The sequence below is a fragment of the Pangasianodon hypophthalmus genome, chromosome 1 (assembly GCF_027358585.1).
Source record: "Pangasianodon hypophthalmus isolate fPanHyp1 chromosome 1, fPanHyp1.pri, whole genome shotgun sequence".
In the NCBI taxonomy this organism is placed as follows: Eukaryota; Metazoa; Chordata; class Actinopteri; order Siluriformes; family Pangasiidae; genus Pangasianodon; species Pangasianodon hypophthalmus.
In genome coordinates, this window is record NC_069710.1 from 10,063,283 (window position 1) to 10,188,994 (window position 125,712).

Consider the following 125,712-nt stretch of genomic DNA (forward strand, 5'->3'; position numbering starts at 1 on the left):
TAAACAAATCCTACATCTATAGCTGCTGCTCTGCCTTTTTGCAATAGCTATCAAAGCCATCAAGGTGTACGAGGTCGGCACAAGCCACCTCACCCTGGGCCAGCTTTCTAGCTTTCCAAAAGAGTTTCGGAGGCCTGGGCCTTCTTGGTTTGTAGCTCAGGTTTCTCTTTATTCACACGTAAATCTTTCACCTTTTACTAAAGATTTCTGTGGGGTGGAATGTTGATGAGTTCTACTTATTTATCTGGGCTGTCCTGTTGCAAAGCTGGCCTAAGAGATGGCCAAGGCTCTGTTGGGGATGGAGTCTAAGTGAGGGAATCTATGAATAAATAAGTAAACAGGTAAGAGCCTTACTTTTTTTTTGCCACATCCAAGGCTGGCAAATCAACCGCTACCACCCATTGTCTACATTGGTTCTTTCTCTAGGAACACCGCAAAGACCAGAACAATAGGGACGGCTAGAGTGAAGTACAAGACAGAACCCCAGACCCACAGCTAGTTCCAACATGGCTTAAACAGTCAGTGACTGAGTGAATGAATGAATGGGAACGAATGGCTATCTCTATAAGTGATTAGGAGCTAGTAATCTGGCTCAGGGCAAAGACCAGAACAATAAGAACAGCTAGAGTGAAGTAAGTGACAGAACTCCAGACCCACAGCCAATTCCAACATGGCTTAAACAGTCAGTGAGTCAGTGACTGAGTGAATGAAGGAATGAATGAATGGGAACGAATGGCTATCTCTATAAGTGATTGGGAACTAGTAATCTGGCTCAGGGTAAGGTACCTTGAGCACCCTGCCTCCACCCTGATATCTTTTATAGCTCCTGCCAATGAAAAAAGGCAAAGTACCCTATGGTACTTTAAAAAAAAAAAAAAACAAAAAAAAAAACAGATGTAAATTGTAATTGGTTCAGCACTGCTCAGTGGAAAAAGGAGGGGGCAAAATAGGTCTTAATGCAATCTGTAGCCCATATCTGACTCTAAACAAATCCTACATCTATAGCTGCTGCTCTGCCTTTTTGCAATAGCTATCAAAGCCATCAAGGTGTACGAGGTCGGCACAAGCCACCTCACCCTGGGCCAGCTTTCTAGCTTTCCAAAAGAGTTTCGGAGGCCTGGGCCTTCTTGGTTTGTAGCTCAGGTTTCTCTTTATTCACACGTAAATCTTTCACCTTTTACTAAAGATTTCTGTGGGGTGGAATGTTGATGAGTTCTACTTATTTATCTGGGCTGTCCTGTTGCAAAGCTGGCCGTTTCGTGGTTTGGCCTAAGAGTTGGCCAAGGCTCTGTTGGGGATGGAGTCTAAGTGAGGGAATCTATGAATAAATAAATAAGTAAACAGGTAAGAGCCTTACTTTTTTTTCGCCACATCCAAGGCTGGCAAATCAACCGCTACCGCCCATTGTCTACATTGGTTCTTTCTCTAGGAACACCGCAAAGACCAGAACAATAGGGACGGCTAGAGTGAAGTACAAGACAGAACCCCAGACCCACAGCTAGTTCCAACATGGCTTAAACAGTCAGTGACTGAGTGAATGAATGAATGGGAACGAATGGCTATCTCTATAAGTGATTAGGAGCTAGTAATCTGGCTCAGGGCAAAGACCAGAACAATAGGAACAGCTAGAGTGAAGTAAGTGACAGAACTCCGGACCCACAGCCAGTTCCAACATGGCTTAAACAGTCAGTCAGTCAGTGACTGAGTGAATGAATGAATGAATGAATGGGAACGAATGGCTATCTCTATAAGTGATTGGGAACTAGTAATCTGGCTCAGGGTAAGGTACCTTGAGCACCCTGCCTCCACCCTGATATCTTTTATAGCTCCTGCCAATGAAAAAAGGCAAAGTACCCTATGGTACTTTAAAAAAAAAAAAAAAAAAAAAAACAGATGTAAATTGTAATTGGTTCAGCACTGCTCAGTGGAAAAAGGAGGGGGCAAAATAGGTCTTAATGCAATCTGTAGCCCATATCTGACTCTAAACAAATCCTACATCTATAGCTGCTGCTCTGCCTTTTTGCAATAGCTATCAAAGCCATCAAGGTGTACGAGGTCGGCACAAGCCACCTCACCCTGGGCCAGCTTTCTAGCTTTCCAAAAGAGTTTCGGAGGCCTGGGCCTTCTTGGTTTGTAGCTCAGGTTTCTCTTTATTCACACGTAAATCTTTCACCTTTTCCTAAAGATTTCTGTGGGGTGGAATGTTGATGAGTTCTACTTATTTATCTGGGCTGTCCTGTTGCAAAGCTGGCCGTTTCGTGGTTTGGCCTAAGAGTTGGCCAAGGCTCTGTTGGGGATGGAGTCTAAGTGAGGGAATCTATGAATAAATAAATAAGTAAACAGGTAAGAGCCTTACTTTTTTTTCGCCACATCCAAGGCTGGCAAATCAACCGCTACCGCCCATTGTCTACATTGGTTCTTTCTCTAGGAACACCGCAAAGACCAGAACAATAGGGACGGCTAGAGTGAAGTACAAGACAGAACCCCAGACCCACAGCTAGTTCCAACATGGCTTAAACAGTCAGTGACTGAGTGAATGAATGAATGGGAACGAATGGCTATCTCTATAAGTGATTAGGAGCTAGTAATCTGGCTCAGGGCAAAGACCAGAACAATAGGAACAGCTAGAGTGAAGTAAGTGACAGAACTCCGGACCCACAGCCAGTTCCAACATGGCTTAAACAGTCAGTCAGTCAGTGACTGAGTGAATGAATGAATGAATGAATGGGAACGAATGGCTATCTCTATAAGTGATTGGGAACTAGTAATCTGGCTCAGGGTAAGGTACCTTGAGCACCCTGCCTCCACCCTGATATCTTTTATAGCTCCTGCCAAAGAAAAAAGGCAAAGCACCCTATGGTTCTTTCTCTAGGAACACCGCAAAGACCAGAACAATAGGAACAGCTAGAGTGAAGTAAGTGACAGAACTCCAGACCCACAGCCAGTTCCAACATGGCTTAAACAGTCAGTGAGTCAGTGACTGAGTGAAGGAATGAATGACTTTGAATGAATGGCTATCTCTATAAGTGATTGGGAACTAGTAATCTGGCTCAGGGTAAGGTACCTTGAGCACCCTGCCTCCACCCTGAGGCCTTTATAGCTCCTGCCAATGAAAAAAGGCAAAGTACACTATGGTACTTTAAAAAAAAAAAAAAAACAGATGTAAATTGTAATTGGTTCAGCACTGCTCAGTGGAAAAAGGAGGGGGCAAAATAGGTCTTAATGCAATCTGTAGCCCATATCTGACTCTAAACAAATCCTACATCTATAGCTGCTGCTCTGCCTTTTTGCAATAGCTATCAAAGCCATCAAGGTGTACGAGGTCGGCACAAGCCACCTCACCCTGGGCCAGCTTTCTAGCTTTCCAAAAGAGTTTCGGAGGCCTGGGCCTTCTTGGTTTGTAGCTCAGGTTTCTCTTTATTCACACGTAAATCTTTCACCTTTTCCTAAAGATTTCTGTGGGGTGGAATGTTGATGAGTTCTACTTATTTATCTGGGCTGTCCTGTTGCAAAGCTGGCCTAAGAGATGGCTAAGGCTCTGTTGGGGATGGAGTCTAAGTGAGGGAATCTATGAATAAATAAATAATTAAACAGGTAAGAGCCTTACTTTTTTTTCGCCACATCCAAGGCTGGCAAATCAACCGCTACCACCCATTGTCTACATTGGTTCTTTCTCTAGGAACACCGCAAAGACCAGAACAATAGGGACGGCTAGAGTGAAGTACAAGACAGAACCCCAGACCCACAGCTAGTTCCAACATGGCTTAAACAGTCAGTGACTGAGTGAATGAATGAATGGGAACAAATGGCTATCTCTATAAGTGATTGGGAGCTAGTAATCTGGCTCAGGGCAAAGACCAGAACAATAGGAACAGCTAGAGTGAAGTAAGTGACAGAACTCCAGACCCACAGCCAATTCCAACACGGCTTAAACAGTCAGTGAGTCAGTGACTGAGTGAATGAATGAATGAATGGGAACGAATGGCTATCTCTATAAGTGATTGGGAACTAGTAATCTGGCTCAGGGTAAGGTACCTTGAGCACCCTGCCTCCACCCTGATATCTTTTATAGCTCCTGCCAATGAAAAAAGGCAAAGTACCCTATGGTACTTTAAAAAAAAAAAAAAAAAAAAAAAACAGATGTAAATTGTAATTGGTTCAGCACTGCTCAGTGGAAAAAGGAGGGGGCAAAATAGGTCTTAATGCAATCTGTAGCCCATATCTGACTCTAAACAAATCCTACATCTATAGCTGCTGCTCTGCCTTTTTGCAATAGCTATCAAAGCCATCAAGGTGTACGAGGTCGGCACAAGCCACCTCACCCTGGGCCAGCTTTCTAGCTTTCCAAAAGAGTTTCGGAGGCCTGGGCCTTCTTGGTTTGTAGCTCAGGTTTCTCTTTATTCACACGTAAATCTTTCACCTTTTCCTAAAGATTTCTGTGGGGTGGAATGTTGATGAGTTCTACTTATTTATCTGGGCTGTCCTGTTGCAAAGCTGGCCGTTTCGTGGTTTGGCCTAAGAGATGGCCAAGGCTCTGTTGGGGATGGAGTCTAAGTGAGGGAATCTATGAATAAATAAATAATTAAACAGGTAAGAGCCTTACTTTTTTTCCCCCATGTCCAAGGCTGGCAAATCAACCGCTACCACCCATTGTCTACATTGGTTCTTTCTCTAGGAACACCGCAAAGACCAGAACAATAGGGACGGCTAGAGTGAAGTACAAGACAGAACCCCAGACCCACAGCTAGTTCCAACATGGCTTAAACAGTCAGTGACTGAGTGAATGAATGAATGGGAACGAATGGCTATCTCTATAAATGATTGGGAGCTAGTAATCTGGCTCAGGGCAAAGACCAGAACAATAGGAACAGCTAGAGTGAAGTAAGTGACAGAACTCCGGACCCACAGCCAGTTCCAACATGGCTTAAACAGTCAGTCAGTCAGTGACTGAGTGAATGAATGAATGAATGAATGAATAGGAACGAATGGCTATCTCTATAAGTGATTGGGAACTAGTAATCTGGCTCAGGGTAAGGTACCTTGAGCACCCTGCCTCCACCCTGATATCTTTTATAGCTCCTGCCAAAGAAAAAAGGCAAAGCACCCTATGGTTCTTTCTCTAGGAACACCGCAAAGACCAGAACAATAGGAACAGCTAGAGTGAAGTAAGTGACAGAACTCCAGACCCACAGCCAGTTCCAACATGGCTTAAACAGTCAGTGAGTCAGTGACTGAGTGAAGGAATGAATGACTTTGAATGAATGGCTATCTCTATAAGTGATTGGGAACTAGTAATCTGGCTCAGGGTAAGGTACCTTGAGCACCCTGCCTCCACCCTGAGGCCTTTATAGCTCCTGCCAATGAAAAAAGGCAAAGTACCCTATGGTACTTTAAAAAAAAAAAAAAAAAAAAAAACAGATGTAAATTGTAATTGGTTCAGCACTGCTCAGTGGAAAAAGGAGGGGGCAAAATAGGTCTTAATGCAATCTGTAGCCCATATCTGACTCTAAACAAATCCTACATCTATAGCTGCTGCTCTGCCTTTTTGCAATAGCTATCAAAGCCATCAAGGTGTACGAGGTCGGCACAAGCCACCTCACCCTGGGCCAGCTTTCTAGCTTTCCAAAAGAGTTTCGGAGGCCTGGGCCTTCTTGGTTGGTAGCTCAGGTTTCTCTTTATTCACACGTAAATCTTTCACCTTTTACTAAAGATTTCTGTGGGGTGGAATGTTGATGAGTTCTACTTATTTATCTGGGCTGTCCTGTTGCAAAGCTGGCCGTTTCGTGGTTTGGCCTAAGAGTTGGCCAAGGCTCTGTTGGGGATGGAGTCTAAGTGAGGGAATCTATGAATAAATAAATAAGTAAACAGGTAAGAGCCTTACTTTTTTTTCGCCACATCCAAGGCTGGCAAATCAACCGCTACCGCCCATTGTCTACATTGGTTCTTTCTCTAGGAACACCGCAAAGACCAGAACAATAGGGACGGCTAGAGTGAAGTACAAGACAGAACCCCAGACCCACAGCTAGTTCCAACATGGCTTAAACAGTCAGTGACTGAGTGAATGAATGAATGGGAACGAATGGCTATCTCTATAAGTGATTAGGAGCTAGTAATCTGGCTCAGGGCAAAGACCAGAACAATAGGAACAGCTAGAGTGAAGTAAGTGACAGAACTCCGGACCCACAGCCAGTTCCAACATGGCTTAAACAGTCAGTCAGTCAGTGACTGAGTGAATGAATGAATGAATGAATGGGAACGAATGGCTATCTCTATAAGTGATTGGGAACTAGTAATCTGGCTCAGGGTAAGGTACCTTGAGCACCCTGCCTCCACCCTGATATCTTTTATAGCTCCTGCCAAAGAAAAAAGGCAAAGCACCCTATGGTTCTTTCTCTAGGAACACCGCAAAGACCAGAACAATAGGAACAGCTAGAGTGAAGTAAGTGACAGAACTCCAGACCCACAGCCAGTTCCAACATGGCTTAAACAGTCAGTGAGTCAGTGACTGAGTGAAGGAATGAATGACTTTGAATGAATGGCTATCTCTATAAGTGATTGGGAACTAGTAATCTGGCTCAGGGTAAGGTACCTTGAGCACCCTGCCTCCACCCTGAGGCCTTTATAGCTCCTGCCAATGAAAAAAGGCAAAGTACACTATGGTACTTTAAAAAAAAAAAAAAACAGATGTAAATTGTAATTGGTTCAGCACTGCTCAGTGGAAAAAGGAGGGGGCAAAATAGGTCTTAATGCAATCTGTAGCCCATATCTGACTCTAAACAAATCCTACATCTATAGCTGCTGCTCTGCCTTTTTGCAATAGCTATCAAAGCCATCAAGGTGTACGAGGTCGGCACAAGCCACCTCACCCTGGGCCAGCTTTCTAGCTTTCCAAAAGAGTTTCGGAGGCCTGGGCCTTCTTGGTTTGTAGCTCAGGTTTCTCTTTATTCACACGTAAATCTTTCACCTTTTCCTAAAGATTTCTGTGGGGTGGAATGTTGATGAGTTCTACTTATTTATCTGGGCTGTCCTGTTGCAAAGCTGGCCTAAGAGATGGCCAAGGCTCTGTTGGGGATGGAGTCTAAGTGAGGGAATCTATGAATAAATAAATAATTAAACAGGTAAGAGCCTTACTTTTTTTTCGCCACATCCAAGGCTGGCAAATCAACCGCTACCACCCATTGTCTACATTGGTTCTTTCTCTAGGAACACCGCAAAGACCAGAACAATAGGGACGGCTAGAGTGAAGTACAAGACAGAACCCCAGACCCACAGCTAGTTCCAACATGGCTTAAACAGTCAGTGACTGAGTGAATGAATGAATGGGAACAAATGGCTATCTCTATAAGTGATTGGGAGCTAGTAATCTGGCTCAGGGCAAAGACCAGAACAATAGGAACAGCTAGAGTGAAGTAAGTGACAGAACTCCAGACCCACAGCCAATTCCAACACGGCTTAAACAGTCAGTGAGTCAGTGACTGAGTGAATGAATGAATGAATGGGAACGAATGGCTATCTCTATAAGTGATTGGGAACTAGTAATCTGGCTCAGGGTAAGGTACCTTGAGCACCCTGCCTCCACCCTGATATCTTTTATAGCTCCTGCCAATGAAAAAAGGCAAAGTACCCTATGGTACTTTAAAAAAAAAAAAAAAAAAAAAAACAGATGTAAATTGTAATTGGTTCAGCACTGCTCAGTGGAAAAAGGAGGGGGCAAAATAGGTCTTAATGCAATCTGTAGCCCATATCTGACTCTAAACAAATCCTACATCTATAGCTGCTGCTCTGCCTTTTTGCAATAGCTATCAAAGCCATCAAGGTGTACGAGGTCGGCACAAGCCACCTCACCCTGGGCCAGCTTTCTAGCTTTCCAAAAGAGTTTCGGAGGCCTGGGCCTTCTTGGTTGGTAGCTCAGGTTTCTCTTTATTCACACGTAAATCTTTCACCTTTTACTAAAGATTTCTGTGGGGTGGAATGTTGATGAGTTCTACTTATTTATCTGGGCTGTCCTGTTGCAAAGCTGGCCGTTTCGTGGTTTGGCCTAAGAGTTGGCCAAGGCTCTGTTGGGGATGGAGTCTAAGTGAGGGAATCTATGAATAAATAAATAAGTAAACAGGTAAGAGCCTTACTTTTTTTTCGCCACATCCAAGGCTGGCAAATCAACCGCTACCGCCCATTGTCTACATTGGTTCTTTCTCTAGGAACACCGCAAAGACCAGAACAATAGGGACGGCTAGAGTGAAGTACAAGACAGAACCCCAGACCCACAGCTAGTTCCAACATGGCTTAAACAGTCAGTGACTGAGTGAATGAATGAATGGGAACGAATGGCTATCTCTATAAGTGATTAGGAGCTAGTAATCTGGCTCAGGGCAAAGACCAGAACAATAGGAACAGCTAGAGTGAAGTAAGTGACAGAACTCCGGACCCACAGCCAGTTCCAACATGGCTTAAACAGTCAGTCAGTCAGTGACTGAGTGAATGAATGAATGAATGAATGGGAACGAATGGCTATCTCTATAAGTGATTGGGAACTAGTAATCTGGCTCAGGGTAAGGTACCTTGAGCACCCTGCCTCCACCCTGATATCTTTTATAGCTCCTGCCAAAGAAAAAAGGCAAAGCACCCTATGGTTCTTTCTCTAGGAACACCGCAAAGACCAGAACAATAGGAACAGCTAGAGTGAAGTAAGTGACAGAACTCCAGACCCACAGCCAGTTCCAACATGGCTTAAACAGTCAGTGAGTCAGTGACTGAGTGAAGGAATGAATGACTTTGAATGAATGGCTATCTCTATAAGTGATTGGGAACTAGTAATCTGGCTCAGGGTAAGGTACCTTGAGCACCCTGCCTCCACCCTGAGGCCTTTATAGCTCCTGCCAATGAAAAAAGGCAAAGTACACTATGGTACTTTAAAAAAAAAAAAAAACAGATGTAAATTGTAATTGGTTCAGCACTGCTCAGTGGAAAAAGGAGGGGGCAAAATAGGTCTTAATGCAATCTGTAGCCCATATCTGACTCTAAACAAATCCTACATCTATAGCTGCTGCTCTGCCTTTTTGCAATAGCTATCAAAGCCATCAAGGTGTACGAGGTCGGCACAAGCCACCTCACCCTGGGCCAGCTTTCTAGCTTTCCAAAAGAGTTTCGGAGGCCTGGGCCTTCTTGGTTTGTAGCTCAGGTTTCTCTTTATTCACACGTAAATCTTTCACCTTTTCCTAAAGATTTCTGTGGGGTGGAATGTTGATGAGTTCTACTTATTTATCTGGGCTGTCCTGTTGCAAAGCTGGCCTAAGAGATGGCCAAGGCTCTGTTGGGGATGGAGTCTAAGTGAGGGAATCTATGAATAAATAAATAATTAAACAGGTAAGAGCCTTACTTTTTTTTCGCCACATCCAAGGCTGGCAAATCAACCGCTACCACCCATTGTCTACATTGGTTCTTTCTCTAGGAACACCGCAAAGACCAGAACAATAGGGACGGCTAGAGTGAAGTACAAGACAGAACCCCAGACCCACAGCTAGTTCCAACATGGCTTAAACAGTCAGTGACTGAGTGAATGAATGAATGGGAACAAATGGCTATCTCTATAAGTGATTGGGAGCTAGTAATCTGGCTCAGGGCAAAGACCAGAACAATAGGAACAGCTAGAGTGAAGTAAGTGACAGAACTCCAGACCCACAGCCAATTCCAACACGGCTTAAACAGTCAGTGAGTCAGTGACTGAGTGAATGAATGAATGAATGGGAACGAATGGCTATCTCTATAAGTGATTGGGAACTAGTAATCTGGCTCAGGGTAAGGTACCTTGAGCACCCTGCCTCCACCCTGATATCTTTTATAGCTCCTGCCAATGAAAAAAGGCAAAGTACCCTATGGTACTTTAAAAAAAAAAAAAAAAAAAAAAACAGATGTAAATTGTAATTGGTTCAGCACTGCTCAGTGGAAAAAGGAGGGGGCAAAATAGGTCTTAATGCAATCTGTAGCCCATATCTGACTCTAAACAAATCCTACATCTATAGCTGCTGCTCTGCCTTTTTGCAATAGCTATCAAAGCCATCAAGGTGTACGAGGTCGGCACAAGCCACCTCACCCTGGGCCAGCTTTCTAGCTTTCCAAAAGAGTTTCGGAGGCCTGGGCCTTCTTGGTTTGTAGCTCAGGTTTCTCTTTATTCACACGTAAATCTTTCACCTTTTCCTAAAGATTTCTGTGGGGTGGAATGTTGATGAGTTCTACTTATTTATCTGGGCTGTCCTGTTGCAAAGCTGGCCGTTTCGTGGTTTGGCCTAAGAGTTGGCCAAGGCTCTGTTGGGGATGGAGTCTAAGTGAGGGAATCTATGAATAAATAAATAAGTAAACAGGTAAGAGCCTTACTTTTTTTTCGCCACATCCAAGGCTGGCAAATCAACCGCTACCGCCCATTGTCTACATTGGTTCTTTCTCTAGGAACACCGCAAAGACCAGAACAATAGGGACGGCTAGAGTGAAGTACAAGACAGAACCCCAGACCCACAGCTAGTTCCAACATGGCTTAAACAGTCAGTGACTGAGTGAATGAATGAATGGGAACGAATGGCTATCTCTATAAGTGATTAGGAGCTAGTAATCTGGCTCAGGGCAAAGACCAGAACAATAGGAACAGCTAGAGTGAAGTAAGTGACAGAACTCCGGACCCACAGCCAGTTCCAACATGGCTTAAACAGTCAGTCAGTCAGTGACTGAGTGAATGAATGAATGAATGAATGGGAACGAATGGCTATCTCTATAAGTGATTGGGAACTAGTAATCTGGCTCAGGGTAAGGTACCTTGAGCACCCTGCCTCCACCCTGATATCTTTTATAGCTCCTGCCAAAGAAAAAAGGCAAAGCACCCTATGGTTCTTTCTCTAGGAACACCGCAAAGACCAGAACAATAGGAACAGCTAGAGTGAAGTAAGTGACAGAACTCCAGACCCACAGCCAGTTCCAACATGGCTTAAACAGTCAGTGAGTCAGTGACTGAGTGAAGGAATGAATGACTTTGAATGAATGGCTATCTCTATAAGTGATTGGGAACTAGTAATCTGGCTCAGGGTAAGGTACCTTGAGCACCCTGCCTCCACCCTGAGGCCTTTATAGCTCCTGCCAATGAAAAAAGGCAAAGTACACTATGGTACTTTAAAAAAAAAAAAAAAACAGATGTAAATTGTAATTGGTTCAGCACTGCTCAGTGGAAAAAGGAGGGGGCAAAATAGGTCTTAATGCAATCTGTAGCCCATATCTGACTCTAAACAAATCCTACATCTATAGCTGCTGCTCTGCCTTTTTGCAATAGCTATCAAAGCCATCAAGGTGTACGAGGTCGGCACAAGCCACCTCACCCTGGGCCAGCTTTCTAGCTTTCCAAAAGAGTTTCGGAGGCCTGGGCCTTCTTGGTTTGTAGCTCAGGTTTCTCTTTATTCACACGTAAATCTTTCACCTTTTCCTAAAGATTTCTGTGGGGTGGAATGTTGATGAGTTCTACTTATTTATCTGGGCTGTCCTGTTGCAAAGCTGGCCTAAGAGATGGCTAAGGCTCTGTTGGGGATGGAGTCTAAGTGAGGGAATCTATGAATAAATAAATAATTAAACAGGTAAGAGCCTTACTTTTTTTTCGCCACATCCAAGGCTGGCAAATCAACCGCTACCACCCATTGTCTACATTGGTTCTTTCTCTAGGAACACCGCAAAGACCAGAACAATAGGGACGGCTAGAGTGAAGTACAAGACAGAACCCCAGACCCACAGCTAGTTCCAACATGGCTTAAACAGTCAGTGACTGAGTGAATGAATGAATGGGAACAAATGGCTATCTCTATAAGTGATTGGGAGCTAGTAATCTGGCTCAGGGCAAAGACCAGAACAATAGGAACAGCTAGAGTGAAGTAAGTGACAGAACTCCAGACCCACAGCCAATTCCAACACGGCTTAAACAGTCAGTGAGTCAGTGACTGAGTGAATGAATGAATGAATGGGAACGAATGGCTATCTCTATAAGTGATTGGGAACTAGTAATCTGGCTCAGGGTAAGGTACCTTGAGCACCCTGCCTCCACCCTGATATCTTTTATAGCTCCTGCCAATGAAAAAAGGCAAAGTACCCTATGGTACTTTAAAAAAAAAAAAAAAAAAAAAAAAACAGATGTAAATTGTAATTGGTTCAGCACTGCTCAGTGGAAAAAGGAGGGGGCAAAATAGGTCTTAATGCAATCTGTAGCCCATATCTGACTCTAAACAAATCCTACATCTATAGCTGCTGCTCTGCCTTTTTGCAATAGCTATCAAAGCCATCAAGGTGTACGAGGTCGGCACAAGCCACCTCACCCTGGGCCAGCTTTCTAGCTTTCCAAAAGAGTTTCGGAGGCCTGGGCCTTCTTGGTTTGTAGCTCAGGTTTCTCTTTATTCACACGTAAATCTTTCACCTTTTCCTAAAGATTTCTGTGGGGTGGAATGTTGATGAGTTCTACTTATTTATCTGGGCTGTCCTGTTGCAAAGCTGGCCGTTTCGTGGTTTGGCCTAAGAGATGGCCAAGGCTCTGTTGGGGATGGAGTCTAAGTGAGGGAATCTATGAATAAATAAATAATTAAACAGGTAAGAGCCTTACTTTTTTTCCCCCATGTCCAAGGCTGGCAAATCAACCGCTACCACCCATTGTCTACATTGGTTCTTTCTCTAGGAACACCGCAAAGACCAGAACAATAGGGACGGCTAGAGTGAAGTACAAGACAGAACCCCAGACCCACAGCTAGTTCCAACATGGCTTAAACAGTCAGTGACTGAGTGAATGAATGAATGGGAACGAATGGCTATCTCTATAAATGATTGGGAGCTAGTAATCTGGCTCAGGGCAAAGACCAGAACAATAGGAACAGCTAGAGTGAAGTAAGTGACAGAACTCCGGACCCACAGCCAGTTCCAACATGGCTTAAACAGTCAGTCAGTCAGTGACTGAGTGAATGAATGAATGAATGAATGAATAGGAACGAATGGCTATCTCTATAAGTGATTGGGAACTAGTAATCTGGCTCAGGGTAAGGTACCTTGAGCACCCTGCCTCCACCCTGATATCTTTTATAGCTCCTGCCAAAGAAAAAAGGCAAAGCACCCTATGGTTCTTTCTCTAGGAACACCGCAAAGACCAGAACAATAGGAACAGCTAGAGTGAAGTAAGTGACAGAACTCCAGACCCACAGCCAGTTCCAACATGGCTTAAACAGTCAGTGAGTCAGTGACTGAGTGAAGGAATGAATGACTTTGAATGAATGGCTATCTCTATAAGTGATTGGGAACTAGTAATCTGGCTCAGGGTAAGGTACCTTGAGCACCCTGCCTCCACCCTGAGGCCTTTATAGCTCCTGCCAATGAAAAAAGGCAAAGTACCCTATGGTACTTTAAAAAAAAAAAAAAAAAAAAAAACAGATGTAAATTGTAATTGGTTCAGCACTGCTCAGTGGAAAAAGGAGGGGGCAAAATAGGTCTTAATGCAATCTGTAGCCCATATCTGACTCTAAACAAATCCTACATCTATAGCTGCTGCTCTGCCTTTTTGCAATAGCTATCAAAGCCATCAAGGTGTACGAGGTCGGCACAAGCCACCTCACCCTGGGCCAGCTTTCTAGCTTTCCAAAAGAGTTTCGGAGGCCTGGGCCTTCTTGGTTTGTAGCTCAGGTTTCTCTTTATTCACACGTAAATCTTTCACCTTTTACTAAAGATTTCTGTGGGGTGGAATGTTGATGAGTTCTACTTATTTATCTGGGCTGTCCTGTTGCAAAGCTGGCCTAAGAGATGGCCAAGGCTCTGTTGGGGATGGAGTCTAAGTGAGGGAATCTATGAATAAATAAATAATTAAACAGGTAAGAGCCTTACTTTTTTTCCCCCACGTCCAAGGCTGGCAAATCAACCGCTACCACCCATTGTCTACATTGGTTCTTTCTCTAGGGACACCGCAAAGACCAGAACAATAGGGACGGCTAGAGTGAAGTACAAGACAGAACCCCAGACCCACAGCTAGTTCCAACACGGCTTAAACAGTCAGTGACTGAGTGAATGAATGAATGAATGAATGGGAACGAATGGCTATCTCTATAAGTGATTGGGAACTAGTAATCTGGCTCAGGGTAAGGTACCTTGAGCACCCTGCCTCCACCCTGATATCTTTTATAGCTCCTGCCAAAGAAAAAAGGCAAAGCACCCTATGGTTCTTTCTCTAGGAACACCGCAAAGACCAGAACAATAGGAACAGCTAGAGTGAAGTAAGTGACAGAACTCCAGACCCACAGCCAGTTCCAACATGGCTTAAACAGTCAGTGAGTCAGTGACTGAGTGAAGGAATGAATGACTTTGAATGAATGGCTATCTCTATAAGTGATTGGGAACTAGTAATCTGGCTCAGGGTAAGGTACCTTGAGCACCCTGCCTCCACCCTGAGGCCTTTATAGCTCCTGCCAATGAAAAAAGGCAAAGTACACTATGGTACTTTAAAAAAAAAAAAAAACAGATGTAAATTGTAATTGGTTCAGCACTGCTCAGTGGAAAAAGGAGGGGGCAAAATAGGTCTTAATGCAATCTGTAGCCCATATCTGACTCTAAACAAATCCTACATCTATAGCTGCTGCTCTGCCTTTTTGCAATAGCTATCAAAGCCATCAAGGTGTACGAGGTCGGCACAAGCCACCTCACCCTGGGCCAGCTTTCTAGCTTTCCAAAAGAGTTTCGGAGGCCTGGGCCTTCTTGGTTTGTAGCTCAGGTTTCTCTTTATTCACACGTAAATCTTTCACCTTTTCCTAAAGATTTCTGTGGGGTGGAATGTTGATGAGTTCTACTTATTTATCTGGGCTGTCCTGTTGCGAAGCTGGCCGTTTCATGGTTTGGCCTAAGAGATGGCCAAGGCTCTGTCGGGGATGGAGTCTAAGTGAGGGAATCTATGAATAAATAAATAATTAAACAGGTAAGAGCCTTACTTTTTTTTCCCCACATCCAAGGCTGGCAAATCAACCGCTACCACCCATTGTCTAGATTGGTTCTTTCTCTAGGAACACCGCAAAGACCAGAACAATAGGGACAGCTAGAGTGAAGTACGAGACAGAACCCCAGACCCACAGCTAGTTCCAACATGGCTTCAACAGTCAGTGACTGAGTGAATGAATGAATGGGAACAAATGGCTATCTCTATAAGTGATTGGGAACTAGTAATCTGGCTCAGGGTAAGGTACCTTGAGCACCCTGCCTCCACCCTGATATCTTTTATAGCTCCTGCCAAAGAAAAGCAAAGTACCCTATGGTACTTTAAAAAAAAAAAAAAACAGATGTAAATTGTAATTGGTTCAGCACTGCTCAGTGGAAAAAGGAGGTGGCAAAATAGGTCTTAATGCAATCTGTAGCCCATATCTGACTCAGGCTCACCCTGATATCTTTTATAGCTCCTGCCCAAGAAAATGGGCAAATGGTTTCTCTTCATTCACGTATAAATCTTTTGCCTTTTACTAACGATTTCCTTGGAGAGGAGTGCTGATATGCCCGGCGAGGGCGATATTCCGCCGTCCTGTGTGGTGCATCTTCGGCATTCCATGAGGGTGGAACTCCGATCTGATGCTGCTGTGGACGTCAAGAAGCAGTTTCGCTGGGATTGGGTGGTGCTGCCGATCTTGTGGGACTTCCGTGGCCTGTCAGCATCTAAAATTTTCTGCCTGCAGGACTTCGTGTCATCTCGCTTTCTGGATATTACCTTCGCTACATTTAAGGACTGCTCTGCTTTCTTTGACCAGTGCTCTTGCCATCCCAAAGAGGAGGTTCTTCGGGGTCTGCGATTTGTGTCACTTTTCACAATGGATGAGCTCCCCATCACGGTTTGTTGCAGATGAGGACATCAGGGTTTTCCTGGGCTGGTATTGCTCATCAGTGTCTGCAGGGGAGAGGATCCGAGAATGATTCAAGATCTGTAATGGCAAGAGGAGGTCCCTGGTGAGGCTTAGAGTGGACCCGGCAGCTCCTGGGGGCCTGCTCCACCTTCCGGGGAGCTTCTCCATCGGCTCTCACCGGGGCTTCCTCCTACCCGGGCCAGCCTGTCTACTGCCGGAGATGCAGAGCGTTATGCCATACTAAGCAGGCCTGCACCAGGTCGAGATGCCATCTCTGTGGGGCTGAGGACCACGCTGTAGCTGAGCGTGGAGCTCAGAAAGCTTGCAACCTATGCAGGAGCGTGGAGCACCTGTATCGCCGCTGCCCATTGCGGAAGGGAGGAGAGGACGGGGTTTTTGGTGGCTGAATCAAGCCACATTACAGGACCCCTCCTTCGGTAGAGTCTTTTGCCACCTCTACACAGGTTGGCTGCTTATGAGGGTGCTGTACGCTACTCATGAATGGTGGGAAGACCTGAAGAAGAAGGTTGCCATTCTGTGCTGCTGGTGGGGCCAGGAGATGGCAAGGAGGAAGAGGGAGAGGGCCAGGCAATGGTCCAGGGTTCTGTGTATGGTCTGGCAAGACAGAGATCAAGAGCAGCTTAGGGACACTAGTGAGACCCTAAGGGCCCACTATGAGGCTGAGGCCCACAGTTGCTTTGTCCAGGCCGGCAAGCAGGCGCTAGAGCAAGACGAGCGGCCAACGTGCTTCTTTTTCAACAGCATTAAAAGCCGCCAGCGGGGGTCCTATATTGAGGGCCTGAGGCAAGGTACTCAGGTGGAAACATCGACAGAGGGAACGCTGGTGGTGGCCAGGTCCTTTTACTGTGACCTCTTTAGAGCAAGAGAGTCGAGGGAGGACCTCGCGGCAGGCTTTCTGGATGCTGTTGCTGGCAGGCTGCCGGAGGAGTGCATGTCAGAGCTGGAGGGCCAGGTCTCTCTGGAGGAGGTGAAGAGAGCCATGCTCTCCCTGAGGACCGGTGTCGCCCTCGGTGGAGATGGTTTGCCAGTTGAATGGTACCGGAAATTCTGGCCACTGGTTGGCCCGGATCTGTTGACCGTCTACGGGGAGGCAATGGAGAGTGGATCTCTACCTCCATCCACCAAAGTAGGACACATCACTCTTCTTCATAAAAGGTACAAGGGCCAAGGTGTGAGTGTACGCCGGTGACGCGACGTTGTTTCTTGGCCGGGAGGAGGACTTCTGTGTGGTGGGCCGTGTTTTGGAGGCCTTTTCGGAGGCCACCAGTGCGCATGTCAACCGCAGTAAGTCCGCGGTCCTGTATGCAGGAGTATGGGCAGGAAGGACCAACGTCCCGGGGGGGTTCTCTCTGTGCCAGGATGGGCTCAAGATTTTGGGGGTTGTCTTCTGGAGGGAAGGCAGTGCCCAAAAGAACTGGGACATCGCCCTGAGGATGTTGCAAGTCAGGGCCGAGAGCTGGGACAGAAGGGACCCCGGTAAGAGAACGCTTGTACCGGCATGGATCATGTCACGCACCTGTGTCCAGTTGTATGCAGAGGTAAAGAGACAATTGAGTATGCGATGTGGTCGTGCCCTGTCGTGACTCCATTCTGGAGACGGGTGTCAGAATGGTGGTCTGTTGAAGGGGGAGCGGTCATACACCGCGACCTCATGTTGTACGGCAGGGGCTTGAAGCACATGGGTCCAGAGGTGGCGAAGCCATTGTGGCAAGCCATCTCAGTGGCAAAGCGTGTGTTGTGGGGCGCAAGGTTCGAGTGCATCCGGAGCCTGTCTCCACATGTCCAGGGCCAGGCTTAGGAAGCTGGGGTGAGGAGAGAAAGGAGGAGAAGGGTTTGAGAGGGTAGGAGTGGGAGGAGGGGAGGGTGGGGTGTTTTCAGGGACCATGGTGGTGGCAGCACCTTGGTGGCCTCACCGATGAGGTGGGGAGAAGAGGATAGTGGGCGAGAGTTTCGGGGTTCGAGGTTACAGGTTTTCTTTAGGGGGAGTGTTTTGTTCTTTCTTTCTTTTCCTGTTGGTTTTGGAAATGTAAATAGTTATGTGTGTCGATGAAGTTAACTATGTTTAAGGGATGAATATGTATGGGGATGGGGAATGTAAATAGTTCTTTGTGTTTATGAGGTATAAATGTTTGAGAGTTTATGATTGAATGTTGCCATTTTCATGAGAGTAGGGCATGTGTTGTTGATATGTAATGTTTTGTTTTACCTGTTTCAAGAAGCTTTGGGTTAGAGTTTGAATGGTCTGTGTGGAAAACTCGTTTTGTAAAAGTGCATTGGTTTAATTAAAAAAAAAAAAAGAAGCAGAATTAATGTGCTAACTTTGAGCTACACTCTGGTTTAGTTGTCTCAGACTGAGCATATAAGTTGCAAAACATGCCTTTTTGTTAGTTTGTTGTCTTCCCTGTTATTTTTCCTCTTTTTTACATATTGTTTAATTAGGATTGTGTCTCTTAATCCTATTGGAGGAATCCTAGTTTAGTTTAGTATAATTTAGTTTTTTCATTTATAAAGCACTTTTAAAAACAACAAAAGTTGAAACCAAAGTGCTGTACAAGTTGTATAAAACAAATCTATACACAAAAACATTTAACAATACAAAATACCAAGACACAAATGGACATTTTCAAGGCTCAGACTGAATTAAAAGATAGAGAATAAAAGTGAGTCTTTAAGGAGGATTTGAACATAGCAATAGAGGAGGATCTTATATGAAAAGGGAGACTATTCCAAAACCTGGGAGCAGCCACGGAGAAAGCCCGGTCACCTTTGGTTTTGGAATGTGAACGTGGTACTGAAAGGAGTAATTGACTTGATGATCAAAGAGATCTTGGGGCAGTGTACAGACTAAGGAGATCACACATGTATGGTGGAGCAAGCCCATGCAAAGCTTTAAAAAAAAATAATAAAATTTTAAACTCAATGCGGAAATTGACTGGCAGCCAGTGAAGAGAGGAAAGCACAGGAGTGTTGTGCTCACGCTTCCTAGTGCCGGTCAAAAGTCTGGCCACTGCATTTTGCACCATTTGCAGGCGATCTAGAACAGTCTTAGGCAACCCCAAATAAAGGGAATTACAGTAGTTCAACCTTGATGTTATAAATGCGTGAATAACAGTTTCCAGATCCTGCTTAGATGGCGTCTTCTTGATTTTAGCAATTGATCTCAACTGGAAGAAGCTGCTTTTGACAACAGCATTAAACAGCTTATCAAAACACAATGAAGGATCTAGAATAACACCAAGGATTTTGACATAATCACGCAAATTGGAAGACAGCGTACCTAGCTGATCAACAATACCAGCGGATGAGACTGGTGGACCAAAGATAATTATTTCAGTTTTATCACTGTTCAGCTGCAAAAAATTCGTGTCCATCCAGCATTTAATGTCACCGAGACAATCAAATAGATTTTGCACCGAATAGCTGTCATTTGTACTAACAGGAAAATAAAGTTGCGTGTCGTCAGCATAACAATGATATGATAAGTTATGCTTCTGGATAATGTGGCCCAAGGAGAGCATATATAGAGCAAATAGAAGAGGTCCCAAAATGGAACCCTGGGAAACACCATAAGATATTTGTGCATGTGGTGAGGAACAATTCCCTATATTAACTGAAAAGGTTCTCCAGTTAAGATAAGAGGCAAACCACTTCAACAGAGATCCCTGAAATCCAACGACATGATGCACAAATTTAGAACTTGTTCTGTGCGCAGGTTGATAAATGAGACCCCTAGTCTTGAGATAGCCCTGCTGCTTTATCTCCATTTAATGAGTTTACAGTATAAATGCATATCAATTTGATCCACTTATACCTGGAATATACAGGGAGAGAGTTTGCAGGAGTATATAATTTGTGTAGGGCTGTGTGTGCATGCATGGAGAAAACTCAATACCAGGACAAATTGCAATCAATTTGCAAATCATATTAGTGAAAAAAATTGGTATTGGTTCACATTGTTGACCAAGAAAATCTATCACATTGAAAAGCAAATCGTTGTGTTGCTCGGTCTTTGCTTGAATTGATCAGGGAAAAACTATCAGCAATGGATTGCTTTTTACATAATTAAATGCTGACCACATCAGAAGTGTATGTAATTCCCAGTTGCATCACATTTCACTTTCATCAGTGAGTGGGAATTGTGCCATGCTGAAATGCACACACTATCAAGTTAAAGACCTAAGCCATACATGGAGGCCTGGTTGTAATTTGAGAAGGGGAGAAAGGCCTGAAAGCATAATTTTTCATGAGGTATACAGTCCATCCATGCAAAATGGGGCCCCCAAATTAATCAACACCCATGAATAAATATTTAGGTTTTAGTCCAGCAATCAGGTCTAATATTTTCAAGGAAATATTGGTGCTAGCTTGTCCACGTTCAATACTTAACTGTAATAGGCACACTGATTTGTTCAACAGTACGTCAGTCATATTTGGCTTGTGTTTATTAGTTTAACAATGAGAGGGACAGCAGGTACAGTCACTTGGGCTTTTGATTGTAGATAGGTAATTGTCAGCATATTGGATAACAGAAAATTTGATAGTGGATCCCAAACAGGCAAAATCTTTGAAGGGTGGAATTTACTGAGGTGGATTTTTCAAGGACTTGACATAACTTGACATAACTTCTTAAAAGGGAGGGGCCTACCTTTGTATTATATTTTAGGGATTTCATTTATGATGGCTTTTGTTCGTTAGGGTATGTTGCTGTCTGTTAACAATAGAGTAGAGTGGCTTGTGTGGGCTGCATAGAGGTTTGACTTGGCTAAGGTGGTGGCATTGTGTCTCTTTTACTTTGGTAAAGTTAGTTTGATATTCAGGTATTTGAGTATTTCTGGTAAATACTGCAGAATACTGTGATGTCAGTGGGAAAGCCAACTGATTCAGAGTTGCTAGAACATTTTCTCTGAATATACGCTGAGTATCTGTGTTGGTGAAATGCTGCTAAAGTGTGACAAAAGTATCAAAAGTTTGACATTACCAACTGCCTGATCTCAGTAGGGTCTTGCTGCATAGGTGCTATGAAATGCAAGCCACTCTACCTAACAACTGCTCACATGGGAAACTGATTAAATTTTCAGTTGGAAAGAATTAGAACATATGCTTAGAACAGTAGCTCCACTTGTACAACAGCAAGCAGCTTCTGCAACACCTACTATTTGTGCATATTTAACCTCATATTTGTGATTAACATGTAATGGACTTCTATATAAATATAATTAGTCATAATTGATACTGATAGAGAAATAGTAATTAGATACAATTAATTACAATTAATTACTATTACTAGATTACTAGATACAATTATCGTGTGAAAGTAGCTGAGTAGCTGCTATTATATAATAAATTGTCTGCTAATGCCGTGTTATCATGATATTATGTATAGTAGTTACTATTTTGTGTTATTGCAGCCTTAATTTTTTTTCTGGTTGGAGCAGTTGTACAGTAGATTCATACCATAGTGTATGATGAACAATATGAACGGCCCCAACAAGTGGCTACTTTTACATGCCCTTCAATATTCCAATATTAATCGACAATATTAATTAATTTGACAATATTCTAATTAGTATTGAGTCATGTAAATGCCACAATCTGATTACCCGATTCAGATTAAGACAGTATTCTAATTCCCCAAATTCCATTTCCCACCCCTGGAATATGCCTGTTTTAATCAGAAGTGTGTTGCATATAAAAACCTCATTCAGAAAATCCACTGAAAGGAGATATATGTGCATGCTAACAGATGCTTAGCTGTTTTCTAGGTATTTAGGAATGGCATCGCAGGCATACTTACAACAACCATGTATACAAGAATATTCAGATGCCTGTACACATATAAACGTCATAATCGGAACATGACTGCAACCAGAATATAGACCTTAAACAGAATTTGATGTGCATGTAAATGAACTAATGGTTCAAGTCAAGGGGTCTCCACCAAGAGGCCCCTGAAAGCATTAATATTTCTTAGGCTTAGTTTCAGAGACTTATTTTTTAGCTGTTATCCAACTGATTGCTCTGACCAAGTGTATGTGTATAGGTATTGTATTTTTTGCATGTAATATTCTGCCACAGCATATATTTGCAGCTGAGTGCATTGTGCAAGCCCCTAAAAGCATGCACACATTAGAGCAGTGCATTGAATGCATTGAAGGTTTGCTGTTCAGTGTGGCATGTTGTCTACATAAACAAAAATACCATTTGTGCATTGTATTTTGTTATTTCATCTTCTACACACACACACACACACGTCCCACTGATAGATCAATATCTTTAAATGTTTCAGTGCAGTACTGCATATCAGGCTTGCATAGTGGTAGACTCACCCGCAAAACCACAAAACACTCAATACGCATGTTACCAACAGCCAACCACACACACACCTGCCCCTTCCCCCTTGTCTCCATGCAGTTTTTGGCAGACCCCCATCCTGCTGCCTTTCCTCTCTCTTTTCTAGACTGAGTAGAAAACAGGGGCAGCTGAAAAGGGAGGGGCAGAAGTGTGTGTGTAGGACATTGAAGGGAAACAAGGTGATTTCTTCTTTTTTTTTTTTTTTTTTGTCCATGGCTGTCTTTAAACAATTTATCATTTAATAAATTATATAAATAGATTCAATTATTCTATGTAAATGCAACATGGTAGATCATAACAACACATACATTTTCTGACCTGATTCATCGAAATGATTTATGACGAACAAAGGACACTCTGCTAAAACACACTGCTTTAACACCTGTGGTATTTTGGCAGCAGAAGCTTGATCAGGGACATTTTTCCATCTCCCCCTTCTGTTCATGTTGTCTTTCTCTTTTCATACCTCTCACAGCTTCTCTTAACATTGCTATGGTGATAGTACTCAACTCTGACTGTTCTTCCCATGAGTGGGTGGCTCCCATGAGTCAGGCCTCTCCAGGTCAAGTAAAGCATCCACCATCGGACTGCAACTAAGCAGATATTATTTGGCCAGTGGGCAATTCTGAGCACAGCAGTGACACTTATGCTGTGTTCGATGTGAAGTTGCTCTGACAGAGCAAACAAAAGATATGCTTTCTTTCCACTTCGTGCATTGAACATCCAGAAGTGGGAAATGACATTATTACAGCACCATAGTGCACCACCAACACAGCATTAGAGGATCATCTTTTCCATGCATATATGTTTGTGTGTGTATGTGTGTGTGTGTGTGTGCGCGCCTGTCTTGCCAAACCTTCACCAGTGTCAAAGCAGTTGGCTGGACTTGGACAGGGTGGAAGAAGACTGATAGACTGTAGTTGTACTCCTAAAAAGTGTACCTACATGGTAGGTATACCTAGTACAGTGTTCAAGGCTCTGATTCCCCGCCTCCAGCCAGTAAAAGCTACAGAAACTGCCCCCTCCAATTGAAATTTCAACTCGTCAATTTGGGGTAGTCTTCTCGGGTACACTGGAAAAAATGGAATATGTAGTCAATCAGATGGGTACACGGTGGTTTAGTTGTTAGCAGGTTTGCCTCACACCTTCAGGGTTGGAGGTTCAAATCCCAACTCTGCCCTGTGTGCACAGAGCCTGCAACCTCTGCCCGTGCTTCGGAGGTTTCCTCCAGGTAGCCCGGTTTCCTCCCCCAGTCCAAAGACATGCAATGTATGCTGATTGGCATTTCCAAATCTTTTGGAGTGTGTGTGCGATTGTGCCCTGTGATGGCTTGGCACCCTGTCCAGTGTATCGGTTGCCTTGTCCCCCTGTTCCCTGAGATAGGCTCCAGGCTCCCCGGCAACCCTGTGTAGGATAAGCGGTACAGAGAATGGACAGTCAGGTTTAAGAGACCATGTTACATATAGTTTAGATAAAAATATTAAGTTTCTCATCAAAACATTGATTTCATTGCTTATAGTAAACTTAATTTAAACAACTTTCTAAATACTAGCTTGAATTATGTAGAGTGAGCATGATCACATAGTATTAATATACTGTAAACCAATTAGATTATGAAATCTCCTGAGGATGTTGGCACTGATGGGAACTGTAACTATGGAATTAAATTAATGTGCTTAAACCATCTGCAGTAGAATAGCACAGCGATAATGTGGCTGTGGCAAAATTCCAGTGATCTGGGTTCATGCTTTAGTTCAGGTGAGCGTGCAGAGTTTGATTTTATTCAGGGTTTTAAATTACATGATCAAATCATGTTGAATTTATGAAAACAAATTGTGTTAATATATCTCAATTCAGTCATGTGGAACTAATTTAAATTAATTTACTAAATTTAATTAAGTAAATTCAATGAGCTTTTTTCAATGTACCAGTTCCCGGCTGTCCAGACTGTAAACAGTGTAAAGTACACCTTCTCTTCTGTAACACTGACCATACTAATAACTGATTTGAAAAAGTTATTTTCAAACTTCAACCTTACCTGGCTAGCTTGTATCTGAGCTTTATGTGCTCAACACTTTTGAGGTGTCCACTGTTTTTTTTTCCCCACTTGTCATGTCGAAAGTGCTGAGTTGGGAAATGACAAATTCATTATAAGTTACCACTTAAAGGTACCACCAGCACAGCAAGGTTTACAAAGTAAAACCAAAGCAAAAACAAAAAGGGGCAAAAGGTCAAGATACTGAGATCATGCACAGACCTAAGACTGGAGAGTATAAATACAGGTAATGAACCAATGACAAGAAAAAAAAAAAAAGGAAGTGAAAACTAAAACAAAAGCATATGGCACTGTTGCTACTGAAGATGTGTGTGTGTGTGTTGATATCAGATGTAATAAAGTGAGATTATGGGATTACTGTCACTCTTATCTGTTTTCTTCTCACTCGCTCAGCCCACTCTCACTGTCTCTTTCTTTGTATCTCTCTTTCTTTCTGTGGGTGCATCCCAAAACTCTAGTTGATGCCTCCTTGATTCCTACAATATAATACTTTTTTTTTCTTTTTTTTTAAGCAAATTAGAGCATTTATACCTTAGGCTTACTCCATGTGCCAAAACAAACAAACAAAAAAAAGATGCTGGCATAGGAAACATCTCCTCTCTCCTCCAACTGTATTTTATAAATTTGTACATCTTCTCTTGATCGATTTCCTGAAGAAAGTATGATCAAGGAATCAAGGAGGCATCAACACATCATTAGTGTTTCAGCTACGAAGGAAGAAAGAGATGCAAGGAAAGGAAACAGAGAATCATATTTCAAGGACTGAGAAGCACCCTATGTCTCTGTAGCGGGTGCTTCTCTGGTTTTGTAACTCAAGGGAGGGGTTTAAAATGAGCCGATGGGGAAAAGGCTGATGTGTCACACCTGATTTTACCACATAACTGATTTATGTGTTGTCCCCAGTGAGTGGTGTGTGCGTGTGCAGATGACACAGAGCAGAAGAAATATAGTGCAAGCTGGAAAGCACAGATTAATTTTTTATTTTATTTTATCTTTTTGTTTCAAAGTTTACGTGATGAACTAAGCACAAGCAAAAATAATAATAATAATATCCATTTGAAATTCTCCTTGGTCATCTATATTCTGTGGGCAGAGTGCTGTCGAACTTGTTACAATCTCAGGCCATGTTCAGACTTTGTATAAACATCCATCTTGGGTGATCAGTTTTCAAGTGATTATCCTAGAAAAAGATAATCCATACAAAAAAACAGGAACAGACAAGAGTCAAAACCAAGAAACACAGAGTTTGGAAGCTAGATAGCTAGGAAACTAGGGCTCAGGAACGCACATGCCTACAACGAGACTTCACAATGAGACAGAGAAACATGAGGGCTTAAACAGACAAACTAATCAGGAGCTAGACTGAAAAGAGATGGAAAGAAATAGGATGAAATTCTCATGACAACATGTAGGCAGAGACAGTGAAAACAAAGTGAATACAAACAAAGTCACAATAAGAGTACAGGATAATGCTGCATCCTATGGTGACATTTAGGGCCACTGTTTAAAAATATAACAATATTTTGAGTATAAATTTGTAATGTTTTGAGAAAAAAGTCTCAATATTTCAAGAATTCTCAAGAGTTCAAGAGTTATAGATGTTATGCTACAGATGTAACCATCAATTTCTTTGACGTTGATTTCTCCTTCAACATTCTTTCAATGCCGGTGATTTCTCCTTCAGCAAAAGACACAATCATCCGCATGTTTGTGTAGTTCTTTCTTGCACAGCTTTAATTATCTGGTGTGGATGCTCCAGAAGATTAAGTATCTCTTTATTTGTAAAGTAACGTTTTTTTTTTGTTCTTTTTTTTTTTGCCCTGATATGCACCTGTCATAATGTTAGAACTTTTTTTGCTGTAAATATTACAACTTTGTTCTTGAAATATTGCAAATTCTTTCATGTAATATCATATATTATGATTTTTTCTCAAAATATTGTGACTTTATTCACAAAATGTTACAAATTAATTCTTGAAATCTTGTTATTTTTATTTTTTTAAACAGTGGCCCTAAAACAGCATTGTAGCCACAGATATACACCTTATGACAACTGGGAACTTTGGAACTGTGAACCTCCTGCTTCCCACATGACAGCATTCACGTGAACTCAAAAGTCTGAAGTTGCCACAATGGATGTTACTTCTGTACATACAAACATTCCTCATACTGAGGGTCTTTTGGTTATGAAGCATGTTCTTGATTTACACCTTGATAATAATGGTTTGTCTACTGAATTTATTGTAAATATGGCTGAACTTGTTTAGACTAAAAATTATTTTCTCTTTGAAAACAAGTTTTATTTGCAAATTGAGGGTACAGCTATGGGTGCCACTATGGCCCCCAATTATGCTAATTTATACCTTGGTTACCATGAACACAAATATATCTGGAAAAACAATCCCTTTTTAGAGAATATCATCTTGTTTAAATGATATATTGATGATTGTTTTGTCATTTTAAGGGTCACTTAGAACCCTTGACTTTGAAACTTTTGTTCTATATATGAACTGTCTAAGACCATCTATCGAATTTCCTCATAATGTGGGTACCATGGAGGTTAATTTCTTGGATACCAGCATTTCAGTTATTGATGGATGAATTGTGTCCTCCCTCTATAGAAAAGAGATGGCAAAAAACAGCCTCCTACATGCTAAGAGTGCTCATCCTACCTCTCTGAAGCGAGGTTTACCATATAGTCAGTTCACCAGACTTTATCGTATTTGTTCTAATATAGATGACTTTGACGCTAAAGCTAAGATTCTATATAGTGATTTCAGGTCACGTGGTTGCCCTATCAACTGATTGTACACTGCACTTGATAAGAGTTCATTCTTTAATTATGCTAGAAAAGACTAATCAGATCTGTAAAGACAAAAATTTTTCATTTTTTGTTTTTAAATCTACATTTAGTCCTTTGAATCCAGAGATCAAAAAGATTATTTTCAATTAGTGGCATATTATTCAATTATTCAATTCATTATTCAATATATATTCACTGATCCCCCTCTATGTGTTTATTCTAGGAATCCCAACCTCAGGGATAGACTGGTGCATGCTGATACCTCCATCATCTCCTCTGCAACCCTCATCGATGCCCAGGGGAATTTTCCATGTAACAGTTGTATTTCCTGCTCTCTTTAGATGAAATGTAAATCTTTTACACATTCGTAACACTTCCAGAACTTACAAAATTAAGCAACTGATTACATGTAAAACTACATATATTATATATATATATAATGTGTCCATGTTCTTTGTTGTACATAGACAAAACAAAATGTGTCATGGACATATGAGTGAGATTAGGAGACAAGATCATACAGCTCCTATTTTTTGACATTTTGAATTAGCTAAACATTCTTTTTCAGATTTCAAGTTCCTGGGCATTGAGAAGGTTCTTCCTCATAGGAGCGGGGGAGACTGAAACAAGAAATTATTGCAAAGAGAGTTTTTTGGATTTTTGAGCTTAACTCTTTAACCCCTAATGGCTTGAATGAAGAGATGGATTTTTTTTTCTTATATTTTGTGGAGTGGTTTCATGTTTTTGTGACGTATCTACATTTTCTGGAACTGAGCTCTGCAACTTTAGGAGTTCCTCTTCATTAAGCTCAGCTGGTCTCAATCATCAATTATGTGTCGATAAAAGGGATGAACATTTGCTAGGTGAGCACTGAAGAAAGCTATGAGCTGAAACATTTGCTCACTTGTCTGTTTTATTCACTGATCTTTGCACCTTCTTCACTATGGAAGTTTAAAGCAATAAATATATATTTTAATAAGACCTCAGTGGTCCGGTCTTATTAAAGGTTCAGTGTGCGGACAAGCCTCTGCCTTGGACAGAGAATTTTTTTTCCAGCACACTGATAAATTAGTATGGTGTTTGTCTGCCACCTAGAGGTAATTAAATGCCACAGAAGGTGGTAAGTCAGAAATAGTGACTAACCTATTTTTAACCTTATTGATGTTTGTGGGTCAGTTTCTTTTGACCCTTCTTACCAGCTACTCACCCATCAACAAATTAGAGATTAACTTATTTTATTGTATTTTATTGTCCATAATGATCTTATTTACCTTTCAATAGGACATTTGTTTTCACTACAAAAAAAAAAACATTTTAGAGCATTCTATGGGTTTTAATTGCTATTATGAATGTAGGAGCCATATATTGTATTTGACTATCTCTTTGTAGCATGTGTGTACTTCACATAAATTTTATTTGTGAGCATGAACATTTCAAATCTTTATAAAGTGGCACTTGTTTATTACAAAAGAGCATTAGTGAATGTATAGAATGAGTGATGGATCCACATGGAAGTGATGTATTCATTCTGCACATGAATGACAGTGTAAGACAGTAAGACCAGCACAACTTACTACAAATGTTTTATATATATATATATATAAAACATTTGTAGTAAGTTGTGCTGGTCTTACTGTCTTTCTTGTAAGGACAAGCCTGGCACCTCCTTTGCATACTTCCCCTTGCTGCAACATCCAGTGGAGCAGGCCCAGATTCCTCCATTTGAATGGTCCTCACAACGGTTGCTTCTTAAGGAATATTCTCCTCCTGTGAAGCTTCCCACTGGTCCATCCTGGACTTATCTCAGTCCAAATCACAAAGGCATGCTGACACATCGATGATATTGTAGAAGACTAAAGGCCAGCAGGCTGTCATCCTCTTGCAACTATACATTCCTTTTTGACTCAATACCACTGGACACTGCACTGTACAATGCTGTATTAGACACTTTCAATTTATAAGACACTTGTTTGCTGCTACGTTGCTGCCTACATTGCTGCTACTTACTAGTCTACAGCCCGTCATTGCCACAGCTTTCCCACACAACACTGTTCTGTTGCCACTGCACTGTGTATCTATTGTCCTGTGTATTCACTGTTCTGTGTATTTTGTTTTGTATACTTATTGTCTTGCACTCGTCTCACACTGTTGTGTTATATTCGCACCTTATGCAGTCTTGTGTTCTGTACTACTATGCTGTTATGTGTTGCACCATGATCCTGTATTTCATTCTGATGTATTCCAGCTATATAGAGGAATGACAGTAAAGGCACACTTGAACACTTGATTTCCTGTTACGTTGTTGAGGTTATCCTCCCTTGTTGCAGTTGTAGTCCTGGACAATGGATGGCTTCCTCTCCTCCCAGCTGCTGACTGCTGCATCTTTATGCGGTGTACTCATCACCACTACTGTGGTCAATTTTCTTTTGAGCAGTTCTCACATTCCATATTTTTTTCAGGGGCTTCACTAGCTGGCTTAGCCATGTATATCTGCATATTCCAGGCATTACACATGACGCATCACATGCCACCTATATTTTCAGTCCATGTAGAGTAGTAGAGTAGAGTAGAGAGTACTTTATTGATCCCCAAGGGGAAATCTGGTATGTATTGCCTGAAGGAACAACGACCTCTGAACAGAGCCAGTCATTCATCAACAGTGACTTTAGGCCCAGGACTGTAAAAGCATGGCAAGAGCTCCACCCATCTGACTCACATGCGAATGTGTGTGTGTCAGACCTTACAAATCGTAATAAACTTTATCTGCACTCTGATTCCACACTGCATTCTCAATTGCCTTTATGAACTACAGGGATTAATGTGACCCTGAACAGTATATTTGTACCCAAATGGTGTAGATAAACATCAAATTAGTCATCTTCATTTTAACACATTCATATAATCAGTATTTTCAAAGGAAGTTATCAAGTTTCATGAAAAATCATGATAAAGGGTAATGGTATTTCAGAGACATTGAAAAGTTATTAACTGTAGACTATAGGCTGTAGGCTCAGTGCTCCCAGTTGTAGGCTACTGTTTTAATAAGGATGATAAGAAGAAGAAGAAATGTATGTTGTTCCTAATACATGTTTTTAAAAAAAAAAAAAAAAAAACTTATTTAAGGATTCGGAACAGCTTGGTGTAATACATCAGTTGCTGTTACTTAGCAACCAGCGATCATAAAAATGAATTTTAAAAAAAAAAAAAATATATATATATATATATATATATATATATATATTTATTTTATTTTTTTTAATTTTTTTAATTTATATATTTTTTAAATTCATTTAAAAAAAAATATATATATATATATATATATATATATATATATATATATATATATATATATATTTTTTTTTTTTTTTTTATATTAAAGTTATCAGATGTAACAGCATGTCCAGAATGCTTTTCATCCAGTCAGATTGTATGGTTGTAACTAATTGTTGGATAAAATTGGTAGAAGGCCTTTACACTCTCTAAACACGCTTGAAGTACATGAGTAACCTTTTCACAGTTTATGCTCCTAAATCCATTCATTTTCCAGCAATTATTAAGTGTTTCCACAGTGGAAGCTTGGTAGCCTATAATGTCGTTTTTCTAACAGCTGACTGATCCAAAAGCTGTGATCTAGAATTTATGTCCCAGAGGATAGCTGTAATACATTAACATGGCAAAAAAAAGAAAAAGAAAAAAAAAAACAGTGCTGTGAGACAGAGGGTTTAATATTATTTCTAGAATAACCAACACGCTATTAAAACTACCAGTTAATCCCTATAACTGAAACTGACACTATCACATATTACCCCACATTATCACAACCACATCATATTGATTTGGGTGCTTTACTATTATTATTATTATTATTATTATTATTATTATCCATCCATTATCTGTACCACTTATCCTGCACAGGGTCACGGGGAGCCTGGAGCCTATCCCAGGGGACTCGGGGCACAGGGCTGAGGGGACACCCTGGATGGGGTGCCAACTCATCGCAGGGCACAATTACACACACACTCACTCCTGGAGTACCCGGAGGAAGCCCCCAAAGCACGGGGAGAACATCCAAATTCCACACACGCAGGGCGGAGGCAGGAATTGAACCCCCAACCCTGGAAGGGTTGTTATTATTAATTATTATTATTATTATTATTATTATGGTGGTGGTGGTGTGGCTGTGTGTGGGTGTGTGTTAACTGTTGTTAAAACTCTGAATGAAATAAAGCTCTTTTTCCAAAGCTGTGTAAATGGAGTAATGGAGAAATGTTTATAATGGAAAAAACATACAACCAGACTAGGCACATTTTTTCCGTCAGTCCGTCAATCAAGGATTACGGCTCCACCCCTTTAGCACAGTTCTGACACGCTGGCAGGCTGCGAGCCAATCAAAACGCTGGCCCGTGATGTGGGCGGACCCGTGACGTCTCTGAATATGTGATAAGAAGTGGTAAGGTTGGGCTCATGCCACGCCTCTGCGTGAGAGAATATCACAGTCAGACTGAGACAAGTTCCAGGGGTACGTACACACTGCAATCTTTAGCACATTTTACAGCCGGACTACATGCGGAAATGGCGTACCACAACCAGTACAGACCTCCTCACTACAACAGCGCGCCGCCTGATCAGGCTTTTCTGTGGAATATCTTTCAGAGGTAAGTGAAAGCACAGCCAGAGATTCCGCATTGGGAAACGTAGCTGAACTGCTGCGGCAGCTGGCAGCTTGCTAAGTTGTTGTGATAGTTAGTTATGTTTACGGCGAAATAAACGACTAAATGCTTTAGCAAACTTTTAAGCTGTGTTGCGTGTGTCCTTAAATATGTATATAAATATATATACGCCCGTAATATTCTGAAATTTTGTGTACAAAAGGAGAAGTTAGAGAGAGAAAGGTTTTTACCCGTCATTTGATATAACTGTAGTCGTTTCCTGTTTAGGTGCCACATCTGGATTCACTCCGTGCACAGGACTGATAGTTTTTACAGACAGTCTGAGACACTTGTCCATTTAAACTGCGCTTTATTTGAGTTATAAACGCAATTTTATTGATGCACATTTATTTACTAGCTAGCCAGCTATTCTGTGAATTCCAGGAAGCAGGAACAGGGTGGCGCTTATACAGAACATATGATTTAACCTGAGAGGAAGAGGGCTCCTACTAGACCAGACAAGTCCTCACCTCCAAGGCTGGGGTTCGATTCCTGCCTCTACCCTGTATGTATGGAGTTTGCATTTTCTCCCTCTGCTTAAGGGATTTCCTCCCCCAGTCCAAAGACATGCGTTGTAGATTGGCATTTCCAAATTGTCTGTGGTGTGTGCAATTGTACCCCGTGATAGGCTCCACTGTGACCCTGTATAGAATAAGCAGAATGGATGGGTGTTCCTTCTGGGCAAATAAAACTCTGTTCCAGCTATTTGACTGCCTTTTTTTTTGTCTTTAGGTTTTTCCTTTCCTTAAACAGTAGTTGCTGTTGTAGTTGTTGGTGTGCACAGCTTGTTGCTAGGAAATGTGTGACTCACTGGAGAATTTCTAACCACAGTGAGTTTTTGTTAATAGCAGAGCCAAATTGTAATCCACTGATCATAGGATGCATGTTGTCTCCTCTCAGAACATAAAAAGAAAATGTATAGCATCTTGCAACATATTTACAACTATTATTCACCAAGCTGAATTGTTTCAGCTTAAGATTTTGTGTGTTTGTTGAAGTGCTGGGAAATAGAAAAGCTGAAAAAGGTTCAACGTGAAGCATGTAAAAGGTGTTTTCATCAAAGCGAAAAAGCTGTTGACTCTCTTTGTGTAGGAAAACCATTTCTAAGTCAGTGCTGAAAATACCACAAATTAACATCTGTATAAGGGTCAGTAGAATACAATTGACTGATATCTAAATACAGATGGTGATGAATTAATAATGAGCATACATTGTATTTTCTGCATTCATGTTTTAATATAACACGTCCAGATTAATCATTTGAGTGAGTAATTATACCAGTAAACTATTAGCTGTCCAATAAAATCTAAGTTGTTGTGGCAATGGCACATTTTGCCGAATGAATGTTTACAAGTAAACCATTGATTTAAAATGTTTATTTCTTCCATAGGGTGGATAAAGACAGGAGTGGATCAATCTCAGATACGGAGCTTCAGCAAGCTCTATCAAATGGTATGTAGGTTTCAATACTCATTATTCCTATTGATCTAACACAGCATTAGTCAATCACAAAATGTCCACATGAAAATCTAAGAAGGTAGCTTCCCATTGCACAAGACTGTTTCAGAATCTGGGCAGTTACATGAAAAAGTCAGCCTTACCATGGAGAAATAAAGTTATTTATCACTTCATTCTCACTTCAGAATGTGATATTCATAATGCAAAAATGTCACATCTCTTTTAAACTGGAATGTGCTTATATGTGAAGCCCTCACATTTTCCTCATTCGGTTACATTATAACCTTGCTCTAAAATATCCATAATAGTCCATAAATTCATATGATAAATCTTTTCACAAAGCTTTGTAAAATTATTAAAAATGGGGAAAAAAAGATACTTTTTACTGAGCAGTTTGTTGAAGCACCATTGAGAGCGATTACAGGCTTAAGTCTTCTTGGATAGGAAGCTACAAGCTTTCGCTGTACCATTATTTTCAGGCGTCTCCAGAGATATTCAATCAGGTTCGAGTCCGGGGTCTGGCTGGGCCCTTCAACGACATTTATACACCTGCCCTGAAACCACTCTTGCATTGTCTTGGCTGTGTTTTTGGTCACTGTCATATTGAAAGGTGAATCTTTGTCCCAGTCTGTGGTTCTGTGCACTCTCAGTACATTTATAAGTTCACCTGTCCCCCAATCTTAGATATCCTGACTATAGCCCTCTTCCCCTGTTTCCTGAGTATGGTTGGGCTCCAGCTTTAGAAAGACTCTTGGTTGTTCGGAAATTCTTCCATTTCTTCCATTGAACATCCATTGTGTTCTTTAGGCTAAGTTTTGACTGCCATACCAAACAGTCTGAAAACTTATGAAAGTAGTTACTGTAGGTAAATATTGATTGTAGTGCTTGGGATCTGCTCAGGTGTTATGAGGAGAGACCATTTGGTGCTTTATAGATAGTATTTTATAATCATTGCATCATTTATCTGGGAGCCAATGTAGTGTGGATAAACTAGGGGTAATATTGTTGGACGTTTTGGCAGTGCATTTGGCATGATCTAATCTTATGTTAATTAGACTACTAGAACAAACTTTACAAATACTGACACTGATTGATTTAGTGATTTTTCTTTTGAACTAATCACTACCGAGTACTCTATAAAGTTTAATTAAAGTTTAAGTATCTGTACATCTCTCAGAGTCCTTGACTATCTTTCTGATAGCAGCTTTAGTAAAAATCCCCCCTCCAAAAAAAAGATTGGCATCTCATTTTTGATGTGGATAAAATAAATTTAAATGTGGACTTGTGTCATTCCTTAAAAGAGAATTCCCTTCATACATGTGATACAAACGGATCATATGTATGAAAAAATCTCACCTGTGGCATGTTGATTAATCACTGATGATCATTAAATATTGTATATGAGTTGAACAAGCTATCAACTTAAACTAGACACCATGCCAAAGGTTTACCACGATGGTGTTATATGGCTACAGAAACTGCATAACTGGCTACAGAATGGCTACAGATGTCTTACCACTAAAAATGAGATGTTTTGCCAATTTTTACACATATCAGATATGTTCCTCTAAAAATTTATATAGCCTATAAAATCCATCTATGCAGTGCCTCACCAGAATGAGCCTAAAACAATACATTGCTCTTCCTGATTTCTTCTTGCCATTTTACAGCCTTAAAATCTTTGATGTACCTAAACAGAATGGTAAAACACCACTGTCGTTCAGCTTTGGGTAGAATAAACACATCAAGCCTGTAGGTGCACAGCAGGTATCACCAACTGGAACAGGAGCTGTGAGTAGGAGCAAATGTCTGGAACCAAATGTTTTACAGTTGGTAGTTGCCGCATTGCTTCACTTCTCATTTTCTCATAAGTTAAACTTTGCTCGACTTTATCACATTGCTCCCCCCTCCAGGTTTGTTTTGCCAACTTTGCTTTCTATTACTGAAGATTGCCAGCTCCCTTTAAAATGAATTATTTCTTGTTGCATTGCTGCCTGTGTGAATGCAGGGTTAAATCCACCCAATTATATAACACTGGCAAGAATAAGAAGTGATGTGTACAAGCATACATGTCCATAAAAATTCATACTCACATGACTAAGGGCTTTCATTTTAGTCTTTTGATATACAGTACTGTGTAAAAATGATAGTACAGTTTTTTAGGACAATTTTTTACTACAAATTTTGTTATAGATGTTTATTTTATGACTTCTGCATTATTGAGTCAGTACAAAAACATTTTGTATTTCCAAATATTACATTTCCAACAAAAATTAAAGAAAATGTTTGTATGTCAGTAAAGAAAGCAAAGTCGGAAAAATGTTTGTATGTCAGTAAAGACAGCAACATATTACATAACAGACCACTTTTCAGACCAAAAAAACATATTGAAGGCTACTGGCAGATTCTCCAAGATGCTCAGTAAATTCAGCCAATTTCCTTATAAAACTGCACAAACTGCCTCTGGCTTGCTCATTAGGGATAAATTCATAAATGTAAAATTTATATCATGAATTTATATATTTCTGTAAAGCTGCTTTGTGGCAATGTCCATTGGTAAAAGCACTATATAAATTGAATTGAATAAAACTGCACAAATTGTATCCGAGACGACTCAGTTTTTTTAAGAAGCAAAGGGTTATCACACCAAATATTGACTTTGTGAAGTTTATTACTGTTTATTGCTCTTTATAGAATTTTTTATGTAGAAAAGTTTAAATTCATTATTTTTAAAGGCATCTTTGCAGAATTTGTAATAGACTTTTGCACAGTACTGTATAAAATGGTCCTGTGTATAAAAAAATCCTTCCCACCTGTTTATGAACTTCCCATATTCAATCATCTCATAATGTAAATGTACATCTATTTAACCTCTTACAACCATTTTGAAGCAAACCCCCTATGATTGATTATTCATGATTATCACTCCAAAACATGAATAGAAAAAAAAAAAGAAGTACTTTGGGGCAGACTTGATGGAACGTTTGCAGATCTATCTTTTAGAGGATTACAGTTGCCTTGGTCATATTATAAACATTTTTTACAGTTTGTTTCAAGATTTCTGTCGATTTTAATATCAGTATTTAATATGCCAGATATAAGCTAACTGTTTCGTGACTTTTTTTACTCAGCTGTTTCTCATGCATGGTATGTGTTACTGTGGTGTTGTCTTTTCCTGCGTGAGCAAAGCAGTGAGAAGGGTCAGTGTGCACTGCATAAAAGCGTCTTTGTTTCTGAGGCCAGGCCAGTCTGCTGCCAGATTCCATCCCTGTTAACCAGCTTTTTAGCAGACAGACTAACACCTATGTGTACATGCTCCCAACACACACTACATTTCCTGACCTTACTGTGTCAGTAGAACCCACATGGCTCCAAATGTTGCCAGACCAAATTGATATGTTGTATAATAAATTCTCTATTCTGGTATAATAACCTGCAAATATAATTTCCTTCTCTTCCACCCACTCTTTCTACTCCCTCTGATTTAATTTTTTATTCACTATTTTTACTCCTCCCTGTCCTCTTTATATACACTCCCTAATTTCTTGTCTTTTTCTCCCTCTCATTCACATTTCTCTCATTTGGTCAGTTGTCCCTGAAAGATTTTGACTGTAACCTTTCTAGTTGCAGAAGGAATTGCTTAGAAAGTAGTTTGTCACCACTGCAGTCCATCTCACAGCAGAGTGCTTGACTCAGCAGAAAATGAGTGGATTTATTGTGTACATTTCCATGTTAGTAATTACATCCAGCACTGCCGGTGGCCAAAGCCCTGCTATGACATGCTCTGTTTCTCATTAAAGTGTCCATGAAATGAAATTTGGTGTTTTAGAGCATTTTGTATGGTTCTTGTTTGTTGTGAACATACTTAAGCCACTATATATAGAAATAATCTGAGAAATGTAAATAAAATTGTTTTCATTTTACTCATTGTAATTTCTTGGAAAATGATCCATACTGTACTCACCCAGTTGTTGTCCAATGAATTGCTCTCTTGAATGCATATGTTCTGTCCTTTACATGTAAACAAACTGGGCGTATGGTCATGAAGCTCCCCCTGCATGTGTGTGTTTTATGTGTGCAGTCTATGTGCATGTGTCCTCATGGTCCAGTTTCATTTCATCGCATCATTATACATCGGTAGTCTTTTCCCTTTCCTCTGTGGAAGATAAAAGGCCTTATTGCCTCATTAGGCATGTAGTAGTATATACTTCTGTGTCCACTAAATTGCAAACACATGAGTGCGGTGTGCATAGGCATTCAGATATGTGTATGCCATAATATTTTGCACATAACTTGAATGTGTCAATTAGGGGGAAAAAAATTAAGTTTAGAGTTTCACTTCAGAATAAATGAAGATAAGATATGAAATAGTGGACACTGAAGATCATTACTGCTGAATGTTAAAGCACTGATGGCATGTTATTATGTGTTATAGTCAGACAGTTGGGGATTTTGGGAGATTTGAGATTTTCTCCATCACATATTAAAAGAATATACACTATTGTGGACACCTGACCATCACACCCATATGGGGCCTTCTCCAAACTGTTTCAACAAAGTTGGAAGCACACAATTGTATAGGATGTTTTTTTATGCTGTAGCATTACAATTTCCCTTCACTTGAACTAAAGGACCCAAACCTGTTCCAGCATGACAGTAACCCTGTGCATAAAGCGAGGTCTATGAAGACATTTGCCAAGGTTGGATTGGAAGAACTTGAGTGGCCTGCACAGAGCTCTGACCTCAACCCCACAGAACACCTTTGGGTTGGGATGAACTGGAATGTTCACTAATGATCTTGTAGCTGAATGGGCAAATCCCACAGCCATGCTCCAAATCTAATGGAAAGCCTTCCCTGAAGAATGGAGGTATACACACACACACACACACACACACACACACAAAAACACACACCGATCAGCCGTAACATTACAACCACTGACAGGTGACGTGAATAACATTGATTATCTCGTTACAATGGCACCTGTCATGGGGTGGGATATATTAGGCAGCAAATAAACAGTCAGTTCTCAAAGTTGATGTGTTGAAAGCAGGAAAAATGGGCAAGCGTAAGGATCTGAGCGACTTTGACAAGGGCCAAATTGTGATGGCTAGACAACTGGGTCAGAGCATCTCCAGAGAAGCAGGTTTTGTTCCTGGTATGCAGTGGTTATGACCTATCTAAAGTGGTCCAAGGAAGGACAACGGTGAACTGGCGACAGGGTAATGGGTGCCCAAGGCTTACTGATGTGCGGGGGGAGCGAAGGCTAGCTCGTCTGGTCCAATACCACAGAAGAGCTACTGTAGCACAATTTGGTGAAAAAGTTAATGCTGCCTATCATAGAAAGGTGTCAGAACACAGTGCATCGCAGCTTGCTGCATAAGGGGCTGCATAGCAGCAGTCCGGTCAGAGTGCTTATGCTGAACCCTGTCCACTGCCGAAAGCGCCTACAATGGGCACGTGAGCATCAGAAATGGACCAATGGACCAATGGAAAATGGTGGCTTGGTCTGATGAATCATGTTTTCTTTTACATCATGTGGAAGTCCAGGTGCATGTGTCACTTACCTGGGGAAGAGATGGTGCCAGGATGCACTATGGGAAGAAGGCAATCTGGCGGAGGCAGTAATCAATGTTCTGCTGGGAAACCTTGGGTCCTGGCATTCATGTGGATGTTACTTTGACCCATACCACCTACCTAAACATTGTTTCAGACCAAGTACACCCCTTCATGGCAACGGTATTCCCTAATAGCAGTGGCCTCTTTCAGAAGGATAATGCGCCCACACTGCAAAAATTGTTCAGGAATGGTTTGAGGAACATGACAGTGAGTACAACGTGTTGACTTGGCCTACAAATTCCCCAGATCTCAATCCGATTGAGCATCTGTGGGATGTGCTGGACAAACAAGTCCATTCCATGGAGGCCTCGCCTCGCAACATACAGGACTTAAAGGATCTGCTGCTAACGTCTTGATGCCAGATACCACAGCAGAGGTCTTGTGGAGTCCATGCCTCAACGAGTCAGAGCTGTTTTGGTGGCACAAGGGGGACCTACACAATATTAGGCACTGTGTGTGTGTGTATATGTATGTATGTGTGTGTATGTATATATATCTGAGTTGCCACAGATACAAAAAGAATTTCTGAAAGGACAATAAACTAAACTATAAGATATACATATACTGAATTAGCAGAAAGAAAGGCAGAATGTAACAGAGACAGGCATGTAACAGGCGTGTGTGTGTGTGTGTGTGTGTGTGTGTGTGTGTGTGTGTGTGTGTGTGACCATGTCCACACATCGTTATTTATTATACTTCCACTGCATATATCCTCTTCAGATTTACATACTATTGAATTCTGAAAATATTGAATTTTTGAATTTTGAATTTGTACTTACAAATATGACCAAAAAATATGTATTCCTAAACATGGAAAGATATGTCTTTAAAAAACGAACTTCAAAGGGGAAAAAAGTATTTGGGCACCACAAATGACCCACATTAGTACTTTGTGGCAAATTAGGTTTTTGCAGCATTGTGTTTGAATTTTGGTTTGTTCCTCTTGCCAAATTGTCTTCAGTTCCCAATGATTACAGGGGTCACACTGATGGACTCAAAATTTCAAAATCCTCCATAAATTTAAGTCAGGAGTTTGGCTAGGCACATGTATGCTTCTTATTTGGCAGAGGAGTTTTGCGTGGCATGTAGGAACGGAGATGACTGTAATGCAGTTCATTGCTTATTGTTCTCTGTGTAACAATGCTTTCAGGTCATCCTGCAGCTCATTCTGAGTGACTTCTGGCTGCTCTTTTACCTTCCTTATCATTTGGCTGAGAGCTCATTGTAAAATCTTGTATGGTGCACCTGTCTGGGGACAATTAGTTGTGGTTCTATAACCTCTCTACCTGCATGTTATCAAACCAGCAGCTTTTTCCATTCAAATGTTTGTTTTTTTTTTGTTTTTTTTTTCAAATAATTTTGTCCCTGAGAACGTTAGGAAGCTCCTTCACCTTCACTGTGATTGCTACTTGTTGCATGAAATCTTCCCAACCAACGGGAGCATATTTTTACATTTCATACATACAACAACATACAACATTTTTAAACATCTTTATGGTTATGAACATATACTTTTTAGTCACATTTATGCACAAAATCAAAAGATATTATGTATGTAAATTTATTAATGCACTGGAAGTATACTAAATAACAGAAACAAAAGTATCCAAATACTTACACTTATTTCTCACTGTATTTGGAAGATTGGGCACATTGTTTTGTTCCACAACTCACTGACCAGAGATTACTTGTAAGCTACAAAGGACTCCTAATGCTAATCCTAAGCTAATGCTTCCAGCAATCCTACCACCTGCTTGATGGATCCCTTCCCTTCTACAATGCTCCATACCATCACTCAATCCCAGCATGATTGAGCTGCTCTATACTCCATGTTAAGATCTTGTGATCTCCTTGCAGACCATGCCATCTGACAATGTACACAACTTTAAGAAAGTTCTGGACTACCAACTACCCATCTCTTATTCTATTCATAACCTGATTTGGTCATGCAGGTTTCTCAGGAGGATCTGGCCCTTTCATTACATGGAGGCCACTCAGGTGCTTGTTCAGTTCCAAATTGTTGCTGGAAGCTCTTCTCCTGCATGCCATGAGAGTCCTGCAACTGACTCAAATCTCCTCAGATTATCCCAAATCACTCCATTGTTGCACTCCCTGCACTAGCTTCTTGTAGCCACCCACATCAGATTTAAAACACTGATACTTACCCATAAACTCAAAATGGACCAGCCCTGACCTATCTGAAGGCATTTATCAAATCCTACTCTGCACCTTGTTCCCTTCAAGACTCTAACAAAGCTATATTTGACCAACCATTCCTCAAGATACAAAGAAAATATGCATTAAGACTCTCTGTCCTGGCACCCAGGTTGTGGAACAAACTCTACCTGTATGCTGTGGATAAGGGCTTCTGCCAAATGCTGTAAAAAAAAAATATATATATATATATACACACCAGTTTGATATAGCATTAAAATAACTCAGCTTTTTCCCCCACATAGATTACATCTCATCCTGTTAAAAATAACAAACTAATTTTATTTATTAACCTGTTCACTAAAGACAACATGCCTTGCTTCAAACAACGGTTTGTGTCAGAAACAGAAGGATGGAGAGAGGGGCAATGTGGAGGGGAGTGGATGATATGGAGCTGAAAACATTGTTCTAGAAAATTGTTACTGATAAATTTCCTGTTTTGTTTCTCTTGAATAAGAGCATTGATTTTACGTTGTGATACATAATATGTATTGAAGGATATATTTAGAATTTCACTTAGATGATATCATGGTTGTATAGGTCTGTATGATTTTAGCCTACACCCATACATAGAAAGGCAGCTCAGACTCTGATTTGTGGTCTTAGACCTTGAGTTACCCTACTAAATATAATCCTTAATAAATATCCAGAGGTATATCAGAGTATTTATTATATTTGAGTGATTCTTGGGTAAACAACAAGTTTTTGACATAATCTGGATTCAATTTCAATTCAGTTCAATTTTGTTTGTATAACGCTTTTAACAATGGACATTGTCACAAAGCAGCTTTACAGAAATAACTACATTCAAATTAAATCAAAATAAATTGTAAATGTGTGATTTTATCCCTCATACGGCCAGGAATTGTATGGCACACTGTAGATTTAAAAACTGTGCTTTGACCCTAGCTTCCTAACAAGCTGGGATATGCAAAGAAAAGAATTTCACAATACTGTGATATAAAGGCTTCTTCCTCTTATGATGCAAACACTGATGTTATTGTGTTGCTGTAATGCCCTGTCTGTTTTATTGTGTTATTAAAATGTTTTCCTATTCTTTCACAGGAACATGGACACCATTCAATCCAGTGACTGTCAGATCAATTATAGGTGAGGAAATCTACTGAGTGTCTAGCCTCAGATTTGTGTTTTAGTGTTTTCCCTTGGTGTAAGTCCCTTAATTTGTCTCCAAAAAGTCTTTTATTTATAGGTCCTGTGAAATAGAAATTGATGTTTTAGAGCTTTTTGTACAAGTTTCTTGGCATCGTGGACATAAATTAGCCAGTATTCATACCTGTTAAAATTGTAGGTTTTTGTGATGTAAAATATGACACCAAGATAAATCATGTCACATCTTTTTCCACCTTTAATGTGATAGCAACCAAAAAAATTCAAGTGAAATAGAAATAGAAATTCAAGCAAATAGAAAAGATTTAGGAAAATAAAAACAGAAAAAGAACCTCGTTGTGTAAGTGTGCACACCCCTTAACTAACACTTTCTTGAAGCGCCTTTTGTTTGTAATACAGTACTCAGTCTTTTTGGGTAAGAGTCTCCCAACTTAGCACATTATGATTTGGCAATTTTATTACACTCTTACTTGCGAAAAAGCTCCAGATCTAACAAACTGCAAGGGGATCTCCACTTTACCCTACAGCCCAGACATGTGAAGAATATGAGAGATTGCTGTCACATACAGGGACTGATCAGTACTTGCCAGATATTCCTGCAGCTCCTTTAATGTTGCTGTACATCTCTTGGCAGCCTCCCTGATAAGTTTTCGTCTTGTCCTTTCGTCAAATTTGGAGGAACATCCTGTTTTCGGTAATGTCATTGTGGTGCCCCATTTTCTCCACTGGTTGATGATGGCCTTCACGGTGTTCCATGGTACATCTAATATTTTGGAAACTCTTTTGTACCCCTCTCCTGATTGATACCTTTGAACAATGAGATCCAGTACATGCTTTGTAAGCTCTTTGCAGACCACAGCTTCAGCAGTCAAATGAAACCAAAAAGATGCCAAGAAAATTCTACAGAATCCTTCATTAATGACAGATGTATTATAATTATTTTTAAACGTGAGTTTGAATGTGATTGGATAATACTGAGCACAGTCACATGCCCAATTATAAAGGGGTGTGCAAACTTATGCAACCAGGTTATTGAAAGGTTTTTTTCACCCTAAAACATTTCTATTTGTTTTTCACTTGGATTTCTTCGATTGCTGTATCACATTAAAGATGGAAAAATATCTGATAATTTATCTTGTTTACATTTTTTTGCATCACAAAAAACAATTTTAACAGGGGTATGTAGTCTTTTTATATCCACTGTACATGACGCACACTAACATGGGTAATGGATAATGTTTTAAAGAGGGTAATATTTAAATTTTACAGCTTGTCGGAAAATGGGAAAAGTTTTTGATGACTCATTCTGTACTCATCCAATCTGTATGCAATCAAATGCTCTCTAGAACACATATCTCCCACCCATTCCAAAAAAAGCTGTGTTTACCAGCCTACATTAGCAGATGGTTGGGTCATTCATGTAGTTTTGGTCGTGCAGCGTCCCACACATTATTTCCATTCCAAACCATCCCTTATGTGATGATTTGAGTTTATTTGTACTCATCCCCCCTCCAAAATCTAACACTGTGTGACTCCAAAAATATCACAGGCTCCACTTGTCTATATGCTATGATGCACAGTTGGTATACAGCTATTGTGTGTGTATGATATGGCAATCACGTGAACATTTGAAGATATTGAGGCATGTTTGAGTGCTTTCACACCTGTTAGTCTGATTCCTGAGTCTGGGCACCATGGTGTTTTGGAGTTTCCATAATGTATTCTAGTGAGAAGAGAATATTGGTTACCAATGGAAACAGAAGAACAAAATTATAATTCTAGAAGCTGTGCTCAGCATTTATTGTTAATTTTATATTTTTAATTGTGCTGCATAATTTTAAATGACTATACAATCTACATTAATCTGCTTATTTGTCTTGAATACAGTTTGTTGTTGGCATATTTATTGATCCTCTCCTCTACATCCTTTCTTTTTTAACTTGAGTTCAAAAATTAAATCAAAATTAAATTGAAATGCTCTCTGAACGGTGGTTGATCAAGTAGATTCTTTGTAGTTGCTTCTACCACTCTTGTTGTCTTACGTGAGCCGATATATTTTTCCAGTTATTGTAGCCACCTTCACTTAATGGAGTGATTTTTGTCAATCTATCCAAATAGCCAGCAACAAAAACTCATGACACAGTCATTTTACTCACTATGTAGTAGCCATGATCTGCTGATCTGCCCCCATTCTTCAATTTAATGTAGTAGTGACTTTTTGAGAGCCTACAGCCCTCATTATTTTTGGAAAAAATTTTGTCCTTGACCTGAACTGGCCCTCTTCACAATCTTTGTCTGTCATTTGCATCAGAAATAAGCCTGGATTATCTGCTAGTAGATCTGCATAATTCACCTGCTGGGTAGGAAGATCACTTGCAGTTTGCAGGTTCTCTTTATAAACATCACCATCATCAGCAGAGGTGTTATTGTCATCAGTACTAGTTTTAGAAATCAGATGCATGCAATCATATGTGCTGGCATTATCAATACTCTCTTTGAGAGACACTGTAACCTAAAACTAGCATGAATTTCCGTACGTTTGCTAGCGCTTTCCTCCATCACTACCTGTGGCTCACCGGAAGTTGCAAGACTGACTCTCTTATGCTTGTTGCATCAGTTTGAAATAATGACATTGCTTGCTTCTTTTTTTTTATTTTCTCTGATAGATGATAGGAAGATATAGGATGATAGGTGCTCCCCTCAGCTGCTAATCTGCATTGTGCCATATAGGTGTGTGCTTACATGGAGCGAGTGATCGCGTTTTCATTTTAAAATGGTTTCCAACAAGCTTTTAGAGTTGTGGAGATTACTGTATTGGTGAATCAGGAGTGTTGTTTTATTGATGTATTGAGAAACATCAGAAACAGCAGATAGTGGGATTACTTGGCATTCTGGTTGTTCAATTTCTAACCAGGGGTTGTTCTGTTGGTTCGGGTGGGTCCATTAATGATATATTGAGTTGGTTTGCTAGGTAATATGTCTGAAAATTGGGTGTTTCTACACCTCCCTAGAGCTTTGCTCTTCTGTAACATGGCTATTAATGGATTTATGTGTTTATATTTATGTATATATGGCTTCATTATTACTGTTATTATTGCCTTTTCTTTATTATTTTTCTTCTTTCATTCTTTAATATTGAAAAAGGCATGTGCAGTGCAAATAATTTCAAGCTTCTAAGGGTTTTAAGCACCTACCGCGAAAAAGTATCAGAGGATTTTATTTATCTTTAAGCACCTGCTGTGCAAAGTGCCTCAGCTAGGCTTTTATTTAACTTCAAGCATGTGCTGTATGACAAAGTTACTCTGCTAGCTCAGCATTTTATTTATTCCTGCCCACAGTAGCATTTATAGCTGCCTGTCAGAGGTTCAGAGGTTCATTTAAACATGTATAGCAGAACATTATACACCACTCTCTCGCTTAACTTACTAATTCCTAAAAAAGAATGACTGAGTGCTTCGGGACGAAATCTCTACAGTACAAAAAAATAGTAGAAGTACAATAATTATTTTAAAAAATATTATAAACTAGTAAGAGTAGAACATTTTAAACAATTTTAAAACTAAATGGATGAATTGACACAAAGCAAGCATAGGCATCAGAGACAGATGCTATTCTCTACCATGCAGTGGTATACGTGATAGATGGAAGCCTTCTAACACAGTGTGTGGGAGATGCATCTCCCTTAATGCAGTTTGTGGGAGATAGATGGAGATCTCAGAACATTGGACAGAGGTTTTCAAATCAGGGGCGGAGCTGAGGTGGAAAATATAAAATGATAAATAAATATCTCAGTCAGAAGCAGCAGTCAGGGACATTTGGCAAGCAATTAGTAAAAGGATTATATCCAAAAAATACGCTGTTAGGTTTCATACTGTTCGCAGGTAGCGTTTACAACCTGCCCCCGTTCTGCTCTATTATACATGTGTGGTTTTGTTTTATTTTATTTTATGTTGTAGTTAATAATAGGCAATAATTTAACAAGGTTTTTTTTTTGGCCTGGGGTGGTGGGAGGGAGTTCAAGTTCAAGAAAAGTTTGAATCTGTCTGACTTAAAAGTTGTGATCCTTTTATACTCATGAGCATACCATTAATTATTAATAATTAATAATTAATTGCTTAATTATTTCCCTCATTTCCTGGCTGTTGAGTTTCTTTACAGTTGTGAGGGGTGTAGCATATCTTGAATTGGTAGTAGCTGTTGTGGAATTCAGCCAAGCCCTTTGACATGCTCCCTCCCTGACTGTCTTAAAAGGAAATAAATCGACGTACAGAATCAATTCATGGCTCTCAAGCCATTTCATGGGCACTTTAACTAATTATTTCCATCACTAAATCTGGTTATAGGACTAAACCATCCCTTTGCAACAAATCAAGTCAGTGGTCCAGTATATTCATGTGTCAGTAATCAGTTCTGGTTTCAAAACTAGATGATAATAATCATGCCAAATGCCTTAAAATGGTTGCTGTGTGGTCTGTTCTCTTCTGATCACCATTTCTGGTAGAACACATCACATCCTCACTCATTCAGTCACCCATTCACCCATTCATTCATTCATTCATTCATTCACAGACACACACACACACACATACACACACACACACAATCACTCAACCACCAAATCACTGCCTTACCCACCCACTCACTCACTCTCACACTGACGTAATGAGATATTCACCCATCTGCTCACTCAACCATCCACTCGCACACTCACTTATTCACCCACCTGTTCTCTCTCTCTCACACACACACACACCCCTAATCATTCACCCAGTCACTTCCTTACCAACTTAAGCAAATGAACCACCTCTTCAAATTAGACACCTGGAATTAGCCCTCCAATACACAATTAAGACAAAGACAAATCTACACAACTTAGCTTATAAACCAACCTTCTACCCACAATATTTGCATCTGTACGAGGCCAGACCCAGCTATATCAGACCCCTTGGAATACGCATCAGACTGTGACATAGAAAACTTGGACACAAATCTTGACACTCTAAGCCAGACTCATTTCAGTCAGGTTCCCCCTTGGAGATCGGAAACGTTATGCATTAATCTGGAACTAACTGATAATAAGAAGGCTGAAACTAAGAAGCCTCTTTCCTTAAAACCCTATATACACAGATGGGTCAAAAATAGACAGTCAAGTATCTGCAGCAGTAATCAACCACCAACACTATGGCATTCGTATTCCAGGCCAAAGTTCCATTTTTACAACAGAAGCTTGTGCTCTGTTTCCTGCCCTGGGACGTATTGAAAATGCAAAAGAACGAAACTTCATAGTGTTTACTGATTCAAAATCTTACCTTCAAGCACTGGAATCTCTGAAGACCGATCATCCAATAATTGTTGACATTTTAATTAAAGCATATCAGTTACGAAGACTCAATTAAAGCATAGTTTTCTGCTGGATTCTGGGACATAGTGGCATTTTTGGTAATGAAAAAGTAGACATGGCTGCAAAAAAGCCCTCACAGAAATAATCAGAGAGTGCAAAATCCCACCTTCCAACCTTAAGCCCTCAGTCAACCATTATATGTTAGACAAATGGCAAGCGGAATGGGAAGAATGTCGAAGTAACAAATTATTTGAAATAAACCCTGTAGTCGGAAAAATATAAATCTACACATGATCAATTGGTGTACACAAGGTCCCGCGCAGGCCACACCAGACTAACCGATGGATATTTATTGAAGGCCGAAGAACCACCAAAATGTCAATATTGTAACACTCACTTGACTGCAAAACATATTTTTCTAGTCTGCCCTATTTTTAATGGCATGAGACAATGCCTTTTATCAGGATAAACTTTGAAAGAATTGTTTTGTAAGATGGGCCCAGGAAAACTTTTTACTTTTTACAAATTTTTACAAGTAAATTTAAAGAATCTTTTATTGATTTATGTTGCACAGAAATGTTTGAGTTTTTATAAGCTGAATTTTATTGAATGTTTGATTAATATCTGTATTTGCCATGAACTAGCCATTAAAACTGGTATGGCAATAAACCTAAATACAAACAAATTAAGTCCTTACCCACTTACACATCCTTTCCTACTCACTCACTCACCCATAATCAAACCCATCCACTTAAACATTTATTCCTCCTAATCAATTCCTTACCTTACTGACTCATACACCCACCCTCCCATTCACTCTCTCTCTCTCTCTCTCTCTCTCTCTCTCTCTCTCTCTCTCTCTCTCTCTCTCTCTCTCTCTCACACACACACACACACACACACACACACACACACACACACACACACACACACACACAATCACGCACACAATTACTTTTCTATTATTGTACTATTATATTCTCATACCCACTTATTCGACTGCATGCCCTTTCACTCACCTGCCTGTTCACTCATTTGTTCACACACCCACCCACTCTTCCTTACTTCCTTACTTACTCACCCACTTACACACTCAAGGAGAAAAGTGAAACTGAGCATACTATAAGTACTCTCTCATCCCTATCCTTCTCTTCTATGTTTTCTCAGCTATGTTTGACAGAGAGAACAAAGGTGGAGTGAACTTTAATGAGTTTGCTGGTGTATGGAAGTATATCACAGACTGGCAGAACATCTTCCGCACTTACGACCGTGACAACTCAGGGTTCATTGACAAGAATGAGTTGAAACAGGCTCTCACTGGCTTTGGTAAGCAAAATAATGCCATGCTATGGGATGTTGCTCAGTTTATTTGGAATACAATGTTGCTGCTACTGAAAGAATAAGAGGTTTAGAAATCAATTTAAAGCATGGCATTCCAGTTCAGAAGTGCTGAATTCTAAATATTTATTAAAAGCAAAACAGCCCCCATTATGCCTTTTGAACTGTGCTAGCTGGATCAGTATCATGCTCTGGAAGAATTTCTTAGGACTAAATTTAAAAATATATATTAAGGCTTATTATATATAATCAAATACAGGATGTCCAAAAAGGCAGGAACCAGTGGGAATATGTTGAGCAAATATGTCAATCCACAAAAACATGATACAGTGGCTGATAAAATGTTGTAAATAATTAAGTACAAGTAGTTTTACTCTCATTGGTTCCTGACTTTTCAGACACCCTGTATATTGTAATGAATGTAAAAGTTTAACAAATAAATAGAAAAAGAATAGTGTAAATATTTAAAGATGTGGCACAAACTGTTGATTTTTTTTTATCAGAGTTTGGAAAATAGGTTCTATTTTCATAAATTTAGCTAGAAAAAATGTCTAGTGTACATGCCCCATTTGAATGAAATACATGTGTATACAGCAAATAGGTAATTTAAAGAAAAGTACAGTGAATTCTCATTTTATTCCTAATTTCTTTTGAATGTTTGTTATGACTGTCTTATAAAATACAATTTCTTGTATTTTATTTTCTTAAAGCTTCGTAATATAGAGTTCTCAAATATTTCTTTAGGTAGTGTCGGCAGCAGAGGTTATTTAATTTAATTAGTGTGTTATTAACTCTTTAAAATTTGTTGCTTAAATACCTCTGGTAAACGTGTTTGTGATGGATTTAATACCTTCTACTGTTGTTTGAGCTTCATGTTCCTCTCCTTGTCCAGGGTATCGTCTGTCAGATCAGTTCTATAACACGCTGATAGAGAAGTTTGACCGGCAGAGGAAAGGACAGGTAGCTTTTGATGACTTCATACAGTGCTGCATTGTACTACAGGTAAAACTCACACAGCAACAAATTACACAGCAGCAGAAAAAAAAAGTTTGCTTATTTAGCTTTGTCACTTGAAGGAGCACGTAAGATAAAAATTTATTATTTTGCCTTTTCCCTCTACCCCAAATATATTCAATCAGAGGTTAACTGACGTCTTCAGGCGATATGACACAGACCAGGACGGCTGGATCCAGGTTTCCTACGAGCAGTATCTCTCAATGGTCTTCAACATCGTATAGCACAACACAACCACAAGCACCAGTGCCAAACAACAAATCTCTCTTTCTACTGGTCTTCCACCAGTGACACCATACACACCTCACTGAAGTTTTATGGGACAGGAGATTTGGGCTTCAGTTAATGGATCTTTTTTTTCTGTCTGTCTGCCTGTCTGTTTTCATCTTTCTTTACATTGTACATCTAAAAAGATAGTAATATTAAGCCCCTTTTTCATATTAAAGAACTTTGCATTGTAAACTGCGTTGTGTCACCAACCTGTGTTGTAAATGTCATAGTAACATTCAGATGCATGCCTTCTGATAAATGTCATTATTGTCAAAGCATGAACTAACTTGTTTTCTGTTGAAGCATTGTTTACAATGAAAATTTTTAAATGTGCATTTGAACATGCAGAAGAATTTTATTTGAGAGAGCAGGAACAAGTACTTTTGTATGGTCATGTGCATGAAGCTTTGCAACTGCAAAAATGCAAAATGTTTTATTAAAAAAGAAACATTCAATAAGGTATTTTATTAGTTTTTTTTTCCTGTGGGCTCAACTTCCTTTTGGAATTTATAAAAGAACATGATGTGAGATATTCCTGCTACACGTACTCATATGATTAGCTGCATTTCACCAAAGAAAAAAAAATCAATTATGTGTATTGATTGACCAATCAGCAGCAGATATGTATGTGAAATTTTGTCTCTTTGCTAAATAAATATTTGTAATCGCTAATATTTCTTTAAGCCTAATTCTTTATAATTCCTTTGGAATTTTGCCAGTTCTTGTAGCACTTACATCATTAAAAAATACATAAAGTGCATATATGGCCAGTAAGAAATGTATTCAACTTTTTTTTTTCTTTTTAATAGTTTTGTCAAGTTAAGTGGTCTGACCTGATTGATTTGAGCAGAATACAGTTATCAGTTTTCCTGAAATATTTATTTGGTTTATGTAAAATAGAAAAAAGTGAGATTTTTCTTTTGGATAGAAATTTATTTAATTTTTTTGTTATTTAATTAATTTTTTTATTTAATGCTTTGACGTGTAGCAAATCCAGAAGCACGGAAAGAAGGAAAATAATTTATTCTAAGAGTACAATGTTTAAATAGCATTTAAAAAGATGGAGGTATAACTTGTGATGTTATTACAGAGTTTTTATATTATGTTATATTATATTGGAAGTAGAGTTGCAACAGGTCATTGGGGTTACTGGCTAGCTAGCTAATATTATCTACAGTAACATGCTCCACTACTGTCTGTAATCCAAAAATATATGAAGATAGAGAGCTTTTGTTTGTTTGTTTTGCTGACTTTGATTATGTGGCCTCAATTTTGACTCTAGCCCTATACCTAATAAGCTCCCAATCAAGCTTGAAAGACTCATGTACAAGGGGGAAAAAAGCCAGCAGTTTTAGCTGAAGAAAAATCTATTGTTTTCATTTTTTTTAAACACAGTACTTTTTTTTTTTGAAAGCATGATATTCTGCTTTTTTGTGTGATTTTGAGTAATAAATGAGCCATACCCCCAAAGTTAATTAGTAACTGTGTTACACTTTTATTTATTTCCCTGTTATTACTATTATAATCAATACTGCTGCTGCTATTAATAGTGTTAATAAGAATAATATTAATTATTATGACAGGCTTACAATTCTGCTCATCTTGGCAATTTTATCATTACACTTTTCTGAGCTGAAGTATGTATTAAACATTGTGGCTTTACTCTCTCCAGACAGGCAAACTTTAATCTGGTAATGCTAATTTATTTTAGAACTGTTTGTTAATTTGACACTTAAAGATGGATACACGTTTCCTACAAGTAGTATCTCTCGCTGGTCTTCAATATCTGTTTGTATTTATTTATTTTTTTTAGAACTTGTGGTTAATCAATTTTTACCAGCCGTTAAATTTATTCTTGTAATAACAATATTAGATGTCAACCATAGCACCACTTTGCTAATTTGCCATTATTAAAAAGGTCATTCATACAGAAGTATATCAGTGTGGATGTTCCAAAAACCCAGACACTGAATCAAGACAGCAATGCACAAGTAGTTCAACATCTAATGGAAATGATGGAAAAAGAAGAAAGTTTTGTTTAAGTTAAAAGATATTAAGCTGCCATATCATTAAATTTCTATAAATATCAAAGTTATATAAATGATTTTCCTCGATTAGATTGATTCAGTGAATGTGATGGGACTGCCCAAGAGGGACCAACAGTGAAGGGAATAATAATGAAAACATAAAAATCAGTAAAATCTAAGTGTTGTGTGGCTATAAGAATATCTAAATACTGCAAATTTATTGGGCAGCAGGTGTTATCCATTATTTTAACTGGTATTTGAAACAGTCATGGTCTGCTCAGGTTACATAGTGTGTTACAGATATATTGTATTGGTATTACATTGTCCTCAAATAAATAGCCTGCTGGCTGTAGTCTGGATATCCCTGTCATGGATTAAAGATGAGTGGAAGTTGAAAACAATAAAAACAGAATGATCCTTGGGCTAACATGACTTATATACATGTCAGTGAAGAAAAAAATGACAAACATTACTAAATGTTAGGTCAGAAACTAAGAATACCATCGAGAAAATTTTATGAAAACCAGTCGCTTTTGTCAGGCAGCAGATACGGACGCAAATGGCCATCCATCACCTGATGGAAGATTTACCGTTCACATATTATTGATTAGATATTATTAAACATTCCTTTGGCATAGAAGTGAGTAAAATTCTACCTCTGCCTTTCAGGCTTTACCCTGATCATTCATCTCATGCTCCCAGCTGTCCTTTTATGGAACTTCTATGAACTTTTATGGAGTTTCACTTAATGCAAAAGAAACTGAAACTGGTGGAAATTTTTAGTTCGGTGTACTAAACTTTACTATAAGATTGATAAATGTTGCCTTTTAATGGTATTGTGTATGTGAGTGTATCTTATGTCTAAATCTAAGGACCGTTACATATTTCTAAGGGCCAATTTCTGTCTCCAAGTGTTCCTTCATCCAGAGAACACTGCTCTGCTCCACACCTTTAAATCTGCCCTGGCACACTCCAAATCAAATCACCTGTTACATACTCATAAAAAAAAGTACATACACTATATGGCCAAAAGTATGTGGACACCTGACCATCAGACCCAATTGTCTAGAATTTCTTTGTATACTGTAGCTTTAAAATTTACCTTGACTGGAATTAAGGGGCCCAAGCATGTTCCAGTATGACAATGCCCTTTTGCACAAACTATGTAGACATGGTGTGCCAAGGTTGGTGTGGAAGAACTCGAGTGATCTACACAGAGCCCTGAGCTCAACCCCAACAACACTTTTGGGATGAATTTGAGTGCTGGCTGTGTACCAGACCTTCTGGTCCGACATCAGTGTCAGACTTCACTAATGCTCTTGTGGCTGAATGAACACAAATCTCCACGGCCACACTCCAAAATCTAGTGGAAAGCCTTTCCAAAAGAATGCTGTTATAGCAGCATAAGGGAGACCAACTTTGGAATGGGATGGAATGGAACAAGCACAGTTTGGTATGATGGTCAGGTGTCTACATACTTTGGGTTATATGGTGCCATATTTAATAGTTTCATCCAAGATAGTGGATGAAAATAAGCAGGATTTTTACATTATCCAAACTACTTACATTATTGAAATTTTCCTCACACAGAGCCTTACTATATAATTCTCCCTGTGCTATAATTAATCTGTTAATCTGTCACATTCTTGTGTGCCTGTCTTTCCTCATTATGTCAGAGCATTGGCACCTGTGGTTTTCCTCCCCTGTGCACAACCTGTGCATTACTTCAAGGGAGAACAGAATGCCTTGCTAGTTAAGCACAAAACACCATTACAATGCATTCTTGTTAGATGGGGCACGGGAGGGTGGAGGGGCTGGGGAGATGGGTGTTTTGGGTTCTACTCGAGTATGTCCTTGTGGCTCAAGTCACATGGCCAACCATGGCTGAAAGGAAAATACTTGATAATTTTAGGTAAATATTATGTTTAAACATAATAGACACAATATTATTTCTGTTTCATATAAAATTGTACGGACCCTCATGAACTAACCACTAACTAACTAACTAACTTTCTGTGACTCCACCTCCCATCTCACATATTCAAGTTTGTTTTGCTAACTTTCACACAATCACCTGCCACAGTATTTAAGGACTCTCATTCCATTCACTCAATGCGAAGTATATGCTGTGTTTGCTTACCAGGTGTTGCCAAGACTTATTTTGTCATAGTCTTTCTGGTTTTGATCTTGTTTTTTGTTTGTACATTGCCTGACCTTAGCATATTCTCTGACCCTGTTTTTGCTTCACGTTTAGATTTGTTTGCAGGCTTTCATAATAAAGCTTTTGTGTACCTGCATCTGCTTCCATATCTGCTGCCTGACAGGATACTTTGCCATCCAGTGAATTGGTGTCAGGGGTTAGTGGCAGAGGGCCACATTGTCGGAGAGCAACAGCAGCAGATAGTCTTGCACAGCCAGCAAAGATCTGTGCCACTTCACCAGCTACGCTAGCTCCTCTGGCGGCAAACCTCCCTGTCTGCTTCCTCGCTCATTGCATGCCCGGAAAAATATGCTGGCGATCCTGCCAGATGCAAAGACTTCATGCTTCAATGTTCACTTCATTTCCATAGTCAAGAAGGAGTCCCCGAACTAATGAAGATGGCCCAGTTTATCAACCTGTTGACTTACAAAGAGCTAGCATGGCCCAGCTCTCAAGGTCGTATTGGTGGAGCTCAACGTTTAGATACTCACAGAGTATCCTGGGATGATTAAGCAACCCTAGACTCTCTCATTGGCCTGTCCATTCATCTTGATCTCCTGCTCAAGAATAGAGGAGAAACAGGGACTGCGAGAACCCCAGTCCCACAGATCATCGCCTCTGAATCCATGCAACTCGACCAGGACAGACTAACCTCTGTGGAATGCCAAATGCATCAAAAGGAGAAATTGTGCTATTACTGTGGCAGCCCCCAGCATCAAGTAGCACACTGCTCCTCTAGACTTCCAGTCAAGGTTCCACAGCCGAATCATGAGCGAGCATCCTCCACATCTTGCTTCAACACAGTAAGTCCCTCCAAGTTCCTCTCTCACCCAAATTTTGTACTACTGGTTCAGATAGCACACTTAAGGAATGTCTGTTCCATTTCAGCTATGACTGACTCTGCCAAAGCTGGAAACTTCATCAACAGCGCCTTCATCAAGAAACACCAGCTACCCCTTCAGCCACTGCAGCACTACCTAGTTCTCCATTGTGCTCAGGTTCACATGGATGCAAACCCACATCCCTCAGATTTCCTGTAAGGAGAGAGAAATCACACGCTGATCTGCGCATTGTCATTCCCAGTGTCTCCAAGTCCTGTTGATCTGCATAGCCTCAACAACCATAGAAAGCCCAGAAACCAAGTCCCAATTAGTAATTCCCCCCAGATGTCATGAATTCCAAGAAGTCTTCAGCAAAGACAAAGCCAGTGTGCTAACGCCGCACCACCCATACAACTGCCACTGAGCGGGAGCCACACCCCTTGTGAGCGGGAGCATTTACATCTTGTCTGCCAAAGAGAATGGATAAGTACATTGAGGAGGCCCTGAAACAGGGGTCCATTCGTCCCTTGGCATCACCAGCACCTGCAGGCCTCTTTTTTGTGGAGAAGAAAGGGGGCAGCCTACAGCCTTGTATAGATTATTGAGATATAAACCAAGTCACTGTTAAGTATCATTATCCCCTATCGCTGGTCCCTGTGGCTTTAAAACAACTGCGGGAGGCCAAAGTCTTCACAAAACTGGATCACCTTTGTTCCCATGGAACACTAATCCCACTGACTCACCAGCAGTGGACGACTGATTCAGGAGAAGTGAGCGAGTATGGGAAGAGGCCCACCAGCCCACATTTCTGTCATGTCAATGCAGGAATCTGCATCTAACTACACTCTAACTCCCATAACACCATGTGGCCTACAAACATGGCTGCCATGGACTCCAACTTCCATCACATGTTCAAGTTCACCTGTCTACTGATCACAATCACGTGGACTCAATTGCACAGCCATATCAAGCATTATCAAGCCTTATATTTTATCATAACCATTCTGGTTTTGATCTTGTTTCTCATTTCCTCATTTTTGCTCTTTGCCTAGCCCAGTTAATATTGTTTGCACATTGCCTGACCTTACCATGTTCTCTGACCTTGTTTTTGCATTACCTTTGGATTTGTTTGCAAGCTTTCATAATAAAGCTTTTGTGTACCTGCATCCGCAGCTATATTTGCCACTTGACAGTTTCCAAGTTGAAGTGTAATGTTTAGCGATTTCATGCAGAGTAATGTTAACCAGACTGATGAGTTCCATTCCTCTTTAAAACTTTCTGCCATTGGCACTGTCATGATGTGCATCTCAAATCAAAAACCCTCAATGTACATAAAATATTTACTCATATAGAAAAACCAGAAGACTGACACACAAAACAGAACAAGCAGTAACTGTAATAGGAAAACGTTAGTGTTAATACTCAATAACAGTCTAAAAAATAGGTAAGTATGTGATTTGAGACATGGCATTAGTGTGTTTATTCAGTTGGGGACACAGTGTTATATGGTGCTATGCTGCCTTCACTATTTACATTAGTATTGTTCTGTGAAAACCAAGAAGTTTAGCCATTGTTTCCCATAGCACTAGATCCTTCTTCCAAAGAAAACATTGCTGTTTGGGAAGAGTGGTAGAAATCAGTGCCACTAATGAAAAAATGCAAAAATCACTACACCAAAGAGAAGGGAGTCAAGAGTGTCCTTCTTGAGAAAAGACACACCTCAATTGAAACACTGGTAAACCTCAAACAAGAGCATCTCTCACACTTGTCTGTTCACATGTATAATATCAAACACCAGTCTGAGGGGCTTAGAAAACTCAGAGAGAGACTAACATGAAATGATGTAATTGTTCCTGTTGACAACAGTGAAAGCTATAAATACACCAGGGAAAAACAAAGCCTACCTTCAAGGGGCAACCAGCAGGTAACTGTACATACTGTATTTGTCTATCAGTCGTGGTAGAGTGGTGTTATTTGCATTATTATCTTCATAGGGTTAACTAGAATTGGTACCTACACACCTAAAGCCTGTACGTGAGAATTCTTCAGGTAATAAAAAGTGGTTTTCAATACCTGAACTGTACTTTACAGCTGACATCAACAGAACCAGGAATAATTAACACCAGAGAGGTGTTCTCTCCATGCCTCCATTTTTTACAAAAAGACAGCTAGGAAGTAGGAGCAACGAGTCTGTGATTGAAGTGGGAACGTGAGTCCTTGTAGACTATGATACAGATTTGTTCCCGGACATTGTCACACAAGTTAGTTTTACCCAGTGTAAACTTATGAGAATCAGGTTCAAGATACCTGTGTTCGTTTTTGCAATTTTAATATTATTTAGTGAAAGAATTTCCAATAACCAACATTATTTAGTGAAAGAATTTCCATTATTTCATGAAAGAATTTCCAAACTACTAAACTATTACTAACGTTACTACAGTGTGAACCCTATTGTCAGATCACCAGTTCGAATGGGGTCATTTCTACACATAATTACTGAGGTCTCTTTGCATTGTGTTAAATGGTAATATATTATGTTGAATGTTATACTTTTGTCTAGTACTTCAATGTCATTAGTTACTGTAGCACCCACATTTCCCCTTGGGGATCAATAAAGTACATCTCTCTATCTATCTATCTAAAAGTCAAAGGACCAAAATTGACCATGCTCTCTGTGGGTGCAAGGGATGGCATATTCTCTGTCAATCACAGTGACACTAGCCACTCATAGGCGTCTGTGGCGTCATGTATGGGGAAAAGGGTAAATAGTGCTTACCTCCAAGTGTGTGACGCAGCATGAGCATAGTGCAAAAAGATTAAATTTAATTGAGAAGCTGTTACAACACAAGTAGCAGACTACATTGAAGAACTGGAAAACTCATCCAATATAAGACTCACCATATCCAAACGAATCAAACATCATGACAAATGGCAAAATTGTTTGTGAAAACCACGAGTAAGGTTTGAAGACTTCTTTTGAAAACCAAAGTTTGAAGTTCTTTGAAAACCAAACAGAAATTGTAATGTCTGGTGAAATCCAAAACTCAATAGACAAAGGTATTTCAAAACCAAAATGGCAGCGAAACTCCTAATTCCAAATCCACCACAAGAGGGAGCAGACTCCCCACAAAAGATCTGTTTTATGGAACAGGCCATGCAATGGAGAGTTGTTAAACATTTAAGCACGAGTCTAATAAGGATAAAGTGGGAATCATGAAATGGACTATGTTTTCAATACTTGGAAAAAGTACACAGGGCATGTTGTCAAATCTGTCCACCCAACCATTACCCATATACAAACAATACAAATTATTCATCACCTGTTAAGCTGGAATCTAGGGAAGTAGCATTCAAAATGGAAATACTTTTGAAAACCATGGAACAGGAAACGTTTGTGAACTTGTCAATGCTGGCATCAGACTACTGAATGGTGTGAATGCTCTAATAGCTCTGGACCCTTGGAAAATAATCACCACTGAACAGTGGTGAATGAGTGTGAAAGTACAATGTGAAAAATCTCCTTGGGTGGGTCATGACCAGTCCTCTTAATCCTAGTGTGGGTAGGCTATAATGCTCTTTCAGTGCAGGGCAATTATTCAACTGATAGATATAATAGTTGAATAGTACTAGGTATTCGTCAATGCTAATAGAGCAATATAACTAATATTTTGTGGAACAACATTATCATGAAAATGTCTGTGGAAGATAAGCAGTTTATAAATATAATCTCAAACTTGACAATTCTAAAATATGGACATTATTACTTGAAGATACTTAATTGTTGCTTAAAGATAACTAATACACTATATTACCAAAAGTATTCGGTCACCTTCCTTGACTCACATATGAACTTAAGTGCCATGCCATTCCTAACCCATAGGGTTCAATATGATGTCGGTCCACCTTTTGCAGCTATTCCAGCTTCAACTCTTCTGGGAAGGCTGTCCACAAGGTTGAGGAGTGTGTTTATAGGAATTTTTGACCATTCTTCCAAAAGCGCATTGGTGAGGTCACACACTGATGTTGGTCGAGAAGGCCTGGCTCTCAGTCTCCGCTCTAATTCATCCCAAAGGTGTTCTATCGGGTTCAGGTCAGGACTCTGTGCAGGCCAGTCAAGTTCATCCACACCAGACTTTATGGACCTTGCTTTGTGCACTGGTGCACAGTCATGTTGGAAGAGGAAGGGGCCCGCTCCAAACTGTTCCCACAAGGTTGGGAGCATGGAATTGTCCAAAATGTTTTGGTATCCTGAAGCATTCAAAGTTCCTTTCACTGGAACTAAGGGGCCAAGCCCAACTCCTGAAAAACAACCCCACACCATAATTCCTCCTCCACCAAATTTCACACTCGGCACAATGCAGTCCGAAATGTACCGTTCTCCTGGCAACCTCCAAACCCAGACTCGTCCATCAGACTGCCAGATGGAAAAGCGTGATTCATCACTCCAGAGAACGCGTCTCCACTGCTCTAGAGTCCAGTGGCGGCGTGCTTTACACCACTGCATCCGACGCTTTGCATTGCACTTGGTGATGTGTGGCTTGGATGCAGCTGCTCGGCCATGGAAACCCATTCCATGAAGCTCTCTGCGTACTGTACTTGGGCTAATCTGAAGGTCACATGAAGTTTGGAGCTCTGTAGCAATTGACTGTGAAGAAAGTCGACGACCTCTTTGCACTATGCGCTTCAGCATCCGCTGACCCCTCTCCGTCAGTTTACGTGGCCTACCACTTCGTGGCTGAGTTGCTGTTGTTCCCAAACTCTTCCATTTTGTTATGATAAAGCTGACAGTTGACTGTAGAATATTTAGGAGTGAGGAAATTTCACGACTGGATTTGTTGCACAGGTGGCATCCTATGACAGTTCCACGCTGGAATTCACTGAGCTCCTGAGAGCGGCCCATTCTTTCACAAATGTTTGTAAAAACAGTCTACATGCCTAAGTGCTTGATTTTATACACCTGTGGCCAGGCCAAGTGATTAGGACACCTGATTCTGATCATTTGGATGGGTGACCGAATACTTTTGGTAATATAGTGTATGTGGCCTATGAGGAGCACAGCACCTGTTAAACATTTAAAGGTAATCAAGTTTTTTTCAGCATGTATAAGGATTTCATGAATGATGTACTTGCAAAAGAAATATGCTGAGGTTGTGCCATAGGACTAGTTGGATCAGGACAGTGGAAAGATGTGGTGTGTATCACACCATGGACTCCACCAGCCTCAGAACAAGACATGATGCAGTTTTTGATTATGTCTCATCTTTTGGTGGAATTTCTGTCAGTAAGGACTCTTGCAATGTCTTTATTTTACAAATGCACTGATAGGTGTACTGCTTTGATTTCATCAAAGTCCTACTGCCTTCATGACTGATAGAGAAGCTTCACCAGGTATGAGTACCAGGAGAAGACAAACTTTTTGCACTTTTTCTGTTTGCCCAATGGATATATCCCTAAAGACCTTTTGGAACACAGGATGGTTGTTCACACCTTTTGAGCTATATCATTCCACAAGTCCCAGACGTATGAGCCAAAGGTGGTTTGTGACAATAAATGGATCTGCAATAATCATTCAGTGTTTGTTGTAATTCCTGAGGAAGACAAGGCTAATGGTGTATAGACATTGGATATTGATAGTGATCAGCTACCCATGGAAATTGTTGTGAATAATTTCTTGAGTGCAGTTTCTTGAGGCAAGAGATGACATGCTGATATAGGTTGACATAAAGTTTATCTTTTATTTTTTTGGTCAGCTTGAAAATAAATAAAGCAACAGTTACTGCTGTGTCCATGTACACAGACATCAATATAGACTTTATCAGTAGTAAAGCAAAAGAAAAGAGTTGAGCAGGGCACACACACAAGGTCACAAGAGGCATGCACACACAAATCCAGCCCTCTGTACAAATTTGAGCCATTGATTGTAGATGTTGAGATTTTTAGAATGCAAGGTAGACAGAGGAATTTTGCCAAAGAACAGTCATATATCTCATTCTTGTATACATCCTGAAAAGGTGGGCCCTGCTGGCAGAAAGCACATTCTCCGCACTTCACCATAACTACTGGATACTCTATAGCCAGAGCTGTCATTAGAGAATGCTTTCTATGCCAACACTAGCATCAAAGGTTATGGAAAAAGAAGAAAATGTCCAATCTGCCAGCTGACAGAATAACTGAATCTCCTTTCATTCACATGTTGGAATGGACCAATCCAGCTAAAAAGAGGAAGGGTTGTAGTTAAAAGATGTACAGTCATGGGAAAAAGAAAGTACATCCTCCTTCACTTCCATGTTTTTATCAGAGCCTAAATAACAATTGCGTGGTCCTCTCCAACTTCTATAAACAAACAAATAAACTCAGGTGAAAAAAAAGACACAACAGATTTCAATATGTAGTCATTTTTTCCCCAAAAAAGTAGACCAACATTCAGAAACCTGGTGGGAACAAAATAAGTATACCCTTCCTACTTTCACAATCATTTATCATAAAGAAGTGAAGCTACATCTATAAAAGCAGAACTTTTGTCAGTTTGGTGTTCTGGAGCACTCAGGTGTGTGTCTACATCATACCAAGAAGAAAGGACATCAGCCATGACCTCAGAGAAGCAATTGTTGCTGCTCAACAATCTGGGAAGGGTTATAAGGCCATCTCCAAACAATTTGAAATTCACCATTCTACAGTGAGAAGGAATGTTTACAAATGGAGAGTCTTCAAGACAGTTGCCAGTCTTCCCAGCAGGGGGCGTCCCAGCAATTTCAACCCAAGATCAGACTGTTTAATGCTTAGAGATATAAAGAAAAACCCAAGAGCTACATCATGTGACCTACAGGCCTCTATAAACACAATAAATATTTATGTTCATGACAGCACAATCAGAAAAAGACTGAACAAGTAACAGACTGAGCAATAGCAGCATGACTTGCAAAATTGCACCTGAACACAAATCTTGTGGTGCAATATCCTTTGAACTAATGAGACCAAGGTGGAGATGTTTGGCAAAAGCAAACACAAGGTATTGCCACAAACACACCATACCAACTGTCAAGCATGGGTGAGGGGCGATGAGATGAGACAATGAGACAATGATGAACCTCCAACTCTTGAGACAATGTGGGGCCATCTGTCCAGCAGCTTATGCTGGGACAAAATTGGGTCATGCAAGCAGGATAATGATCCCAAGCACACCAGCAAATCAACATCTGAATGGCTAAAGAAACAAAAATCAAGGTGCTGGAATGGCCAAGTCAAAGTCCAGATCCCAAACCCCATTGAGGTGCCATGGCGGGATATTAAGAGTGCTGTGCATAAATGAATGCCCTCAAATATCAGTGAACTGAAGCAATGTTGTAAAGAAGAGTGGGCCAAAATTTCTCCAAAATGATATGAGAGACTGATAAAGTCCTACAGAAAATTATTACTTCAAGTTATTGTCTCTAAAGCTGGTTCTACCTGTTACTGAATTATAAGGTGTACTTATTTTTTCCCACCTGGTTTTGAAATATTGGTTTACTTTTTGGGGAAAAAAATCTGTACTTATTGAAATATGTTGTGTTTTTGTGAGGTTATTTATTTGTTTATAGAAGTTGGTGAGGACCACACAATTGTTATTTAGGCCCTGATAAATAAAAACATAGATTTGAAGAAGGGCGTACTTTCTTTTTCCCATGAATGTAGTGATATATTCACCTTTTTGACCTACCATGCAGTAAATCTGGAAATGGTGCACCCAACACAGACTCCTGCATCAGTGCCATTAGAGGTTTTAGGTTGAAGGGGACAAGCCAGAGAAATCAGGTCTGACAATGGAAATAACTTCAAATTGTGAACTGAAGCAAGCAGTAAAAGATGTAGATCAAAACAAAATACAAGATTCTCTCATACAAGATGGCATAGAATGGACTTTTTACCCCCTCATGTATCTCATCATGATGGTATTTGGGATTGCTTAGTTCGGAAAAAGGAAGTAAAGGATGTTTATGTTGTATAAATATACAAATTGTATTCATTTTTAATTAAGTTCATGTGAGGAGGCATTTTCTGGAGTCATGGTATGATAAGATGGCCAAAAAAATGGCATGGGGTTAATTAAATGTGGGAAAACAATTTTGACAACTTCCTCACCTGTCTTCACTTTATTCCACTACACTTAATTTCAGAGATTTGGAGAGATTATATGCCTGACCCTGATAGCTAAGGCCTGGCCCTGCCTGGATCCACTGGCACAGAAAAGCCTGATAGTCACCTTTACATCTAATAATAATAATAATAATAATAATGTTATATAACAGTGGGATCATACTGTGTGTAGGGGAGAGTTCCACAGTCTGGCAGCACTGCAGCTGAAAGCACCCATGGTACTCAGGCGAGATATTGGAACAGTCAGTAAGCTAGCAGAAAAAGATTATGTCCAGGATGCATTTGTCTGTGACTGTGGCACTGATGATCTAACGACTACTGTCTAACTAAACACCTTTCACAGATGGCAAAACCAGAAAAACAAAACAGGCTTTGACGGGGTCCCTGATACTTTCAGCCAATATGATTTTAGGCCTAGAGTGGTTCTCAGGGTCATGTCAGGGTGGTCAACTAATAGGTGGACGAGCCCACATGAAGAGAATTCATTCATTCATTCATTCATTCATTCACAAAGTTAAGAAATAAAAACAAGAAAATAAGGTTTTATAAGCAAAAGTGATTGAAGTAATATTTTTTTCTTATCCCTTTAAAGTTTTCTTTTATATGCATACATTCAGGTTGGTGTTATACAGAAGACAATGTTGTTTAGTTCTTTTCTTTTGCTGTTCAGGAGAATAATGAACATAATAAAAAAAATCATGTTTTACATAATGCTTGTTTGATGCTGTACTGTTTCTTTTTCTTCTGTTCTATGCAATATGCTCTTACTTAACATTGCTGTGATGCCACGTATATGAAATCCTGCTTATTCATGGAATTATTCAATCAGCCAATCATGTGGCAGAAGTGCAATGCATAAAATCATGCAGATATAGGTCAAGAGCTTCCATATTGTATTATACACTATATGGTCAAAAGTATATGGACACCTGACCAGTCACGCCCAAACTGTATGTGCTTGTTGAACATCCCGTTCGGGATTTAGTCCCCCTTTGCCATTATAATAACCTCCACTCTTCTGGGAAGGCTTTCCACTAGATTTTGGAGTGTGGCTGTGGGGATTTGTGTTCATTCTGCCTCAAGAGCATTAGTGAGATCAGACACTGATGTTGGGTGAGGAGGCCTGGGGTGCAGTCAGCGTTCCAGTTCATCCCAAAGGTGTTCAGTGGGGTTGAGGTCAGGGCTCTGTGCAGGACACTCGAGTTCTTCCACTCCAACCTTGGCAAACTATATCTTCATGGACCTCGCTTTGTGCACAGGGGTATTGTCATACTAGAATATGTTTGGGCCCTTAGTTCCAGTAAAGGGAAATCTTAATGCTACAGCATACAAAGAGATTCTAGACAATTCTGTGCTTCCAACCTTGTGGCAACAGTTTGGGGAAGAACCACATATGGGTGTGATGGTCAGATGCCCGCATACTTCTGGCCATATATTGTAGTATATCTTGCTTGGGATAGTCATGATCCTGTTGATCTCCTAAAGTTATTTTGGTTAATTTGGGGTCATATTTACCCCTGTCTTCAATTTAATTAGTATGAAGAAACTGATATGAGTATTACAGTTAAATTCAGCTGAACAGCAGAAAGAGACAAATGGAGAGTGACCTCATTTTCCACACACAGACTTTTCTGCTGGAGCTGTGACTTGCTGTCAGAAATGAGTGTCTGATCTCAGGGCACAGTGAAATCACGGAGTATGAACAATGCTGCAGGAATGTAACACCAGCCTACAATAACGCTCTTTGTCAGCATCACTTCAGCACATCTACTGGAAATTGCAGACTGTAAAATACAGGTCTGTACAATTAAAAACGTTATTCAAAGTGCTTTAGTTAGAATTGTTTCCATTATGCAAACTATAACCTTAAAATGCATTCATTAATACATTCACATTTTTCATATAATCTTCAATATTTACAGTGCTCTCCAGTATGATTGGAAACCTTAATAAAAAAAAAATGTAAAAAATTTGTGCGTCAAAATTATGGATATTCATTAAATTCATGCAAAAAAAAAAAAAAAACATTTCTTGAAAGATCTATATTATCTTTCATTTGCTCTCAGTCCCCAGGAACTTTGTATATATTTATACACACACACACACACGCCTTGAACCGTGTCCGGTTTCCCTCCTGTATAAATATGAGGCTGCACATACTGTATTTACAAATCTCTTGAATATCATTTACAATTGGAAAAGCCAAAGAACTTTGAACACAAAAGGGACAGATTGTTGTTCACTTGCACAAATCAGGTAAAAAAAAAAATACACATAAGCAACTGGTCTGTTTAGGAACTGTTATTCCTATATGACTTATAAAATAAGAATTTTCTTACCTTCACAGTTGCATTTGTCCAACAAAAAATATTTCTGCAGATTGCTTGAAGGGGCTTTGCAGGTATTCTTTCTTATCTGTTGTCAGAGTTTGTGCTGACCCCATTGGATGCATGAGTACACTGACCCCCACAAAGTAATGAGAATGGTGAAGGGAGGGTAAAAAGAGGCCAAATATCACAGTTTTAGAATCGCACTTGATTTTTGTTTTTGTTTCAGAGCAAGTGTAAAATGGTGGTGATATCCATGGTGGTGGATCATTGTTGCTTTGGGGCTGTTTTTTGTTGTTGTTGTTGTTGTTGTTGTTTTGGCTGGTACCAGGATATTTCACTCCAAAACTTAGTTGGTACTGCCAGGTGGGTCCAGCCATAGATAGAGCTTCCAAGAATACTTATATTAACAATTTACTATGCTTTACATTCTACCAGCATCCTTTCGTCCTTCATAAGAAGGGAAACCATAAAAGGTGCGTCCGAAAGCATCATGTTGTTTATTCTATGATGGTACCTCCCATCCAAATTCATGCTAATGTGAAACAGTTTTCAGTATAATAGTTAAGGAGATGCTACTATGCATACATCTGGTAAATACAGCATCCAGATACAGTAGGTTTTAATATGCAGCTTTGATATTTATACACAAAATCCAATTCCAGTAGAGTGGTCAGATGACCTATTTTTATACTGACTTTATTAATTATTGTCACGGTGTATACTGAACCAAAGCAGAGGAACCAAAAGTATAACATTGGTACAGTATGTAGTACATGGCAGGCAGCTCTCTAATGAAAAGTGGAAAAAATAAATGAAAAGATGGAAGGACTGTACACTTTTCATACATGACCAGGGCATGTTACACAAAGGGCAAGGTTATGGATGCAGCATGTAACTGAAGCCAACATAAGCTACCTGTCATTGAGCATACACATGGATACGCTGATATGGGGAAATGTAAATTCAATTCAGATTCCAAAATGTTAGGAGAACAGCACATACTCTAAAGCTCACTGCAAACATACTGATGGTATTTTACATGTGCTCTATCATTAAATTACAAGTAGCACTGAAAAAGTCTTAAAAGGTATTCATTTGAAGACATCTTATGTGTTAGGACCAAACTGTCCTTAAGTCTGAAAGATTAATCATTCATTTTATGTTATATCACTGATGTATAAATGTATTTTATTCATAATGTTATTCTTTAAATCAGCACAGTGATCAATTTTTGATATGTACCTATGAAATATGAAAAAGAGATTGAGTACATTAAAAATGTACAAACAAGCTACATAAAGGCAATGCATGTCTCATTAGAAAATGTCAGTAACTCATTTTGTTATGAAGCAAGCCTCCTGGAATGAGCACAAGCACAGCGTCAACTAGAAGTGCCCAACAACGTACATCAACAAAAACATTTTGCCCTTTCTGTGATCTGTGTCTGACAGCCTAGTAGACTTCACAGACTGGTTCAACATTGCGCACATTTGCACGGGCCATTTAAATTGGCACATGCTTTAGAATCTCTCCAAGAACGTCTCCACACCCTGACACACCAGGGAAAACAAGAGGAGGAGAAAGAAAGCTCAGCTTCTTCATTTGTAGTTTGTGTTCAAAGATCTGCTACATACAAAAGAGGACTTTTGAAGAACAATTAAATTTTTGATGCACTGATTTTACACTCAGTTGATCGTGGAGAGAAAAATAGCTCTGAAAGAACGACAGGAAAATTGGACTAGAAAAGACTTTAAAAGTTTAGTGTTTCTGCAAAGCCAAGCTGGCGGGCCAGGAGAATGATCATGAGTCCCACGAAGAGGGTAGCATTCAGGAAGTCCAGGAAAACAGTGACACTGTATCTTCTGAATCTCCCCGAGAAGAGAAAATGATACGGACTGAAATGGAGAAGGAGATTCCCATGTGTGTGTCTCTGCCCATTGAGGTGATGAGTCCTGACCAGGCCTTTCCTTTCCTAAACACCACACTTACGGATCTGGGTATTGACGAGTGAGTCCTTAAGTTAAAGCCAATATGTTATTAGTTTGCTTATGTTTCTGGATAACGTTAACGTTAATATGCTAATATCTTCTAAATGAAAGCTGTATGGCTTAATAATATTGCAACGCATAACAAAAGAATGCAATGAGTGTAATATAAAATGAAACTATGCTGAGACTGCTCATTTATCGTGCTGTCTGTGATGCTCATTAGTTATGTAATTTCTCCATGTTTTCTGTCAGTGTGAATGACTTGTGAATTATATTGTGTTGATATGTAGATCGGCAGTGAAAGAGCGCGTCGTATGGGTGGACACCAAGCGCACGCAGGTGAGGAGCAGATCAGGGAAGGTTAAAGAGAAGGAAGTGTCAGTGCTGGAGGTACGAGTGAAAGCACAACTGCCCGGTCAAACCAAATGCCAGGAGGTTCTCTACAGCACTGAATCACACACAGACCGCTCATACTGCCGCAGCGGCATCATCTTCCTGCCATGGACACACACTCAACCAGGTTAGGAAATCTTGAAGACGGCTATCTATCATTAAGATTTTAGACCAAGATTATCCCATCATTTCAGTCTTGCATTTCCTTTTGTGTGAGGTGAACTAATCCACCACACACTCAGCATCTTAATCAGCATATCTTATATTCCCCCACTGGAAGACCATGAAGTGCAATTTATCAGTATGGTTGTGCAGAATCTTACTTATAACCATTTTTTCTTTTCTTTTTTTTTTTTTTTTTTTTGCAGTTGACAATGAGCTGGTGGAAATGACCCTGGCTTTGGATACGCAATCCCATACCACAAAGGAGAAGTCAGAAGAGCAGACTGCAGTGGAATAAACATAGACAAATAGCAAATTAATATCATATCTCACTAAACTCATACTGTTATTTGACCTTTTTAGATATGAATTGACTGTAGCCTACTGCTAACTGCAACACTGGGTAAATACAGACATACTGTTACTTTGGGGATTTTATTGAATCCTTGTTCAGGTGTAAAATCCTCAAAACACTCCCAAAACGGTAGCTACAGTTAACCACTAATAACGGCATGGAAAGATGGAACAATAGTAATGATCATTTCTTCAGGATAAATGCATTTTAAAAGGAGTTTCTAACAGCAGCAAGTAACATAAGAAAAAACATCTGCTTTCTTCTTTGTATAGAAAACTGAAGCAATGGCTTTTTACTGAAGATTAAACTATGTGCTCCACTAAAAACTGGGAATATGCAAGGACATAAACTTCTTCTGAACATGCTTTGTGAAACTGCTGATCTCAGCAAGAGCTACTATACATTTAAGTGTTTTCATAAATATATTTTTTCTTTATATAACCATCTTGAGTTGCAGTAGTGATTCAATATGCTGAGTGACCATCTAGAGAAAAATGTTAAGCATTTGAGAAATGCATCTTTCATTGCAAAGTGAGTTCAAACCTCCAAATATATTCAAAGTATAGTATTTCATGAGTCTGTTAGAGATGCAGCAGATCAAACTAGTTTCAAAACAAGCCACAATAACAGTTAATAAAAGAAATGTCACTTTTTTTTTTACAAAGACAAAAAATGAAATAAATTATAACACTGCAAAACAAATTAGTGAAGGGAAGTGCTGAAGTGTACTTAAGTGACTAGTTGATGGTTAAATGTCTGCTATACCCAAAAAATATATATATCCTATTTGAATTTTGGCTATTTTTCACTTAGTGAAAAATAGACTAGGATTGAGCAACAGCAGTGGTCATCTTTGTTCTTTGCTCAACTGGAAGTGACATCAAAGCACTCTCAAATTCCTGGGAGTATCGTTGGCCAATGTCTCTGAGCAACATGACAAGGGTGTTCTGGGTGTCTAAAAAACAAAATGCAGACAATGAATTAAAACATGCCTATAGGATGTGCACAACAACAACAACAAGCACCACTGAAAGAAACAAGAAACCCAGCATGCTCACCTGCATCAATATCCTTTGTTCCTAGTACTTGTGCTGTAGCACACAGGATTGGCTTCATATGGCTAACAACCTACAGTGATAAATACATAAAAGATTAATAAACTGAAATAGCATTACAGGGGAACCTCATAGGCTAGAGCACTGAACAGGCTATTACCAGTGCTGGGTTATGGGAGTAGAGGAAAGCCAGGCAGCTGTAGACAGTCTTATTTTCCTCAAGGTCTTCCTTCAGAGGCAGACGATCCAGAAGAGCAGGAAGCACCTGGAGAATGAAGAAGTAATTTCAATTCAGCCTAAGTGAATGCAGCATTCAGTTAATCTTTAAACAGAATAAAACACTTTGGAATAATGATCAACTCCGTGGTGGCAATGAACCCTCCACACACCCATCACTGATTATTTTCTTATAACAGCAAACTGTCATGTTTTATTCCTGAATTTAAATCAGTCTTGGGCAGTGGTCTGCACTCCTGTTTAATTCTCAGTCTCCTCATAAGTAAGTGTGTCAAAAGACTTTTCTAAAGCTAGTTGTGTAAAACTGATATGGATTAGTCTACTCTACTGACAGACTGCAGCACCTCTGAGCACTCTGCGAGTCTGCGGTTGCCACCGATACGTTTAAGTTTGAATGCTGTCAGTCACGTTCATGTACTGTTTCAATGATTGGCACTTGATTACAAGGTTCAGCCCTCTTGAGTAATCTCCAATCATCACATGGAGAAGCCGTGTGTCCAGACAGGACAAGAATGCATTTATGAAGATAAACATCCAATAAATGTTGAGATTTTTTTTTTCTATGCAAAACCCACCCACACACTCTTTGATGCCCAGTGAAGAATGGCATCTAGCTCGGAACCTAAAAAGCTTGTTGTCTAATGAACATTTATTTTCGCGCCATTAATACACAGTGTAATTGAATCTGCCACTGAAGTCATGCATCAGTGGACTTCTTTCAGCAGTGTGTCTACGGGCTGCTATGGACATTTTCTGTACTGTTCACCGACAACAGTTTGCATTAAATGAACATCCAGCCAGATGTTTCACTAAGATATTAGATATTAGATATTTTGATTCGCAAAAATATCGAGTTTCAAAGAGCGGGGGGTTAAAGTGGAATTTGGAAGGTGGTGGAACAGAACCGGTGCAATACAATACTGTGTGTTCATAGGATTTCAAATAATTCACTTAGCTAGCATTGAATCGGTGTTTGCAGGATCATATTAGACTATGGACACGCTTACCTAATTACCATGCTTACAAACTAGTTACATTTACATATACAGTTGAGGCCTAGAAAGATTTTGTGTTTAGTCAAATTTGGCTGGCAGCTTCCTGTTGCTGTAGCTACTCAGTCTACCACCCCACCTTGAATGCACTGTAGATTGTTTCCTACATTTTTTTGTTTTGCTTCAACACACTCACAAATAGCAAATGTAATCTAATGTACATGTAACTTTAATGTGCATGGCGTCTCTACGGACCGTGACTGACAATTTTAATCTGGCCAACATTCCACACTCCAATACCTGCTCTAGTGGCACTCCCTCCATGTGGCTCATGATCATCCGGCAAAGCGCAGCACACAGATTATCAATCACTCTCCTGTCTGACTCTTTGACCAGCAGGTTAGAGAAGAGAGATAGCATCATTGGGTAATCACTGCAAAAAAATGCTGAGGAAAACCAGTGATACTGAACCAAAACTGATTTTTCAAAAATATAGGAGAGAAGGTAACCTGCACTAGATACGAACAGTCATCTGTCAAGGATACGAGGAGATGATTGGTCCAGCAGCCTGCGCTAGAGCTCCCAAGCCAAACACACTGTTATTGCGCACCTCTGCATCACTGTCTTTAACACCAGCCACGAGCACTGGCAGCAGCCGATTGGACAACTTTCCTGCGACAGCCCGGCCTCCAGCCACACCAACCAGGGAGTGCAGTGTCTCACTAAGTGTGCCCACAGAGAAGGAGCGATCTGCCACAGTACAGGAAGACTTCTGCAGGACAAGGAAAAAGAAATAGTTATGCTCTAAAGAATGCAGATTACCGGTAGACTTTTTTCATACAGAAAAGGGAGGGTAAGACTCACAGCTTTGTTCATAATGAGAGGCAGTAGGTCATTGAGGTGAGAATAAAAGGTTTCTGCTGGTACGGCTGAAGCCAAGACAGGAATTCCCTCCCCAGCAAACTCCTGCAACATGGCATCATACTCGGCCTAATACACACGTAATTAAAAAGTCAGATATCTCTGTGACCTCAAAGCGACTAAGCAGTCCTGACTTTAATTTTCATTTGCTAATATTTACACATGTAGATTGGTACAAAAGTCTAATAGGAAGCAAACAAGAACCTGCTGTTCTTCATCGTCTCCCTCATCCCCTCCTCCATCCTGACAAACGGTCTGTCAAAAACAGGGAGGGTGACAGATGAAAAACTGCACTGCATTAAACACATTTACACACCTAAAATATATCTATATATTAATCAAAAGTAACCAACTACACCTTAGCTCTTACATGAACTCCATTAGGACAGATTTATTTTAAGGATAATGTAACTATAAAATATTAGGCTCATTATTTAAACATGTACAACAGTATTGTGGCTATTTACTGAAGCCATAGAGCTTTTTATTCCTGAAACTTCCACCCACATTTTATAAAACAGCAATTCCAATTTCATGAAAAAGGTCACAAAAACAAATTAAAAAAACTGTACTTCTATTATTTTGTTCATTTATTACTTTAAACAAAATTCCTGTTCTGTTATCAGTGTGGGGAAAAAAAAGAAAAGAAAAGAAAAAAAAAAAAACAATGGTTGGCCGTAGACGCAAGTGCCGCACGGGCTTGGGCTTATTTGATTCCCACAATTGTACTGAATATTATGTCCAAACAGTTAAATTTTTTGTTTCTTCTGACCAGTGAACACTCCTCCAAAAGGCTGATGATCACCTGAAAAGTCTTCAGTCTGGCTTTTTTATGCCAGTCTTAGAGGGGCTTCTTCCTTGCATGACAGCCTTTCAGGCCATGGTGATGTAGAATTCTTAATTATGGATGTACATACTTTGGTATCTGACGTCTCCAGCTCCTTTGTTATTGTCTTTTGGACCAAAGTTCGTTCATCCCTTCGAGTTAATTTGTGCCTCCTTGCTGAAAGAGCTAGTGTCTACGTGGTTTTTATGTTTGCATACAATTGTTTGTACAGGTGCTAGGGGTAATTCCAGTTGTTTGTAATTGCTCCTAAGTAGGAACCAGACTTGTGCAGGTCCACAATTTTTTTTTCTGAGGTCTTGGCTGAGTTGCTTGGATTTTCCCATAGTATCAAGGTCAAAAAGACACTTGCCCTTAAATACAGCTATATCCACTCCCAATTAACTCCTAATTAAGTAAATTGGCCAATCAGAAGCTTCTAAACATCATTATTAATTTCTGGAATCTTCCAGACTGTTTAAAAAGACAGTCATGACTCTTGCCGGTCATTTGCTCAGGTATCAATATTAATTGTCTGTAATGGCACAGGAATGCATTCAGACTGCAGAAAACATTTCTAATCAAATCAGATAACTCAGACTTCATTGTGAAATAGGAAAATCAGATGTTATACAAGTTTCAAAAGACAGACTGGTGGTCTTCACCTTCTTCTTCAGCACATCTCGGATGGCATGGCTGACCTCGGCTAATCTGTGTGGGGTCTGCAACGCCTCCCCCTTGCATGATTTGATGACGCTGTTCATAGCCTCCAAAACTCCCATGACTACGTGTCGCTCACGCTCCTGTTTCACTGCCTCCAGGAAGCAGGGCATCACCACGTCAAGCAGTTTATGTAGTGCTACAAAGACATACAAACACACACCTCCATCAGTCATAAGATTGATGATGGTCAACAGAAGAATTGAAGATTCTCTAAATCACTATCCACAGCCTAATAATTACATTAATGGATAAACAAGGCACTGATTAGAGTAAAGAGTGATTAAAAGAGGCATTGGGTATAAATGATGGTGCTGAAAAGAGTAAGATGGGAGAGGGGTATAAAAAAAATTAGGTATAGGTATTAGGTATACCCTGATGATTAGCCTCAGTAGGATTTTCCTGCCACACTTTGTGCTGAGCTCGACAGAATTGGCCCAGGGCACCAAAGGCCGCTCTCCTCACATTCTCATGTGGAAACTGATATGGAGACCACAAATTACTACTCAAATACACACAAACAACATTTACTTCGGCCACACATAATGAAAAAGACACTAGGCTCGCTACAATGATACGATCATATTTGCATAGAGAAACTGCACGTCAATGCCATTAACACACCAGTTCATGAGTCCCACAAGTATATACATTAACGCAGAGTGGCTTGAGGGACTTGCTGTCAGCAACTTACATCACAGAGACCATAGACCTGCTCAAAGCTTGACTCCAGGAAGGGCTGGAACGCAGCACTGAGAGGGAGAGAGAGAGAGGTTTTAGTGCAAGGACATGTGCACAAACCACGTAAATTATCGCATTCATAGCAGTCCAATCAGCTGATGCCATTTTTATGGAAAGAGCAACAATGTGTACCTGCACATGTACGCTACCTACAAATAAATACATGCATGCTTCGTTATGTTTAAAGGAAACAAAAGAAAGTGTGTCATGTAAAATCTAAACCTTGTTACCCAGTGTTAAAGGCAATTTCCCCCAGGGCATCACAAGCATCCTCCTTCTCATCGATGTAAGCATTTTCCACGCTGAAGCTACAGAGAAGGAAAGCATTTAAATCAGCGTGCTCTCATAGTACCAAATAGAACAAGAGAAAGAAACTGCAAAGACAAAAGAAACACACCCAGCAACATCCTCCACCTCATTCTCTCCATCTTCCTCCAATACAGTATCACCTTCATCATCATCATCATCATCATCCAAGAGAACAAACTGCTTATCCTCCTCTAGATGAGTCTGATGAGAGAAACATTAGTACCATATGTTATGTCTTGGGAAGTAACTGGTACATGTACAGTGTCTGTTACTTTGGCGGTTGTTTTCCCCCCATTTTTCTCTCATGCAGGGTTATTGGCAGTCGTTTCCCCCCCTTTTTTTCCCCTCATTTTGAAAGGGTGCTTACCACACCTTTCACACACACACACTCTCACTTACGCTCCCTCTCTCTCGCTCTCTCTCGCTCTCTCTCGTGTAAGCATTCTGGCTTTGTCAGTGTGTTTCTCGCTCTCTCTCTCTGTGTCTCATTCTATCTTGCTCCTTCTTTTCTTTTTTTATCTTTACTCATTTATGTTTGGGAGTTGGTGTATTTTCTTTTCTTTAATTCAACAGGCAAGTTAGAGTTTTGGCTGTGACCCACCCTGATGATACTGCTTCCAAAAAAGTATTGGCTGATATTTCTGCTTTGAGTCTCAAGTTTTGTGCCTGGTGGTTAGGGACAAGGAGGTTGGGAGAGACAAACAATTACTATATAATACTAAACCTATACATAGACTACATAGATGTTATTTGATATTGTTTTAAAAAATATATATATTTTTAATGACACCCTAGCAAATGCCACCATTGAGGTTCTTGTGTACTTCAATATTATGACCCTGGTGGAAAACCCACTCAGTTAATACAGTTAATTGTAGATTTTTTTTTTTTTTTTTTTTTTTTTTAATGGAGTGAAACCTTTTGAACCTTCTGAAACCTATTCCATAAAACTGTATATGTAATGAAAGCTTATCAGTCTGGCATAATGGATCCAGCGACTTTGTAGACATTAACTGAATAGAATTGGCAGTTGGAATGCATGCACTAACCGTCACACCCTCCGTAGATTTTAGGGACAGGAGCATCAATGTGGTGATTGCAGTAAGATGAGGATCAATACTTTCTGGACTGACTGTGGACACAGCTGAGAACAAGCTATACCTGAGCATATAGATAGAAAGACACAACAAAATAAATTTCATTGTTCAAAGATAAAACATTCAACTGCACATTTCATGAGTGAATAAAACACATCATCTACACCTAGAGATTAAATTACACCTACTTAGATACATTACCAAAAGTGTAAAGCCGGAGCTACACTGTACAATGACAAATCTCTTCCAACTTCCGCTTACTCGTGTCACAGTTATTCACAGTGTATGCCTGGATGGTAACTTCATCACTTTTACAAAACACAGATTAAAATGCATTCAAAATGCAAATGTCTTTTTTTTTTTTAGGGCTTAGTACCTTTTCTTGCAGTCAAATGTCATTCTAAAAAATATCTTTCTGAAGTCCATTTCGGATTGGACTTTACATGGGGTGGTGTGGCAATTAAGTCAGAATGTCTCTGGGATTTTAGTCCTGTTCAAATCCATCACGTCTTTTTTTTTTTTTTTTTTTTTTTTTTTTAAATGGACTGTGTGGTCATGTGTCTGGAAAGAATACACCTCATTTATTTTCTATAAAATGACCAGTAGACATAACCGCAAGTAACATATATCCCTTCCAAAGTGACAATTCAGTAAACATTACATTACATTATGTTCTGTGGCAAAAGAGCTTTTCTTCACTATAAAGACACTCCAAATGAAATGAAATTTTTTCATTTTAAAATAAAGAACAATAAAATACAAGACAAAGATTAAAAGCCCTTGTCAGAGACGTGTTTCTGGGAATTTTAGGAAAGTTAATCAGTTCCTAGCACACATTATGATCATGTGTCCTACTAATGCTCAAGTGCAGCTTTGCACAGCCACACATCCTACAACAAGCACTTATAATAAAGGTTATTTATTTATATTAAAATGAGGTGTATTAAGTGCATTAATGAGTTGCATGGAATACACAGGTCACTTATCCTGTACAAACTGAATTACTACAACCACTGAAAAGTCTGACCATGCTAGCAAGGCTTTTGATATTACGGCAGACTGCAACACTGCTCACACTTAACAATATCTGATTACATTTTCAAAATGTCAAAAATTCATTGATCTCCGAAAGCTCGTTGATCGGGGGCCTTTTACTCGTTCACACTGTGCTACTCACATACAATTTACCCGCAAAAAAAGTAAAGTGTCTAAATCATGTCAGAATCGTGCAGTTGAAGCTTGGCTATAAACAGAAAACGTTCATACGTGCAGCGGCGCAGGTCGGGATCATCCACAGCATCAGTAAGGTTCAGACCCAGCTGCACACACTCTGCAGCCAACGGACCAAACACATCCTTACCAACAGTGCGGGCCAACACAGACAGTGTATCTGCGTGGAGAGGGAGGGACAGAGTGAGTGAGTGAGTGAGTGAGAGAGAAGGAAGGAGAGTGGGTTGTTCAGATTACAATTTCATAAAGCGAATACAGAGGAAGAAGTAAGTAAAATCCCTACCCAAGGCCTGTGTCTGCAGTGATCTCATTTCATCTCGTGTGTCTGTCAGGAAACCCTTTAAGCTCTCTATTACAGGAGGGAAATATGGCACCAACATCTCCTTGGCAGCGTTTGCTAAAAGAAAAGAAAGTAAAAATACATTCATCTAGGGATGGAATGTGCAGACAGAGTTGAACAAATAATGAAATAGTAGAATTAAACAGAACAGGAAAAGGCAAGAGTGTGTATATTAACAAAGCAGAGGTACGTTTTGACAGAAATGTACCAAAACTACAAAGCTATTCATTTTTTACTACTTCTTGGCTACTTTGATTACCGATGGCGCCTATAGCACTGACAGCAAGCTCCTTAAGCTTAAGGTTGATTGTGTTGTTCAGGGCTGACAGCATGGTCTCCATAAGAGTGGGCAGGTAAGACTGAATATCATCATCTGATGGAGAGAGGAAGGAAACATCCACACACCATTAGATTAGTTTTTAAGTGGTTTAAAGAACAGGTAATGTCAGCCACTTAAAACACCAAAAACACAAAGCAGTCAGATAAGCTGAACAGGAAACACATTTCTCAAAAATTAATTAGCACAATTGTAATAGAAGATAAATAGAACTGTAACAGAAATAAATACAGCCACAAGCACCCTTTACAAATAGGACCCTGTGGCCATTTACTTGTTACACAGAACACTTCAGAAACCACTGATGAGCATACTTCAAGTTTCGTTATTGTAGCTCAGTGCTTACCATGTGAAATGCCTGGCTGATGATGACCACATTTTTAAGACAGCCATCATTAGATTAGCAGAACAATGCAGTACACAACCTTCAGCTCAAACATATTTATGGTTCCTGAGAGACAGCTATTTAACATATGTCCCTGTCCATTGTGAAAGACCACAACCAAACATTGTAGACAGCTTGTCCTCAGAATCAAAATCTTGTCCCGACCTATCTTTCAGCTCCGAACATTCACCTAAATCAAGCCACTTTCCTCACATGACCTAGAGAAAGTTGTTCATGCTTTTATTTCAGCCCAACTGGACTACTGTAATGCATTGTGTGATGGGACATTTAAAGGTCCATTTTTAAATCAAAGCTCAAAACATATTTTTATTCCATAGCCTTTGAAAATGGTTGAATCCATTCTGTATCCAGCTGTATATATACAGTGTGTGGGTATGTGTTTGCAAATGTCTAAAGCAGCTGACAGCATTAACTGGTGGAAAATACTTGTTATATAGCACTTTGGTTAATGGACATTGAGCTCTATAAATAACATTTACTTACTTACTGAACTTACCTTTCTTGCCTGAGTAGTGCTTGGCCCCCTAAAGATTAACAGTTATTATTAATGTTCATTTTGTCTTGTTTAGTGAATGTGAGACATTCTTACCCAGGTTCTCTAGGAAGTTCTCCAGGGCATAAAAAGCCTTGGTGACATGGCCAATTTTGGCCTCATTCAGGGAAGACATGTATCCTAGTAACAGCGGCATCAGCTCTGCGTGGTATTTACTGACTTCAGGCTGCGACAAAGCAAGCTCCACTTTAAAAGACTACACTATAAAACACACCATGAATAGATATGCCAATTAAAACTAAATAGACACAAGCTATAAAGCCTCTATGGTTTCATATACATAAAACATAGTGAATACATGCACTCTTACCTGCAGGTACTCAGAGAACTGACCCAGAGCAAAAAGGCCTGCACTGCGCACTACCTGGTTACTGTCAGACAGACTCCGGCACACTGTCTCTAGCATGGACGACAGCAACCTGACGCATAAGCACACAGTTTAGCAGACATTTCCTCCCTTGTGTGAAAAGAAAAGAAAAGAAAAGCATTGAAACATGGGATAGGGCCTACTTAGTGCGAATGTGGTCAGCACAACCCTCTGCCAGCACTGCTAGACACATGAGACCTCCTTTCCTCTCATAAGCATTCTCACTGGCCAGGCAAGCCTGAGTCAGGGGCATCTACAGAAGAGGACAACCAAGATATTAAGGAATCAAATACAACCCAGTTGCTTTGGAGCACACCACCCAGTTCCTAACAGCTGCATACTCAAAAATGTATTGCTGCTTATAACACAGCAAATTGCCACTGATTACATATTTATAACAAGTTTTGATACTTTGATAACTATACTTTAAGAAAACAAATATATTTCACCAAAATAATCATGCTGGGTAAGGAGCCAGTTTAACAAATACAGTTAATAAAAACATTTTAACAAATAAGAAAGAAAAAAGTCTCCTAAGAAACTGATGCTGATGATGTGATTACACATTGCACAATTCCCTTTGTAAACTTCCAAGTCTTTGTTTAAGTGTTAAACCTAAGTGTTGATAAGCATTTGAACTCTCAAATCTGGTCAGAAGGTGTTGATTAATTTTCAGCAGCTCTGACAATAGCGCAGGCTTTAATTCAAATCATATGTTTATATTACAGCTCATCTAAAATGCTATTAGCTATATAGTAACAGCAAAGTCACAGGGACTTGTATGGTAAAAGCTCAACATTAAGAATAAATTAAATAAACATTTTAGATAACAAAGAAGAATTCTACACCAACGCCTTGTGAAAGTCCTTCTTGTTACTAAGCTGTATGCCAGAAATACCCTTAAATTAATCTTCAGACAGGAAGGAAGCTATTAAACAATGATATTTGCTGGTTCCAATGATAATTCCACATAAATCCTACAAATATTCAATCACTCTTTCTTGAGATATCGCAGCAATGAGTATCTCAGACAGACACATGAACTGACAGACAACCCAAAAACAATGCCTCCACCATACATACTTGGCAGAGGCTTTAAAAAACCTCTAACTGTTGATATGGGGAAGTGTTCTATAAGGAAACGTGTATTTAACACTTATGGTAGGACTTGTCAGTGTCAGTGATTTATAACAGTTTATACAGAGGTTTCTGCAATCAAGAATGTTTCAGGACAGAAGCATTTGCGCTTTCAGGTTTCTCAGTAACATGGTAAGCTGTGTCTTTTTTTTTTTTTTTTTTTTTTTTTTTTTAACTTTGAGAGTGAGTTTAAAAAAGAGAGAGGCTGGTGAGTGAACACCAAATTCTCTCAACAGAAAGTGATAACAGGATCTAAATTGTTTCACAGCTGTTCCACAACATTAAATGCAACCATCAGGGGTTAAAATGGACTTTTACGGAACATATCATTGTTTAATGAGTGAAAATATAATGCTGCTGTTGGCAAATTGTTCTGGTAGAAGAGGAATGGAACACTTCAGGATGTGCCGGTTTTGGAAAATAATCAACTTCAGGATGGTAACAGCACCTCAACATCACACCACCCAATGCTTGATTATTTTCTTATGTTACTTTTAGACCATCAGTGAGTTTGCTAAGTCTCTGGAATTGGAGTGAAATATTTAAATGCAGTTTTCTCCCTTTTCACTTTTGGGGGTAAGCAGATATTTAAAAGGCTATAACATGTTTTAATTTTAGTTTGTAATATTTATTTAGTTACAACTAATGCAGTGGAGTGTCCAAGAGTGTACAAGCGAACCACTACTCTCCGCACTTATATTATTAGCAGCTATAAACAGTCATTCTCCCTCACCAATATTTCTTTGCATCATTCACACTTGAGCTGATGTAACTGAAATTAAACAGTACCTTCTGATCAATCAGAATCAAGAATTCACCAGTGCATTTGAAATCACAGGTGATTTAATAATAATAAATAAATGTTAATGATGGGCTAATATATCCTGTATATTGACACTCTTACTTACCAGTTGGTTGAAAAGTTTTTCAGGTGGCATATGAAGAGCCATTGTGTCGATCACCTGCAAATTTGAGACAAACAACTCAGCTCTGCGCTTCTGCCCACCCCCCAAGTTAAAAAGTTCTCTTCCTCTGTCCTTGGTGGGTCAAGTGAATTTAATAAAAAATGAAAGTACTTCCCTTTTTTTAAATTTATTTCAGTCTATCCCTCTTTTCCTCTCTAAATCTTTTTTTTTATTAAATCAATGTATAAAGTTTTGACTGGATGAAAGTCCTTTAAAAATTCACAAATCACAGACTTCAATTTCTTAGAACTGGGCTGTTTACTTTGTTGCTTGGTGGTCTATTTTTTCCTTCTCCTTCACTTTGACCTCCTCTCTAAAGGGCTTGGGAAGTGGATGATGGGACTGGGTCGGAGAGGTTGAATGTGAATTTATGCACTAGAAAAAGTGTTGAGTATTTTTCTTCAAGCAATGTAACTGCATGCAGTGCTTTATAACCAATTTTTTCCAAAAACAAAGGTTGAAAGACAGTAAATATCAGTGTCAAAAGGTGTAAGAGTTACCTGAGCAGCAAAGTGTTTGGGACTTTCACTGTCACTATCACCTTCAGCGTTCTCCTCATCCTCTGGGTCCTCCTCTCCAGGTGGAGGTGTTGCACTCAAAATGGGAAACACTACTTGCAAGATTGGTGCCAAAAGCTTCTGCTTTAACACAGCCTTGAAGAAGAAGAAACAGTTATGCCATCCTATACGCTATTTTCATAGAGTATGATTTCAAGCTTCCTTCTGACATTACAGTCTCTATATGTAATAACTGAGTATGTAAAGGTACCTTGCTCTTGAGTCTAATGAGGAGGGCAATACAAGACAGGGCCTTGACACGCAGAGAATTGCTGAGTGAAACATCTGCACTCACCTTCAGAAAAAAAAAAAATCTATTCATATACAGCCAGATCTTTAGTACTGATAATTCATTCATTTATTCATCTTTGCTTTATGCTGGTTAGGGTCGCCAGTGGATCTGATGCCTGGTCACAAGGAACACTGGTCACAAGGCAGGAATACACCCCGGATTGGACGACAGTCCATTGCAAAGCATCAGACATTCACACCCTCATTCACGCCTAGAGGAAATTTACAGTCAACAATCCAACTACAGGAATGTTTTGGTGAGGTGGGGGGAGTGGGTTTTTAAAAAAAAAAAAAAAAAAAAAAAAAAAAATAGAAAACATGTAGGAAGCCCACACAATCATGGAGAGAACATGTGAAGCTCCACACAAACAGTAGCCAAGCTCACCAACTATGCCACTGTACTGCTCTACTTTACTTCTGATACATAAGGTTGTTATAATGTTCTTTAAGGTTTATAAGGTAACATTACTTCAGCAACAGGTATTAAATGACAAACAAATGTGTGCAAAATGTAGATTCTTAAAACCCACCTCCAAACAGAAGCGAACAATTTCAGTAATGTGTGGGACCACAATAGAGACCTCGCTCTCCATCAACTCATCAAAAACCTCCATTGCTTCACTGGCCTGAACCTGCCAAACAAACCCAACAAATAAAGCAAAAAGACACAAGAGGATAAACAGTTCAGCAACGTTAAACAGGTTTAAGAATGCTGAAGAGGTTGAACAAACAGTGACCAGATGAGTGCTCAACTGAGTCGTTAGCACATGCTTTACGGGTGATGAATACATTGCAAAATACTCTAACCTGGTCAGCCTGAATGAGGTGTTTTAGAGCAATTAACAGTTTTGGGATTAACGAGCGCATCAGGTTCTGAAAAACAGAGAACAAAAAGAAAGTAAATGCTCCTGTGACAATTATATAAACACACTCCCAAATTCTAAAGCTTTCCTGCATTTTTTTCTGTAAATGTCTGCACATGTCTATACACTGTAAAAGATAATTATATAAGCATTATACTTAGATAACTGACCACCAGGAGAATTCATTTCATACTCATGGTTTTGCTAAACAGTCTTGCTCAATCCAGTAAAAACGCATTTGCACTGTGGCTAATTTAGACATAACTAACCATCTCCTCTGTGCCAGTGTAAGCTGTGATGGCAGTGAGGGTGAGGATGCAATAGTACAAGGCAGTGGTGTTGGATACATCCTGGAGCACAACACCAACCAGCTGCAGCAGCTGCTTGTAGTGAGGCTTGAAGGGCTCAGGGTTGGATTCCACAACTTTGCTCAGTAACAACAGGCCAACCTGGGAGAAAAAGAGAACGATTTATTGAGCAAGGCCCTTAACCCTCCCAAAAAAATGGGGGGAACGACACAAGAAATCTGGTATTCCTGAAAATCCAGTGATTTCAGAAAAACGTTCATATTCTACTCATGTTCCTGTGAGCGTGCAAGAAGAATCACGGGAGCATGCTCAAAATCAAAATTATTCAGTGTATAAGAAGACTAACTAATTTAAACCTAGATTAACTTCAAATCATATAATTTGCAGGGATTACTGCACTTTCATATATGGAATATACTCTTGGAATTTAAACTGCTTATTTTTATTACGTTTACAGCATTTAGCAGACACCCTTATGCAGAGCAACTTATTAGTCTATCAAAAACACATCCTAATGCTAGTTCACCAAGTCAGGGTCTAAGAAGACCTTAGAGAAAATGTTGCGAAATCCTGTCATTTTATATTATGAGCATTAATTAAATACTATGAAAAAGCAAACCTATAAATTTAAGGCAAAGAAAACTAATCATTCAGTTATGACACTATATAAATGTTGCTCTGTAAATGGAGGACAGGCTGGTCTGCACATAGCTGTAAGCCATAAACAAATGCCTTAGCTGATGGAAGACTTAGTGCGTGCCATGCTTATGAGTGAGACTTTTAAAAGACATATTTTTTTTCAGAAGAGAGCTGGTTTTGTTTGCCACGACATCTTTTTTAAACGCTGTGCAACATTTTAGATCCAGCACATCCAGCTGAGACATTGAACAACAATTGTAGGTCACAGTGCAAGTCTTTTTTTTTTTTTTCCTCCTCCATTTTCACATCAAACCATTTTCTTTTCACCTCATTTAATTCAACTTAATTCACCCTTTTCTGTAATTTAGCCATTTGAAGAGCTGTTATGCTGTTAAATAATATTTATTATTAGCAGAGACATAGCTTTCATGTTTACCTCTGAGAGTTTTTTTTTTGCTGTTTACTTGTCAATTCAGTTCTATGAAATTTGCCTTTTATGGAGTTTTGTGGGTGTCACCAAATGCAAATCAGCTGTGCACTCGCCTGGTAATTTACGGGTGATTGTCATTCATCAACATACTCGCATGAATACGAATAAAAATCAGCATTTCCAGGACTTCTGTAAATCCAGCGAAAAAAAAGTTCGGTTTGGCTTATGCAAACATTGACACACAACTTTACTAAAAGATTGATAAATGAGGTCCAGTATGAGGGTTTTTAGAGGTTTATACTGACACCTAGTGGCATAACATTTATACTACTCCGTTATCCTATTAGAAAAAACAATTAATGCTCTTTTCATGCATGATACAAACAATAGACGGTGTATTTAGTGGCTTTTCCCCCGATTTTGCTTACTAGTAAACTCTGTGTGCAATGGGACTGTGATCTGACAAGATGAAAAACAAAAACCTTGCATGAGCAATTTAAAAAAATTTTATTCGAAAGAACTGGATTCTGTTATATTGTTGGAAGCATTTAGGTCATGGTTTAAGTCAGCTTTTCTCCTCTGAAGAAAGGGTCACTGCAAATCAATACAAAGTTATTCTAACTTATCAACGATGAAACATTTCTATCCTGATAGGAGTGGTCTGTTCCAGGATGACCCCATCCCCATTAACAGGGTGCAAAAGCTCACTGAATGATTTAATAAATATGAAAATGATTTTTGGTCTATGTTGCCTATCTCCCATTGTTTCCCCCCTTGTAATATACACAAATGATCCTCCATGATAACTTTCACTAATTTTCATGTGATCACTACCTGCCTGTCCTGAGGGTTGTTGCTGTTGGTGGATTCAGTCAACAGAGTAAACAACGCAGGCCAGCGGTCAGGTGTTTCATGTTTCACCATCACTGCGGTGAGCTGAGAGAGAGAGTAGCGAACTGTGTGCCTTAACAAGAGAATGGCAAAAACATAAACATATAGCCATGCATGTAAATACTAGCTTTGTTGCTGCAAAAATAATTTTTCACCAACATTTTATTTATCATAAAAAAAGAGACTTACTCTGTTTCTTGCCGGAAAGCTTGCAAGACCACTTCCTTCAGACTAAAGGAGGAAATAAATGGTTAATCTGATGAGTTATCTTGTAAAAGTAAATGCCAAAATACATTCACTCCTGGGCAAAAAAATGTGCCAAGCCCAAAATGGCCAAATTAAGCTTTTACTGGTCTTAACAACAAATCACTGTTCAGCAATGAGCAAGAATGAAACAAATGCACTCCCTGAGGCCTCGTGTGCCACTATTTACTGGTTTACTTTTGCTGCACTGAACTGTTTGGGGAAAAGCTAGAAACAGGGAAATTCACTTATATAGTCTTCTTGTACACAAAGGTAAAATCATGATAATGATTAAAATATTTGCTGTAAAACTAACATGTCTGGGTGCAGATCCTCAGAGAAATCAAAGGGAAAAGCTATCCCGTACTAAGCTATCTTCCTTTATCTATTTGTTTAATTTTTGCTAATTTCCTGACCACTGATTTGTTGTTAAGACCATTAAAAGCTTAATATTTTTGTCATTTTGAGCTTGGCCCTTTTTTTTTTTTGCCCAGGCATGTATAAGGCAAGTTTTTAACCTCTCTCTATGGTCAGGAATAATTTTCCTCCAGTGCTTTTTGACTCTCATTCTCAACATCACCACAGCTGACTGCCGAATCTGGGGGTGGAAAAAAAAGAAAGAGAATAATCCACATGTGATATGATGTGATGGGACTGCATACATGGATTTAGTGCTTAGTGAAAGGAGTGAAATGAACAGACAGCTGGCCTGATTCCCAACCTGTGGATTTGTGGATCCAGTCATAACCGTGCATAGTGCTGGGATTATCGCTGGGTCTTTGAAAGCCTGTTTCAACTGAGCAGTGGCCTGAAATGGAAAGTATAAATATCAGTGTAAATATCAAAACTTTCGGCATTTTTATGGCATTCGGCAGATACTCTTATCCAGAGTGACTGACATTTTATCTCATTTATACAACTGAGCATTTGAGGGCTGGGGGATTTGCTCGGGGGCCCGGCAGTAGCAGCTTGGTAGTGCTGGGGTTTGAGCTCATTACCTTCTAGTCACTAGTCCAGCGTCTTGGCCACTGAGCTACCAGCGTCCCTATTTTATTTTTTTTTAAAAGCAGTTAACATGTCTATAATATCATGAGGTAACTTACAAGATAAACATCACGATACCTTTTGAATAGCCGCATTATCAGGGAGGGTCAGCTGAGACAGGATGTGCTCTAGCTCCTCGGACATATTAGCTGGAAAAAAAAAAAATAATAATAATAATTTTACTGTAATAGCTACAGAGCTGAGAGGAAACCGTCAGCAGCACCGGCTACCACGCCAGTTGTCTAGGAGCCAGAGGCGAGGTGAAAGAGCCAGTGGGAGGTGTGACCGAATTCAGAAATTGAGTCAAGCAGAATTGACATTGGTATAAAAATGGCACTTTTTTATGCGTTTCAGACTGAGCTGACAGACAGGAAAAAGAGGGTAAAAAGTCAAAAGGCTCCCGTTAGCAAAGTTAGGTCCGAACTCAGTCAGCACGCGGGCCAGCAGGGAAGAAGTCGCGAGCGGTGGATTCTTAAAGGAACAGCTGCAGCTTTTCCACTAAAAACAGCGTGACAACAACCAGCGCCGCTTACAGACCCGGAGGCCTCACTTCCTGTCTAATCAGCCAATCATCTCTCTCATATACAAGCTACTGGTATGTTACTGTTACTTCACTTCCAACCTTACATTTTAGGTGAAACAAAAATCCACACAGTGATTAGCAGCATTAAGCTTGGCGAAGAGAATTTTCGAGAACAATAGCACATCTTGCTTTGAAGTGTAGACACACACACACATACACACACACAGTGATAATGTGGTGATGATAGGCTACATGAATTTACAATCACAATGCCAGAGCACTGATGAACACAATAGGCTCATTACAAACAAGAAAACATCCACATTAAAAAGCAAGAAAAACTCAAAGGAACAGCCATACAACATGTGAACCCTTGTCAAATAATAATAATCCTGTGGAGGGAGATTCAATTATTCTGGCAGACTGGATATTTTCTGTCTTTATACATGACCTTCAATGCTGGTGTTGACATATAAAGCATTCCCTAATGACAGCTCTGGCTATAGAGTTTGCATGACCCTTGTTAAAAAAAAAAATCCTAAAGGATTCCAATAAGAAACTGGTTGCTAATTAGAATCATGTTTCAGAACCTATAAGATTGTCTTATTGGAACCTATAAGAATTGTCTCACTACAAGACATAAATCTCATTCTATCTACAGGATTGTTTTAATGGGATCCATTTGGGTTCCTATTCAGGTCTACATGGGAATTCAGTGTGATATTTTTAAGAATCCTGAAGGTTTTCCACTGTAATTTATTTTTTACTAAACAAATAGTACTTTTTTTGACTGTATATATATATTAAAATAATCTATGACTATATATATAAATAATCTAATTTTGAAGAAAATCTTTTAGGATTGTGAAGATTCTAAAAATCCAATAAGATCCTACAGAACAAACTAAAATTCCAGTAGGATTTTTTTTGACGGGGGGGAGGTTATATGAATTGTATGTTTTTATACATATCTGTATCAGTGTCTTTAATCTCAATCCATAATAATAAAATAAGTCACACGTATTGCAATTGACCAAAAACAGCAAATAAAATATTCCATAACAGAAAAATGCAAGGTACTTGCAAGGACTTCCGTCTTTTCCCAATCCTTTCCAACAGCTGTTTCTGACTCTGAAATGCTAATCATTTACAGGCTCATCATTAACACATTAACACACTTTTACATTTAATCGGACTATTAACAACATAAAAAAGCTAAACAAACATGATTATTTTCATGATAATGCAAATGCAAACTTTCCTCATTTATGCATTCAAATCAGCCCCATCACTGTGCTCTTCACAAAATGAAGCAATACAAACAGAACCAACACAAGTACTCTTACAATAATAATAATAAAAAAAATCTCTAAAAAAGAGACCACGATCTTAGCTATACAAGACAAGGCAGTGCATTACAGTGTGCCTGGATTTTAGATTAACACTTCAGACACAGGATTTTTTATTTTTTTTTTTTACAAGTAAGCAAAATTATCAAATTAAGAAAATAATTAATCCATGCCTGCTTTTTTTTGTTTATCTGTGCTCAGTTCAGTGAGTTCACATTTTACTTCATAAACTGATGTTAAAAACGTGACAATTTTGCTATAGAAGTCTATTAAATATAACTCTACCCAAAGTCTCTGTATGTTGTGTATGACTGATTTTGCACTAAATTCAATTCAATTCAATTTTATTTGTGTAGCGCTTTTAACAATGGACATTGTCACAAAGCAGCTTTACAGAAATAAACGATTAAAATCATTGTATGTAATAATATATTTTTAAAAATCTTATGTCCTACAGTTATGTGAGTATCAGATTCCTCCCCCAACACACAGTGTGACCAGGTAAATCAGTAACAAAACTATTTAACTAGAAAAAAAATGGGCCAGCAATCAATGTTTCTTTTTAAATTTAATTTTAAAATGTTATCCTGTCTCAGCACTTTTGATTAATATGTTGAGGAGGACATGTTTCATCAAAACAAATGCGTTTTGGTAACACAATCTTACAAGCTTGTATAAAGTTGTCTTTAAAATTAAATGATTTCAGTGTACAATATAGGCTGCATTTTCAAAACCAGTGCTGAGCTTGGGTTTCAGGGCGTGGTTTTCAGGTAACTTTGTCCCACCCCGTTTCTGATTGGTCTGAATTGATCCACCCACATACACACACCTGGCTTTATAAATCCCCATTAAGACGCTGGGACTCTCCTGTAGATGATGTGAGGGGTTACTAGGGTAAGGTGTGTGTGTGTGGCTGGACTCAGGGGGACTTGCTCTATAAGGGTAGTGGGGTTTCTGCATACTGTGTTGCCTGGAGTTTAAACTGTGCGCTAATACTGCTAGTGTTTTGTCTGTCTAGCTGTTTAACCAGGTTTTGACCCGACACAGATGGCGGATTGGAAGGTGCCAGTGAGCTACAACTACAGTCCGTCGTACCATGCTTACGCGTACGGGTTAATGTACCCGCAGACACCCGAGCAAACCCCCGCTAATGTGAGCTGGGCAGAGGCTGCTTATGGCTCCTCTGTAGGGGTAACCGGGGGTTACTACACCTCCCAGCCGCCGTCTTCTCAAACCCCGCCCGGGAGTCCGGAATACAACAAGCCGACCTCTGAAGGCCATTATCCGGGCTCAGTCGTGTACTACGCCGACTCCAAGGCGCACACGCAGACCGGGCGTCTTTTCCTCTCGCACAATCGGGTTCACTTTGACCAAATGAGCAAGGAGCAGGAGCGAGCAGGCAGTGACACACCGAGCGACTCCGAGGCCCACACACCAGGTAATTAGTTGCGTCTCCACACTTATCCGCGTCCGGAACTTGTGCGCGTCTGGACGTGTGCACCCTCATTAACCCCAACATGTGCCTTTTATTTCCTCTTGGCCTTTTCACTAAGCAGCTAGTACACATGCGTTTGCGTGTGGCTTAAAATTGTTCGGTCTTGTATTTCACCAGATTCTTGGAGTTCGGGTAGCAGTCGGGAAGGCAGCGCAGCTCCAGTGGATCTAGATCTCCCCGACTGGGTTAAGAAAGAGCAGGCACACGAGCCCGACAGCGGCAGCCCCGACGGCACCGAGGTCGTTTCCAGCTCTCTGTCAGCAGCCTCAGAAGCTCTGAGTTGTATGAATGTGGAGAGAGACGGTGGATTGTCCACGGTGTCCACAGTCGCTCCGTCTCCTGAGCCGGTGGCGGCGCAGCAGCCGCGCAAGGCCAAAGCGCGCACCGCCTTCTCTGAGGAGCAGATGAGCGCACTGAACGACCGCTTCAACATGCAGAGATACCTCACTCCCGCGGAGATGAAGACTCTAGCAGGACTCACTGGGCTCACCTACAAACAGGTATAGCTACTTTAGTTGACTGAGCTATAAGTAAAGCCTTCCCATAAGAATGAAGCACTGGGCTTGAAACTACTTCGTCTTCTCGTTTAAAGGTGAAAACCTGGTTTCAAAATCGCAGAATGAAACTCAAGAGGCACCAGAAAGATAATAGTTGGGTGTCTGAGAGATACATCACCACTGGGATTCCAAATGCACAGACTACACATTCTCAGGTCAGTATTTATTGTGCCTTCTCTTTGTGTCCTCTCTGTTTTAAATCCTGTCTTCAAAATGGCATACACTGCAGACATTTTGAAAACTGAGGAAAAAATTTACTAAAAGCAGGATGAAAATTCCTGTTGCATATAATGCCATTGGAAGGCTTGTATGTTGACATTTTCCCGTCCCTCTCAGTTCCAGGTAGATGCACCGATACTGACCCAAGACCTTTATAACAACCCTCAGTTTAGAGATGCTGTATTCAAGAAGAGCCCTCCACAGACACCCTCCTTTTACCTCAACTACTCTCGGCCACTGTCCCCTTCCCAGGTCTCTCCTCGGCCTCAGGGAAGTTGGCGTCTGCCCCCAGCTGTGCAGCACTATGAATTCCTCAATCCTTCCAGCTATGTGCCAGTTGGTGGGAATGCTGGTACTGGTGATATTTGCACTGTTGATCCAGGCAGTAGCCCTACACAGATGACCACAGTGCATAATGCCACACAGTGGTCATCTTGAGCAACTGCACTTGCTGTCTGTGGTTTGTGACATTGTGTGTAAATAGTTTTGGATCCAACTGCTTTTGATTATAGCCCAGGGTTTCCCTGTTTCACTCATGAGGGCTAGGGTCTGGCACAATTTGGTTATTTCTCAGTTGATTAGGTGAGTGAATGTTGGAGCAGTGTCATTTAGAACAATTCTAGACCCTGACCCTCCAAGACTGTAATTGGGAACCCTGTTGTAGACTGTCTGTGAATAGCTTTGATGTAAGGACCCGTTACATGTTTTAAAATTTGCAGCAAACTCTCATGCAAATTTGTAAGTGCTTTATGAGCACGGAAATTTTTGTCCATCCACTTTTATATGGAAGATCTATTTTTATAATTTCAATGAACCTTCCAGAGTATTTAATGTCTTATCAGGAACCCTTGCTCTTTTTAATCCCTGCAATGTTCAAGACGTTTTCTTTGGCCCTTGTCTTTCCTATACTCTTGCCTATACTACACTTGCATGATGTCATGGGGTGTTGAAGAATAAATGTTTTATGTGGTGTTCCTGAAAATGCCTTGATATTCACTTACTCTTAAAGCAAACCTTTTATATAGCCCCAGCTCTTCCTACTTTTTTCTTACAGTAAACTGTGGCATCCACAACCATTTGTTGGTCATAATTGTTTCATAACTCTTTACTATGGCTCACACCTACAGTATGGCTTGTATATGGTTGTCTGCCTTGAAGACTAGCTGGACAGCAATGACCAAAAAAAGACATGTGCTCCTCGAGCTTTTGGTACATTGAATTGTATAGACTAAACCTTTGTGATTGCTGTTTGAAAGCCATGTATGATGGTTGCAAGTTTCTCAGATTTGGAATAGATATTTTATGATTTTTCTATTAAATGCATTCCTTGAAGCCTTTTGTACCCTATACACATTAATTTTCAGTATAAATCTAATGTAAATTCAACAGTAAGCAACATTTTGGTAAAATCCTGTAATTTGCTTCTAATTAGGGATGAACATCAATTTTGTGAATGTATATCTTCTATAAACATTTTTTTGCATTTTTTAAATATATAATATTTATTTTACAGAGGGTGAAGTGGGCAGAGCTTGCACCACCTAAGTCACTAAGTTTTAGACAATACAGTGGTCGCACACTTCATGTTGGAAAACTTGCATTATCAGCAAGTTATTTATCAGCAGGATTAGAAAATGTAATTATGAGCTATGCATCAGTTTTCATGTTTTAACAAAATTCTGATAAGACATGTGCAGAACATTGTGAGCATTACATTTTTGGAATGAACCATATATCTATATATTCTGTTAATTTGTCATACACCATGCACTCAAAAGAAAGTGCCTCAATGGTTTTTCATGGCATGGAAACCATTAGGTTTTGAAAACATTCTTTGGCGAATGTTCTGTCTATGTTGACATGAATGGTTTACATAATTGCTGCAGATTTTTCAGCTGCACATTCATGCTGCGAACCTTTCATTCTACCCTGTCCTAAAGGTGGTCAATTGCATTCAGACCTGGTGACTGGGAAATACACAGAACTCATGTGCATGGAACCAGTTTTCTATGCGTGCCAAGAAAACATTCCCCACACCACCACCCTGAACTGTTGACCCAAAGCAGGTTGGATGTATGGATTCATGGTACTGACACCAAATTCTGACCTTACCATCTGCATGTCACAACAGAAACTGAGATGCATCTGGCATTTCTGGATTTCCTACTCACCATGGTTATAAAGTGTAGTTTTTTGAGTTATCATAGCCTTCCCGTTAGCTTGAACCAGTATGGCCATTCACCTTTTCTTTTTTTAAATTTTTTTCCCGCTTTTCTTTCTAATTTAGTCTTGGACAATCCCACACACCAATTAGGTTATATGACATATCACAGGACAGTTACCAACGCAGGAGGAAGAAGATCCCTGTACTCCTCCACATGAAACCAGCTAACATATTTTCAAACTGCTGCTAATGCTTGTCATAATGCATATCACACTCAGGGGGAAGCGCTATCCACCCCTTCTGTGTGCGTAAGTTCACGGACACCCATGATTGGCTAGTGCTGCTGTGATTGATAGGGGAAAGAGCATATGCCACCCCTCCCACCGAGTGTCACTGTAATTCATAGCAAAGAGACAGCACAGCAAATTTTGCTCTTTTGGACTCCCAGCTATGGATTCCTATGGCATTGTAAGGAATCAAACTCAAAAGGAATCAAAGGGAAGTTAACCCATAGTGACAGCTGCCATTAAATAGCTTCAATCTGCAGATGTTGCTCCCATTGTGGGGAAGCTAATTGAAGCCTCAACCCTAGCAGTAGGATACCTGTGTCATGACATGGGGTGGCTCTCAGGCAATCTGGAGCATGGACGATGGTGGATGTAGCTGGCAATGGTCAGAGGCATTAGGATATTGTCATTATTGAGTGTTTGGTTCCTGCGTGCTTCCACCATGAGCAGGCCATTTGGAACACATCTACACTCCTTGTACAGAGTACATTAAAACTGAAAGAGACCACACAATACATTGGCATGAAGCTACTTAAATTGAGAATCTTTGCCATCCTGTCTTCAGTTGAATTCAGGCAGCTCATTATTTTTGTCGTGGATGTTCCCTTGGGTCTTTTGGAAATATGAGGTGCAGGTGGTTAAGCACTTCCCCTTATGGCTGCTGATGAAAGATGGATGTGCTTGTCAGGGTCAGGGTTCTTGGAGCCGCTATGGAAGCTTTCTGTCCAACAGTCACTAACAGCCACAGCAACCCATCAGGCAAGATGAACCAATGCAACAGTGCTCCCTGTGTTCTTGGAGAAGGTAGCATATACAATGGCTCAGACAGTGGAGCTATACCATGCTATTATTTTAAATTAAATTTTCCTTGTTATTAGGCAACTGGACAAAATCTAGGGGGAGTTTCACTCTGTGTAATTACCACACACAATTATTACTGACAGGCTGCATGAATCTACTGTCTGGTCGAGTAAGCTGTGCGTCTTTCTTACAGCCATTGGTGGTGCTGTTGCTCTTGTTTCCACAAAATAATTCATTTTAAAACATAAGTGAAATGAAGTGAAGTGTGGCCAAGTATGGTGACCCATACTCAGAATTTGTGCTCTGCATTTAACCCATCTAAGTGTACACACACAATTTAGAGATGCCAATCAGCCTACAATGCATGTCTTTGGACTAGGGAGGAAACTGGGGTACCTGGAGGAAACACAGGGACAACATGCAAACTCTGCCCACACAGGACGGAGGTGGAAATCAAACCCCCAACCCCAGAGGTGCGAGGCAAACATGCTAACCACTAAGCCACCGTGCCCCCCATGGCAAAACACATGCAACCATAATTTTGTAATGTATGTTGATAAGGTCCCACTTTGGATGCTAAATAAGTGAAAATGTCTGTACTTGTTTGCATTTTAATCTAAATATACTAGATCAGATGATTGATCGTTTATAATTGAGTTCATCTTCAAAGGGATTGCTTTAATGTCGCAACAATACCTGATACACTTTCATTCACTTAATCCTTTCTGGAATTCTAAACACCCCCATTTCTAATGAACATACAGTAATTACTAGAAACTATCACTTCCATAGATCATTTCCATACTTTGTTTCTTCTTGATGTGCTTTGTGGGTTAGGCTGACAGTTTGGTCTGTATGGACTTTGGATTCTGTTTAAAAAACATTTTGCTACATGGCTTTAGAGTCAGTAAAACATTATTATGAATATAAATGTAATGGCGTTATTAATCAAAAAATGTACAACTTGTTACTGATTCATAATCCGTAAACAAAAGAAAAAAAATCAACTGCAATCACACAGAAACATAGGTTTCTGAGGCATACATTTTGAGTTAAGCAAAAAATATTTCAATACATGACTTTTTTTTTTTTTTTAAATATATTTTTCATTAACATTAACATTTTTAAATGTCTACACAGACATTAGAGATTCTTTTTTGTAGGAAAAAGGTAGCTTTATTGAAAAGATTGTATATGTACATCTGAAATAAAATCACAGTAAATGGTGACTATAGTAGAACATATTGCTCCCATGACCCATATTATTCACGTCTGATAAAACCTGCATCTTGCAAACTTTTGTCCTGTTTCACTCCAAAGACAGGTAATAGTTCTCTAAACTAACAGACCTTAAACCAGACAGCTCCTGATTTGTTTATTTAGTTATGCTTTCTAATACTGCTATAGCAGATTTAATATAGCATAAATAGTTTCAAGAATGTCTACTTTTGTTAGTTTCTTTCTTGTTGGTCTGATTTTTTCCACTTCATCATCATAAATCTCCTTTCTAAAATTATTCCCTTTATGTACTTTATATTCAATGCTCCTCTCACTGCCACCCTGTTTACTTGCTCCTCTTTGTATTTAACCTTATTGTCCATGCCACGTTAAGAATAAAAAAAAAAAAAAAAAAACTGTCCCTTTTGCAAATGTATATATTCACACACATGTATTTATGTATGTGTACATACACATACATACACACACACACACACCCCATCTATATAATACATATCATATCTCATAAGCTATACATTAAACCATTTTCTGATTTCTGAACCCATATGAAGTACTAGTTCTGTGATTTAATTTTAAACTATTAATCTGAATCATTGAATGCACTATGCACTGGACAAACCAAATACCATTACTAAACAAGTCAGATTCAATTTCAGAAACTTTTGCTGCAACGGTATAATAAATGGACATGCAGTAGTTTTCCACTCTGCTTTCATCTCACTCAAATACAAATATTTTAAGTAAATATTTGCTAATTTAATTTAACTATGCATCTTAGGAATTTTAAGCATCAGTCTCTCTTTGAGAAAATCTCAAATATTTTAAAGAGACGAGAGTTTATAATCCATTTCCCGAAAAACAACTATACTCCATTTTGATGTGAGAAACAGTTCACAATGAAGTGTCCAGCAACAGAGAAAAAGGGGCTAGTGCACAAGTGTTATTGGCCAACATTCTTCAGTCCATCTTCAGGCTGCGATAGATATAACGGATAAATGCCAGTGAGGCCCAGAATGAAACAGTCCCAAGCATGAGTGAGAACACGAATGCAGTGAGTAAGGAATAGCCAAAGAACTCCATACTCTGCACCAGACCACTCATGCTTGATCGATTCCAATAGTAGAAAAGTGAGTAGACAAATATGAAGAGGCCAGTGGATCCCGTACTCAGAATGCTTCGCCACCACCAGCGATAGTCTTCACCCGACAGCAGGAAGTAGGTGAGAGCCACAGAGATGCAGGCTCCCACAGACAGCAGGATGGCGAAGACACAGAGCAAGATGCCATAAAGTGTGTACTGCTCCCGACCCCACACAGTTGCAAATATGTAGTAGAGCTCCACTGAGATGGCACTGTGAAATAAGGAGGTGAGACAGACAAACGGAAATTAAATTCAAAAATAATTTTCATTTCCGAGTACAGTGGAACTAAACAGCACACATTTTTGGATAAAGGCTCAAGATCAATGTAAGGTTAAGATAGCATTTTATTCTCATTCTTTCACACTGATCACCTGAAAGGCAGGAATCCACCAATGGCCATGTGCACAGCTGTGTGTTTGTACCAGGGTTGCTCTGGGATCTGGCGCGGAATGTTGCGTGTGCGACATGGAGCCTGAAAGCTGCCGGCCCGGTTCTTACCCACAATTCCCCCAATGACTGTAAGGGGAAAACCCACTAGCACCCAAGCACCTAACAACAGGAGCACTGTAGATGCAGGGAGTGCCTGTGTGGAACCACTCCACCAGTGTACAGAGTTTACTACACTCCAGGTCAGAAAGAGAGGAGCTATGAGAGAGAGAGAGAGAGAAAGAGAGAAAGAGAGAGAGAGAGTGGGTTTAAGTACAACAAAATTGCTTTACTAATGGTTTGCTTTATTTAAACTGTGAACATTAAGGCACTGATCAATACAGATAACAGAGGCCAGGTATGCATACCCTATGCTAAATGCTAAAACACAATATCTCACCAGAGAAGAGGGTGGAGGTGAGGATGATGTTCCAAACCCAGCGGTGACCATGGATCTGGGTGTAGAAGCTACACGAGCAGTATCCCGACACACAGCTAGTCAGCGCATACAATACAATCGCTGCAGAGTTTATGGCTCCATGGCGATGCACGTTGAACATCCCTAGCAATGCCATGATGATAATTCCTAACAATGGAAAGAGCAGGCCAGTATATTAAGTTGGATCTTATTGACGGTGCATTTGTGTCAACAATAACGATGCAATCTTTAGTTAGGAGCAGTCCTCTCACATTCACAAAAGCCAACATGTGTGTCCATTTATGTTTTTGTAGCGCACAGATTCTTACCAGTGGCCAAAGTAAGAAACTGAGCTCCTACTCCAAGCACAGCACACAACAAGCTTTTGTATGGTGGAAAACGAAAGACATCTGTGTGAATGATCTTCCAGCCGTTATCACCCTGATCCAGATCATCACAGCTGCCATCTTCTTCTACATTATATCTGTAACAGTTATACATTTCACAGTATTGAATCAGGAACTGAGCTGCAGATATGACTAGAATGCTTCATTGACTATACCTTTCCCAGAAACTTAGTCACAATTATTAGTAATCTGTTCCTCTGAACCTTCTCTGATCAGACAGTTAATTCGTCTTTAATGCTGTATGAACACTACAGACACTCTGGTTCCTCTCCTCCATATTTGAATGTCTCTCTCCTCCAGGTTACTTCCTTCTGTGTCTTTGATATCATGTCTATCCCTCCTCACCTGGCAAAGTCATTCTTTAAGACCCTCATAAGGATGATGATAACGAAGCCTAACAGCAGCACCACCAGCACCAACGAGTTGATGATTGACAGCCAGTGGATCTCCAGAGTCTTAGGGAAGAAGGAGTAGTCTCGGAGACGCTCGGCTCTGCGCGCATGGGGCAAGGGGCTCTCAAACCAGTGTACGCTGTAGGTGTGGGTCACTGAGAGACCTCCACTATTGCCATTTGCCCCGTCGCCTCCTCCCTCCTCCAAAGGCACCGGCTTCACATCTTTAACAGACACGTTGGCAAAGATCACAGAGTTGCCATTATACTCAATATTGAAGTCCAAGTGGGTCCACAACCCAACCTGGGGAAAAACAAAAGGGCAGGAACCTTCATTACACCAGGGTTTTACAAATCATAAATTGACTGGATATCCTATCCAGCGGCAACTAACGGAACTCAAAAGTGCAAGAAGCTAATTACGTGAAATAACATAGACTATGAAAAAAATAAATTATTTTCAAATAACAGCAACATCACCACATCGACAATTATAATTTTTACTTTGTTAAACAACACGTTTTTTTAAAATCCATCTATACAGTCTATTATTAGAGCTTCTGCCATACAAGCCCCTGTGTATGAGCTCTTACTATAAAAACAATAACACATTACAATGAACATATTAATATTAACCTATCGTTCATGTTACAGCCAAAACTACTGTCCAAGCTGACCAATCAGATTTGACCAATCAGATTTGAGGATTCAATCACACTGTGGTATAAACATACATATCAAATGAAAAGTTTTCTTTGGGCAAGTCAATACAGTAGAGATCCTTTCTCTGGTTTTTCTTCTTCTGAAGAAGAAAAACAAAGTGAAAAAAACAACTAAACAGCCTACTAAACATGTATATCTGCTGGGCAACTGTAATGAAAAACTAACAGCCTGGAAATATAATGTCTTGGGCACCCAGGCTAGTGATTTGTCTAGCTCTGTATACTGACAGTAAGTGCAAGAATAAAGTGTTACTTGACAGCAATGAACCGAGCCAGAACATCCAGGGCTGCAATAATAAAATGAGGATACATCAGCAAGTGACATAGCACAAGAGAGGGAGAAAATCAGAGAACCAAATTCAAAGACATTCAGACAGGCAGACCTTGTGACTGTGAGGCAGGAAACCGCTTTCCTCCATATATCCCACAAAGCCCCAGATTGGAATATCATCCAGGACAAATTCAAAATAATACAGCTCTTCAATTGCTTCTCTCAACTGATCCACCTACAAAAAACAATACAGTCACCTTTTAAGAAAACATTCAATATTTAAAAAAATATGGATTTTTGTCTAAAATTTTTAGCATGCAAGCCTAATTTGTGGGGATGAGCATTATATTGCAGTATATGTCTCATAAATCAACACAAATGTTAGTCTGAAAGTATAAACACAAAGAACATAAATGTGGTGATGACTATATGACATCGAAAGTAAACAGGATTGTCCGATGTAAACAATACCTCTTTCTCTGACAGTGTGAGCTGACATAGCGTCTGTTTTTCTGTGTTCTGCCTGAAGTGGATGCTGTACAAAGACTCTGCCATCCTGTCACCATCCAAAACCTCGCCTAGGCTTAAGGCTTTATGGCGCACCTGTGCAATTAGTAAATCAACTATAAAGTCAATGGTACAATGATGTCAAAACCAGCTGTAATCGAAAGCCACATTTACCTCTTTGGGTCTGCAGACAGGGAGCGTATAATAATGGTAGGTTTCCTGGGGATTATGATAAGGCCCCACTTTGTTCACGTAAAGCATGACGGGATCGCCTTCCTTGTAAGTGGTTGTCCAGGCAACTTGTGGAAACAGGCACAGAAGAAGCAGCCGAGAGCACATGATCCAGCCAAGAGTTGCCATCATAGTCCCTATGCGAGAGCAAATTCATTTATATGTCACATTCAAGAAAAACCTTAACAGCTGCCAAAGTCCAAATAGTGAATGAAATTTTGTTATAAATTATGCTATATGCTCAGACCAAATTACATTCTCTTCAAAACTATTTTTTTTCCACAACCAAGCGATGGTTAGAAAAGTGAATAGAGTGAGAGAAGCCACACATCTGCAAAAAAAAAAAAAAAAAAAAAAAAAAAAAAAAACCCACCACACAGACAAACCATGTTTGCAGCTAACGAGCTACTACTGAAGAGCCAGACCCGCCCTGTATATCTCAACCCCTAAGTGGCTTAGGCGACATAGACGGTTGGCTAGGGCGCAAAATGTCAGAGGGCACCGCGCGATAAGTTTTTTTTTTGTCGAAAGTGCGCCCTCTTGTGAAGACTCTGCACCCCTTTACCTATATATTGAGCAAAATTAATTGTGCCAGTTAACAGACTTTCAGTACTGGTCAAATTTAAACTGGTCAAAAATTGGTTACAAAAACATCAAGTTGACATTTAAAAAAAAAACAAAAAAAAAAACATTATGAGTTGACAACATGTCATGTTGGACTAATTTAAACACAGTTTGCATCATGATGTGATTAGGATACATCACCATAACGTGGGCGGACTTAGCACTAGGCAAAGGTAGGCAGCCGCCTTGGGCCCCCAGCAGCCAAGGGCCCCCTAAAAATGCAAATTATATATATGTTTTAAATTATTAATGCTAAATAAAATATGCTGAAAATTAAAATATTGATGTTAAAACGCTGAAATGATTCCTATCGCTGTTCTTTCAGCAGCGTCAATGCAAGTCCCCTCCCCCAACTCTGCCTCATGCTGTAATGGAATATCGAGGTATATGTGTGCAACTGAATAGGTCCCCATTCCTATATTTTGCCTATGGCCTTCAAATCACTAAATCCACCCCTGCGCGTAAGTTATGCATGTCGGTGCCGTTACCATACGCATTAGATATGCCGCTAGCGCCACATGATTATACGCTACACAAAATCAGATCCTCATCATATGTTACAAAAAATGAGTGAAAAAAAAACAAACAAATAAAAATTATCAGGTGCACAAGGCAGGAAGCGGCGCAAAGAAGAGAAGCGTATAAAAAAAAAAAAAAAAAAGAGTAAGAATGTATAGAGGTAAGAATGACAAGTTAACGACTGTTCATGTCAGCCACTTATGTTTACTGACTATTTTGAAAGAGCTTATTTAGAACCTCTTAACTGGCACAGACATTGTGGGTCATTTTATGTTTGTTTTATTTAAGTTTAGTGCACGTTAAGTGCAGTGTATTTTCTTTAAAATAAACTTACATTTCTATAATGTAGTTTTAATTTCAGTTATATTGCTGCTTGCTTTCACTTCACCAAAAAACAGGTAAGTGTCTTCTTTCAAAAGAAACCACGATTAGACCTGTAGCCTAAAGCATTCATGAATTGCGATGATTTAAGTTTAGGTATGCCATTTTCCAGTCTATGACAGGTAAGAGCCTAATCAGACTAACTAGCTAACTAGCTAGATCTAAAATCTCACCTAGGGTGCCAACAGAGCCCAGGTCAGTCCTGGGGCTGTACGGTACTGTGCAAAGGTTTTAGGTGCATGCAAAGAAATGCTGTAAAGCAAAGGTGCTTCAAAAATAATGAAATTAATGTTTCTAAATTTGAAAAAAAGATCTTCTATAAAGAGCAGTAAACAGTAATCAATTTAAAAAAAAGTTAATATTTGGTGTGGCAACTCTTTGCTTAAAAAAAAAAATACTCAGTAGTCTGAGATACAATTTGTGCAGTTTTATTAGGAAATAAAGTTTCCTGAGCATCTTGGAGGATGTGCGACAGTTCTTCTGGACACTCTGACTGTCTCGCTTGCTTATTTTTTGTACATGCAGTCTTCATTATGTCTGAAAAGTGGTTTGTTACGTAATATGTTGCTTTCTTTACTGACATACAAACATTTTTCTTTATTTTTTTTTTAATATTTTGGAAATATTTAAAAAAAAATTTTGTATTTGGAAATACAAAATGTTTTTGTACTGACTGAATAATGCAGGAGTCATAAAATAAACATCTACAACAAAATTTGTACTAAGAAGGGGTACCTAAGACTTTTGCACAGTACTGTATATGGTTCTAGAGATCATTTAATTGGACGATCACAAAATTGTGATGTTATGAATCATCAAAAATGTTTGATTGTTTCCCTAGAACTATTAAATTAAAATGAAAAATATCTCCAAAACTATTTTATGCTATTGTATAGGAGTCTGTCACTAAGGCACAGGGACAAAAAAATTCTGAAACTTTGATTTTAGGGACACTTGAATATTTCATTAACAGGTGTCCTGACAAATTGTCCTACTGAGATGTCCTACCCGGAGTTTTGCTCACCAGTTTTTGTCCCACCCATACACCTTTTTGTTCTTCACTTCAAAATCTCCTCTTGGCTACATTTACAAGTAATAAAAGTGAGTTATTACATCCATAACCATTTCCGACATTTCTATTTCCAGACTACTCACTACCACTGCTTCTTTTTGTCTGCATTCTTGATAGAAACATTATTTTGTAAATGTGTAAAGAGTTGGTAAATATAAGGAGTGAGTTAATTAATACATGCTATTTTATTCTTTTTCACTATAATGACACTAGTGTAGCTCAGCGATAAAAACAGACAAATTTCACCGTTCATCTACCTCCGCTAACAAGTCTTCTTATTACAGTTTTCCTATTACTGTTTGAAAGCTCTATTTTGTGTACCAGTCCTCTGGATTTTCTGGATTAGTAAATACTTTAGAATGTAAGGTCAGAGTCTTTTCGATTTGAGATGCAGGTTCCGACGACAATCATGATGACAGCGGAAAATTGTAAGAGAGACAGAGCTCGTCAGTGTGGTTAACATTGCTGTGCATAAAATCGGAAAACATTTTACAGATTAACTTGGAAACCTGATGGACATGGATGTTTTGGCTCCGATGTGCAATCTAGTGGATGTCGCTTAAGTCATCTGGATGTACACAAGATACGCAGCGAGTGTGTGAATGACAATGCCGCTCACGTATGGCGTTATCTTTGTGTCACAATTCTGCGCGCGTGAGCAGATATTTTGAGCGAACAAAATGTGTTTTTTGGACGCACAGTACCTTAATGTTGTACAGAATTTTGTTAACATGTGAGGGATAATTAACTTTGAGAAAACAAAACAGAATGTTGTACACAATAAAAGTTTGTTTGCTACTCCCACATATGCAGAACTCATACTTACACCCTCTAACTGGATGACTTCATAACTAATCAGAAAGCAAAGCAGGTAGTTTGAAGTAGTATCAAGCCATTTAATCAGGAATTACCTTTGTCGTTTCTGATTGGCTGAAATTGTGGCACATCGTAATGCATCGTAATGTGGAGAGAGAAAAGGAGACAGGTGCGCAGGAGAACAAGACACACAAAGAGGGTATGAGGGTAGCAGCAAACCAACAAACTTTTATTGAGTACAACATTCAGTTTCATTTTCGCAAAGTTAACAATCCCTTGCGTATTAACTGTGTGCAAAAAAAAAAACCCTTTTGCTCACTCAAAATATTCGCTTGTACATGCAGAATTGTGGTACAAATATAACGCCATCCTCATGTCACTGCTGCTTCTGCACGTGCATGCTGAGCATAAAACAGGCTGCTTTGTGTTGGTCTGTGGATTATTTTCCTATAACAACAAAAACACTTGTCACTAGACTGGCAAATCAGGGCACCGAATATTCCTTTGGTTTTTAGTCACTTACGTTAAATATACGCAGTGTTGGGTATGTTACTTCAAAAAAGTAATTAACTACTAATTACATCGCCAACATTGTATTTAAATTACTGGCTAATTACTCCGTCTGAAAAGTAACTGCATTATTCATTACTAATTATTTCTTAAAGTCTGTATCAACCTTGACCACATGGAGAACAGAAATGAAACTCTTCCTTTAATTCTTTAAATTTCATGGAAGAGTTTACCCTATTAAGCATAGTTTTATTAAACCATTTTTAATTCTAAACTGGCTTAACAATAAGAGCTACTACAAACAAAAGCAACTCCTGACTCAATAAGCCATATTATAACTGTAGTTACAGTATTTCAACACAACTGGGGGACTAATGGATAGAGAGCCTTGTAACCCAAAGGTGAACCTGAAGGTTGTGGGTTCGAGGTCCGGCAGGGATTGTAGGTGGGGGGAGTGAATGACCAGCGCTCTCTCCCACCCTCAATACCACGACTGAGGTCCCTTGAGCAAGGCACCGAACCCCCAACTGCTCCCCGGGTTTACTGTGTGTGCACTTGGATGGGTTAAATGCAGAGCACATGTAATGTAATTATATGGAATTAAATTTGTGCCAAAAGTCCTGAACGTAACTTTTCAAGAAACTAACCAAAATATAAAATGAGAAAGAGGAAACAAACTGCAAAACTGAAACAGCAAAAATTTAACATGGTCTTCAAATAAACAGCATTCTTTGTTAACAGTTTTCTACGCTTCCTTTCCATGAATCATGGTTTATGAATGCGCTGCTAGAGTTTTCAAAATTTTCACTTACGCTCTGCTAGTTTACGTTTGCCGTTCTGACACAAACCTCTTCTGAGGGCGGGGCTTAACAGCCCCTTTACTCTCATTGGCTAGTGAGATTTGGATCAACAGCTCGAGTGTCCAACTGAGGATGATGATGATGATGCTCTGTTCTGCTCCTGAGAGCTCATTTAAAAAAATAGATGTGCGAGCCTAATCAAACCTCAAATACTAATTACGAACTAATACACTGACGAAGTAATTTCCACTACAAATTGCAAACACTACAACTAAACAGAGAACCGCATCCAGAATGCTCTCCAAATATCACGCCAATGATGTCTCTACTTCTAGGTCAGGAAGCTGTCCATCTAAATCTCACTAGCCAATGAGAGTGAAGGGGCTGTTAAGCTCTGCCCACACGAGAGGTTTGTGCCAGAATGGTGAATGTAAACTTGCGGAGCGTAAACTGTGAAAATTTTGAAAGCATAAATGAAAACTCTAGCTGTGCATTCATAAACCATGACTCGTGGAAAAGAAGTGTAGAAAACTGTTGACAAAGAATGCGGTTCATTTGAAGACCATGTTAAATTTTTGCTGTTTCAGTTTTGCAGTTTTTCTTCTCTCATTTTATATTTTGGTTAGTTCCTTGAAAAGTTACGTTCAATACTTTCGGCACAAAATTAATTCCATATAATTGCAGTCATGCCTCACTTAGTAACGCATTACTCTCAACACTGCGTAAAGGGCAGTGGTAGCTCAGAGGTTAAGCTGGGGTCTCATAAGCTTCATTTGACGTCATCTGCCTAAAAAGTTTGGCAACCTTTGATTCTTCACGTTTTGATATTCAAATTATCGTGACGATTCAGAGCGGTCTATGACATCATCTCGCGACTTCAAGTGACTTTCCGAGCATGCAGGAGCTACTTTCCCCTGAAAACACTGTGTAAAATAGAGTAGACAGCCTGTCAAAATACAAACTATGAAAATATGGTAATAAAGTAGACACAATACTCGCGGTATTGTATTATAAAGCCCTCTAAACGACAAGTTTGATAAAGGAAGACAAAAATGTTGGAACACCGGCATCATTTCTATCAGTTAATCAGTTAATTATTTCTACTTTCTTAGTTTATAGTTTCACTTACACACTAAATACCGTGTAGCTTCAGGTAAACAAGCTCTAACGATGTTTTTTATCCCCAACCTGGTACTAAATGGGAGTATAAATCTCTCAGCTTGGTTAAAAGGGGATAGCTATGTGGCTAGCCTGTAGGAAGCGCTTCCGTACAAGCGAACTGCAACACAAACCTGTTTCCGCTGCCCGCAGTCCAGAAACGCTCCTGTTCCGAGCTCAGCCTCGGGGGAAAGCCGCCTCTTCTCGCTTCAGCTCCTTACAGTCACTACTGTAGCCGCATTTCTGCGAGTAGCACTCAACACACGGCCAAAAACAGTCCAAAGCAGGTCGCTTTACTTCTCTAACACATCCAAATGACTCAAGAGGAGGCGACCAGCTGCGTATCCACGTCACCTTACAATCAAAATATCGCTAATGTTCCGGGATGGGCGTGGCAAAGAGAAACCTCACCTGCTTGCATAGCTTTACTTTCCCCCAGTAAAATGCTCTACTAAAAATTTGCAAAAAAATAAATAAAAATTATATATAAAAAGCCAACAAATAGCCTGTCTTTTTTAAAAAGATTTTTTTTATTCATGTATATCCACTGACGGCAAATCTCATCGCTCGGCGAGTATTTCTGTAACTCTGATTTGACGCATGCGTGTTACAGCAGCTGATCTTGTAATAATAATTGACCCGGAATTCTTCCTGAGCATTATGTGTAGATCATATACTGAACACGGAACCTCCTACTTCCGACATTAGAGCGTTCACGGGAACTGAACTGTCTGAAGTCGGAAATAAAACGTATACTCACACTAAGCTGGCGCTAAACTGGAGTTAAAGAGTTCTTTTGGTAAAGTGCTTGTTAAAGTTGATGTGATCATTTTGTTAATAGCGCCGAAAAACACATGAAAGAGCAGTTTGTTTAAAAAAAACTTACAGAAAGTGAATTAACATTTCAATTATTCAAATATAATCAGAAAGTTAAAAAAAAACTGCTTAAAAATCTTAAATCACGCTGTTAATTTCTTGTTCTTACTTTTCGCTATGAGCGCCGCCATGTTGAAGTGACGTCACGGAATCGCAACTCGGAGTTCTCGGAAAAACTCGGACATTCTCGGAGTTGCAGAGTTGTTTAAATGCATCTTTCCGACTCTACAGTCGGAACCATCCCAGTTCCCACTTGGTCACGAGTACAGCAATACAAACTGCAACAAAAGCCTGCGGCGGGAGGAAACTGGAACAACACTATTTGAACAATAAAGTTTTTTTTCCTGTTGGAAAAAAAAAAAAAAAAAAAAAAAAAAAAAGAGTAGCCTGCAAAATGGTGGATTTTCCAGCACCACTTCCTCTGGTCATTCCTCTCAATCAGGGATTAAGAATAATACCTGTAATACAGTTATGCAGCTTTTCTGTATTAAGGATTTAAAGATATTATGAATACTTTCATGAAAGAAATAAAAAAGGGTTTAAATTTTGTGTGTAAAAAAAAAGTCAATCTTGAGAAATCGATACACAGCTTCCGGGTGATGATGTTGCCTGCAAGATCGATTCGTAATGTCTGATTACGTAGGTCTTCAGAGCGCGCGAAAAAGACGTGCTCATCCCGCGCTTGAGTAGGTGTGCAGACCGGTGTGGAATAGCATTTTTGGGTGAGTTATGTCATTTGGTTATTTTTCTGCTTATTGCATTATTACATGCTGTCACATTTTCTGGAAGACATATTCAGTATGAATGTTGTGATACAGCCTTTAACGTCCTTATAGCAGCTGCGCGTGAAGGCTCTGTCTTCTCGCGATATAGCGCGCGAAGTTATTGACACATAACTGTATGTTTTAGGGTAATAGAGATAATAGAGTGTAGACTTTTTTTACTCATACTTTATTACATACACAAAGGATGTATACGCATTAATAGAGGAGTATATGACAGCATAATAAATAAGACAAGCAAGAGCATACACATGTAATCAATGAGGTGTACAAGGCTTTGTATAAATTATATACATTTAAAGTCTTAATATCTTCCTTGTTTCAAAATAAAGATCCATTTCTATCATAAATTCTTGCATCCTTCTTGCTTTTCTTACCCCATTTACATTTATGGATGTGCTGTAGTATTCAGAATGAGATTCAAAACAAACATCATCATCATCACTGCTTCCACAATAATGGAATACAATAACCCCAAGAAGATTAAAAAAAAAAAAAAAAAAACCCAATATCTAGCCAATATATTTTGACATATGTACAATCATAGGAGAGGTGAGAGTTTACATCAGTTTAAATCAAGATCCAGCTTAAACCTTAGCATCACCTGGTTTTTGTCTGGTAATTAAATCAGACATCTTTAACCGTATTGCTGACACAGAACCTGCTGTAATTCCAAACCTTTTTCCAGTCAGTATCTCCAAATTCAGTAAGCCATCGTTGTTTGGTCAGTGGGAAAGCGTGTTCATAACAAATCTTCCTAAGCCATTTGTTACAGCATTGTGTTATACCATCACTTGTAAGATTTATACTGATCAGCCATAACATTAAAACTACTGACAGGTAAAGTGAATAATCACGTTGATTATCTCGTTACAATGGCACCTGTCAAGCGGTGGGATAAATTAGTTTGCAAGTGAACAGTCAGTTCTTGAAGTTGATGTGTTGGAAGCAGGAAAAATGGGCAAGCGTAAGGATCAGAGCAACATTGACAAGGCCCAAATTGTGATGTAATGCCAAGTTGCCCCACTTCGCAACTTACAGGACTTAAAGGATCTGCTGCTAGCATCTTGGTGCCAGATACCACAGCACACCTTCAGTGGTCTTGTGGAGTCCATGCCTCGATAGCTCAGAGCTGTTTTGGCGGCACAAGGGGGACCTACACAATATTGGGCTGGTGGTTTTAATGTTATGGCTGATCGGTGTATATCAAAATTGTGATAAATATCAAGAGAAACCTAGCCTTGTAAAAGCCTTATAAGACCTGATGGTATAACCTTAGCTACAGTTGCCATGTCGGTTTCACTTACAGTTCTATACTTTTCTATAAATTCTGAATATGAGTATATATATATGTATGTATGTATGTATGTGTGTGTGTGTGTGTGTGTGTGTGTGTGTGTGTGTATATATATATATATATATATATATATATATATATATATATATATATATATCCCCATTTTTATGTAATAGCTGAGTAATATTAGAATACTCATATTTCTTCCCACTCATTTGTTAAGGTATACACCTTTTGTTTTTATAGTTTTTGTTTTTGTTGTTCCAAATTAAGCATTAGAGTCCGTGTAATCTTTCCAGTTTAGTTCGCAGCTATCCAGTTGATCGACATGGGAATTCACGGCCTTGCTAAGTTAATAGCTGATCAGGCGCCAACGGCCATCAAGGAGCAGGATATTAAAAATTACTTCGGTAAGTTTGCATACTATCATACTCTGTTTTTCTCAGTATAGTGACTGGTTATTTGTGCAATAATCATCATCAACACATGACATGTTCTGTGATACTTAAAATAAGTTGTTGTGTATTATTATATGGATTACATGTTACTATTTTAAGCCCACTTTTTCTTAACAACAACAACAACAAAGAATACAATAAACAGGAGTACATATAATGTCTGAGAGCAAGAGCATAGCCGGGGTACAAATTGAAACAAAAAAAAATTATGAAGGAAGTTTAAACAAATGGAAGAAAGATAAGGACCTCACATTTTGAAATATATATATAATCTATACATATATATTACAAATAATTACAAATATTTTTGGGTTGTTTCTGATAAGGCATAACATAACATCTATTTCTTCAAAACAAATATTGATATTGGTCTCTTTAATGTAAATTTGCAATTTTTTTTACCATGGTACATAACCAAAATATATGTAGAATAGTTACTGTTACAGAAAACACATTTATCTTCTATATTCATTAAATCAGTGGACAACAAGGGTCTTAACTGAGCAATATTTGAAGAATTATTTTGTATGACACCTCCTCCCTCCTCATTCTACAATATTTATTGGACATCATCCCTATTTGTTTTCCACTCAAACCATTTTCCAAATGAGGAATTCCTCATATATTAAAGTGTAACACAGAGGATGTTGTCTTCTTAGATCTTAAAAATGTATTACGTATTATGTAATGGGAATGATATTCATTACAGGAAGATATTGATCAAAATGAATAAACATCTCTATTAACAAACTTCGTGTACTTATATATTTCACTATTTGGATTATGTATTCTAGTGTGAACTGCAGAATTCTGAACTGTATTTTATTTTTGTCCCTGCTCTACTGTGATCTCATTTAGGGCGCAAGATTGCCATAGATGCCTCCATGTGCATTTACCAGTTTCTGATTGCCGTCAGACAAGACGGCAATGTTTTACAGAACGACGATGGCGAGACAACAAGGTATTATACAAGTGACACTGTTCCACAGCATTAAGTATGCACCAACCTGCCTTACACGTTTTGCATAGGAGCTCTGCATTTTACCTTTGGAGTACGGTGCTGAGTTATCACTCCAAAACATGCAAAACATAAGTCGGAGTATGTTTTGAGTTCACTGATGTGAAATAAAAATCTATCAGTGTATTTTTGACTTGGCTAACATTAGACGAGTATATAGAAAATAGTCAAAGTGCACTTTATTGGCTTAAAGAGGAGAAAAAAAGGTTAAACAGGGCTACAGTGAAGCATAAAATCTAACACATTACAAATAATTTAAATGGAAATGACAATTAGAAAGCGATTAAACATGTTGCTTGCTTTGTTGCACAGGTAAGTGCAGCCATATTCAGACTGCATGGTCAAGCCTGGTGAGGTAGAAACTGGAGTGTGGGTGTATACGGGGTGCTGCCAGTGTTTGGCAGTTACTCTAAAACCCCATATATACATACATTACAGTTTCTTCCCTATGCAAGTGATTTTTGAAAGGACTACATCCAAAATGTACTATGCAATTGTTGTTCTTTGGGATTATTTAGTCTATTGTATAGTTGTTGCTTAAAATAAGAATTTTTTTTTTGTCCTTTTACATCAATCCTTTTGCCTGGCAGCCACCTCATGGGCATGTTCTACAGGACCATCCGAATGCTGGACAGTGGCATCAAGCCTGTGTATGTGTTTGATGGGAAGCCCCCTCAGCTCAAGTCCGGAGAGGTAATAAACAATAAACCGCAGGAAAGAGTTATTAGTCAGCAAATTAGTAGCTGTTACATGAGATGATCCAAATTTACAGTGCATCTCAGAGGGAGATTTTGCATTTAACCCCCCCCCCCCCCCCCCCTATAAGTACATATAGAGAAATAAAATAAACACACTACATTTTTAATCATAGTTTTGATATTTTGATACATTACAAAAACATAATTTACATGAGATAATTATTTATAGTTAAAGAGGAAACTACAATAAGCTGATTTTGCCTGTTAAAACATCCAGTGAATTAATTATACAGTATATGTGAGCTTCTATTGTTGAATAAATCTCTCACATCTAATTACAGATGAACCAGTGATTTTCTGTCTTCTAATATTTCTCACATATTCACAAACTCCCACTATGGGAAAATGCTTGTATCATAGAATACAGTGGATATAAAATGTCTACACACCCCTGTTAAAATTGCAGGTTTTTGTAATGTAAAAATGATACAAAGATAATGTAAATTAACAGTATGCAACCAGGTTATAGTAACCTTGAATTTATTTGGTCGCTATATCACAGTGAATGTGGAAAAAGATCTAGCATGATTTATTTTGGTTTAATTTTTATACCTCAAAAAACCTGCCATTTTAACAAATATGTGTAGTTTTATTATATCCACTGTGTCTGATTCTGCTTTAGGTACCATACACACTGATCAGCCATAGCATTAAAATCACTGACAAGTGAAGTGAATAATCTCGGTGATTATCTCGTTACAATAGCACCTGTCATGGGGTGGGATATATTAGGCAACAAGTGAACAGTCAGTTCTCAAAGTTGATGTGTTGGAAGCAGGAAAAATGGACAAGCGTGACTTTGATAAGGGCCGAATTGTGATGGCTAGACGACTGGGTCAGAGCATCTCCAAAATGGCAGGTCTTGTGGGTTGTTTCTGGTATGCAGCGGTTAGTACCTACCAAAAGTGGTCCAAGGAAGGACAACTGGTGAAGCAATGACAGGGTCATGGGTGCCCAAGGCTCATTGATGTGTGTGGGGAGTGAAGGCTAGCCCGTCTGGTATGATCCCACAGAAGAGCTAGCCTTTTTGTAGCACAAATTGCTGAAAAAGCTAATTCTGGCTATAATGGAAAGGTGGCAGAACACACAGTGCATTGCAGCTTGCTGCGTATGGGGTTGTGTAGCCGCAGACTGGTCAGAGTGCCCATGCTGTCCCCTACAATGGGCATGTGAGCATCAGAAATGGAGCAGTGGAGGAAGATGACCTGGTCTGACGAATCACGTTTTCTTTACATCATGTGGATGGCCGTGTGCGTGTACATAGCTTACCTGGGGAAGAGATGGCACCAGGATGCACTATGGGAAGAAAGCAAGCTGGCGGAGGCAGTGTGATGCTCTGGGCAATGTTCTGCTGGGAAACCTTGGGTCCTGGCATTCATGTGGATGTTACTTTGACATGTACCACCTACCTAAACATTGTTGCAGACCAAGTACACCCCTTCATGGCAACAGTATTCCCTAATGGCAGTGGCTTTTTATAGCAGGATAATGTGCCCTGCCACACTGCAAAAATTGTTCAGGAATGGTTTGAGGAACATGACAAAGAGCTCAAGTTGTTGACTTGGCCTCCAAATTGCCCAGATCTCAATCCGATCGAGCATCTGTGGGATGTTCTTAACAAACAAATCTGATCCATGGAGGCCTCACCTCGCAGCTCACAGGACTTAAAGGATCTGCTGCTAACATCTTGGTGCCAGATACCACAGCACACCTTCAGAGGTCTTGGCGGCACAAGGGGGACCTACACAATTTTAGGCATGTGGTTTTAATATTATGGCTGATCAACGTATGGAATAATTTTGGTAAGCTGAAAGTGACTGTGCAGCATATTTGTCTAAAAAATAGTGACTAATTTGAAATGTTTTTTGAAGTAAGAATATTTTGCATTCCTAATGCCACTAGATATTAGAAACTGTAACTTTTCGAGGCTGTGCTTTTCTCACTGAACTTTGTTTTTATTTTGCAGTTAGAGAAGAGAGGGGAGAAGAGAGCAGAAGCAGAAAAGCTGCTAGCACAAGCACAGGAAATGGGTATAACAGAACATCCTCCAATGTTAAAATCTTCTGTAAAGAGCTTTGTTTAATGGCCATGACCTTTCATTGTTTTGGACCATAGGTGAACAGGAGAACATTGACAAGTTCAGCAAACGTCTTGTAAAAGTCACCAGGCAGCATAATGATGAGTGTAAAAAACTCCTCACGTTAATGGGAGTGCCTTATATAGAGGTATTGTTTTTTTCCTAGTTAATCCTAAATCCTAAAATTTTAGGAAGTTAATCCTAAAACCCAATTATATCAGTACATCATAGTTCAGCAGATATGAATTTCAAAACAATTTCAAAACACTAATAAAAAAATTCTTGTCCAGGCTCCATGTGAGGCTGAGGCCAGCTGTGCAGCTCTGGTAAAGGCAGGAAAAGTGTATGCCACAGCAACTGAAGATATGGATGGATTAACTTTTGGAACAAGCGTCCTGCTGAGACACTTAACTGCTAGTGAAGCTAAGTATGTTTCTCAAGCTGTTTTAGGGTTAATGATTCTGTGTTATTTCATGCAACATCATTTCTAGAAAAGAAGGCTTTGGCACATTTGGCACATATATCATTTATTTATATTTTATTATATTATTTATAAAAATTAAGTGCAAACATTTATAGATTAGAAATCATTGTATTTACATCATAAACTGTTTAAAGAGTCCTTAATAACCAGTCATTCATAAAAGTAGTCAACTAGTCATCTTTTCCATGGTTAAAGCAAAAATTGATTCCGGGCATTGCTATTTTTAGGCTGTTTTATTTGTGCAGTTAAATGCTGATAAACAACAGCAAAGAACGCATCAAACTTCACATCAATTAACAGTCACACACAGGCTACAGGAAACTACAGCTCCAGCTTCACTGCTTCTTTAGACTGTACTATAAATGATGATAATAAATATATTAAATACATTTATGAACAGCGCAGTTGAATGCTCGAATCTGATTGGTCAGAAGGTGAACTGAGACCGCTCAGTGGGAAGTCTATCAATAGAGCCCTCTTTATAGCTCAATGACCAGCTTTCCTTGGATGGAGGCTGCTATGTCTACAACAACATCTGGGAGGTTTTTCTGCCGTGTTCAAAAGAAATGTTTCAGTATGTTTTAAACTGTTGACTGTATTGCTCCATAACAATATTGTGCACCTTCCCTAGAATATATGAAGAGTCTTAATATGGACACTTTCATGTTTTTTTGTTACTTGGTCCAAATTGCTGCAATTTGTAACTCTGGTCTTATTTCTCTCTTTATTTTATTATATATTTTATGTATATATGTTTTGGTGTTAGTATGGGCCCCAACAGTGGTTCAGGTCCAGGGCCCCCACCACTCTGAATCCACCCCTGGGTGTAATGATAAACAAAATTTTAAATTGAATAAGATACGACATGGTGGGATCTGGATATGATATATTTTTCTGATACAGCAAAAATTAGCATTGCCCGAATGTGCCTTAGCTTTCCATTTTCATCTTGTTATAACATTCATCATTATAAAAGTACAACCATTGAAACTTCATAATGACAGTGTTTGCGTGATCCATTCAGACTCTTAGCATTATAGAAAAATACCCCAATTTTCTATTAAAAAAAAAACTAAACGCATCCCTGGTAACCCTGATAGCGTGACTCTAAAGGGGTGTGTGTCAGAAGACAGGCAGCTTTCTGTAGCTCAGAAGTGTTTTTGAATTCATCTGCAGCTGTGAACTTCCCAATCATCACATCATCCAGAATGAATCAGTTGGAAAATGCTGTCTTAAAGCATGCAATGTTCGTTTCTCTCTCTCTCTCTCTCTCTCTCTCTCTCTCTCTGTCTCTTTCTTTTAGGCCCTTAACCCTCTCTGCTCCAGGGGTGTCGTATCAGGGTTGACCCTGATACGGTATACTTCATATTTCATGTAAAATATGAAGAAGAAGAAGCCTTTATTTGTCACATATACTTTACAGGACAGTGAAATTCTTTTCTTCACATATCCCAGCTTATTAGGAAGTGTGAGGAAAAGAATTTCACTGTCCTGTAAAGTATATGTGACAAATAAAGGCTTCTTCTTCATATTTTACAGCAGACGTTTTGATGGTTACATTTTTGCCCTAGTGACCCTATTTTCCTGCCCTCACTTGTAGGAAACTTCCAATCCAGGAATTTCATTTCAACCGCCTTCTGCAGGAGATGAGCTTGTCACATCAACAGTTCATCGATTTATGTATCCTATTGGGCTGTGACTACTGTGGCACAATCAAAGGAATTGGACCCAAGAGAGCAATTGACCTCATCAAACAACATGGTTCAATTGAAGAAATCCTTGACAACATTGACCAATCTGTGAGTTCACATACATTCACTAACAGTTAAGCTGTATTTTATGTTTGAAATAAAGACTGTAGCGCTTAAGTGATACCACAGTTTATAATGAAAACATGTTGACAATGAATGCTATTTCTGCCAAACAGCCTAGATGAAGGTGAATATGTTTTGGGCATTTTAGATAGTGTCTATCAGTTACATTTACAGCATTTAGCAGAGGCCCTGATTCAGAGCCACTTACAGAAGTGCTTTGGAGTCTCCATCAAAAACATGTCCTCATGCTTGTACAAATAGGTCAGGGTCTAAGAATACTATCAGGCTTAAAACCTTGTGAGAGAAAATATAGGGTAGAGCAAGAAAAACAGTACAAGCTAAGTTGTTTTTCTTTTTTTTCCCTTCAATAAATAAAATAATTAGTGCAGAATTAATTGTGTAGTGAAAAGGAAAGTTCATTCCACCATCTAGGTGCCAGTACAGAGTAGAGCCTTGATGTATGTCTTTCTTTTTATAAATAAATTTGGTTAAAGGTCTCCATGAACCATTTAAACACCTAGTCACAGTGACATGGTGCCTGTAAACAGATTTACAAACAAGCTGCAATTTTTGGATTCAATAAAATTCTGAGCAGGGTTAGGGTCGCTAAGATTAATACGTCTCCCATTAATCTTATTTGATTGAATCATGGGGTATGTGTGGTTGTTCCGACAGAAACACCCTGCCCCAGAAGACTGGCTCTATAAGGAGGCTCGAGCCCTGTTTCTGGAGCCTGAGGTGGTGGACTGTTCCACTGTGGAGCTCAAGTGGAATGAGCCTGATGAGGAGGGACTGGTCCAGTTTATGTGCAGTGAGAAACAGTTCAGGTAAACAGTTCAGGACACTTCACACTACACACCTCTCCATGATCTTAAAATACCGATTTATGAAGGATTCAGATTGTTAACTGCTAAGAAACAGTCACATGTTGAGTCTTCTGATTTTAGAATCAAGCTAGTGTCAGTATCATACTTAAAAAAACTGTGTAGTCTAAATGCAATTTTTTACAAGTGAATGTTTATGTTTTAAGGAAACATTTCAGACAAGAGACAGGGTAACTGTCTGTAATAACTGTAACAACCATCTTTCAGAGATGTATGAATATGGCAGTGTAATGATACTGAAAAGAACCCAGTTATTAGGTCTAGTGACCATGTACACTATTTAACAGTTATTATTTTTATGTTCATTGCCAGTGAGGAGCGTATCCGTAATGGCTGTAAGAAAATAATGAAGAGCAGACAGGGGAGCACTCAAGGGAGACTGGACACGTTCTTTACTGTCACAGGATCCATCTCTTCTAAACGCAAGGTGTGTACTTCTGACAGCTGAGTATGATGTTTACTTTAGGTTTGCTAGAATTTTTGTAGTTTCTGTTTATTAAGGCTGCGCTGGATGAGGAATATTTAAGGTTTACAGCCACAGCTGCTCTACAAAATGAAATCTTTCCTTACTGCGCTGCCATAAGCTTTGTACTGGTTCCAAATAATCCTGATTTCCATTTCGTGTAAATACAGGAGCCTGAAGCAAAAGGATCAGCCAAGAAGAAACAGAAGACAAGTGCAACACCAGGCAAATTCAAGAAGGGCAAATGAAAATGTCTGAAGTGAACATCTGTGAGACTACAAGAAGCCGTAACAGTAGAACGTGCTATGACAGTCCTTGTGCTGCTTCCTGTGACCTTTTCATATTGAAAAGTTACCTGGAGCAACACAATGCTGCAAAACTTGTTTCAGTCAACTTATTTTGAGTTTTTAGTTCCTGTTTGAATTAAATAAAGAAACTTTTCTGAACAACGCTTTTGTGTAAAAGGTATTTAATTAAAAAAAAAAAAAAAAGTACTTAATCTCACTGTTTAGTTGCTGTAAATTGTAATGTCAATAACTTGACATTTTTTCCATTATTTTACAGTCACTTAATGTCATTTAAATGTTTTTTTATTAAATAATGGTGATTTGACAGTCTTTAAAGATCAATAACTAAGCCTGGCTTCATTTTATTGTCATATACATAATACAGCAACATATATATGCATCCAACAACCACATGTTGTTTCTATACTGCTGGTAATTGTTTTAAAAATAATGTACTCGTCAATATCTTTAAAATAGTTTTCATGCCTTGCCCACTTGCAGCCATTAACAGCCGGAGTGTATGGAAAATATTTGTTTATAACAGCTCAGAAGCTGAAAGGCAAAAAAAAAAGATTAGTAGTTGTATGTGCATACAGTAGTCATGCTCACCTCCTCTAAGTGTGCGCTTTGGTGACGTCAACAAAGTGTGAACCTGTGATGAACAAAATTGTGTCCTTGAGGGTGCATGGGTTTAAAAAAAGGAGCACTAAGATTATTGCTTAAAAGACAGCGTTATTGCTTGAAAGAGTTCAGTGCAATCAAAAAAGAACAAGTTGTGTAGGAATGGAAAAAAAATGTTTTTAAAAAATGGAGTATTACTGGTAGGCTTTAGGGGCTGACACAATAGGAGAATTAAAGTTAGGCCAGGTAAATACAGTCTAAAAGGAAAAGACTGGGAAAATCAAATAATTTAATATTTTTAAGGGGTTAAATACTGGATTTATTTGAGTCAGCTGTTCAAGTGTGTAACCCTATGTTCAAACTAGCACTAAAATCAGTATGACAATCTTTGATATCTTTGATTTCCTTCCAGGCCTTATTTTTCTTCTAAATTCTTCCATATAGTACCTATGTGACAGGATCAGATGAAACTGTGGTATGAAGTTTTCATTCTATTTTTTGCAAGTCAGACAGTAAATGGGAACTAATGGCAGGTAGGAACTAAAGTTATAAGTGGGGAGCAGAACAAATATTAGACCACAGGATTGGTTCAAGGAATCATTATAGCCATCATTATAGGAAAAGCAAGCAAACATTTCTATTCCAACCATTCCTGCAGCAGGGAAAAAGGCTTACACTAGCTATAGTTTGTTAGATACCTGTATTAACTAATACCTCTGGTCTGGTTGCTGAGTCTGAATCAGAGTGAAATTGAAGTTTTTGCTATTTGGTTATGTTGTTTTATCATCGTGCATAATTAAATGAACCAAGAACCAAAAAACTGAGGTGTGTATAGGCCTGAAAACACATGAATAAAACTCCTTCATTCATTGGCCAGAAATACGACGACAAAAACAAGGAAACAAACCATTGTCAAATGCACACAGAAATCAAACAAATTAGCCGAGCACAGAGAACATGGAGCCACTCAATATATTACTAGATAATTATATAAATGACTAGTTTAGAACATTTTGTGTATCGCGTTCACTGTTTATTTTCTCTTTTTATTCATTAGTCCAAATCTCCTGAACACATATTTTAGTTTGCAGCTCACATCTACAGAATAATGTCACCAGCATCCCAGAATATACAGCATGTTTGATTCATTTCCTGTATTTGGGCCAAATCAGGTATATAAGTGTGCTAAACTAGTCCCTTGCATTAAATTTCTAATTTCTCTTAAGAACATTTAAACTAATTTTATATTTTATATATATATATCAGCCATAACATTAAAACCACTAACAGGTGAAGTGAATAACATTGATTATCTTGTTACAGTGGCACCTGTAAAGGGGTGGGATATATTAGGCAGCAAGTGAACAGTCAGTTCTTGAAGTTGATGTGTTGGAAGCAGGAAAAATGGGCAAGCGTAAGGATCCGAGCAACTTTGACAAGGGCCAAATTGTGATGGCTAGACGACTGGGTCAGGACATCTTCAAAACAGTGTGGGGGTTTCTTGGTATGCAGTGGTTAGTGTATAGGTAGGGCCTCTATGGATTGGACTTGTTTGTCTAGCACATCCCACAGTTGCCCAATCAGCTTATGATCTGTGGAATTTGGAGGCCAAGTCAACACCCTGAACTCTTTGTCATGTTCCTCAAAGCATTCCTGAACATTTTTTGCAGTGTGGCAGGGCACATTATCCTGCTGAAAGAGGCCACTGCCATTAGGGAATACTGTTGCCATGAAGGGGTGTACTTGGTCTGCAACAACGTTTAGGTAGGTGGTATGTGTCAAAGTAACATCCACATGAATACCAGGACCCAAGGTTTCCCAGCAGAACATTGCCTCCACCAGCTTGCTTTCTTCCCATAGTGCATCCTGGTGCCATCTCTTCCCCTGGTAAGCTACACACATGCACCTGGCCATCCACATGATGTAAAGAAAACGTGATTCGTCAGACCAAACCACCTTCTTCCATTGCTCCATGGTCCAGTGCTGATGTTCACATACCCACGTAGGCACTTTCGGTGGTGGGCAGGGGCCAGCATGAGCAATCTGACTGGTCTGCGGCTACACAGCCCCATTCACAGTAAGCTGTGATGCACTGTGTTCTGACACCTTTCTATCAAAGCCAGCATTAACTTTTTCATCAAATTGTGCTACTGTTGCTGTTCTGTGGGATCATACCAGAACTGTTGTTCAGGCTACAGTTTACAGTTGACTACTAATATTTTATTAGATAAACTTTTTGGTTTTACTTTAAATTTTGGGTTACATGCTGGAAAGACTGAGTTGAAATTGAGTTGAGGGGGCTTTTTTGGTGGCATTTACTGGTTTGTAGGCGGGGAATTACAAGTCGTAACTTCATGTCGAATGCAACATTACTGACCATCTTGAGGGCATGACTAGGGATCTATAGCTTAGTTGCTGAATCCTGCACTAACTGGAATGAATCAGCAGTACAAACTACAATACCCATAATGTAGTGAAGTTTTTATTCTCTAACACTAATGTACTCCAATGTTTTTGTGGCGCTCCTACACAAAATGCGCAATAGTTGGCAGGTCTGGTAATATAACTGCCGATAAACATAACTGGATATCGAGGCAATGTAATATCATGTAGTGATAATATTGTTAAGGTCCGGGCTCTGTTCAGGCAGCTTGAGTGCTTTCAAATCAACCTTTGTAAACCATGTCTTCATGGACCTTGCTTTGTGCTCAGTGGCACTGTCATGCTGGAATAGGTTTGGGCTAGGCCCTTTAGTTACTACTAGTGAAGGGAATAATGCTACCGCATACAAAGACATTATAGACAATCATGTGACTCCAAATTTGTGGCAAACGTTTAGGGAATGCCCGCATATAGGGGACATGCTCAGTCGTCCACTAACTTTTGGCCATATAATGTAGATATAGGGATGAATACTAGTACAGGATATGAAAATATATCTACTGTAGGAATCGAGACTATCAAACTGAAGAAACTGATTGTCTCTCCAACCACACACAGGACAAAGACATCCCTTCACACCCAACGGACCTAAGATGGCTCCAGCCTGTCTAGGCTAAACGACAGGTCGTTAAGGGATGATAACGGTCATCGGAACGCAGAAAACCCCAAAAAAGGGTGTAAATTACCCCTCGGTGGAGCTGACCTCGAATTGACCACCCTTAACAGATGCCTTTTGTTTGGATTAGGGAACTGGCTGAGATTTATCACACTCCACACCACGCTACATCCTGCTGAGGTTGAAGTGACCTTTGGTCTCAACTGAATCAGCAAAGGACTCCAGGCCTAAGACTCCTCCACTTTTTAAGAATGTTCTTTTCATTCTCTGTATCTGCCTTATTTTATTTCAATGTAGTTGCTGAGTTTTGTGTTAAAACTGTATGGGGAACATGCCTTCACACATGCTGTATTAAACCAGAGGGCAAGAGTTAACTTACACTTCAGCCACGGCGACTTCTCACATGGTGGGAAGTCCGGTGCTACCTCCAAATCACGTGTTCAAACCAGCATTATATTACAACCCCACTATTAATGGAGTTATATAATATTAAGTCTGTTTCTTTCTGTAAACACGCCATTATATCCAGTAGCTAATGACCATGGCTAATGTATGTCATGTGTGGTATCTGCATGCTTGTCTTCATGTGCGGAAGCTGTTGATGATTTGCAATTCTCAGTACCTCATATCATACATTTATTATAAGCATTAAAGGTAAATAAGACCACATTACAGTGGGCATTGAGAAGGGGGCGGCCCGGGAGGGGTCATTTGCAAATTAGCTGGAGGGCCAGCCAAGCCACTCTCCAATCATCTCCAAACCGGCCTGCGGTTGGTTGAAGACCTCAAGAGGCCGGCTCATCTAAACTAACATAAAACCACATGCCCAAGACAGAAACACACAGGAACGCAACAACAAAGAACAAAGAACAGAGCCGGAGCGGGAGCTGGAGCTGAAACTGGAACGGAGCTGGGACCAGAACAGAGCTGGAACAGGAAGAGAACCTGCCCCAGAAGATTCCAAGACTTACATCACTGAACCTCGCTTGACTCGACCCTTCGCCCAGCCTTCCAGACTCCAGCTTCCCTCTCCGGCGACAATCAATAACTTCTCTAACATCCTCCAACTCCGGTCCGACTAGAACCTGCTGACCCACACCAACTCCTTCCATTCACCACCTAGGCAAAGCAAGTATTGATACCTCCCAACTTCATTAAGCTGGTGCAGTAAACCTAAAACTCTTTTCACCGATTAATGATGATTTATGTTGATGGTTCACTCAGGTCAGGATCTCATGATTTGTCAGGTTTATGTCTAAGAACTCAACTCTCTGATTATTCTCACTGGTTCTTCTCATTCCATATCCCTACATGTATGAATGTGTATGTCTGTGTGTGTTGGTTGTGTGTAGTAGTTTAGGATATGTGTGTAGTAGTGTAGTATATATGTGTAGTAGTTTAGTATATGTGTATAGTAGCTTAGTATAATAAAGTCTCGTCTGATGTTTAAAGGCCAGTGTCTTGTGTCTCTGTGCTTCAAATTTATTGCCTTAAACTGCCGATCTTGTTACTGTGCTCTCAATATAGTGTTTCACTATATTTAAGATATTATTGCCAGTGGCCACGGAGGTAATATCCCATGCACAATTAATAAATACACTCGTTTCAACTTATCGCTGGACGAATAGTTGATCAGCTATTAAAATATTAAGTTTACAAATTTCCCCTTTTGAGCTGATCTGCTAATGTCCTACATATTTTGGTGGAGAATACATCAGCTTAACCTAAATGAGCTAAATTTCCCTACACTACCATTAGACATGGAAGTGTTCAGAACCTGCTGCAATCAAGATTTGTATGCGATGTTCCATATGTGCACTGCTTTAATCATAAAATACATCTAGTTGTGATATATGCGATGACAATCAAAGATTTTGTCAATGTTTAAACATGCTATACAAATTCCTCAAGAACCCTACTGTTGCTATCCAGTAGTAGGGTGAGATACTGAAATGCCTTTTGGACCAATGGATTGGTCATTTAGCTAAAGTCAACTTTATTCTAGAAAGCAACACTGGCATACTGGAAAAATTGACAGAAGTTGACAATTTATAGTCAGAAGACCTATTTTTGATATATCACAGGAAAGTTTTGCCTGTATTGCTCACCTGATTTTGAATGTATGCAAAGACTTTGTTCAAAAAGTACATCCAGTAGACTATGGAGCCTTTGCAAGCCCACAGCAGCCACAATGCCAAATGCCACGCTCAATCAACAGAAGATGCATTGTAAATAGAGTATGAGCAAGACGCAGTGATATGGAGGACCAGAAAAAAATGTTGAGATTATTTTACAGTGTTGTCAACATCAAAGAAGTGGAAGCCGGGTTTGGACAGTGTAACAGCCAGCTCATTGCCACTCTTGCAGATTTAAACCTGGAGGATGATAAAGATTATTTCCTGACTCTGTCAAAGGTTAAACTTCTGTTATTATTCAGGCACCGAATTAGGTAATTCAGAATACATAGTAGCTAAACAGTTTTTGTTCAACAAAATGAACAACAGTACAATTCCACCAAAGTACAGGAAAACGACAATAGCTTACGAGCTTTGACTGCTCAAACACTCAAAAATGTTTTCACCGAACATCAGTGGAAAATATATAAATGGAAAGCACACCTCATCCAGCTCACCTTTAAGAACATTTAGAGATGGTGGTTTATACTGTCCAGACATCTTGTTGACTGTTATAGATTTATTTATCCATTGGTCTAGAATTTCTGACATTAACACTGCTGAATTTCAGTCTGAAGTGTTGTGACAAACTGCCTTTTAAAACTAAAGATGTCTGATATTGCTGCATTGTAAGCAAATCAGTATTGCTTACTGCTTGAAAAGTTGTTTAACCTTGAAATAGGACTAATGTTGTTTTGCTTTGCAATTTATTGACTGTACCCATCCATAGAATTACGAGTGCCTGGCTTAAGATAGTGTTTGGGCAACAGGTCTGCCTGAAATGCTTACTGAAGGTTCACACAACACAGGTTCCACAGGGCTAATTACACCAACACCACATATCAAGTACAAACCAAATCAGAGTATCATTCCGTATCCTGGCACACACACCCCACCAATAGAAATGAGGGGTTAATTAGCTCCCTTTAAAAAGGGTCAGCATTTGTAGAGTGGCACAATTGCTCCAAATCTAGCAACAGAACAGTACGTCACATGTGATGCAATATCATAAGTTTTAATCAGGATGTTATGAGTGCCTCTGTACATAATCTGACCAAATTGACATTATTTATAGACCTATTTACTTGTTTTTTTATTAAACTCAATTGCTGTAAACCCACTACTGTAACAAAATAAAATAAAAAAAAAAACATGGGAAAAATCGGGAAAAATCAGTGGAAACAGGGAGGGGAGTTTGTAGCTACTGTGCTAATGGGAGGATCACTTGGTGGGAAAATTAGTGGCATTGTTCCACTCACTTGACAGGGAATTGCTCAAATCACTGCAGACCATATAACAATGTGTTTAAAAAAAGGGAGACCCAACTCTGTGAAAGCATAAAGTAAATCATATCCACATAGGTCATAACTTCATGGAGAAAGCATTCAAATTCCTCAAGCCTGTTAGAAATTAATGTCCAAAATACAAACAGTGAGTGCTAAGTGCAGCGTTCACAAGAAAAAAATGACTCAAGGCTAGCACAGTAGCATCTTTTTTGTTTTTTAAAGCGCTCTTAATATAAGAAAAGAGAACACGATCATCAATGGAATGGAAATAACAATAAGAAGGCTGTTCACCTACACCTGTAGTTGTGACAATAATCACAAGCCGCTAAGCAGCTATCTCCATATCATGTTTCTGTAGTCTGATGTACACTGGCAAGAAGGAAAAAGGTAATAACTGTTGTATGACAACAGCACTTATTATGAATACTGCGTCATAAGTCACTACACGCTAGACTTTGTTGGAATATCTCAAGGGGTGCACATGCACAAGGGGTTATTCAGGTATTATACATCACCCCTGCTGGTCAAGAGAGGTGAAACAGAATCATGTTGTTTGTTTTCCCTGATTATGAGTGTCACAGTTATTAGTGCTGCAGAACTCAACTGTTATGCTAATAACCCAACAAAGTTAGCAGGGGCTTTGAAAGGATGTAATTATAAAACGCATAGCAATAAAACACTATTTTGGTCTTACATGATTATATGAAAAAGTTCTACAAAAAGTCACTTGACATTCAGCTGATCCCAGTAACCTATCTATGGTTTGATAAAAGTTTTCTTTCGGTAAGTCTTCTAAAGCCAATTTCAACCATCTTTCAAAAACAGTTCAGAAACTTCATTTAGAGATTATACATAATAATGTATAAGGGTGCCAATACTTAAAAAATAAGAACTATTATTTATTTATTTCAGTCATTGTGGAGGGCACTTCTTTGTCATTTTGCTGTGCATCAAAAAGTCCAATAATGATTTGTGTTTGTTTGCTCTTTTAGCTTTTGTGACCACTTTTGTGATCCTATTAGATGAAAAATTGGGCTTTAATGTATTACTAATTTCTAATGAATCACACTAACCTTGACTTGCATCATATTTTTGTGGATGCTGATCTTCAATGGTAAGGGACCAGGGCTCCTGAGGAACTTAACCTGCTAAGGCACAATTTCTGTGGGTGATAAACAGAGTTCTTTTCTGCCACTGTTTCCAGCAGTGTCGTTATTATCTGTAGCTGAGAACCCAGTTGAGCATATTTACTCTGATTAACAGGATGGATGTTCAGTTAAACAGCTGCTAGCCTATCAAGTGAATGTGTTTGGTAATGTACAAAGTACAGACTGTTCCAAGCATACTGTTGGTTATAGGGCAGTGGGAATACAGTCAAGGGCACCAGTCATCTGTTTTGGCCTTATAAAAAAAAATATATGAAAATGTGGCACTGAGTGGCTGAGACTCATTCTGAATGTTCCTTTCCATCTCATTTACATCTTTTCATAATCAAAAATAAATATGATCAAAGTTATTTCTGGAAAAGACACTGCTTGAGCTGTAAACTAATTTTCTTTTGAAATACACTGACAAAACCAAATGTACAAATTCTGAAATAAAATTTAAATGCTGTGATATTTTGAATGTTGAATTAATCAAAATGATCTCTATTGCTACCAATGCCATGCATATAAAGCTCAGTATCGTATAAACAGAATACAATGCATAAGGTAAATATGCTCTGAAATTTGTGACATGATGTTAAAGGGAAACCTGAATTTAGAGAACCAAATATATTAAAGCATTTAGCATGTTTTGCTGGTGCAAAATACAAATCATTCATTTTTTTTCTGGAATTTATCATTTTCCACTTTACCCTTATATAATGTGAACACTGAAACTGCAAGTGCAAACAGTTTAAGCTTACACTACATGGCCAAACGTATGTGGACACCTGACCACCACACCCATAACTGGCTTTCCCCAAACTGTTGCCACAAAGTTGCAAGCACACAACTGTCTAGAATGTCATTGTATGCTGTAGTGTTAAGATTTCCTTTCATTGGAACTAAAGGGCCTGAAAAAGCAAGCACAAAGCAAGGTTCATAAAGGCATGGTTTGCCAAGGCTGATGTGAGCGGCTCAAGCTCTGACCTCAACCCCACTGAACACCCTTAGGATTAATTTGAAAGTCTACTGCACATGAGGCCTTCTCACATCAGTGGTCTCAATATTCTTGACATCAGTGGTCAACCTCACTAATGCC

At 39.4% G+C, this 125,712-nt stretch overlaps 6 protein-coding genes and 14 non-coding genes across 24 annotated transcripts; 18 read left to right on the top strand and 2 right to left on the bottom strand.

Annotated features, from left to right (window-relative positions):
• The first annotated feature begins 152 nt into the window (after positions 1 to 152).
• Positions 153 to 266, top strand: LOC128320771 (U5 spliceosomal RNA). Its single transcript, XR_008304359.1, has one exon. It is a non-coding gene; the product is annotated as a U5 spliceosomal RNA (small nuclear RNA).
• An 869-nt stretch (positions 267 to 1,135) lies between these two features.
• LOC128320772 (U5 spliceosomal RNA) lies at positions 1,136 to 1,249 on the top strand. Its single transcript, XR_008304361.1, has one exon. It is a non-coding gene; the product is annotated as a U5 spliceosomal RNA (small nuclear RNA).
• Positions 1,250 to 2,134: 885 nt separating this feature from the next.
• Positions 2,135 to 2,248, top strand: LOC128320837 (U5 spliceosomal RNA). Its single transcript, XR_008304423.1, has one exon. It is a non-coding gene; the product is annotated as a U5 spliceosomal RNA (small nuclear RNA).
• A 1,153-nt stretch (positions 2,249 to 3,401) lies between these two features.
• On the top strand, positions 3,402 to 3,515 carry LOC128320838 (U5 spliceosomal RNA). Its single transcript, XR_008304424.1, has one exon. It is a non-coding gene; the product is annotated as a U5 spliceosomal RNA (small nuclear RNA).
• An 866-nt stretch (positions 3,516 to 4,381) lies between these two features.
• On the top strand, positions 4,382 to 4,495 carry LOC128320839 (U5 spliceosomal RNA). Its single transcript, XR_008304425.1, has one exon. It is a non-coding gene; the product is annotated as a U5 spliceosomal RNA (small nuclear RNA).
• A 1,164-nt stretch (positions 4,496 to 5,659) lies between these two features.
• Positions 5,660 to 5,773, top strand: LOC128320774 (U5 spliceosomal RNA). Its single transcript, XR_008304362.1, has one exon. It is a non-coding gene; the product is annotated as a U5 spliceosomal RNA (small nuclear RNA).
• A 1,152-nt stretch (positions 5,774 to 6,925) lies between these two features.
• On the top strand, positions 6,926 to 7,039 carry LOC128320840 (U5 spliceosomal RNA). Its single transcript, XR_008304426.1, has one exon. It is a non-coding gene; the product is annotated as a U5 spliceosomal RNA (small nuclear RNA).
• An 865-nt stretch (positions 7,040 to 7,904) lies between these two features.
• Positions 7,905 to 8,018, top strand: LOC128320775 (U5 spliceosomal RNA). The gene has a single exon (XR_008304364.1). It is a non-coding gene; the product is annotated as a U5 spliceosomal RNA (small nuclear RNA).
• Positions 8,019 to 9,170: 1,152 nt separating this feature from the next.
• LOC128320841 (U5 spliceosomal RNA) lies at positions 9,171 to 9,284 on the top strand. Its single transcript, XR_008304427.1, has one exon. It is a non-coding gene; the product is annotated as a U5 spliceosomal RNA (small nuclear RNA).
• An 865-nt stretch (positions 9,285 to 10,149) lies between these two features.
• On the top strand, positions 10,150 to 10,263 carry LOC128320842 (U5 spliceosomal RNA). The gene has a single exon (XR_008304428.1). It is a non-coding gene; the product is annotated as a U5 spliceosomal RNA (small nuclear RNA).
• Positions 10,264 to 11,416: 1,153 nt separating this feature from the next.
• LOC128320843 (U5 spliceosomal RNA) lies at positions 11,417 to 11,530 on the top strand. Its single transcript, XR_008304429.1, has one exon. It is a non-coding gene; the product is annotated as a U5 spliceosomal RNA (small nuclear RNA).
• An 867-nt stretch (positions 11,531 to 12,397) lies between these two features.
• Positions 12,398 to 12,511, top strand: LOC128320844 (U5 spliceosomal RNA). Its single transcript, XR_008304430.1, has one exon. It is a non-coding gene; the product is annotated as a U5 spliceosomal RNA (small nuclear RNA).
• Positions 12,512 to 13,675: 1,164 nt separating this feature from the next.
• On the top strand, positions 13,676 to 13,789 carry LOC128320778 (U5 spliceosomal RNA). Its single transcript, XR_008304366.1, has one exon. It is a non-coding gene; the product is annotated as a U5 spliceosomal RNA (small nuclear RNA).
• Positions 13,790 to 14,753: 964 nt separating this feature from the next.
• On the top strand, positions 14,754 to 14,867 carry LOC117598643 (U5 spliceosomal RNA). The gene has a single exon (XR_004579275.2). It is a non-coding gene; the product is annotated as a U5 spliceosomal RNA (small nuclear RNA).
• Positions 14,868 to 31,574: 16,707 nt separating this feature from the next.
• pdcd6 (programmed cell death 6) lies at positions 31,575 to 50,867 on the top strand. Its single transcript, XM_026926617.3, has 6 exons — positions 31,575 to 31,758; positions 33,203 to 33,264; positions 42,170 to 42,214; positions 48,741 to 48,899; positions 49,804 to 49,913; positions 50,051 to 50,867. The coding sequence occupies exons 1-6, from the start codon at positions 31,676 to 31,678 to the stop codon at positions 50,147 to 50,149; spliced, it is 558 nt and encodes a 185-aa protein (XP_026782418.1). The 5' UTR covers positions 31,575 to 31,675; the 3' UTR covers positions 50,150 to 50,867.
• Positions 50,868 to 55,312: 4,445 nt separating this feature from the next.
• si:ch211-196f5.2 (uncharacterized protein LOC556372 homolog) lies at positions 55,313 to 69,046 on the top strand. Its single transcript, XM_053241981.1, has 4 exons — positions 55,313 to 55,420; positions 67,469 to 67,713; positions 67,985 to 68,214; positions 68,456 to 69,046. The coding sequence occupies exons 1-4, from the start codon at positions 55,313 to 55,315 to the stop codon at positions 68,545 to 68,547; spliced, it is 675 nt and encodes a 224-aa protein (XP_053097956.1). The 3' UTR covers positions 68,548 to 69,046.
• On the bottom strand, positions 68,666 to 86,579 carry ipo4 (importin 4). The gene is made up of 30 exons (XM_026926591.3): positions 86,179 to 86,579; positions 85,778 to 85,864; positions 85,575 to 85,654; positions 85,003 to 85,044; positions 84,757 to 84,886; positions 82,815 to 82,994; positions 82,490 to 82,555; positions 82,213 to 82,314; positions 81,603 to 81,686; positions 81,335 to 81,487; positions 80,778 to 80,831; positions 78,876 to 78,985; positions 78,676 to 78,784; positions 78,402 to 78,531; positions 77,329 to 77,442; positions 77,013 to 77,126; positions 76,766 to 76,889; positions 75,452 to 75,563; positions 74,491 to 74,603; positions 74,324 to 74,401; positions 74,047 to 74,104; positions 73,727 to 73,832; positions 73,298 to 73,491; positions 72,014 to 72,064; positions 71,753 to 71,878; positions 71,434 to 71,660; positions 71,189 to 71,321; positions 69,820 to 69,924; positions 69,663 to 69,732; positions 68,666 to 69,559 (listed from the first exon to the last, which is right to left on the bottom strand). The coding sequence occupies exons 1-30, from the start codon at positions 86,242 to 86,244 to the stop codon at positions 69,429 to 69,431; spliced, it is 3,249 nt and encodes a 1,082-aa protein (XP_026782392.3). The 5' UTR covers positions 86,245 to 86,579; the 3' UTR covers positions 68,666 to 69,428.
• Positions 86,580 to 88,746: 2,167 nt separating this feature from the next.
• nanog (nanog homeobox) lies at positions 88,747 to 91,575 on the top strand. Of its 3 annotated transcripts, none has more exons than XM_026926631.3 (5): positions 88,747 to 88,866; positions 88,991 to 89,410; positions 89,585 to 89,967; positions 90,060 to 90,179; positions 90,361 to 91,575. In XM_026926631.3, the coding sequence occupies exons 2-5, from the start codon at positions 89,020 to 89,022 to the stop codon at positions 90,679 to 90,681; spliced, it is 1,215 nt and encodes a 404-aa protein (XP_026782432.1). In that variant the 5' UTR covers positions 88,747 to 88,866; positions 88,991 to 89,019; the 3' UTR covers positions 90,682 to 91,575. The 3 variants fall into 3 exon arrangements, with proteins under 3 accessions (XP_026782432.1, XP_026782433.1, XP_026782431.1); XM_026926632.3 differs by having other exon boundaries at positions 88,792 to 88,871; XM_026926630.3 differs by lacking the exon at positions 88,747 to 88,866 and having other exon boundaries at positions 88,878 to 89,410.
• Positions 91,576 to 94,638: 3,063 nt separating this feature from the next.
• Positions 94,639 to 106,307, bottom strand: tm9sf1 (transmembrane 9 superfamily member 1). 2 transcript variants are annotated; one of them, XM_034305654.2, is made up of 9 exons: positions 106,114 to 106,307; positions 99,192 to 99,385; positions 98,982 to 99,113; positions 98,623 to 98,745; positions 97,472 to 97,821; positions 97,049 to 97,203; positions 96,702 to 96,887; positions 96,247 to 96,520; positions 94,639 to 96,085 (listed from the first exon to the last, which is right to left on the bottom strand). In XM_034305654.2, exons 1-9 carry the CDS (start codon positions 106,133 to 106,135, stop codon positions 95,692 to 95,694), a joined length of 1,830 nt encoding a protein of 609 aa, XP_034161545.1. In that variant the 5' UTR covers positions 106,136 to 106,307; the 3' UTR covers positions 94,639 to 95,691. The 2 variants fall into 2 exon arrangements, with proteins under 2 accessions (XP_034161545.1, XP_026782593.1); XM_026926792.3 differs by lacking the exon at positions 106,114 to 106,307 and adding an exon at positions 105,263 to 106,098.
• A 131-nt stretch (positions 106,308 to 106,438) lies between these two features.
• fen1 (flap structure-specific endonuclease 1) lies at positions 106,439 to 116,489 on the top strand. 2 transcript variants are annotated; one of them, XM_034305663.2, is made up of 11 exons: positions 106,439 to 106,726; positions 108,388 to 108,493; positions 109,400 to 109,502; positions 110,150 to 110,252; positions 112,284 to 112,347; positions 112,433 to 112,542; positions 112,685 to 112,821; positions 114,479 to 114,677; positions 115,368 to 115,519; positions 115,889 to 116,003; positions 116,210 to 116,489. In XM_034305663.2, the coding sequence occupies exons 2-11, from the start codon at positions 108,412 to 108,414 to the stop codon at positions 116,285 to 116,287; spliced, it is 1,143 nt and encodes a 380-aa protein (XP_034161554.1). In that variant the 5' UTR covers positions 106,439 to 106,726; positions 108,388 to 108,411; the 3' UTR covers positions 116,288 to 116,489. The 2 variants fall into 2 exon arrangements, with proteins under 2 accessions (XP_034161554.1, XP_026781857.1); XM_026926056.3 differs by having other exon boundaries at positions 106,442 to 106,726; positions 108,383 to 108,493.
• The last annotated feature ends 9,223 nt before the right edge of the window (positions 116,490 to 125,712 follow it).

Coding starts and splice junctions, on each gene's coding strand:
- pdcd6 (XM_026926617.3), top strand. CDS start 31,676: ATGGCGTACCACAACCAGTACAGACCTCCTCACTACAACAGCGCGCCG. Junction 42,215..48,740: donor GACTGTCAGATCAATTATAG/GTGAGGAAATCT, acceptor ATGTTTTCTCAG/CTATGTTTGACAGAGAGAAC. Junction 48,900..49,803: donor ACAGGCTCTCACTGGCTTTG/GTAAGCAAAATA, acceptor CTCCTTGTCCAG/GGTATCGTCTGTCAGATCAG.
- si:ch211-196f5.2 (XM_053241981.1), top strand. CDS start 55,313: ATGACTGACTCTGCCAAAGCTGGAAACTTCATCAACAGCGCCTTCATC. Junction 67,714..67,984: donor ACGGATCTGGGTATTGACGA/GTGAGTCCTTAA, acceptor GTTGATATGTAG/ATCGGCAGTGAAAGAGCGCG. Junction 68,215..68,455: donor ATGGACACACACTCAACCAG/GTTAGGAAATCT, acceptor TTTTTTTTGCAG/TTGACAATGAGCTGGTGGAA.
- ipo4 (XM_026926591.3), bottom strand. CDS start 86,244: ATGTCCGAGGAGCTAGAGCACATCCTGTCTCAGCTGACCCTCCCTGAT. Junction 80,832..81,334: donor CCAAACACTTTGCTGCTCAG/GTAACTCTTACA, acceptor TCAAATTTGCAG/GTGATCGACACAATGGCTCT. Junction 69,560..69,662: donor AACAAAGGATATTGATGCAG/GTGAGCATGCTG, acceptor TTTGTTTTTTAG/ACACCCAGAACACCCTTGTC.
- nanog (XM_026926631.3), top strand. CDS start 89,020: ATGGCGGATTGGAAGGTGCCAGTGAGCTACAACTACAGTCCGTCGTAC. Junction 89,411..89,584: donor CTCCGAGGCCCACACACCAG/GTAATTAGTTGC, acceptor GTATTTCACCAG/ATTCTTGGAGTTCGGGTAGC. Junction 90,180..90,360: donor CACAGACTACACATTCTCAG/GTCAGTATTTAT, acceptor CGTCCCTCTCAG/TTCCAGGTAGATGCACCGAT.
- tm9sf1 (XM_034305654.2), bottom strand. CDS start 106,135: ATGGCGGCGCTCATAGCGAAAA. Junction 97,822..98,622: donor TCCTGCCTCACAGTCACAAG/GTCTGCCTGTCT, acceptor GTTTTTCCCCAG/GTTGGGTTGTGGACCCACTT. Junction 96,521..96,701: donor CACCTCCACCCTCTTCTCTG/GTGAGATATTGT, acceptor TCTCTCTCATAG/CTCCTCTCTTTCTGACCTGG.
- fen1 (XM_034305663.2), top strand. CDS start 108,412: ATGGGAATTCACGGCCTTGCTAAGTTAATAGCTGATCAGGCGCCAACG. Junction 112,822..114,478: donor TTAACTGCTAGTGAAGCTAA/GTATGTTTCTCA, acceptor CCTCACTTGTAG/GAAACTTCCAATCCAGGAAT. Junction 114,678..115,367: donor TTGACAACATTGACCAATCT/GTGAGTTCACAT, acceptor TTGTTCCGACAG/AAACACCCTGCCCCAGAAGA.